We start from the raw sequence: 144,179 nt of genomic DNA, 5'->3' as shown, positions 1-144,179 counted from the left end.
TCGACAGGACCATTCCCGATTAAAGTTTATCAAAAGTCTGATCAAGATCCTGTGAATCGTGGATGGAAATTCAAACTTAAATCAAAATTTGTAAAAAAAAAATAATTTGATCACGACAACAATCAGATCTAGATAGTGTTCAGGAAGCGATGATATTCAACCGTTTCTAAGCGAATTAGTACCGATAATCCCGTTCTGAAGCCGCTTCAAACCCGATTAGTATTTTTCGCCAGGTAAAATTCGACCGAGTATGTCACGACTTCTTCCCGACTCTACCGAACGTAATCCGACAGAGATCAGACAATGACCAGACAGTGAACCGACGCTGACGGAAGATATCCGTTAGAAAACTGTCGGCATATTCGGGATGATCAGGTACTGTCGGAACGTAATCCTATCACGGTCCGCTCTATCGCATTGCAAACGTCTTTGTCTGGTCTCAGTCGTATTGTATTCTGTAATTATCGGGACTCTGACGTGGGTATCATTGATTAATTTCGTATTAATAATGGGACTGTTTCGGAACGGTTTCGGCAAAAACGGTTCGCAATCGACAAGATCTGGATGCAATCTGGACTCAATCGGCAGAAAAACAACTATGAAAAATTCCTCCAGATCATTCCCGTTCCACAAGACACCGTCCAGAATACACAAGACATTGTTCGGAATTCGATCCGATACAGCAGAATTTGTCACGACATAGCCACGATTGTAATCCGACTAGACAAAATCGGCTGAGTTGTCCCGAATGATACGGGACGCACCTAACTGTCGGGGTGCATTGCCGAACTATTAGGACCCTTCCCGACCCGTAAGAATCTGTTACGAACTAAAACGACTGTGTTCAGACAATGATAGGACATTCCAGATAATTGAGGATACTAATCCGACTTTTTCACTTTTCGTTTAACAGAACTATACCGGAAGATCTGGAAAGATAATTAGAAATATATATTTAAGTGTTTTGTTATAGTGTTTGCAGATGACACGGTGTTGTTGGCTGAAACAGCACAGGACCTGCAGACTAACCTCAATGCTTTCCATGATTATTGTAAGGCTTGGAACTTAAAAGGAAAGTTGGCAAAAGTGGGGTTTTTTTTGGACGGAAGCCAAAAAATCTCCGATTTTCTTACAATGATACTAACATTGAGATGATAAAACAATATAACTATTTGGGAATTGTTGTTACTAAAACGGGAAATTTTAATATGACAAAAAACATTTATCCGATAAGGCTTGAAGCCATGTACGAAAACTTGAAAACAGGAAGGATGTATAAGATTTTAGTAAAATGTCAACTTCAGCTTGTTCGTTTATAAAAAAAAATATAAACACATGCGTTTGTCCTCCATCTGGCTTAGCAATTTTAAAACCTCTCTCTCTTGCTTTGTATATACTGTAAATAGTTATTATTTTTATCTCTGTTTTACTGATGTCATACATTGACTTTGTGAGACTAAATATATAGATTTAGAGGCCAAAAGTATACCAGTATGGATGATTGATAGACTGTTAATTAGCGCCACTTTCAACACTTTCATGCTATTTCGTGGCAGTGAGTTTATTTTGGTGGAGAAAGCCGAAGTGCCCGGAGAGACCCCCTGACCTTCGTTTGGAAAACAGACAATTCTGGTCAATTAAGATTGGAATCGAGCTTACCTGCCAGGTGCGGGATTTGAAATCGCACACCTAGGTGTTGACATGCTAGTGATACAGCAGTTCGTCTATTCATAAAAAAGAAGATGTGGTATGACTACTTAAGAGACAACTCTCCACAAGAGGTAAAAATGACACAGAAATTAACAATTATAGGTCACCGTACGGCCTTCAACAATGATCAAAGCCCATACCGCATATTCAGCTATAAAAGACCCCGAAATGAAAATGTAACCACTCGACCACCGAGCGCCCATCACTTTCACCCGAAATGGATTAAAGGAGATATGGAATGAAACTGAACTCGGTGCATTACATTTACGTGCAGCTTTTTTTCATGATTTTGTGCATATATTTCACAGTTTCAACTATAGACGATTATGGGTGGATTCTTGAGGTCCAGCGGCAAATTGATATATGCATATTCGTACAAGAACATGTTAATGTGATATGAATACTAACACTGTTTTGTACTAGACCGACACCCTGAGCCGGATTTTTTAACATGCTAGTTCAAAAGGTAGCATTCCGAAGGAAGACATTTATATCACCTTACCCGGACACATTTTTCTGATTCCGAGCCGACCAGTTTTTGCTCTTAATCATTTTAAAGTCTTTGGTTTTGAACTGGCCGGGGTTCGAACCCACGACCTCTCTCACTCAAGACGAACATGTAACGACGAAAGTCCCACCACTAGACATGCAATTACCCGCAATATAAAAGGTTTCGTGGGAAGCCGCTCATATACTAGTATACACCTCTAGACTCGATTAAACAAGGCTAACGTACCGACCATTGATAGTTTAATGTGAGTAGGGGGGGGGGGATTTTGTTAATGTTTAATTATAAATTTCTTGAAAGAGATTTTATCTATTTCAGAAGGGAAGCGAAATAGTTTGTTTCCATTTAGAATGAGGAAAAAATAAAACAATGATGAAACTTAAAAAAATAAAAACATGTTTTTTTTTGTTTTTTTTTTATTAATTTCGAACAAGGAAATACGTGCTTCTTCCCTCAAACTAGAGTCAGTGTCTAACACATTTATTTATTGATATATAATATACAGATCACCTGTTTCAGCTTTGGATACAAGGATCTGACAACACGTCATTTTATTTTCTGTCCTTGTATAATTGAAATTTCAGCCTTTAAATTTTTGAATGTGTGAATCCATCAAACAAAACCAGAGAATTGAGCGTTTTCAATCTGGTGTCTGAATGAACTTAAAACACTGCATTTATTTATTTTTTACTGAGACCTGTTGTTCACTCACATATACAGAGTGTTGTTTTGAATTTTTCAAAGTGAAGATTTACGGCAGCGGCTTTTAATACTTTGCGTTAAAGGTTCTTTTTGGGCAATTTTGGCTTTTCAGAGTTTTGTTGTTTTATTGGCTATTATCTTGATAACTAATAATAGAGAAACCTTTTCTTGCAATGGATAGACAAGAGCATATATAATCAAAGTACTGAAGTATGAAAGTTGTTTGCGAGTTCAGGGAACTTAGTTTGGATTTGCCGTGTGTGGTTTCATTAATATTTACCACACACCTTCACGGCCGACACTCGGCTAACCGAGAGATTAGTCAGTTAATCTATATTGAGTATGCGGCTGTATCGGCGGTGGGTCTGTTAATCGGGTTGGTTATACGTCTGTTAAGAGTAAAACTCACAATTTAATGTTAAACTATGTTAAATATACAGATTTTTTGGCATATTACGAGAACCGCATAAAAAAAAGAAAAGTGTCTGACAAAATGATATCTATCATAGAACATTTTCCACCAATAAAAAAATGCATAGCCTGCGCAATTTTAAGTAAAACGGAAAGGCGTCGCGCAAGTATGTGGTTTTGCACGCATAGCAATATTTTAGATAAAAGGCCAAAAACCATGTTTTGATATGATTTAAAGGACACAAAGTAGTACTTTGGTTCTAAAAAATCAATTGTCGTTGATACATATTTATAATTGTTATATAAGTTGAGTTATACCACATTTTAATGAATATTAGGGGAATACAGTCTGTTAATGGGTTGGACAATTCAAATCATGTCAGTTGTTTAGCCACGACAATAGTCTTACTACCTTGAGTTTATATTTTCACATTGAAAAAAATGAAATGTACTTGTGACGAAAAAATTACAATACGGTGCAACAGTATCCTTATAGAAAGAGCACTTTTATTTTATTTATTTTTTCTCTGCATTTCATTAAAAGGGTGTGTCACTTCAAATTAGCGTTATATGGACTGATTGGCCGCTCGAATTCGCATGTATTTATTATTTACGCCAAGTTATCAATCAGCCTTATTTTTTTGTCTGTTTAAAATCTGTAACATCTATGAATCTGTCATGTGTTGCAATGCAGATGGTTAAATTCCATGAGTTTTCTTTAGAATACTAAGGTTTTTCTACCTCAGGAATATATTACCTTATGCCGGGGTCACACATTAGCGGATAGGCGACCGGCGTGCACCAAACGTACAGAGAAAACTGACAAAGTCGGTATCATTAGTTGCACGCCATAAGAACGCTTAGCAATCGTTCAAAGCGCGTTGCATAAGTTTGAAGTACGTCAAAATACAAAGGTAAAATTGAGAAAGTAAATGGGGAATGTGTCAAAGCGACAACAATAGAACAGGCAACAGACAAAGGCCACCAATGAGTCTTCAATGTTGAAAAAAACTCCCGCACCCGTAGGCGTCCTTCAGCTGGCCCCTTAAAAATATGTATACTAGTACAGTGATAAAAGACGTCATAATAAACTCCGAATTATACACACGAAAAAATAATTAAAAATCATATAAGACTAACAAAGGACAGACGCTCCCGACTTGAGACATGCGCAAAATTGCGGAGGGGATAAACATGTTTATGAGATATCAACCCTCCCCTATACCTCAAGCCACTAAAGGAAAGTAACAAAAATACGCTTGATGAACGCTACAACCCGAGGAAATTATATGCAGCATAAAAAGCATACAACATACGTTTCTTGAACGCCGGAAAAACGCTTAAGGCCTTAGGTATGCTTCTGGTACACCCAATACACGCTTAAAGCATATTGGCAGCGTGAATGATTTTTAACAAACCGGAGCTATACGCTGATGTGTGACGCCGGTATTAGTTGCATTTCCTCAATGCTTTTCAACTTTGTTTTTGGCCTTTTAAACATTTTTTTCGAGCGTCACCGATGAGTTTTTCGTAGACGAAACGCGTGTCTGGCATAAATATAAGACGAAAATGGTGTCTTCTCATTTATGCAACTTTTTAAAACAAGGCATTCTCATTTAGCCAACTTTTTATTGTTGTTAATTATTGGGTTGTTTGTTTAGTAATAATAAGGTCTTTCTGAAATTTGACAATAAATTTGTTCCTGTATGTTTTTATATTATCTAAAAAATATTATATAAAAAGAGGCGATAGTAAACTTATTACATTTTCCCAAAAAATCTATTTTTTTCTATTAATTGCAATAATGTAAGCGTTTATCTGTATATTGTGAACATTCATTACTAGAAATAAACTTATAATGTAGAGTCTTATAACAACAACACTTTAGGTACTGCTGCAGAAATTTTATTGACCTCTGGCCAAAGGAAGCTAGCGAAATGGTACGGAACTGTTTGTAATTCATTAATAAACTTGTCATTTTGTATCCGGACGCCTTTATTTTCGTTTTTTCTCAAAAAATAACACAAACGGAATAATCATAAGAGAGGATGTTAATGATGCGACTATATGTGGTACCTATAGAACGTTTAATAGTATAGATATATATTGTTTGAATTTTGTTCTGTTCAGTCTTTGTGAAGTATTCAAATTATATGTTGTCCCATTTGTATCATTTGGTCAGAATAACAGAAAAAAAATGAAACGAAGGATCTATTACACAGAAAAAGCTCCATCTAATTGACAAATCTCTTCATGAATAAAAACAATAAACTGATATTTTTCTATCCACTTCACATTTTAATTAACGGTTAAAAAACTTTAAAATGCATTCAAATGATTAAGATTGCATTAACTTAGTGTCAGTTGCACATTTTAACATGCTATGCTAAATAATACCACAGAAAATTTAATCCGGTATAATTTTCAGTCTTATTTTTCACCTGTCATTCAACCCAAACTCTAATTGAAAAACCCTTTGTTCTTGATTACCTGTGGTCTCATCTATTCAACTTTTTTTTTACCTTTACAACCTAAAATTTTAAAAAGTTGGATAAGTGAGAATGAACCGACGAAAATATCAAATTTCAATCCTGGTATCTATTAGGATTTTATTTCCGGTATGTATTTTCCTTTGTATCGAGTCATCATTCTCATTTTCTGCCTCCTAAGGAAATGTCTGTACCAATTTAAGTTCTAAACCGTGGTTCTAATCAAGAAATAGACATTAGTAAGGTTTTTTTTTATATTAGTGTTGGGTGCTGATGTCATGTGTTACAACAAGACAATTGTATATTCCTGTAAATCACAATAAATGTATAATATTATTTTTTTTTTCGAGTAATGATGTATTCTTATGATATCGTAAGTCTTTAAGCTGACTCGCAGTCCGCAAACGTGCTTGTTTTTCTATCGAGTGACCTTCAAGGTGGTGTAGAAAAAGGTTGATGTTGAAAGGTTTGTCTATATTTGTTTGTTTGTTATAAACATATTTCAGGTCATTTGGTAAAAAAAATCAAAACATTACGAAGTTTATCTCTGATTTATGTACTTGTTAAATATGTAAATGACAAATTGGTGCCATTCATATCAATGAAACAGAATTCACATGATATATGCGACCATTCTTTGGTGAAATTAATATTACTTCGATTTTACACTTTTTAAAATCATTTCTATCAATTTTCAGATTCATTGTCTAAACTTATGTTTCATTGTTCATGTGTTGTTTCCATTTATTCTAGCCACTAATCTTGAGCCTATCTCTTTATTCAAATCACACTCCATATAGCAATTGAATTATAATACTTGTAATGTCATTCATAACTCTTCACAGACCAATTCACAGACCGAGTTTCATACATCCGACCCATTAACAGACCATATGTTTATCAAAAATTGAATTATGTTACCAACATACAGTTTTTCGTATAGATTTTTCACATATTGATGTTAATATGGTAAACAAACATAATGCCAGTCTTTTTTCGATGTTCAAAAGATTGCATGCAAGTGAACTCAACCAACTTGTCTTTTTTGTGTACATTTTGTGTGTGTAAAATGTGTATAAATTTACTGATGATTATATACCTATTTGGAGTTATTTTCTTTCAGAACGTCAGGTCATTCTTTTTCAGAATCAACCCGGACGATACCATATTTCAATGGTATATGCTCCAAGGCATAAAATAATGACCTGTGTGTAAGGTCATTATTTTCCTTGATAAACATGCACTCTATGATTTACTTCAAAATTTTATTCGTCTAATATTTTTTTGTTGCCGATTTGGAAATTTATTTTCTAAAGTTCAACCGATGATAGATGTAAAGGAAACCGTCATTGTAGACCCGCAATTTAATTTTAGAAACAAATAACGTGAAGTTTTGTTGATTTATCGTTATAATAGAGAAACATTATCATATAGGTCAGATGAATTTTAATGTAGACTTTCATAAAATAAATCCAGATTTAACATATTCGTGTGTAAGATTTTGAAAATCTTATTTAGTCAAACTGAATAGGTTGATTGCTTAACGTCCAGTGGCAAATATTTCATGCATGTTCAGAACGATATACACTGAATAGGAAATCATACTGTGAGTTACATGTATTTATATTCGTCTTCGTGTCAGTTTGTAACTTTTTAAAATGTATGTATACCTTTTACTCTATCAAATGATCAACTAATAAAATAACTCACGAAAGGGTCGGGTACGGAGGGTATATAATTTTATCCTGATTATCTTTTAATAAAATGTATTGCTATTCGAAAGACAATCTTTCTGAATTTTTCATTCGATTCAAGTAAAATGGTTAAATAAATAACAACTTTTCCGCGATAGAAATAACATAACAAAACGAAAAAAAAAACAACATACACCTTCCCCCTTTTCCATAAGCTAAGTGATACAATAAATAACTTACACTGTGTCTTGTATTTGTCATACACCGTTATCGGATGGAAACAATACATTTGTGTTTTACTTCATGCAGTTACAGTAATATTTTTTATTGTGTGTGGATAACAATTTTTAAAAGGTTTATATCTAAATTATTTAGTGAGTTTTATTTCACATTTTAAATGAGCCGCAGGGCGTATTAAACCTGAACGCATTAGAAAGGAATATCCCACTTTAGTGTTGTCGGTAATAAAGGATACTAAATTTTACAAATCTTTATAAAATTAATATTTTTTGACGGTATATAAGTCATTTGTAAGTCAGATAATGCATATTTTACGTTTTTTCTTGTCGTAGAACACACCTCGGGGTGTCAGGATTGTTCAAAGAAAGACCTCCCTCCGGTCGGTCTTTCATTTGATCAATCCTGACACCCCTCGGTGTGTTCTACGACAAGAAAAACCTTAAAATATGCATTATCTATAATGTAACTCGCCTTTTCATTTTATAGATCGTTTATTGAAGCTAGAAAAAAAAAATTACACCACTCGATTCAGTACTCCAAATCATTTTGTCAGACATGAATAGCTTTTATGATATAAATATAATTAAAAAGATATACAATGAACCATAATGACCTTGCACTGATTTTCACGATTACACCTGATTAACAGACTTTAGCGAACCCGATTAACAGACCCACCGCCGATATAGCCGCATACTCAATATAGATTAACCGACCTATCTATCGGTTAGCCGAGTGACGGCCGTGACCTTCATTCAAATATACTTTAGCATCAGAAGAAAAAATCTCTGCTATAAGAAATCGTTGAAACTAAATTTTCAGGTTTTAACAATTCAGGTGAGCGAAACGAGGCGTAAAAATTGATGCCTACAGGTGACGAAGAATTCGCCATAACATTATACCGCGGCAAATTTATAATTATATAAAATTGAATGCCACTTTTCCGTTCCAAAAATGATAAAATGAAAGGCCCCCTTTATTTCTTCCTATCCCCTCTTTTTTTTTGGTTACAAATAACCAGTTCCTTATTTGAGCCGTTACTCTATCAGAGTCGGATTTTTTCCCAATTGTTTGTGTCTATCTTGAGAATATATAAAGAGAAACTCGAACAGCTAAAATGACCAGAAAGACAATATTTGCATAAATGACAATACTAAACTTCGTGTATTATCTTCTTATAGAAAAATGCTAACGTTAGGTATACCGAAACTGACAAATATAATGCGTTCCCTCGTTAAAACGATCATTATTTTTTTTAAATAACCTTAACCGTATTGTAGACTTCGTATGTTTATTAATAAAGACTCGTCGATTTAAACAAAACTTTGCAATTCATATATATTTTTACAATTTTCCAACAATATCAGATGTAATATTTTGCATTTCAAAACGAGGTACTAACATGCCAACGTGTATATCAAGCCTCAACCATTTTCTAAACGGTAGCTACAGATTTGATCCTAATTACTAAATTAGTAGTAACGGTTACTCCGCAGAAGCAGATCGGAATCAGTTATGACGTAGACAGTAATCATTCTAATCGTTATCATGTTCATTGACCATAACGACGATGAAAGCACATCATATAATGATGTTCCGACATCATATAATAATTAAGGTAAATAAAACCACATAATATAAGATTACAAGCACATAATATAATGACACAATCACATGATATAAAGATGTTTGCACATAATATAAGGGAAACTGCACATCATATAATGATATGTACACATCATATAAGTATATTTGCACAACATATAAGTGTATTTGCACATCATATAAGGATCTTTCAACATAGTATTAGTATATTTTTACATTATATAAGAATGTTTGCACATCATAGAAGTACATTTGCACATCATGTAAGTATATTTGCACATCATATAAGTATATATGCGCATCATATAAGTATGTTTGCACATCATAAATTATAATGATAAAATTGAGAATGGAAATGGGGAATGTGTCAAAGAGACAACAACCCGACCAAATAAAAAGACAACAGCAGAAGGTCACCAACAGGTCTTCAATGTAGCGAGAAATTCCCACACCCGGAAGCGTCCCTGAGCTGGCCCCTAAACAAATATATACTAGTTCAGTGATAATGAATCATATAATGACGTATGCACGTCATATAACGATGTTTGCACATCATATAAGGATATTTGCACATCATATAAAGGTGTTTGCACATCATATGATGACAAGTGCACATCATATAAAGGTAAATGCACATCATATAAAGGTAAATGCACAACATATTATGCAAAATGGGCATACTAAGACAGTGTTGGCGTTCCATAAAAACGCACTTATTGACGAATTTGTAAGGAAAAATCTGATGATTCCAAGCACAGGCACTAGCATATGTTTAGGTGTATTATGTTATCAATTTATGGCAAAATAAGAAAATATCAAAAATAATTATACAGATCTAATTGTCAACCTGACATCAAAAGTGTATGTTAACTCCGAGTGACTGGTTATCCCTAAACATATTTTAGCTTTGCAGGTAATAAAGTTGGCGTTTGCAAGTGTTCGTGTACATGTACAATTGTCAGGTCATTAAAGATTGATACTTTTGTTTTAATATTGATTAATTTATAGGGTCTTTACCTCGGAAATGAACACATTCATTTTAAAACCAGTTGTTAGCATGATACGGGTTATGTTCTTCGCATATATTGTATAATGACATGATAGTGAACCCCTAACTGGAGGGATAGTCATATGATAAAACATAGTCTTTCATCATTTAATTGAGGTTAAGAGTTGACATGTTAGTAACTGCTAGTAGTCCTAATTAATGTATCATTGTCATTTTGTTTATTTTCCTTTGTTACCTATTCGGATATCGGACATGGACTTCTTTTGAACTGAGTTTCACTGTGCGTATTGTTGTTGTGTGTTTTTTTCTACATTTGCTAGAGGTAGAGGGGAGGGTTGCGTTCTAATAAAATATGTTTAACCACGCCTCATTTTTGAGCCTATCCTAAGTCAGGAGACTCTGGTTATTTTTAGTCGTGTAGTATTTTTCATTAAGTTTCTTGTTTATATTTCGAAGTTCAATAAGACGTCAAATATTACTGAACTTTTATACATCTTTGTTACAGGGTCCAACTGAAGCACGCCCCCTAGTGCGGGAGTGTCTCGCTGCATTGAAGATCCACGTGAGGCTTTCGGCTGTTCTATGCTCATTGATGTATTCCCCATTTCAATTTCCAATTTTAAAGTAATAAAAGATATAAGAAAAATGTTGTTTGAGTGGCAATGCGAAAACCATAAAAAAATGCCACCTTATAAAATAATGTACACAGGTAAAATAAAAATCAGTTTTTTTTTGTTAAAAAGTATTGCATTGTTTTTTACATAATTTTGTATTATGTGATAGAGAATGGAAATAATAATTGGTTCATATTACGAGTGTTTATAAATAAGTGAAAATTGAATACCAAAAATAACAAAGTGTTTCAAACAGTCAAATAAACTAAAACTTTGTTTTCTGTTGGAACATATTCAATTAAGCTATAACGGAGGGATTATGAACTGGTTTGCAAGGTATTTATATCAACTCAAGTTTTAAACAGTTGATCTGTTGGGTCTTTTGTAGACGAAATGCGCGTCTGGTGCAAATACAATTTTTTAATCTATGATGAATTTATTTACATATTTTGCATAGCGATTATTTAAACCCGAAGTAAGTTAACAGATTTATTGTATTTATGTATTGCAAAAAGTCGGTTGCTATCCGATACAGCTCTATTTTATTTATCAATTGACAATAATCTGAAGTATTTTTTATACTAATGAATTAATATATTAATTACTCAGTTTTAATAAAAGTGACAACATCCTCTGCTGTATTATCAGTTCAAAATGTCAAGTATAATGTTTCCGATATATGTCGGTTTTAGTGTTTCCGATTCATCGTAAACTGTTACTATATATGTATGTGATTTACAAAAAATATTGAGTTATTCAAATTTCATAAATTCAGGTTGATTTCATATAGTTAAAGTGCTCTATCAATTTACGAATAATATTACCAGCTGATGAAATAAGGTAAGATACTTTTCTTCGTCTTCTTATAGATACATGTACATTTTAAAAAGTCTGAATGTCATATATGAAAATAAGAAAAATAAATCTCAGTTCTGTGGATTCATCATTATTCGTTGGATACCAATTTTCGTGAGTTTCGTGGGTACAGGTAAACCACGAATTCATATGTTAAACGAATAGCATATTTTAATAAGCTTTGTATACAGCGATAGGCAAAACCACGAAATCAAATATCCACGATTATGCAAGTTATCAGCAATCCACGAAAATTCATACCCACGAAAATAAATTAATTAACAGTATATGAACTGGTAGGAAATATGAATATGTGACAACTAATATCTTTGTATGTGATGAAAATAAGAATAAGAGGATTTTTTTTTATTAATATGAAACACCTATCAAAAAGAGACTAGATAGGCAGATATAACCTTATGGTCTTCAACAATAGGCAATACCAACATTAGATTGTAAGCTATATATTACTTTATTAAAATGAAGAAAAAAAAAACGTTCAACAGTCCAAACTAAAATTATTATGTATAAAATAATAAACGAAAATCAAATATGATTGACCATTAAGTAGCAGGCTGTTGACTTGAGACAAGCGCATACTGAAACCGTAAACGAGCGCTGAACCTCAATCCTCACCACTAATGATATATATTGCATACATGTTAATTGATATCATCACTTGACCGACCGAACAGTTTTATTTAATGTAAATAATCTTTCGTATCCTTTGAACAATTTTAACTATATGTTCATGATCATAAACTTTCATGTAGGTCTATATTTATTGAACATAATCATTTAAGAGTTGTTTCTTCTTCTTTTCTCATTTTGACACGTACAATGAACTGAAATCGACTTATGTTTTCTCTCTCATCAAAGGTAACGTGTCTCATGTCGGATGTAAGGCTGACAGCTTATAAACATGGATTTGGAAAACAAAATACGTTTTAACTTTGTTATTGCCAAAGAAGTGGTTTGCTTTTGTATCTTTTCAAAGGCGATTCCTTGGTTATTTATTGTCAGAAATGCAAGTAATATATTCTAATAATGAACTATACCCATCCCCAAATCTTAGTTCTAATTGAACGATTCCAGATAACAACAACATAAGACGTCCATCGTGTTTAAAATTCGTTTGTTTTTATATTCCTTGATCCATCAGTATACTTTACACATAAATGTAAAGTACTTCATTGGGTTATAGTATCTTACCGTAGGAACTGGCTGATCTCATCTAAATTAGTTATTAGTAGAACAAATCGTTCGCCATACCATTGACATATACTGGTGGACTTGTAAACAACATGGCATCATTAGTTAATATAAAAAAGAATGCAGTATAATTGCCAATGAGACAACTATCCACAATAGACCAAAATGACACAAACATTAACAATAATAGGTCACCGTACGACATTCAACAATGAGCAAAGCCCATACCGCATATAGTCAGCTATAAAAGGCCCCGATAAGACAATGTAAAACAATTCAAGCAAGAAAACTAACGGCCTAATTTATGTAAAAAAATGAACAAAAAACAAATATGTAACACATAAACAAACGACAACCACTAAATTACAGGCTCCTGACTTGGGACAGGCACATACATAAATAATGTGGCGGTGTTTAACATGTTAGCGGGATCCCAACCCTCCACCTAACCTGGGACAGCGGTATAACAGTTCAACATAAGAACGAACTATAAAAATCAGTTGAAAAAGGCTTAACTCATCAGATAGACAAAAAATAAAAGTGGACGTGGCCGGGTACTTATATATCCCAACAATGAACAGATCTGAGAGTACTCGCAGTTATCTGACAGCTAGTTCAAAGCCATTAACAACTGACCTCTAAGAAAAACAGTGTGTGTTTGGGATTACCTTCGTCAAAAACCGTAAAGAATAATACAAATCAGTACTATTTGTTTTACTTATAAATACTCATAATTGAAAGCATATAGAAAGCTTGTCGGTGAATTTTATATTTTTGTCCTGCTCTTTGTACCTCTATCATATAACACACAAATAGTCTGTCAAGTTCGACCTGTAATAGTAATATGACATGTTGTTATTGCAGTATGGATAGGGCAACTAATGAGACACCAAACCTTATAAAGTTAGCATATATTCTGCTCCGAATCGCTCCTGAATTAATCATTAAACACATTGATCGGACATATCCCGGAGGCCTAGAAAATGCAATTAAAGAAAACAAAAAAATACTGAAACAACGCCTATCAACAGATGAGTTTAGACGAGTGTGCCAAGTTGAAGGTAAAACATCTACTTATTTAATATGATCGACCTTAACTTTGTTTTATTGTAAAATTTATTGGTCAATTTGTTTTTATAAGATTCAAAATAACAGCTACGCAATCTAAAGACGAATATTAAAAACGGATTGAACAGAACACTGTTTTCGTAGTTAATGTGATATGCAATTAACATTTTATCTTTTAACGAATACAAGTCCTAAATCTATTTTGGTAATTTTTCACTACCGACTATGATGTCTTTCTAGTAAAACCTGTTTCATTTTGATATTCTTGTTCTGGTGGGGTTAGTGTTGCTCAGTCTTTATTTTTCTGTGTTGTTTTTCTTAATTTGTTTTCGCCTTGACGTGATAAGATTATTTTCATCAGGTTTATGTCCCTCTGGCATCCTACGGCTCTCCTTTGTAGCATTTTGATAGCTTCATCGTACGTAGAAACATATGTATATGAAAATATAAAATATTCAGAAATGTTACAATATTTGGCACAAAAATGATGTTTAGAATTTGATCAAACATAATTTACATGATTGTATATCCGTTATCATTTCCTATATAAAATACGTACACAATATTTTCACTATTTTACAAAAAGCAATCATTGAACTATTTGACCCGTCAATACTTTCCAATTATTATACATCAGGGATAATATGTGACAAATTGCGACACAACATTTCGCGGAATTTTAAATGCAGCTCTGGGTTAAGGTAATGTTGAGATTACCGCTTGGGTAACGACGTCGCGTATTACCAATTGTAACTTGGGTTGGCGTCAATGCGGGAAGAAGCCTCAGCCTTCAGAATATATGAAGTAAACGTGACACAGTATGACTGTGTTCTGGTTTTTATATTACGATAGTTGATCTTGCTCCGACATTTGTTGTATACTGTATGCTGTCTCCTTTTGTTCAAAAATACACTTACTGACCTGATATTTGAAGACAAGTAAGGTTAATGTCATGTAGGATACAACTGTTATTCTCCTAACCAGTCAATAAGTATAAATTTAAAATGTAGTTGTATTCCTACTATATATAGCAATGTTTTACTTCAACCATATGTAGATTGTACCAGCGATATCTCTAATCTAACCATCATCTGAACAAAACTTTGGCACGTTTGTCAGTTCCAATAATAGATACACTCATTAGACAACTAGTACTGTCCTTCAATTGTTTCGCATATGTGAACTTTGAGAACTTTTTTCATTGTGGAAATAAATGCTGTATCCAATTATCATTGGTTTCATGTTATTCCTGTCTGTCAAAAACTTCCGTACAATCCACTTGTGAATAAGTAGAACCCTTGATATGTATAGTCATGCCTGATTTAGTATATAACTGTGTGGGCGTTTTGTGTTGTACAGTTACCATATTTAAATATTGTACTTAATTGTCAGGGTATAATTATTAGACTTGTTGCATAGTATATATTGCTCATGTAGGTTCACCAATGACCTATCGTCCATAATATTCCAATGATGTAAATTTACTCAATATTCCTTCCGAAAAAAAAAGTTGGTATTTTCATTGTCTTATAAAATGATTCTCTCAGATGTCATAGGTTTACCTCATTTGTAAGCCTGTGCTGATAATCTCTTTGTTATCATTTTTTATAGAATACAGCAGCAAATTATAAAAACAATACTTTATAAGCTTCACGAATCCGGGAAAATGTCTTGATTTACCTTCGGAAGCTTCAAATATGAGAAGGTTAATGATGAGAATTCATTTATGTTTGATGCTCCCTATGTTTTGCAAACATATATTTGGTATAAAACCTGCATTTCTACGATTGCTCACACCTTTTTGATAAACTTAACCTGTTATGTCGCCACTTTACAAAATATTACTATTTATTTTAGATCAATTACAACATAATATACACTCTTACTACCATGAACTAGTTAATAACACAATACTTGACGGCGCAGTTCTGGATGATCTAATCTCCAAAGGAATTATATCAATAGATGAGCGAGAAAAGGTTAAAAGATGCCCAAATCAGTCTGCAAGAAACGAAATGATAATCGATCTTCTAAAGAGTCGACCTTGCAACGTAAGAGATACATTGATTGATGCGTTGCATAAATCTGGTCACGTGGACAACGATTTGTTAGATAGAATAATGGATACGAAAGTAGATACTAAAGTAGAAAAACTAAAACAATCAGGTTGGTTGAATTTGAGTTCGTAAATATAAAATGTTGATGCTGTTATCGATGATGAGTTTATTTGCATGCATATTAGAATACGGAATTTAGTATCGATGATTCATTATATGATAACTGTTTTTGATAGTACTGTAACCTATTCAAAATGACTTTATATATTGGGATGCTATGTGAACGTCTAACTTGACATAACCGACACCATCGATACAGTTTAGTATGTCTCATATCCGTTTTACCTATAAGAAATTACTACAATGGGTCAGTTAAAAGCAAACCTTTACGACAAAAGGATGATTACAGCTTTTCAGTTGCGAACTGTCCGTTTCAGAGATTCAAGCTGCGCAATAGAAGGAGTTTTTATCACCAATATGATACGATCATTCATTTCTTCTTGTGTCTATTTGTGGTGTTTTTGATCCAGGGTTTATTATTTTTTATTTTGATCAAAAGGTGTAAAAGTATATTACAACAGACGGAATTGGATTGCCTCGATTTGAATAAGAAAAGTTATCATATATAATACTGTCTGTCACATTATTACTATTTACGGCATCAATTCTGCAAACTTGGAACTATCGTGGTTATTTCCAGTGGAAAAAAAATGTGTTTTAGTACATAATAAACTTTTTACTGTCATCAACGTTCGGTTGGTCCCTACGGTCTCTTTTTATGTTATATATTGTGTATTGAATATAACCTAAACATGATTTAATAATTCAAGCTTTTTTAAATATTATTTTATTTCTTTCTGTTTTTTGTTTTTGTTTTGTTTTTTAGAAATTAATGAATGGTCGATAAGACTGGAAAAGAATTATTTCGTGTTAGTTCAACAAACGACTTCACTAGAAAGTGTGGTTGACAGCTTGATATCATCTGAAGTATTGTCCATAGATGATTCAAGTGACATTATGTCGATAGCCAATCGATCTGATCAAGTCCGAGAATTAATCGGGAAAATTAGAAATAAGACAGCATATGACAATTTTCTATGCGCCTTGCGACAAGATGAGGTCAACGATCAACTTGCTGAAATGTTGGAAACAACAGAGATTTCTGAAGAGGAGAAACGATCACGTATTGCAGGTTTTATATATTTTATTTATATTTTATTTTTTATGACTAGTGATTTTTTTCTGTCAAAAGGTCTAACGCAGGTGTAACGTTATTTACAATGTATGGAGCTAGATTTACTCCGTAACAGTTCATTACGTCTGTCTCAAATCATAAATCTTGCCAATAGGTGTAAAATGTCATATCTTCTAGATGTTTGTTGTTTGGAGAACAAGATTTAGATCTTCTGTTATACATACAGAATGATTTAAAGCTCTGCTTATTATGTCACGACCTGCTTATTGTTGGAGACTCTATGTTAACCTCTATATATTTTTGTGGTTTTATTTGTCGTTTCAGCCTTTATAGCGTTAATAATATATTTGTTATAGCAAATTAAACATATCTGTTATATTAAATACATCGAGGAGATCGTTAGAGTTGTTTGTTATAACATGAACGGTACCAATTTTCCTGCACCAGATGCGCATTTCGACAATACATGTCTCTTCAGTGATGCTCGTGGCCAAAATATTTGAAATCCAAAGCTTACATAAAACATAAGAGCTATAATCCAAAAAGTCCAAAAATTAAAGCCAAAACCGTGAAAGGAATCAGAGCTTTGCATGAGGGAGATACATGCCTTAATTTATAATAATTTCTAACATTTTGTAACAGCAAATTTAAACAAAAAATAACGACGTGAATGCTACATCATGCATATGCCTACCATTTCTGTACATACATGAAACAATGTTATTGCAAACTTTGTCACTAATGTAAAGCGTATTACCTTTTTTTTCTACCTCTTTGATTATATTCCTTTTAAAAATATTTTTTTTTAGCACACCACAGCGAAGTAATTATAAGGAAATGCCTGTAACATCAATTTGTTTGATGTGTTTAAGCTTTTGAATTTGCCATTTGCCAAGGGGAGTGTCGTTTTGGATTTTTCTTGGCGTGCAATTTGTTTTGTTATTTTTTTAATATATTGTTCTAAGTTATTTAGAAGTTCCCATGTTTTAATTTCAGCCAAACTGAATTGTCCTATATTTAAGGCAATTTCTATTGATATTGCAATAGTGATGTATACAGTGATTCTTGACACAAAACCACACAATATCCAACTAGATAAACCCAAAAGCAGCGACGACTGTGAACTGAAGACACTTCAAAATTACTATAATTCTATTATTGACGTTCAAGACATTGGTGATGAACAATATGATGAGATGTTAAATAAAGTTGCTGGTGTAAGTACATAAATTAACCTTTTCATGTCATGTATGAATGACAATGTAGTTCTTTTCATACAGATATGTATATTGAAACATTAGTGAAAGCTTTTTTTGCATACAGCTACAGTAAGACATTCTTAAAGATAATTCAGACAAAGATACATATATATGTACCGTGTTTTTAAATTACATCAATTGCATTACCCATATTAATAATATGTTTTGCGAATTAGTTGCTTTTAATGTGACATTGATGTATGTTTTCTTTTTTCTTTAGATAATGGAAAGAATATTTGGTTCATCCCAGGAACTGTATTTTAAAATTGAACTGTTGGAACATCTTGGTACTGAAGTAATACATGAAATGCATAAAATACTACGAAATATGAAAGGTAATAAAACTATGGAAAATCCAGGAAAGGCTTAAATTACGCGTCATTTCAAACTATATCAACATGGAAAACTTTGACCCATTCACAATATTCCATATATGAAATTTTGATCCTATCAGCTCTTACAAATGTAAAAGTCATCAAGTCCTGTTCAATCTTTCAGACAAATTGTTAGGCGTATGCCCCTCTTCAAAAACACAATTTGTTTACGGATTGTCACTATCTGTTCATAATTATATTGATATTTTTAACGGATTATTTGAATTCGGCAGAATTTGGAAATCATATCAATGGTTAATTAGATGATGTCTAGAAAAAATTCACATACAATATTAATATTTATGATCGAGTTTATGCATCGATAATCGTTAATTTGGATATACGTTTAGTATACTATAAATCAAATGACAGTATGAGTAATATCGTTAAACACTTAAAGGATAAATGAAAGAAGAGGAGTTGCCTAAATGCTCACGGATTTTTGTTGTTATAAATAATTGGTAATAATCATTTCTTATTATATTTATTTTGATGTCCCCGCAACAAAGTTGTCGGCGCTAATTTTTTTCTGAGTTACGGGCTTTGGACTTTGATAAATTGTTGACAATAACAATTATACAAACCTTTTTGTAAACGACTTGAGATATTAGGCTGATTTTTTGTTACAATTGGTATGTCAGTTAACCATGATAAATTGCAGATCAAGTTCAACTTTCATTCCGCTTCGCTAATTTGTGCCGAAATAACGGGCTTTGAGCTTTGGTAAATTGTTGAAAATCAAAGTGAAACGGACTTTTATAAACGCCTTTAAATATTGGGCTGATTTGTTTTATATGAGTTAACCATGGTGAGTTACAAATCCCCTCCGCTGATTTGTGCCTAAATTATCGATTAAAGACTTTAAAAATAGTTGAAAATCACAGTTATACGGACTTTTTTCTATACACCTTTAGATTTTGAGCTAAAACTTGATATATGAGATCACCATCATGTTTGTGTTCCCATGTGTTGTTGAAATTGCAGATTTTTCAATTTTTTAAGACGGGGCCATTCGTGTCGTTTCGACACGTTTAGTTTGATTTCGTTATCAGTATTGTTTATGTGTTATCCTGTATAAACCATTAAAATTATATCTTTACTATTAAACGAGAAGACATCATTCTGTGTGTCGCTTTTCTTCCTTCCCCAATAAATTAACCATCATGCCTCTGTGTCCTATAGGTACCATGCATAGTCGTATTTGGCATCCATTCTTATGATTATTCAGTTAGGGTTATTTTGGGAGAAAAACGAAGAAAACGTCATAAGACCGACTTTTTAGTTTAACTTTAAAAGAGGGGGTGAAGGGTTATTTTCGTGCAACGTGTTTTGCTACTTTTTATTTCACGTGATGCCTAGAGAATGGTTTGTTATTCAGCGTGTTTTGTGAAATCGATAAAAAGATAAACGTGAATTTGTTTTTTTGCTTGTTCATCGTTAAATGGCAATTCTATTTCGCGTTCTTCGATGCAAATACACCCCTTTACCTCCCCTCTTTAAACATAATTTTCATACTTACTTGGGGACAGGACAATTATTTTCGTGTTATTCTGCATGTATACTACAAATATAATCCTATTATATATAGAGACTCTTATATATTGCAGTGATCGTCGTGAAGAAGAAAATTGTAATTGATAGTTGATAACAAATACACTTTATTTATATTATATATATGTTCATAGAATACAGAAACGCGAAAATCATGGAATTGAACAGAGAGCACAAAAATAACGGACTTCTGAGAAAGGGAGAGGACTTAAAACAATTGTCCTGTATCTAGGTGCTTCAGTTTTATACCTTTTCTGAAATTCTCCAGACGTTAAATCTTTTACAAAAAAGCATCCTTCAACAGTTTACATACTTTCAACCAAGCTCTTAATACCCGCGATTGCGTGGATGTTTTCTAGTATATATTTATAATATAATGTTATAATGGCTACATAAGTTTTTGCTGAAGTTAAATGCTTTTTACTCTCGTCTTAACATAAATATCTGTTTTGTTTATTTTAATTTCTGGTAATGTTAGATAATGCAGTTATAAAAAGCCTTCAGATGAAAATTAAAGACATGGAAGAGGATAGTAAAGAAAGCATTCCAAAAAATGTGAGATGTAAGTATGAATAAATGTATAAAATTATTCCGTTGACTCGTAAAAACAAAGATTAAACAAATATAATCAATGTTGAACACAGTGTAGCACTGAAACTAATTATGTCGATTCTTATCAGTTAGTAGTCACTAATGATTTTAAATACACATCACACCTTTGTTCAATTTTACTTCTATAAGAAACACATAATATGGAGGTTGACCATTCGTCAAGACCACATGCTTTTTGTTCCAAACATTCATCTCATGAGACCCTGGTATTGCTTTAGGAATTAGTTGCATAGGAATATCTATGGTATTTTTTGGAATCATTCTATAGCTTGCTTTTCTGTGTGGGCCGAGGATCCATGTTGAAGGCCATATCTTGACCTATAATGGGTTACTTTTTATAAATTGTCACTTGGATGGCGAGTTGTCACATTGGTACACATACAACATCTTCCTATATTTATTGTTCTGAACTTGATATTTCTTCCAGTCGCTTACTATTTTGTCGTTTAAGACTGAAATAAACAATTAATTTCCCCATATGCGACAATGGTAGCCTTTTTCGTGATACAGACTTTAGAAAGTTGATGTTTTTAACGAAACCTTGCTAAAATCAAAGAAAAGTTGTTAGGACAGTATTTTTTGGTCCAAAAAATATAGGTTCGCGTTGCTTTTCTTAGCGTATTTTGTACTTATCTCCCATGCCTATCAATTTTGTTCTTAAAAATACGTGTCTTGTCCTGGCGTTGAAAAGTCATCTCAGTGCCTTTAGGGCTACGGATAATTTTTATTTTGCCTTTTGTATAAAGCAGAGTGCACGAAGTCTATAATAATAAAAAATAACGGGCGCACATATCGACCAATCAGGATTCGCCATACTCTTAATTCTGAATACCATGTTACGCTCATAAAATAGCGCCCATAAAATCTAATGGTTTATTGTAACCTATACGGTATTTAATACTTTCTTGTATCGTGCAATTCATAGTGCGTCAGATGCACAAATATATATGCCACAAATAAATCATCTTCAAACCGTTCTGGCTTTACTCTCTGAATTTTCACAATTTTTTATCGGAGGTGACCCCAGTCGAAGTGTGAAGAAAAAAAAAATCTGTTTTTTTTTAGTAAATGCAGTTCTGTTAAAAAGGGACTGAAGATAATGCTCACTTTCTCCAATGATTCTTTATACATCATCAAGTACTGATTATATTGATACCAAAACCAATCCAATATATAACTACTACGGTGAATTTTGAACAACAGTTTTAAATGAAACCATTTTCGTATAAAAGTACATTTTTGAAACAGACTATAGCATTTCAAAATATGGAATATGTGTAAATATTTGTGTTTTGACCTCGATTACTGTTTGTTAACTACAAAACGGCATGCTTATTTTATTCTTTTAGTTTGTTATTCGTGTGAACATTTCATTGTTCGAAGGAGATCATTTCCGTACATTTTCGCTGAATTTGGTAATTTCGATAACAGCACTTGGGTCAAGATTGTTATGTTTAAAAATCGATTTATATTCACAAACACTAGACATGTACTTGCTCTTTTCGAACAAATCAGCAGAACTTCAGAAAATGACATATTCGTTCCACATTAGGTCAAAAGTCGAGCCCACCCTTGTTTCTAAGGTATAACGCAATACCAATATGAAAAAGACTATAGCTTAAAAACTAGATAATCAATATTTCATTTGTCACCAAAAAATACGGTTTCACATCAAATGTCAAGTGAAATGACTGTTTTTGACACTTTTTGAGCACTATGATAAAGAAATGTCGACGCTGTATAGATTGAAATAAACAATTAATTTCCCCCAAAGGCGACAATGGTAGCCTTTTTCGAGATACAGACTTTAGAAAATTGATTTTTTTAACGAAACCTTGCTAGAATCAAAGAAAAGTTATTATGACAGTATTTTTGCTCCAAAAAATATAGGTTCGCGTTGCTTTTCTTAGCGTATTGTGTACTTATATAGATATAGGAAGATGTGGTGTGAGTGTCAATGAGACAACTCTCCATCCAAATAACAATTTAAAAAGTAAACCATTATAGGTTAAAGTACGGCCTTCAACACAGAGCCTTGGCTCACACCGAACAACAAGCTATAAAGGGCCCCAAAATTACTAGTGTAAAACCATTCAAACGGGAAAACCAACGGTCTTATCTATTATCTCCCATGCCTATCAATTTTACCCTTAAAAATACGTGTCTTGTCCTGGCGTTGAAAAGTCATCTCAAGTGCCTTTAGGGCTACGGAATAATTTTTATTTTGCCTTTTGTATAAAGCAGAGTGCACTAAGTCTCTAATAATAAAAAATAACGGGCGCACATATCGACCAATCAGGATTCGCCATACTCTTAATTCTGAATACCATGTTATGCTCATAAAATGGCAGCGCCCATAAAATCTAATGGTGTATTGTAACCTTAAGTGTAATGTCTTAATAGCGTAAGAATACAGCACCCATATTTTTATATATTAATATAAGCACATATCGGCTGGATAGGCAATGATGTTTAACGGAACAGAGAAATCATTCAACAAATAGTAGATACAATGCTATCATTTTTATATAGATTACTAGAGAATGGAAACTGGGGATGTGCCAATTCGAATGACTTTTGTTTAGTAAGTGTGGATTATATGTGTTTTCTTTTGTTTAAAATTATGCCTTGTGTTTAAGGTATTACTTTTGACCATGAAACGTCATAAATCAGTATAAATTTTCATATTACAGTAACCCAGCTCAATGCAATTGAACAGTGGATACACTATGATAAAACATTTGCAGAAACTAAAGCTTCTGAGGAAGTAGTTGCAGCCATTGAGAATCATAGTTGTGTAACGATAATAGGGAGTCCGGGATCAGGAAAAACGGCTACCTCTCAACATGTTGCATTGATTTATATGCAAAAAGGGTACCAGCTAGTTCCAATAGATTCTCCAGACGAAATTATTACATACGGAAATCCAAACAAACAGCAAATATTTGTATATGATGATATATTAGGCGTCTTTGGAGTTGATCATGACAAGCTGGATAGATTAGAACGAAAACGAGAGATGCTTATGTTAGTTTTAGAGAATGATTCGAAACTGATCATGACATGTCGTAAATCAGTATTTAAGGCAAGTGAAATGCTATGCACCTTCCAATCGACAAAGGTATTTTTCCTGAAAAATGTTGTTGACTTAGAGAATAAGCAGTTTTGTATAAGTGAAGATGAAAAACAATGCATCCTGAAAATGCACTGTTTTTCGGTAGGCATGAACCCCAATACTTATTCTTCCTGGTCCTTTGAATCAGCAAACATTATGTTTCCTCTTCTATGTCGGCTTTTTGCAAATGAGAAAAAGTACCAAGATATTGGATTGCGATTTTTCAATGAACCACATGAATGTTTATATGAAAAGTTAGATGAAATGAAGTGTAGGAACAAAATCTATTATGCAGCACTAGTCTTATGCATGATCAACAAAGGGAAATTATCAGAGGATGATTTTCCAGAAATAAAGGTAAAGCAATTGATATACAGGACATGTCGACTTAACGATGGGACGCCCAAGTTGGATTTGATAGATGCTTTAGATCATATGTTGGAGACGTATGTGACACAATGTGATGGAGTGTTTCGATTTATCCATGATTGCATATTCGAAGTTACTGCTTCCCATTTCGGAAATCAATATCCTAATTTGATAATAGAGTACCTAGACAGTAATTACATTGCTCATAAGGTGCGGTTTATATCCGAGGAATCAAATCAATGTATGCATGTTAAAGTACTAAAGCAACATTATTCGTCTTTAGGGAACAGAATTTACAGAGATATCACAAATATGGAACTTTTTGATGTTTTCATGAACAAATCATTGACTTATGAACCGTTTCTGAATTTTTTTTTGAAAATGTTAAGAAAAAAGCCATATGAAGAAATCAAAGATCTCTTTTTGTCCATTCAGACTGGTAGTATATCGACACATATCGTTAATCAAGGGGAGAACGTCATTGAAAAGGAAATGAATAAAGACAAGTTTAGAGATTCCTTTGTACTAAGAAGTCAAGATATACTACTGGACAAAATAGTCAAAACTGACAACTCAGTAATATACCAAATACGAGTTCTCAGTTGGATTGTATATTATAGGCATACTTTGCTTCTGGAGTTTATTATTGACTTGGTTATGTCCAATAATGAATCTATAGACATCATAGTTAAAACAAGCGAAACAGAACAAACTAGACTTTTAATACTCGCATGCTTTAGTGGAGATTTGGAAATGTTGAGATTGATACAAAACTATGTAAACCCTAAATGTATAAATAGAGCTTTGTTACCAATAGATGCTGGTTGGCCAGAAAAGAAAAAAAATCCACACAGGTGCAAAACTCCGTTATCTGCTGCCTGTTTACGTGGGGACTTAGCAAGTATTGAAGAATTGTTAAAGTTAGGTGCGGATGTTAATATGCCAGATAGTGCATATCTTCTTCCTATTCTAGCAGCTGCTTATTCGTGTCACTGGGATGCAATGGATCTTTTGATAAAACACAATGGAGACATCAATAAAGGAAATCACTCTGGCACACCGCCGTTAATACTTGCAGCAACAGTTGGACACACTGAGGCAATTTTACAATTGTTAAAACGTGGAGCTACAGTTAATTTGTGCAAAAATGATGGGACTTCTGCCGTACATCGCGCTTCAGATAGAGGTCATTTAGAAGTATTACGCGTTCTTGTACAAAAAGGAGGAGATATTAATTTATGCAACCATGATGGTGAATCGCCCTTGTTTATTGCGTCAGAGAATGGTCATTTAGAAATAGTTAAATACCTTCTTCAGACAGATGCAAATGTTAACTTCTCAAATAACACGTCAAGGTCTCCAATATTTGCAGCGTGTAATCAAAACCACCTTGATGTTGTAACCGTACTGCTTGAAAACAATGCCCATGTAGATTGCGTTGACAAAAACAACAGGACACCATTATACATTGCGTCAAGAAAAGGGCGTGTAAAATTAATTAGGACTCTATATAAATATGGAGCTAATCCAAATATCTGCGATAACCACGGAAGATCTCCATTATCAATTGCAACGACTAATGGGCATAAGGAAGCCTCAAAAGTACTATTAAAAAACGGTGCGCATGTAAATTTACCAGATGTAAACAACATTTCCCCGCTTTTCCTAGCTTCTGGAAATACCGATTTGCAGGGACTACTTTTGCACTATGGAGCCGACAAGACAATTAAGCCTTATTTAAGTTACATGATACAATCACATATCAATGGCTGCAAAAAGTATTATCTCGTCATTTTAGGATTAATATCAACTCTGCTTGCTTTTTTAATAATCTTTTATTGAAAACAAATAACAATTTTTCTCATGTAAAAGTACATTTTTTGGGAACCCATTTTCTCTTTTCTTTGTAAAGGTACAGTATAGAATGTGGGTTTTTTTCATAGCAGAGCAAGTAGCTTTTGCTCTGTTTTACCAAAAATAGTAACAATGAGCTATTTTTGTGCCATGTTGATTTCATTTATCATGTATTTTGCATCAAGAGATTTTATTGATGAAGCTGAAACTTTTTTCATAAACGAAACCATGATTTGGCTGACCTATCTTCGACAAGAGAGGTGAAAGACACGAAAGAGATGTTTAAACACACTAATCAAAGGGAAAACAGACAATTTCATGGTGAAGAACCTGTGGGACCCACTATCCATTTCTCTTTATAAGGAATATGACATCACATGACTGAATGAAATCAATCCTGGTATTCGCACTTACAATCAGTATACTTAACATGACAATTTTCAGCTGTATTGAGGTATTAAGAGATTAATTTTTGGAGCAGCTAAATTTGACCTCAGATTGTCATAGGTTTAGTATGGCTTATTGCTTTATTTCAGTTTGTATTTTGTATTTTGTATTTTTGTTTTGCAGATTGTTATTTACCTTTATTTGATTTTCTGGCAAAGGAGATATCTATTTGTATGTAATACAGTTTATATACAGTGCTTTTTACCAAGGAAATTTGCTGTTTAATTTTACCTCAGCTCAATTAAGATATTTGATTTTGTAAAATGTAACAGTTTTAAATCGCTGTACTTTGTAACCAATGCTACATTTGAGTTGTTGCTTTGATGTATTTTTGATTAAAAATTTGTTTTACATATTTGTATACAACTATATAACAATACCTGTAAATTATTGTAGAGGAAGTTTTAGTGTAAATGTATTTATATAATTGTCAGTGTGTGTAATGAAATAGTGTTGTATTTGCAATTTTTTATTACTCTTCAGCCTCAGAATTCGTTACATGTGTCGTTCAACTGAAATTGTATCTTAATCTCGAACTTTAGTGAATATTTCTTATTAAATATCATTACTTTCATATATTTTAAAGTTTGTCCACTTTGTGTAATGGTATGACAGACCTGACAAAGCACATTATGTCTTGTTTTAATTATTAATCAACATTTTCGGTAGAATTTGCTGTGTTGAAACACCGTAGTTTCATGTTTTGTGCAAGAATTATCGTTCTTATCACAACAAAAAAGTAATTTCTGAAATAGAGATTTTTTCCCGAGTGTACTTATTGAAATATTGTTATTATGGAATAAAAGTATTTATTGTATATAATTTATTGTCATGCATATTTGTCAGTGTAATGATTGCGATAATGACATCTTGGTTTCCAACCTTAAAAAACTTTGTAAGTTGAAATTTAACTGTCCTAACGAACGGCTGTTGTTCGTTCTCCTTATCTATTCATCTCACGTTTAGCTTTCAAATTGTTAATTTATGTAAGGAGTTAAGTTAAGCTACTACGCATTTATTTACACATCTTCACGTATTATTTGTGTAAAAAAGACAGTGAATATTAATTTTGTTACACAATGTACTTGACGGTGTTATTTTGCCGTAATACATTTTGGCCTAAATTTGGGATTGTTTGATTATTCTTTAAACATATACTTAAAATTGAGAATGGAAATGGGGAATGTGTCAAAGAGACAACAACCCGACCATAGAAAAAAAACAACAGCAGAATGTCACCAACAGGTCTTCAATGCAGCGTGAAATTCCCGCACCCGGAGGCGTCCTTCATATATATGGAAGTTTTTAACGATCTTGACTGGCTATACAGCCCTTGCAGAGGCGTCCTTCAGCTAGCCCCTAATCAATTATATACTAGTTCAGTGATAATGAATTTCGACCGCCATACTAACTTCCAAATTGTAGACTTCTTGATTTTCGTTATTTTTGTCTAGACACTGACATTATGCAGGTTCTTTGACTTGATTGACATTGTGTGAATTATAGATTGACTTTGTAATATTGAAATAAATATTCCTACATAATAAATTATCTTATTGAGAACTCTTTGTTATTTTAAAGTCTTGTCTACTATTCTGCTCGGTAGTTAAGTTTTACAACACATATACAAGGTTAAACCTCGTTGTTATCATTGATATCTATTATATAGTCATTTTTATAAATTTAATGTTTGCAAAAGTATGAACTATTTTAAATACTAAAGACGTACTAATCCCAGGGAGAAAACATTATTCGGATTAGGCATAACTTTTTGAACTTTTTGTCAATGGTCTTCAACTTTGTTCTTTTTACGTTTTGGCTTTCAAATTTGTTTGATCTGAACGTCAGTGATTACTCTTGTGTAAATGAAATGCGCGTTTGGCGTATTAAATTATAAACCTTGTACCTTTTGGTAGCTATAATGTGTGTTATTTATGTTTTCCCATTTATTTGTCTTGTATTCCTGTCTAGTAATGTTGTCATTTTGATGTAATATTCAACAAAGCCATAAAAGAGGAAGGTTTGACTAGCCACAACAACAGGTTCGACTCACCATAATTTGTCTTAAAATTTCCAATACAAAGTCAGGAGAAAAAACATTGCTATATTATAGTTCGTTTCTGTGTTTGCTACATTTAAGTGTTATGTTTCTGTTTTGTCGCAGTTTTCCTCTTATATTTAATGTTTTTCCCTCAATATAAGTTTGTAACCCGGATTTGTTTATTTCTAAATTGATTTATGAATTTCGAACAACGGTATACTACTGTTGCCTATATTCATACAAACATAGTTACTTTCTTTATTTAACAAGTTCATACTTCACATAATTTAATTCTTCACCATGAGTAATTCAATCTTATTCGATGGAATTTTAATATATTAAACATTCCGAGTTGAGGGAGACATTCTATAAATAGAAGAAATTAGAACACACAATTGACGGCCTTTGTATACGTTCTTTTGTATGTGTGTTGTCTTATTATATATACAATTACCTCACATGACCGTTTTTTTTTCCAGAAAGTTAATGATATAAAAGATAATGAAGAAAAATTTAAATAACATGGAGACAAACTACAACAAAGCTAGGTTAGCAAAATTGAAACGTGGAACAAGAACTTACAATGGCATGGCAAAATACGACCAAACGACAAACAAAATACAACCTCAAAACCTAATAACTGCAGAACACATGAGCCACATAAAAAGGCGTGTTGATAGTTGGTGCTACGGAGGGGTAAGCAGATTTGCTTCAGCCGTGGCATCCGTCGTGCTTCTCAAATAACCCGGTAAAAACAAAAAGTTGATTTACGAAATTAAGTTATCAGTGTTTTGCCATTTTTCACACAATTTACCACAATCACTCGAACCAATACTAAAACATCTGTCGATATTTTTCACAATGAATCATATCTTATAACAGTATAAATGACAGGCATATTGTCAGAAATACAATTCCAACGGTTCCAATCGCTCTACTTGAAGGTCGCGGGTCTGCTGCCGATGTTTTACTATTGATGTATGCAGTGGTACTTTTCCTATCTACTAAGAGCTCCTTTTTGATGTCTTCTTTTAATTTCGATATTGCATCAAGTGTCAATTCATCTAAATCATAATATTTTTAGGTCAGTTGTCATGGTTTAAAAAAAAGGATCAGAGGATTTTTTTTGTTTATTTAAACGTCTGTGTTATAAATATCTCTAATCTTATATTTAAAAAGTAAAATCACAAAAATACTGAACTAAGAGGAAAATCAATTCGGAAAGTCCATAATCACATGGCAAAGTCAAATAACAAAACGCATCAAAAACGAATCGACAAGAATTGTCATATTCCTGACTTGGTACAGGCATTTTCAAATGTAGAAAATGGTGGATTAAACCTGGTTCTATAGTGCTAACCCTCTCACTTTAATGACAATCTCATCAAATTCCGTTATATTTACATTGATGCGATAAATGTACAGACACAATAAATAAAATAAAATATGGGTACATCAGTGTTCATCGAATAACAATTTTAAAAGGAGCAATTTAACAGAACACATAAACATCTACTATCTACGAACACATTGACTGATTTTAGTGTCGGACGTCAGCAAATTTTTCATACGTCACATACATTTGTCGTTCAATATGCATACACACAATTTTTAAATTTACATAGGTAATGTTAGCATACAGGGTTAAAAAATCAAAAGTATGTAAGAATAAATTTCAGAATTTACCGACATTAAAATTAGTCCAAAAGTTATATATAGAATTTATAAGAATCCAAAAATAGTTAATTCCACTACGCGATTGAATGATTTTGACGTGTGTTGTTCAACGTATATAGTACTCCATAATAGAAATATATCATACTGACATATAATTGAACAATATCATACTGACGGGATCTTTTAACGTACAAAGTCACGTTATAAGAACAAAAGAAATACAAAAAGTCGCATATACAAAAGAAACCATCAAAAAATGAAAGCCAATACAAACACATTGGTGAAATGTAGATGTACTGAGCCACGTCAAACAGACATCACATAAAACTATTCAAAAGTAAAAGTAATATTAATAATAAAACAAAGACAAATGAAAGAACAATAAACAGTCAAATGAACGGATATCATACCATGATACCCTTTTTATACTTTTGGGCCATTAAATAGGAACCATGATTTTAGTATATCTGTTGTTGTTTCTGTTAAATGCACCCACTTCTTTATAATTTCGGGACGATTTAGAACTTGACACATTGCATACACACCATCGAGCTGCTGTAGTTTATCCTAAATTTCTATTTATCAATATAACCAAGGTCATATGATATTACAGGATTAGAGGTTTTAACTATAATCTTCCTAATAGAAAGTTGTATCACACAACTTAAATGACATATTCATGATACTTGGGATATATATGTAATGATTTATCAATAAGTCAATATCCTTTACTTATGTTTGACATAAAAAAATCCGACTTTAAAATTTCCATGATAATCATAACGGTTAGTTTTACTTGGACATAACTATTTACCCCAACGGACATATTCATTCTTGATTAGTTTGTGTTCACTTGTATTGCGGAATTTAAGTTTGTTTAGGTGTGTCACACAACAATCATTTCAATCAATACATAATCATACTCACTGCTGCACTCAAGAGGATTACCAGTCCACTCTGGTGGTTTACATTCAAGCAAAGTGTCCCCAGAATGGACGAAATAACCGCCTTTACATTTGTACACCACTATGCTTCCATTTACAGTGTCATCGTACGAAAATGTTGTATTGTCATAGGAAGACGGGATTCCGCAACTTTCTGTAAAGCAACATTTACCATATCGATACGATATCATACTATGTAAAGTGATGTGCAGAAAATATGCAAATATCTAAGTTTGTATTATTGATATGTATTGCAGTTAAATGCTTTTCTGCTTTCTTTATTTTAAAATTACTCGCAAATAACATTTCTTTCCTATTTGTCATACGCAACAGCTTCGGTTTCACGTGTACAGGTATAACTGTTTTGAACTACACGAAGGCTCGTTATGGCTCGTTAATTTTTTATTTGATACGTTTTGTTAATTTTAAACTTCTTCTCGTGTTTTATTGACCTTTGGATTCACTTAAATATAATGATCTTTTCTTCCCGACAATATAATGTTATCGGTCTATATTCCAGTTCTTTACTTCAATACTTTAGAGCATGTTAGTATTAGTTCATAGCCAAATGATAGTAAAGTCTATTATGTATTGACTAACTCACCTTTGCAATAAGGAGCAATTCCTATCCAACGAGTAGAATGTGTGAATGGGATCTCCAGACGTCATCACATAACCGTGTAAACATTTATATAATACAAAGCTGTTATTCGTCACATGGCCATATGACTTTGTAGAGAAAGGATACGAAGTTGGTATTCCACAATTTTCTATAGAAATAAAACATTAAACTAGTTATTTTATAATCCATAAGATGAATTTAAAATAACAATATATTTCATTTCATGAATACGATAATTGATGTCAAACCAATACTGTCCAAGTGCGTATCGCTCTTGTAACTGTCAAAATATGAGAAGACGTATCATTTAAGAATTGAATGCTTCTTCTTGTAAATTTATTGGGGTGTAAAAGCGTTGACCGAAGTACATTTTTGAATGAAGCACGGAAGCGCTTCATTCTAAAAATGTACGCACGGTCAACGCTTTTACAACCCTATAAAGTTACAAAAAGAAGCATTCAATACTTATAATTACATTTTTTAGATAGGATTATAAAAACACGATTTTCATGAAGTTAAATTAAATTTCACCTGTGCACTTTATTGTGGGACCTCGTGTCATCATGAATGAAATGCTATTGTCTCATGCAACTGCTTACGGAATAACATGTGATGTGCAATTAGCCAATCAGAATAACGTTTTATAATGAAACATACATCTAATGTAATTATTGATTGATAACTGGTAATCCCGATCCGTGTACTTTCAGTACACTGACGAATTAACTGAATTTACGTAACATTAATTGAACGCGTCCTTGTATTTTTAGGAACACAACCATAAGCTAACGATGCGATATCTACACGGTAGATAGCTATATAGACTAGGAACGGGTTATTGACGTGCAGTTAAAAAAATAGTTGAAAGATATCAAAATGATAATGAAACACAAAAGTAGAAAAGAATGCAAATGCGATGAAAAATAAGGACACAGCTATGTTGGAAATTTTAAAAGCTGTTAAAATATTGCCTTGTAGTGCTCCTTCTACAGATCCTCTTAGAGTTTTTGCAAGATTTGACATTCCCTGATATGATTCGGTACTTCCCACTTTACTTATAATCGAATTTAACATCATAATACTGCTTGAAAGTATATATGTATATGTGTGTCGCATAGACAAACTGATACTCAACTTCAACCAAAATGTACTGCCAGACAAAATATGTTTTATGGTCACAATATTTCTATTTTCTTAATACACAAACAACACAGTTGGAATTGCAGTTTGTTAATAGTTTCCCTAAATTTCAACCGGAAGTATGGCGCTGATGTTACACTTATTGACCAATGTTTAATTCATTTCTTACATTGGCTCAACTTGATTGTTTTTCTTTGTTTGTGCATCAGTCAAGTCTAACTTCATTTCAATCTCATCCGTATGTTGGGCGTTTAACCTGTGGATGCAACATTTTTTGCTGCATTTGCAGCTCATGCGAAAATCCCAGTTTCTCTTTGTTACCATGATATGTTTCTTCCTAATCAATTTTCGAGATTTGATCATTGGTAAACGACTATAATCTTAATTCAACTAACATTGATTGATTGCTAGCCTTTTGCTGTCTAATGCACAGTGGAAAGTGTTGCATGCATTTTCAATGTTAGAATGAAAACCCTTTAATGCTATAGTAACAATAGAGGATTAACCGCATTAACACAAAGAAAGAGTTCCCCTGTGAAATAAAAATAGATGTATGTCGAGTACATGTAGGTTCTGAAATATAGCATTCTAAAACAGACTATTGACCTATCCTTCAGAGAGCGACTCTAAGGATCTTGAACGTGGATCGGTCGTGATACTACCTCTATTTTAAACATCCAATGATTATGTATTTTCATTCCACACATTCAAACAGCAGCCTGTTGTAATTTGTTTTCCATTATATTTCCATACATAATTTATTCTCTGGGGTCATATCATATCTAATTAAACATCGAGTTGATCTCTAATGTCATCCGATGACCATACAAGTGATGTAAGCACAAATATAGATTTACACTTATTAAGCAAACTCGTGCTGTACGATTTTTCTAGATCAAGTTAATTTTAAATTAGAAATAAACAATACATGTTTATCATCAATAACCTTTAAGTTAGAAGAATGATTTTGTTTGCGAATCGAATCAGTCAATGAAATGATTTACCTTTGTTTCACCTTCAATGTTAACAATCGTTTTCTTTAAATAACTTTACACATACAATTCACGTGTTATCCATCTCAAGCTAAGTGGTTAAATTGAAGTTCACATGAATACGGATTTAATGCAGTCAAATTATTCACTTGCAAGCTAAAAGTTCATAATGAATGGGTTAGTTTTAGCTTATTTTGCCACAGTTGACAAAATTGAACCATACTGGCTGCTAAAATGTGAATTATTATTTCACTAAAATGTACTGTTATAATGATTAAAAAAAAAAATTCTAAGAATTTAAAAAGAAAAAATTATATGGGATTTTGATGATTCTGGTAAAACCATTTCATCAACATTTTAGCTAATCGAATGACTTGATTGGTTTAAATTGATTCCTAAAAAAGAACTAATTGTAAATACAAATTTTTTTCAGAATTTGATTTCTGAAATTCATTGATGGTTTTTACTTGTATAACATATTTTGTGAATAATTTCAGAACGAGATTTCAACGCGCCTGAAACGTCAGAATGCTTCTCGTGACACAATTTAAAACAGATAAGCAGTCATTTAATATACAAACGATTTCCTTGGGAATCTTTTGTCTTAATACATTTGATAGTTATTACTCACCCTTACAATCAGGGGGCGTTCCAACCCATTGGGGTAAAAGACATTGGTGTACCGGATCTCCAGATATCATTTCATATCCTTGTATACAGGAATATATTGCAAAACTATTATTCGTAGTGTGACTGTACATTTTTGTAGTGAATAGATATGATGATGGAATTCCACAGGTTTCTATAGGAAAACAATTATTAAAAACTAGTTTTATATAATGATGTTAGAATTCCACAGGTTTCTATAGAGAAACAATAGTTTACACTAGTTTTAAATAATAACCGATAACTATTATTCGTAATGTGACTGTACATTTTTGTAGAGAATAGATATGATGATGGAATTCCACAGGTTTCTATAGGAAAACAATAGTAAAAACTAGTTTTATTTAATGATAATGGAATTCCACAGGTTTCCATAGAAAAACAATAGTTTACACTGGTTTTAAATAATAACCGATAACTATTATTCGTAATGTGACTGTACATTTTTGTAGAGAATAGATATGATGATGGAATTCCACAGGTTTCTATAGGAAAACAATAGTAAAAACTAGTTTTATATAATGATGTTGAATTCCACAGGTTTCTATAGGAAAACAATAGTAAAAACTAGTTTTATATAATGATAATGGAATTCCACAGGTTTCCATAGAAAAACAATAGTTTACACTGGTTTTAAATAATAACCGATAACTATTATTCGTAATGTGACTGTGCATTTTTGTAGAGAATAGATATGATGATGGAATTCAACAGGTTTCTATAAGAAAACAATAGTAAAAACTAGTTTTATATAATGATGATGAAATTCCACAGGTTTCTTTAGAAATACAATAGTTAACACTAGTTTTAAATAATAACCGATAACCAAAATGCTTGTTTTGCAACTTTAAATTATTTAAATTTAAAGTTGGTTTTCGTGTCATATATAACATGTATAAATCAAGAAGAAAAGAAAAACAAGAGGATTATACACATGTTACATGTATATGATATCATTTGAATGCCCAGGTGACTTACCAAGACATCAATAGTTAGCATAAGGTTTTTGTAATGAATTATAAAATTCCTGTGATATTCAAGTTTCTGTCTAAATAGTGTTACAGCAGTCGAAACTTACGATGCAATATATTAAGCCATTCTTTTTATTTTGGATCGAAAACGAAGTAATTTATTAAATACTAGGACTTTTATCTTGATTGGAAATCAAATTCAGCGCATTATACAGGACCTAAAACGGTACAATAAAAATCTGCTACTATTGCTGGCTGTAATGTCAAAATTTGAATCACATTTGTTTTCACTAATAGTGTAAAAAAAACATCAGAAGAAGAAATGTATACTAACTCGTGTGAATGCTATTTTCATCGTGTCATTAAATTTATTCAAAAATTCACCCGCATCACCTGATTTAAATTAATTGGATATAACATGCAACATGACAAACAATGGGAGTTTAAAAAGAGTTCTTAATGTTGGCTGTGTTTATTTAACTTACGTTGACAAACGGGAGAGTATCCAATCCATTGTTGAGATACACATTGATGAACAAGATCTCCGGACGTCAGTGTGTATCCGTACATGCATGCATATCGTGCTATGCTTTTATGTGTTACGTCATCGTATGTAATTTTACTAAACGGGTACGATGCTGGTATTCCACATGTTTCTGAAATAAAATAATGAAATATATTTGTAGTATTTGCTGTAATTGTTATTTATCAAATACAAATGTTCTATTGGAATACACATATTTAAATTTATAATATAACGAACTTTAAGAACTGGTACATTGAGTTTTAACAGGAATTGAATTTAATTGCATTTTTTTTTCTATTTTCCCTGTACATTTTCTAGCATGGCAAATAAACGACTATTTTTTCTATGTATCATCACCTCCGAAGTCATTTCGTCGAAAATAATTATTTCATTAATTTTATAACTTTACTTTTACGAGATTTTGAAGAAACTTAGGATCAAACTTCCTCAGACAATGTTGAACTTAGGTAAATGTGACTGTACTATTGTATATAATCTAGTAATGTAGGTCCTTTTGTTTTGTACTTGTTATTAATCCTTTAGAACTGAGCTTTCCTTGTTAAAGTTTATTAAGAAGAGTGTTTCAGATAAACCAAATACAATGTTATTTTCGTTTCAAGTTGATAAGAGTTCGTCATACAAATTCGAGAGGGAAGATATTACGTATAACTGAAGAAGCGCATTTCAGTTTTCAATAAGATGATAAGTAAACTTGGGAATGAAGAACGTGTCCAAGAGACAGCAATCCGACCAAAGAGAAGAACACAGCCGGAAACCATGCACAGGTTGAGTATTTGCAATTTTACTATTGAGTACGGAGAAAAATCGTTACGCATGCAAGTCTGTGGTGATATTTGTTTCTTTATTACTATTAAAATACTCTATCATTGATTTAAAAGGACAATAGATGGACAATAGACATCTGCAGACAATAGGTGATTTAAACTACGGAACTGAGTGGGCCGTATCAAATGAAACTCGGGTGTTTATTTATTTTGCTATCTTCTGCAGACTGGAAAAAGCTGGATATCAAAATTCAGGGACGTTTTTAATTTTCTGAAACGTATACTACACGTAACTTTTATTTAGCAAGTTCCTGCCATGCCTTAAAACTTTCCTAGGTTCACCAGTTTGTCTGTAGATTTACTAATAGTACATTTTTAGGTGTAAACACTTCCATATTTTCATTTCACTAAGATGAATTTTAGCATTTGAATTAAATTCTGGTATATTTTGTAAGTTGAAGTTTATAACAGCATCTGTAGGTCTGTATATAACGGAATGATTACTGCAGGCAGTGATTTCGTTTCTACAACGCACATATTAGGGTGTATGCATCCGTTTTATTTCAACTTCAAAGATAGATTATTTTCCTAACAACAACTTTCCAAATGAAGATATTTGTTAAAACAATTAGTTATAAGAACTTATCTAAGCACACATTAAAAACCGTAAAAGAAACAAAAAACACCAAGAAAACTTTAAATCGAATAGCCAATAACCAAGGTTGTGGTCGACTTAACTGACGCAGTAAGAGTTTTCTGTCTATGATAAAGGTTATATAATTACGTGGGACTTTTTGTAAACAATAAACTCTAGCACAACGTGGACGGACAAGTGAGTAATATATGTCTCATTGATATGGAACATTCGACATGAATTGTTCAAAAACAATTGCAGTTCTTGTAGGCTACAATTTTAGCCTGTTACGATATACATACTTTAGAAAGTTGATTTTTTTTAAGGACGAAACATTGTTAGAATTAACAGTATGTTTAAGTCCCAAACATATAGGTTACCGTGGTTTGTTTACACAATTTTTGTGTATCACCATAACAAATTAATTCTGCAAAAACAAACAATGAAATACGATTTGTTTGTCAAAATTCAGAAAATACTGCTCAGCTCCTAACATTTTAAAACAATACCATTCTTACTTACTATTATCTCGGAAAGTAAAAATGTTAACTACTAAATGACCAGCATCCTCTCGACTAGAGCATACACCGCCTCCCCAGTCATTTCCTACAAATTGTACATGACCCTTTGAATTTGGCACCCATGTTTCTACACTGCTATTTGTATAAGCATATACAAGTCCACCAAAATCGCTTTTACTATTGGTCATCGCTGATCCTGCTGTTTGAAATCGATATCCGCTATTATCGCCGGACAACATTTCTACCTAAACAAATGAATAAAAGTACTTTGATAAACAAAACTGCTTGATTCCGTCGGTCTTTTGGTATCGAAATTTGTTTCGTCATCAGTTTGTAGCACACACTGTATTGTCGACATGTTATTTTACAATCGGCATTTGACATTTGCAAGACGTAGGCTAAAAGAAATAGAACACCAAAAGGTATCTTATGGAACCCGAGACTAGACAACAGAAGCGGATTTCAATTTAATTTATATCCATTAAATATGAAGACAATGCACATAAGCTAATAAAACATACAGAGTATAAATTAATTTTTGAAATTAAGAATAAATTTTAAAAACAATTTTTAAAACTAAATGAAGATAAAAGACTATCTGTTATTATTTTGTTGTATCTTAATGACTAATGGGACAACCAAAGATCAAAAGATTAAAATTTGAATTATTGTCTTTCCGGAATATATAATGTCTTTATCCTTACTTCAACGGTAACAAAAAAGTCGTCTATATTAAGTATTGTTGGTAACGGTACAGGGTTAGTTGCATAATGAATACTGATATTTTGATAATAGCTATCGAAGTCATCATTCTCTTCGTCGAGTATCCATGCCAATACATGTACTTTTCCACTATATTCAATCTTACTGGTCGACCAGCCATCATAAGCACAACACAATGTTCCTGAAGCAAAATTAAGTAATTGTTTTTCATATTAAATTGTAATACTTCTGCAGAATAAATGCACTGAAATGTTGCGTATTTAGCAACACTGTGCACTTAACTTGACAAATAACGTAATAGGCTAAAAGGAAAAGTTGAGCGAGTGCACATACTATATTAGTATATTGTCGTGTAATGTATGTTGTATATGCATAAACATAGTATAATTTATGATATATTAAACGAGTTAAGTTATATATTCCTCTCTATTAGTTGGCGTAATCTTTTTAACAATTGTTTTATATGTAGTTGAATACTCGCTCGTGTTTTTACAGTTATACTTTGAATATTAGTTATGGTTAATGAATATGGCGTCACGTAGGTGAAGCTTCTGTTTTAATAAGCAACAATGTAAGATACATGCTGTGACATTTAACATAATTCTAATCAATTTATAGATATCGTATATGAAGGCATAAATAAACCAATATTAACATTGTACCTTAAACAAGTTAGAGTACAATAAAGGTCCCAATTGCCTGCTAGATATAAAACCAGGTGTTTAATTTATGACAGAATAACGCATTTGCAACAATTAAAGTCTCACCAACACATGCGTTGTTTGTGGAAATATGATAAGGTACCCACAAACGAAACATGGTCTCGTTGTATCCATATAATAATCCAGAATAACAGCTGTTGTGGTCTGGTTTGCCAGTGAATGATGAACCTTCGATGAGAATGCAAATTTAATAGACACAATAAAAGTGAATCAAGTTTGGAAATTATTTTAAATTAAAGTCATATGAAGCCAGTGAGTGGTGAAAAAAAAATGTATATCCAATTCTGGAACCGATGAATGTATAAATCATAAACTTAGATCTCTAGCACGAATTTGTCATTTTTTTCGCAAATATATCATATAATCGTCAATTTTATTTTTCTCTGTCTGTTATGATTTAACAAATATGGCTGCTCATTAAATGACGTGTTTTAAAGCCGAAGTATACCAATTGTCACCTTATAGTAAATAAATTACAAAAATCATGGGTACAGAATTGAGCACGTGTTTAACATGTACAATCAGATAATTGTTTATTTCAATGACAGATTCATGCGTATTGCGATCGCCGGATTTTTACGAGGAGGGTTACGCTCATGTTACTATGCATACGGAAAATACATCGGCGAATTGCTTCCTGGAAGCGAGCAATCACAAATAAATAAACTTCTTCTAAATGTAGACAAATAAAAGAATTTTCCTCAGAAAAAAATATATGTACATAAGTTGTATATTGGAAACTATCCACTTAGCTTTAAAAGACATATGCATGATTTTTGTTAATTTGAGATTTCTTATGACTTAAACGAAAGTATCCCTTCCTGCAAAACTTTGATTCGGATTTGTTTATGGGATGACTCCTCCTGGTTTAAAAAACATTTCAGATTTTATTTAATTTTGTATTCTAGTTATTTTGGTTGCGTATTACTAAGGGAGCAATTTTTTGTCAAAATGCGCATCTGGTGGATGCAGTTATATTGGTACAATTTAATTTATGAAAAAAAAATTGAATTGTCTAATGTTTGTTTCTACCTTGCATCAAACAAAAGATACATCTACCGTAGCAAACAAACAAGTCAATTAAAATCAGTGGTAAATCAAAAACTTTAAAACATGTACTATTTTTTTTCAAAAATATTATAGAAAAAACAAGGCTCTATAAGAGTTTCAAACGGCACTTTTTAACCTAATTGTACTTAAATTTCAAAAAGGATTCCGAATACATTGAATCTGACATAAAGTCAAAAACAAGCAGAACAAACATAACTCAACTGATCTAAAATTATGAAATCAATAACACAAAATCGATAAATCACAAAACAATAGTACGCAAACAGAAGAAAACAAAACATCGTTCAGAAAATGAGTTTTACGAGACATTGATCAATAATGGATCCGGAGGAGGGGTGTGGATGGGATGATGGAACACAGATGATTTAGTTGGGAAACACCTACATATGTTAAAAACCCTACATGTGGTGCATTTTGAACGTACTATTTGTTTTGAAACACACCCAACAACTGATGTTGGAAGCTACAGTGACTGTAACATGTTTCAAGATCTTAAAATTCACCAACTCCAATTGCCCACTTTCGAGCTATGTCCTAAACCGGAAAAGATTGTCAATTTGTGCACCTTAATGGTAAAATTGAGAAAGAAAATGGGGAATGTGTCAAAGAGACAACAACCCGACCATAGAACAGATTAAAACAGAATGTCATCGACAGGTCTTCAATGCATTGAACAATTCCCTCATCAGGAGGAGTCCTTCAGCTGGCATCTAATCAAATACACATGTTTTTATACTATTTCAGTGATGATGAACGCCAAATTGTACATGTTGTATACAAGAAACTAAAATTAAAAGAATTATAGAAGACTTACAGTATGTTCAAAGGCCAGCGGCTCCTTACTTGGGAAAGGTGCAAACATAAATTCAGTTCAAGAAAAGTCAGAGTCTGATCTCAGAAGTTGTAACCAAAGACAATAAACAAAATGACAATAATATATAAATAACAACAGACTGCTTGCAGTTACCTGTCATGCTAGCTCTAGACTTCAATTACACTGATTGAAAGATTATGTCTTCATAATATGAATATCAGACACAATCCTTGTACCTTTGTGGTTTAAGATCATACCGGACGTCATTTGCCTGATAGAGAGGATTGCATGTATCCCTGAATTTCCACAGCAAGCGTCTTGTTAATCATCAGTACGCAGGATAAACTAGAAACTTTTTGTTGTTACGTAAGTATTCAACACAATTCTTTAATGACAACAGTGATGATTATCAATTATAAGAATTTGATTTGTCTAATTATTTAAAAAATATAAAATTATATTTTTTATAATCACTCGCTCAACATTTGAAGGAAGTGACGATGCCCCTAGTTGCACGAATTGTGTTCGCTTAGACAAAAGTGTCTGTCGACATTACAACGAACTAAAAAGTATTCTATTGGAGGTCACTTGGTAGCAATACGAGCGTCAAATCACTGAAAACAAGGTAGATTGTGTATATGGTACCTTAGTCATTTAATAATCGCATTGTAATGTTTTTGCACCACTAACGTTACTTCAAAATAATTACAAAATGTTTATGGTCTATCTTACCTTGACCATCAGAAATGAAACCATCATCAAGCTCTATGCGCACTGTGACCATATTTGGATATTGTCCTAAACCATGTATGAATTCCCGGAAAGTTGGTAATTGGTTTGCTACAATAAAAGGTGGCTCTCTTGATTAGAAATTAAACAACATAATAAAGATGACTACACAGAACAAGCTATTGACCAACGGAAGGATAAACCGTTTCTGCTCTTTAATTGTAGAGCTTTGTTCACTATTGAAATTAATATGAAGCTATAAACTTACGCGTGTGATTCGTGCTGACTGTTGGGCTATAATGTATTTTAAATATTTTTGTACCTGTAAAAACCGAATTGCAGACGGGATGTATCATTTTGTGACTGTTTACATTGATGTTAGTTAAAAGCCCCTCAATCTATCACAATACCATCCCTGAAGACTTTATAATTCTCATCTATGGCTAATTAGTCTAACCCTGAATATTAATTTGGTACAAACTTTTTTTTAATAATCTACAACCATCACAACCAAATATATTAAAAAAACAATGATTTCAGCAAACTAATTTATAATTGTATAATTGGTTCAGTACTTTAATTGGGTAATCTATTTTTAGACACACCAGAAGATGCAATCATATGCAGTTATCAACATTAGATTATAATTATAAAACAATATACCATACCATCCATTTTCGTCCGTGCTGAAAAGTCTGGTTGTGGTAAATCATTTGCTGTCCACAACCGAACTCGAACTTTCCCCGAAGTGAACCACATGTTGGTACCCCCGTTATAATATAAGGAAGAACCTAGAATAAATATGGCGATATTATATTATTCTAATTTTACACAGATACATACCTAAACCTGTGAAAATTCAAAGAAAGCATGAAAGGCAAATAATAAACGAAATCATCGATAACACATTCATTTTACCTCAACTTTCGATTCCTCTGACAAAACTAGTACGAAAATATTCAGAAGTCGATTTCACAAAAAAAAACGATTGATCGGAAGTATACTAAATTGTTAGTCTTAATGTTTTTAATACCGACTCCTGCGTCGAACAACATACGGTTCACGAAACCTCAGTACAAAGATATGTAAATGTGATGGTTTTTAAACTGCTTATGTTTACACAAACCTACTCCTTTGTCTCTATAGATCATGTTATAAATTAAAAAAAATCATCATAACATTCAGGTTACAGATAACAAAAGGATGATCATTTTGTTGAACAAGAGAATAACAAATTCATTTGTTCGCTATTGTACGAAACTTACCAAGGTTGTTTCGCGCCACACATGTTTGTTTGACTTTGCCGCAAAAACACATAGAACTCTTTACCTTGTCATCATGATAAACAATAAGGTCAAAATGTAAGAGAGACCAGAACATTAGAAGACAGGAAAATATAAACTGAACTAGTTTACCAGTAGTCAGTGTTTCGACTCAATACAATACAAGGTGATTTTAGAAATACTATATCATACTTACCTTTTACAGTGGACATATTCATGATATTAGCAATAGATTTGTTTTGAAGAGTATGACACCAATGTTTTGTCTTGAATATTAGCAAAATTATAAACTCTTAAGTACATGTACACCTCCTGCTTATAAAGGCATCAATATTTAAAGGAAAAAGAACGCCAGTGTGCTTTCAATCACCCAACTATGTTATGTATAGCAATGATGCTTGATGTGTTATTGTCTTATGTTCAAACAAAATAATGGCTCCATATTTGAATCAAAAGTGACTGATATTGAATTCAATTTGGAAGATAATAGGATTGAAACTGCCAGTTTAGAGGTTAAAATCCCATCTGCTTTGCATTACGCTACCAGCTATCATAACCGTGTGGGAAAACATTTTATGTTATTTTTATGTTGAGATTATCAAAGGTTTACATTCAATCACTCCATATTTTTTTTCAGGCAATGTATTCTTGATTTATTTCATAGTACTGTATACTGAAGTACATTACATGAGTTTTATTTTCCCATTTCTTAGAGCTCAAGTCTATACATGTATTAAAGGCAATCTTGGTAGCGTGATTTATTAAGACTTTGTATAGACTCTTTTATGTGCACCAGTTTTTTTGGTTAAAAACTGTATGTTGACGTCTAGTCTATCTTTTTATTACTTACAGGCTTACTTCATATATAGGTTCATCAGGGACATCAAGTACGTTTAGTGTTGGATAGTTCACACAAATTAAAAAAATCTACGCGAAAAGACCTACGCATTTAGACACATATAACGAACTTGTAATCTTTTTTTGTGAAACAACAGGTTTTGTGCTGTACTGCAGGGTTACGTTAAACTTAATATATGATTTCTAAATTGAAAAATACTTCACCTGTGTAAGCAATGCCTGCATATGTTGATGCTTTCGGTACTATTATTTTCACAATCTCTGTGTTATAGATATAAATGACTCCACCAAAATAGAAATCATTGTCATCGTCCCTCTGTGCTGCTCCAGAACCGGTGAAGATATAATCGACTCCTTCTTTAGTTACCAAAATCTGGACATCAACTTTCAATGGATACTGTCCAAGATTATGACGTATATCTGTAGTAGGATCGCCTGCTGATAAAGACTCCCAGTTACTCACAAAAGATGGACCCTTAAATGCTTCGCTTATATTGTCTGTGAAATAATGCAAAAGTTAGTTTTTAGTCACGTGTTAAAATATATTTTCTCGTTCGAGCTCAAAAGTAGCATGCATGTTCAACTATATTGCGTTATATTTAATACAGTTGTAATAATTGAATTATAACCGTGTACATGTAATATAGGCAGAGCTTTTATAGGCTGTGCCTGTTGCTCTATTCTTTTCATATCTTAATGAATAGAACATGTTTAAAGTGTAAACGTCCTTAATATAGAAGAAACCTTTATGATCTAAATATTATACCTTACTTGAAGGAAGGTACATCAAAACATATATAATTACGATAACTTTGTTTACAAAATCAGAGACACTGAGATTAAAACAAGAACAGTAAATTAGTTAATGCATAGGTGCTATTTAGCAAACAAAACAAAATAAATGAAAATAGACACAAATGATATGAGAAGAACATAGACTAAATGTCTTGCTGGATTTATATTACAAAAAGAATCAAGTACAGAAGTCACCAGGCTGTACAGAATGTTTCTTAATTGTACAGGTCATTAAAACAGTTATAGATACTATGGGAACTTAAGAACAACATCTTTAACATATATCTATAATAAATGTACATCTTCAACATATGAGCCATATTCCTGTGCATTTTTCTCTCTCAGTGGATTGAAAACTTTAAAGAAAGTTGATAACACAGTCGGTCTCTTTCATAAACGTTGAGAGAAAAAAACTAACCTCAAAAGCGTGTAGAACAAAAAGAATAGCATTTCCAAAAAAATCATAATAGCTTCAACTTCAACATAAATGCAATCTTCCGGTGAGGTTTCATGGATCTGGTTTTACACCTCCGATGAGCAACAGTCATCCGCTCAAACGTCAAATATATAAGTTTTTGTGCCATGAAATTGACTTTTAGAAAAGCAAAAGAATGAAATATTTTGAGATGAACATCAAGATTTAGTTTTCATGCATTAAGGGGCAATTGTCTAGTTGACAGCCTGGATTTTATCATCCTTACCGGCCATATGTCTTGAAATTCAAGTCAAGTACTGTTTTTCAACAAATATTATATTTTATGCTCGAACTTCACAATTCGATTTTACGGAAAATGATTTGTATTTTACATCATAATAAAAATGCCAATGGTTACGGGAAAAGTATCACTCATAAATATTGAAGTTATAATTGAAACCGGATTTGAGGACTTTTGTTATTCTATCGACCCACTTTTTTTAATATTTTGTCTCAAATGAATGCAGATTGTTACCATTGTGTCATCAATAAGAGAATATGTTTTTGGAAATCAAATATATATAGAAGCTGCTGTGTCAGTACATATGCACATACATGACACAATCACAAACACAATGCCTTATCATCTAGAAAGCAAAGAAACAAGGGTGGTCAAAAATTATGAGTGCCAATATTCTTTTTTTCCTAACTGTGAGCTGCTCTAATGGGCCAGTACTCAGAATTGGCTCAATCTGTCAAAATATGACGGATACGAATTACTTCATTTTTGTACTAGTTATCGAAAATCTGAAACAAGGTTATTTACTTATTTTTATAGTTCGTTCTTATGTTGTACTGTTATACCACTGTCCCAGGTTAGGGAGATGATTTGGATATACTTCACTCGACTACCATCATATTAAACGTACGTATTGGTATAATAGTCAATACTTTTTTTTATTTATTTATATTTCTTTATTTAGATGGAGATTTTACAATAGTTCTTATTAACTATCAATGGATTGCTTTTAAGGACATTAGTTCTGAAAATACAACCCCGCCACATGATTTATGTATGTGCCTGTCAAAATTCAGGAGCCTGTAATTCAGTGGTTGTCGTTTGTTTATGTGTTACATATTTTTTTTTCGTTATTTTTTTTATACAAACAAGGCCGTTAGTTTTCTTGTTTGAATTTTTTTACATTGTCATATCGGGCCTTTTATAGCTGACTATGTGGTATGGGCTTTGCTCATTGTTGAAGGCCGTACGGTGACCTATAGTTGTTAATGTCTGTGTCATTTTGGTCTCTTGTTGATAGTTGTCTCATTGGCAACATACCACATCTTCTTTTTTTATGATTATTCTAATATTATAATTGCTTTGTCTCATGTAATAAAAAGCGGTAAACTGTCATGATAACGATTAAACAACAAAGGTAGAGAGGAGCATTAAAAACTCAATGTGCTTTTTTGGGGGGTTCTTGTAGTGTTTTCCAATCAATCTATTTGCTATAATGTCGGCATCAAGTAATATCTGTTCAGCTACTTGCAATTGTTCAAGTTTATCAGCATATAACTGATCCACCATTTGTGAAGATGATCACTTATTACATAGCATTCCGTAAAACATATGTTTATCAAAACGTTTTGTATGTTTAACGTAATCAAGGCTGTAGAAAAAATTACAAAAGACTAAAGAAAAGATCCAAATTTCTACTAATGAGTTAAACCCATATCGCATACATGCTTGAATAAATATGTACCCATCCTAAATTGTTCAATAAGTTAAAGGATATTGCTACTTCTTCTGGACATTTTCAACATGTTATTAATTACAGAAAAAAATGTTAATACAAGTTTCAGTAACTTCTTTTTTTGAGTATAAACATTGAAATATGTTCGTATTTAGCGGAGGATTAAAACAGAAGATGAAATAATGTGATCCGTAAAATTTACAATAAATCTAGACAAACTATGGTAACATCTATAGAATCCCATTTATGAATTAGATTAGATTTGATAATTAATTTACAAAGCCTTTCTAAAACTCAGATTACAGAAATACTATTTCATGTTCTGGGGAGGGGCGAAGTCTTGGAAAGGAATTTGCTGGTCAGATCATAACTGAAAAACTACCTTGCTCAATACAGAATGAAAACGAATGTTTGCAAAACTATGCAATAATGATTACAAAAATGAAAAAAAGCAAAAAACAAGAATTGCTTAACATCGAAATTCGTTGTTTGTTAGAAAAAATAAAACTTTTTTTTCTTTTTAAAATTTCTCTATGTCCATCCATTGCTTGTTACATCGTCTTCAACAAGTCCAAGCTCCTTGTGACGAATAAATATAATTTTCAATTCTATTATAAAAATGAATAAAACATCAATCTAATAATTTTTTCTGAACGTTAACTAAGACATGAACTTTTTCTAACTTCTTTGAATAATACATTATTTTTGTAAATTCTCTAATGAACAGACAAAACAATTCTTTTCTTTTCTTTTTTTGTTCAGATACATAGTAGGATTTATAAATTGAGAACCCAATAATAGTAATACGATGGTTAAAGCCAAAGTAACTTTACTAGATATTTTATGGCTAAAAAACAAATATGTGATAGTTTTTTCTAAATTAACTTTTTGCAATGAATTACAAAAAAAAAACTTTCTTCATTTCTACTGCCAGATTTGATGACGATATATTATATGTATAATTAATAATTAGAATGATGTTGATATATCATTATTTCTTAATTTTCTGGTTTGTAGACTTATTCCTGCGTTTATTTTGAAGGCGTCAAAATCAAAGCCAGTCTGAACATGTAAATATAATATGCTCAAATGTTTACGACTTGTTGTCCCTTCATCGTAAGCATGGTAAGTGTGGTAGTCAAATTTGAAAGTTTACAAATGGCCATGGCGTTGTCAATTTATAATCAATCTATGAGTTTGACTGTCCCTCTGGTATATTTCGTCCCTCTTTATCCCCGTCCTCTTACTTTGTATAAATGTCCAATCATAACAACAAGTAATGTTTGTTTTCCTTGTTGAAGTAGGGTAAAGTAAGTACGTCACGCATTATAAGTTTGTACAAAAACTATAAAAATGTGCTCCGTCATTTTTGTTTCAAATTATAACCGAAAACTAGCAAAAGCAATGATATGATCACAAAATATACTAACATGCGTAAAAAAAAGAGTTTATTTGAAACTTAAATATTAAATGTATCTGAGAAGGGCCTAAATATAACTTAAAAATTGCAAAACCATCTATAACTTACTGTAAAGTAGAATGTATAAAGTAACCATCAGCAAACCGGCATTCATTTTAGTCTGATTTGATACATTGAATATACTTCACTCGACTACCATCATATTAAACGTACGTATTGATATAATAGTCAATACTTTTTTTTATTTATTTATATTTCTTTATTTATATGGAGATTTTACAATAGTTCTTATTAACTATCAATGGATTGCTTTTAAGTGACATTAGTTCTGAAAATACAAAGTGTAAACATCTATCTAGTTTCACTTTGATCTATGTTTGTAAACTGATGGGTTTAATTAAAGTTCCGTAATATGCCATTTACATGTAATTATATATAACAAGCAATGGATACTTGGAAACTGAAAAGCGATGTGGGGACTTTTGACATAATATATAGACCAATGATATATGTATGGGAGTTTTGTCAGATAGCTTGATAAAGGTTAGGTTATGATGCAAGTCCACTCACTTATTTAGCTGTTTTCTTAGTTATATTTGACTTCCCTGGGTTCTACTTCCTTTCGGTACAGATGTATTTGCAACTGCCTCAGATTCTTTGCTATCGTGATCATTGCGGACTTCAAGATGAAATTTGTCATCTAATTAACCGTTAAAATTATGTAAACAATTTTAAAATCGAGAGCTTTTAAAAATCTTTGAACACTGATTATACTGTTAGTTGATCTAAATCAACTCTAATTTGTAACAGTTTATTGTTAAACGAAATACCGGACATAATATATTTACAACCACAGTATTGTAAATAGTTACCAAAAGTAAATCATTTGTTTTCTAAATAATTGTGAAGCATCAATATAGGATCATTGTCAGACATTAGTGGTTTTGTTAATTATAGTATAATAGTAAAGTCGTAGAAACAGAAAGATAAAAGATACCAAGCTACCAAGGTACAATCAGAAACAAGAATTAAAAAATATGAAAAAAACATGTTCAGAAAGGACATATGTTGTCGAAAAATCATCAAGTCCACAAAACACTACATAAAAACAAACATTGAGATACACTAGACCAACTAAACAAATAGGATGAATGTGGGAGAAAATTATCTCCTTTTCATAAACCTAATTTAATGCCGTGAAAAATTGAAAAGAGCATTCTTTGTAATTCACTGACGTTGTATATAGTATCTAAAGCGTACGCTACTCTTTCTTATACAACCGAAATAATCACTTACAAATGTTTAATGTTTAACAACATTAAGTGGACATTATGACGAATATCCAGTTTCTTTTCGTTAAACGTGTGGTCTGACAATTAACCTTTTCCCCTTCTTAAAAATGTTCTATCTCGAACAAGGAGAATCTTTTATTTATCTAGGTTGCTTGTCATTGTTACTCCTCATGTATGTAAATTTGATTCTTATATACCTTTTATGTGTCAGTCATATATTTATGATATTGAGCTTTTAAACTTTAATCTTGTTACCACTATTACTTAATGGGGAACCCACTGTCATAAATTTCACGCGACGATGTATTCATTCTAATAGAAAAAATCCTTAGCTGATATTCAAAAGTTTCTTGTTCTAGATCTAACTATCTTTCCTTTTATGAATAAATATGTTATTTATCTGAACGAAACAATGGTTGGTTGAAAAACACCTAAAAGTTAAAATATTTTACCTCAACCGTAATTGACTCTAAAATGGGTAACGACTAGTTATTACTATCTATTATAGCGTACTATACCGTAGTCACGTCATCGGAAGGTACCAAGACCTTGTTGATAAATATTCCGCATTAACTTCACAAGTTATACACGATGATCTTGAATATAGATAATAGGTACTAAGTGACGTTGTTTATCATCTTATTAACGTGTTATTTTTTTTTTTTTATGAATATTAATTTTAGTGTTTAGTCTATTTTGGGTAATATTCATTTGACATGACTCTGTACTTAAACCCCCTGTCATTGTGTCACGATTGTGCAATGGTACATTCTTGTATTCTAGTCTTTAATTGTTTGCTAACGTGCTTTGTTTATATGTCTTCTTTGTGTTTCTTTGTTAAATATTGGATTGTTTTTATAGTAAATACGATTATAACACAATGCTGACTGCTGTATTCCTGTTTTTGACATTTTACCTGTAATGGGTGTCTGTTTTATTTTCATATCGTTGTCCATTTGAAGAAATTTCATGCGACTGTCATTAAATTGAGAAGTTAAGCTAGCTGTAACTCCAGGTTTAATTCGACATAAGAAAACGCCTATACCAAGTCATGAATATGGCAGTTGTTATCCATTCATTTGATGTGTTTGCGCTCTTGTCTGTAATTTGAGTTGTAACTTTCAATTTTTTAAATTTCCTCTGAGGTATTGTTGTTGTTTTATTTTTCTTTCTATTGCTCTTTCGTAAAGTCATAAGAAACCTCAAATAAAAAAAAATAATGCATATGTTTTTTATAACTCAATGGATAGTTTTCATTATAAAACTTATGTACATATACTTTTTTCTGAAGAATTTTTTTTAATTTATTCATATTTAGAAGAAGTTTACTTTATTTTAATTGCTTGCTTCCAGCAACCAATTCCCCCGACACATTTTCCGTATGCAAAGTGACCTCAGTGTAACCCATCTCGTAAAACTCCGGTGATCACAATACGCATGGATGTCCTTAAAATAAACTATTATCTGAATACACCTGTTAAACACGTGCTCTCTTTCCATGCTTTTTTGTTTATTTTTTGTCGATTGTTGACAAACAGGTGACCATCGTTAAACTTCGGCTTCAAAACACGAACTTTAATTACTTGCCATATTTTCACAACAACACTGACCGATTGAAAAAAAAATTGACGATTATACGAAATTTACACGAAAAAAATGATAAATTCGTGCACAGAAGACTAAGTTTATGATGTGTGTATGCATTGGTTCAAGAATTGGAAGAACATAATTTTTCACCGGTCACTCGTTTCTTATGACTTTAACAGAAAAAAAAGTTCCATAACTTCTTTTCCAAAAGTGAAGAAATACAAATAAGCAACTTATCTTGCTATTTCAATGTTTTTATCTTTCTTTTTATGAAATATGCACAATTTCACGAAAAAATAAACATGTTCACGGTCAAGTTCGCTCTAGTAGTCATATTCATGTATTTTTTTTTATCTAGTTATCTAGATCAACTGTAGAAATTATTACATTTCACAATTGCCAATAGTTGTATGCGTATTTATATTCTTCAATTAGTAAATTACACATAGATAAACAGAAATATTGCTTGTTTCTGTTTGTATGCGGTCCGTAACCGTATCAGATATACTGTGGATTCATGTTTTTTGTTGGATACAAATTGTCGTGGATTTCGTGGGTAGAGGTGAACCACGAATTTAAATGTTCAACTAATTACAAATTTTACATAGGCTTGTAGGAAGACTTTGGCAGAACCACGAAATCAAATATCCACGGAAGTGTAAGTTTTGTTCAATCCACGTAAGTTAGTACCCACGAAAATTAATGAATCCACAGTACTTTTGATTCCAAACATTTCTGCCGAGGTTCTTTATCACAGTGATAACAAGAACGTATATGCTAAAGCAAGACGAATTTACCACTCAAACAAGACTATAATAGGTAGAGTAAAACTTTAAAGACAAAACTGATGAGCAAGAAACAAGTAAGTTTAAGATTTTGAATTAAACACTGGTCTCTTCAAAGTCAAACTCGAATATAATCCAAATTTATTATACATTTTACAGTTTGCATTATACTTTTGATATTTCTCTCATCACTTTTCTAACATTATATACTCTTTTATTCGTCAAGTTCACATTGATTTGGTAAACAATCTAAGTTGATTAGATTTTTGCCAAAATTTGTAAACCTGTATATGACAGAAGTAAAGCGATCATGTATGTGGTAAGTTTAGAAATTCGTGTTTATCTGAGGTACTCCTCGACTTTGTAAAAGCCGGACAATCGCACTTCTGGCAGGTAAGAATTCAAAATTATATAGCGATATCCGGCAAAGGACGTTCCTTTATATTTGAAGATACTACTACTACGAGGGTGTTTTACGACATTGACTTTTCACGAGGAACTCGCACGTTCAATGGAGATGTATAGATTTTTCTGAATATTGATTCCATTTCACAAAATTTTGCTACACATTTTTGTTGAAAACATTCAAATTACATGTTATATTTGTAAACAAAAATATACCAGCAAAAAAATCAAACTGATATATCGAAAAATAAACTTACAACGCCATGGCTTAAAATGAAGAAAAAGACTAAAAGGCAAATAATAGTACACAAGAAACAACATAGAAAACCAAATACTGACAACACGAACCCCTCTAAAAACAAGGGTGATCTCACGTGCTCCGGAAGGGTAATCAAATCCTGCTCCACATGTGGCACCCGTCGTGTTGTTTATGTTATTATAAACCCGGTATAGTCGTTAATTGCCCCTGTACTGCAATACTAGAACATCCATATCTAAATATGAGAAAACACGAAATAATACAAATGATAAGGACAATAAAACATTGAAAATACAGGTATTTGTTTAAAAAAATGCCGGTTATTCTGATTATATTTCAATGACTTAACAAGCAGATGATATTGCATCAATGTACAATGATGTATATGAATGATTATTACAAGTGAGATCATTTGTTTTGTAAAATTAAATTACAATATACATGATATAACTGGTGCTAATGTAAAATCAATAATTGCATAGTACTCAATTGATCCTTGCAACTTTAACTTGTTGCAAGATATTTAAATTCTTACTGGGTTTTTTTTAAATTCATTTCACTATGAAGCTATAAACAACCCAAGATGTTTCGTCATTGTTCATTTTACCACTGATACGAACTTCACCAAAAGGAGGCGTTTTAATCGTTGTATCCCATGTATTCGAAGTCTTTCTTGCAATATGTTCCCTTGCTATAGCTGCTTCTGACATAACAGATGAACTAAAACGGAACCGCACTTCCTTGTTGGCGGGAAGATCACGCATAGTTGGTTCTACGAGACAACTCTTAAATTTTAATGTCTCTGGGTATGTTTGTGGGAAAGGACTCGTTATATCTGGTTCTCTTAAGTTTTGAATAAGGATATTCACGGCTGGTGTATAACTGCTTTCTGAATTAAACTGACTAAAAACAGTCAAACGATAATATCCTTTCTTGGGTAATCTAGCTCGCAGTTTCAAATGCTTGTCCATTTCTAAAAGCGTATACTGAACAAGTTTGACGTCATCACTGTTCTTTAATGTTGCCATGACCTTTGTGCCATCTTTGATTTTGATTGGTACACATACTTCTCCATTTTTGGAGGTTATCGATGTTGGTATTTTTCCGACATTTTTTAAACCCCTTTCCTTCCAGTTTTCGACGGGTCCGTAGAAACTATCAAATTTTGGAAAGGGACTGATGGCACTCTCTACAGTCTGACATTTTATCACATAAGTTATAAGACATTCTAAAGTGTTAGAATCAGCCCCGACTGTACCATATACTTCCAACGTATACTTCCCATTAGAAGGTGGTGTCACAGTTACAGAAAATGTTTTGTTTTGCTTTCTTATTCCGACATACTGTTCTCTGTTACATCCCTTCGAATCAAACAGCTTGACGTTAACGTCGTCCAAGTTCGTAGATTTTGTACGAAATTTTATATCAATAGTTTTGTTCATTTCTAACACATTCATTTTGTGAGACGTAAATCTTATGTCCCATTCTCGGGCGTGTCGGGAGGGTTTTATTCTCTTATTAAATGTTTCTAGCGTGAAAGGTTTCTTCAAAAGCTGCCATTTTGCGCTCTCTACATCGTCGTTATCAAAACATGGATAATGGTCAGCAATGAAGTGTTTGGGATCTGTGAGGAAGTAAAACTCTGTGAAATTCTTTTTGAAATGTTTGTTGTCCCCGACGGTTCCAGCTCCCCATGTTGTCTCGATAAAACGCCATTCTCCACAGACATAGACAGCATTCCAAGCATGGTTAGACGGGGTGTCTTTAGAAAAGTTAAAACCTGGTTTGTAGCTGTATCCTTTAGAATGACCACTGATTTTCATTACCGGTATTCCAGCATGACTTATAAATATAAATAAAGTAATCTTTCAATCATAAAAAGTTGCAGGTTTCAACGAAAATGCAATTCAGTATAATGGCACAAAATATCAATGACTGCGGTGAAAAATATAATCAATGAAATGAAAGCCTTATATTATTTCAATTGCGAGATGAAAAACATGACATTGTTCATTAAATTTCTGTAACAGTCCTTGTTAGATGAAAAATGAAACTTATCATTGCTGCTATCAAAAATGAATGTGTCAAACCTACAGACCTGTCTTTTCATTAGTTTCATGACATATAATTATTATTGACAAGATTATACAGATATTGATTGTAAGAAGACAAATATTAAATTCCTGTATATTACAAGGTGAATGATAAATACATGCTGTTACATAATGTTTGCTTTCATAGTAATTTGGATTATAACACAGTGTGGACTACTGTATCAATATTTTTGACATTTTTACTTATTATGTCAGTTTGTTTTGTTCACACATCGTTGTCAGTATAATGAAATTTTAAACGACCGTCATATAAATGAGAGGTTTAAGCTAGCTTTAGATTGAGGTTGAATCCACCATTTTTCACATACGAAAATGTCTGTACCAAGTCCGGAATATGATATGCCAGTGGGTATTCATTCGTGTGATTTGTTCGAGCTTTTGATTTTGCCATTTGATAAGGAACTTGCCTTTTTTGATTTTTTCTCAGAGTTCAGTATTTGTTTTTTCATTTTATTTTCATGTTAATGAATACATTACAGATCTATACTTACTCGCATAGTAACTGGAATATAGAAGCATAACCATCACACACACTACTTTTACAGGACAACAATGACGTAGGATCATTGGAGACATTTCGCTTCCTTCCAAAATAGGAGTCTGTATCATAACTGAAGAAAACTATATACATTTACTAGTTATTTAAATAAAATTTTGGCTGCTAATATTTTATATATCAATACAAAGTATGAATCAAAGTCGATCGTTTAATTTTGGCAGATTTTAAATAGACTATTTTCGTTAACATAGATTTTACTTCAATAGTTTAACATACTTTCTGACTTTTGTGTATGAAAAACTGTATACGTAAGAAATAAAAACGTCAATTAATTTACTTTGACATATTTTTTTCAATGATTAATATTTTTACCTGATATTTTCGGTAACCCATTTATAGAATGCTCTCACTTTTTCTATATCGTTTGTTGCTGGTTTAATTAAGTACTCTGTAAGTTTTTCAATGGATCGTTCTGCATATCTTGGAGTCTATCAATTAAATAAATGAATCGAAAGCATTATCACTGAAATAGTATATATGTGTTTAGGGGCCAGCTGCAGGACGCCTCTGGGTGCGGGATTTTTTCGCAACATTGAGGACCTGTTGGTGACCTTCTGTTATTGTTTTTCTATGGTCGGGTTGTTATCTCTTTGACACATTTCCCCATTTCCATTCTCAATTCTATTTGAATCAATTAATATAAGTTCCTTGACATTGACATTATCATTACTCGCTTGTTCTTCGTAGTGCACTGTAAAACTTTGCAAACTTATTAAGCAATGTAGATTAATATTGTTCAACATGTACAGATATAAGTTTGACACATACAAGTGTCAAACCCTCATGTGAACGACAATGAAAATCTTCTTAGAACAAAATCATCTAGCCGAAAGGATCCACGTAGGACATATAGTTTCAAAAATCTGCATAGGATATTTAGGCTTATGGATCTAGCCTTCATGATCCCCATAGGACATAAAGCATTATCGTTGGCACTCATACTACATCTTCTTTTTAATAAATAATATCCCCTAAATTACATTTAGTCTTAAAGACGATTAAACATGCAAGTCCAGTGATTATAAGCTACGCTTAACACAAACGTAACAGGAATACCTTCAGGACTTGTGTTTTCGACACTGGTAAAGCTATATCATAACTATTATTCAAATGTTGAGAGATTAATTGTTTTTTTTTTCAAAATGATCTTTTGACTGTCTTAGGACACAATATAGGTGTAAGTTGTATTTATGAGCGTGTCGGAAGTGCAGATATGTCCTGGTTTTTATCTTTATAGATCTGTAACTTAATTTTGGATCCTTTTTAATCCTTTTTTATTATTACATATTAATCATAATGAAAAACAAATATTCGTAAATGATTAGAATGGTGATAATGTTTAATATCTATAGTCATATCGATCATTTTATAATCATTAGCTTTGTTTTTGCTTTACATTACTAGTATCTATTAAATGCTAGTCATAAGTTGGTCTTATCATCCGATGTGTTTGAAAATCTGATAGACCGTAGACTTCAAGAGCAACGAACAAACAAATCGGTAGAAAATTCAAAGAAAACTAACTTCATGTAAGTTTGGCCTTTACTAGGATTGAATATTGTAGTTTTGAGGTTGATCAATAAAGGTCATTGGTAACTTTTGAAAATTACGAATATCTATTATGTTGAGTCAAACTTGTTTGAAATTCCAAGTTTAAAAAGAAATAGGAGCAAAAATACACCAGAAAATACCTTGGGAATTTTCGTCGTCGTTCTCAGTTAAGAATGTTTTCAATTACTTACAGGGAATATATATTACGTATAAAACGTACGCATAATGTCATGTATTGTAAGTATTTAATTTTAAATTTATGATTCATGATTTATAATGTGTGTGTATTGATTAATTTTTATACTAGTATATCACATTTCAATGAACATTATGAATACGATTATTTAAAGTTGTGTATTGTAGCATATATTATTGTAGTAAATTCTCTCTAGTATTAAAGCTTTTCATTTTCCCATGAAATATGTATCACATTCAAGTCTGTCCGAATTAATTTTCAAATTGAAAAAGTTAAAATCTATAATCACTTAAAATTGCGATGACTTCATTTATATATAATAAAGATTATTCGTATTTGCAATACATATACGTGTTCATGTTTAAGTAATTGATCAAATACACATGTTATGTATGTACTTTTTTTTTATATAAAAACCTCCTCGTCATTGATCAAGAGATAATGAACGAAACTTAATGTTTTCAATTAAATTACTCGTCATTAATCTTTTTCCCTCTGTTATTACCAGTGTGTAACATACAAAATTATCAAGTTTAGTTTGATGTCCAAAGAAAATTGACTGGTTTCCTTAGAAGAAAAATGTGATATGCCAGCTTGTATCAAGTCATTGATAATGGTGTTGAAGAACCCATCAAATCTGCAACTTTAGATGACAAAATAAAAACGTTTCGATGTGAAAATTGATAATGATCACATATTAATTTTGATAACTAAAGAAAGTCATACCTTCATCACATGATCGTCAATATGCTTCAGTTTTGACACATCAGGTAGAATATCTTTCTTACATCGTTTTGGTGGTTTGGGATCAGGAAATTTCTTTCTATTGTTGTTGTCTTTTACTTTGTTCAAATCGTCTAATGTTTTGACTTTTGGTTGTGTTTCGGTGTCTACGTTTTCATTTCTCGATGCAACACCACCCATTTTGTCCTCAAATCAAATTTCTGGTACAATATTTTATCTATAGAGAATTTAAATATGTATGGTCAAGTCCTGCATGCTGTAATTAGTTTATATTGAAGAGAGCACGTAGATGGACAATGTTATTCAAATATACGATCTAATCAGTACACATTTGATATTTGAACTGTATTTTAAAGAAAATTTTGAAAGGTATTACCCATTATGTTGATCTCTTTGTCAAACTGAAATTCGGATTAAAAAAGACTTTTACTATCAATTTGATTAGAATGCTTATTTAAAGAATGATAATGTATATATACCGTGTATAAAAATATAAATAGTATGAAATAGTTTTGAACATATACAACTAATTTTACCTTTAAATACATACTGGTAGTCTAGTTAAACGACATGTTTGATTTTTTTTATTTTTAACCAGGTGTTATCTTGTTCTATGTGTACTAGATTACGTAACTACTTTTTGTGATCACATGCTTTACTGTACTTGATTTATAATCTTTGATATAAATTTGCACGGATGTTTATGTTTTGAACTTGACAATGCAGGCTCGAAGATATTTGTAATACCAACTATCCTGATATCTGACGTCTTCTTAAATTATCATATCATAAAAGAAGCGTAGTAAATTCAAGTATCTTTCACAACTCAAATATCGGAGAATAGTTATCAAAGTACCATGATTGTAATTTAGTACGGCAGACGCGTGTTTCGTCTCCATAAGACTTGTCAGTTACGCTCATATCTTAATATTTATAAAGCAAAACAAGCACAAAGTTGAAGAGCATCGATGATCCAAATATCCAAAAAGTATTGCAAAAACGTGCTAAGGTAATCTATGCCTGGGATAAGAAAAGTTTTGTAAACAGGATATTTTTTTAAATGAACACATTCGTGATCTTCATGTCTACAGAAAAATGTTGACTACAGGGCTGGTGATCAAATATCGAAGAAACACTAACAACCCTGTGACAAAGCAAAGACAAATAGTAAACAAGTCCACAAAATACTACATAAAACTCCGAGAGACTAAGCAACACAAACCCTACCAAAAACAGTTGAAGATATTGGGTTTGTCGGAGGGGTAAGCGTAGTATGTTCCTTTGAACTTTATATTTCAATTTCAAATAATGTTTATACATGTCTTTATGTGCAGTTTCTTAATCAAAACAAAACTAAATTAATTGTGCGTATACCTTACAAATTTTACGGACGCCATCACGAGTTGGTTGACCGTTATGGAATAGCCGTTTCACAAATGATATCGGATATGTTCCTTACGTCGTAACTACAATCCCCTTCCCTTTCATGAATTTGACCTACCGAATTAGACTATTTACCGGATTTGTAATCACATTAGCAACACGACGGGTGCAGCATGTGGAGCAGGATCTGTTTACCCTTCCGGAGCACCTGAGATCACCCCTAGGTTTTGGTGAGGTTCGTGTTGTTTATTCTTTAGTTACTATGTTGTGTCATGTGTACTATAATTGTTTTTCTGTTTGTCTTTTTCATTTTTAGCCATGGCGTTGTCAGTTTGTTTTAGATTTACGAGTTTGACTGTCCCTTTGGTATCTTTCGTCCCTCTTTTACAACAGTAATATAACAAATGCTATTAGTTATCAATGAAATTAAAGATTCGAAATACCTTGTTTAGTGATGAATGTTCCTTCCGAAATAAGTTAAATATTACAATATCCAGAAACGAAAGTTACCGTTTATTTATCAGTTTGAATAACAGGTAAGTGGGAAATACATAATCTTTAAATAGTAAATATGTGGTAAGATATGTATTTAAATATTGTATATATATACATATAGATATAGATATAAAGCATGTCAAATTTTCTAATTATAAAGTTAACCGCTTATATCTGGGACATTTTTGTTAACATTGTTATAAAGACTAAACGACATGGCAGTTTGTGTTTAAGATAAATAATTTTAATCCTTTCGCGCACACACAATATTACAAGTAACTATTAATGACGATAATAAATCATGTTAGCCTTGATAAATTTATTATTTTTATATGTAATGCTTAACTGTTTAATAATAATGCTTACCAAATTACTCGACAAAACCAACATTTGTTTCAATGTGATCTCATGTTATGATCTTTGATATATATATATAAATATGTATATGAAATTGGTATATGAAAACAAGCCAAATAAAGCCAGGATATCATTGAACGAGATGTTTAATGTTACATGTATTTATCAAGAGGATAAACTGACTACGGAAACATATCAATCCTTATCTAACGACTTATTTCTCACGTCTGTTCATTTTTTCCGTCGTAGTTTTTTCCACAACAGTTAATGATAACGGGTTTATTAAAGTTATCAAATGTACCAGGCTTATGATTCAATACGCCCGACGCGCGTTTCGTCTAGATCAGTGACGCGCATATCAAAACAGTTAAAACTCCAAACAAGTACAAAGTTGGAGAGCACTGAGGACCCAAAATTCCAAAGAGGTGTGCCAAATACGGCAAAGGTATTCTACTCCTGGGATAAGAAAATATTTAGTTTTTCGAACTTTTGTAGACAGAAAATTTCCATACATGTATAATTGATATTTATGTCAACACCGTAGTGCTGAATACTGGGCTGGTGATATCCTCGGGGACGAAACGCCCACCAGCAGTGGCATCGACCCAGTGGTGTAAAAATTATCAAATGCACCAGGTTTATAATTTTATACACCAGACGCGCGTCTCGTCCAGTGTATATTAAATGGAATGCTACAAGTTGTAACTTTGAAATATACTTAGCTTTACTATTCAAGGCGTTTCATTTTTATAAATTGTACATGTGCAGTCTGTTATAGAGAACCATCTGATACTCTTTTTGCCTTTAAATGTACAGAAAAGATAGAAAAAACTTTGTTGCATTTTCCTTCACGATTTCAATCTAAAATGTGATGTTTTTTTGGTTCTGTAACAAAGGTATGGAACTCTATAATACACTTTGATTATATCTTCCTGAATACTGGCACCAATATTTGTCATAAAAGTTATGCCATGTAATGCAAGAACATCTTGTATATGTTCCGGACCATATGAGTATTGCACCATACGCGTATGGTCATGACCATATTGGTTTATACTCATATGGGCGGGGAAATTAGCAGGTTTATTTTTAAAACTTAACTCTTCATATCACCTCCTAGTTATCACGTCATTTAAAAACAAGACAATACCAAAGGTCTTTTTAGTATAGATCTATTAAAAATAAATAGAACATGATTAACTGAATAAAATAAGCAATTTCACACAATAAAGTTCATCACTAGTAAAAACGATAGGTTACAAATGTTATTCATATAGTCATTACCGAATCAGATATGTTATTACCAATGGATGGTAAAATGTCGAATTGGATAGATAACCAAAAATATCTGTTACAATATATTACTGTTTTTTAAAAAATGAATGACGTCACCGGCAAGTTTATTTAAGTTATCTGTTGATATGATGTACTTAAGTCATGTTACGGTATTGGATATCTAGAGCTTCTTAGACACTTCGGAACGACCCAGGACCAAAGAAAAGCTATGGTACCGTGTGGAAGTAAATGGTAACCTGCGCATACATGCAAGAATACAATAAGCTATGAAAACTAATTTGGCATTTATATTTTTAAATGTTTATGTAGCCTTGAATTGTAAATAATACATTTTCATGTAGCCATTATTGTTTTAACAACGATTTTGAAAGCATATAATTGTAATAATACCTATATGGTCCATATATGAGTATACTCATATGTTCATGGCCATACGCGTATTGTGCAAGTATTCATAATTATAATTCTTAACTTATACACAATTCATTATCTTTTATGTGATGTTTTATGTATATCTTTATTTGCACTTTGCAGTGCTTACTTTGAGTCAATAATTTTTTACTACTCTCTTTTGATGATATAAGTGTTCTGATCCTTACAAAATTTTGCTGATAGTATTTATTTTTAAAAAAAACGGATAATACGAGGACTTTCATAAATCTACTAAAAACTGACGACGTCACATGCCAATCATAAATAGTCAAACAGACAAGCACGTCCATAGAACAACTAAAAACAATCTACAGACCGAACAACACGTACCCCACTAATTACAGAGGATGATCGCAGGCACCTCATACATAATCGTAGGATCCTTTTTTTAGATACTCACGATTTGCTTATATTTGCAGTTTTTAGAATGCATATCAGATATTAATCAATATTCATGAGTTTTCTGTGAGAATAAACACAACATGTACTTTTTTTAAACTTTCAACTGTATTTTAACATGCGCATTTAGTTATCAATGAAACTAATGGTTCGAAATACCTTGTTTGTTGGTCATATGTTGAATTGTTCATCCAAAAGATGATAACTTATTGTTTCCATAAAGCGAAAGTATTTAAAATCCTAGATTTTTTATGGGCAGGTAAGTTGGGAATACATAATCTATAAATAGTAAATATGCGATAAGATGTCTATTCAAATATAACGTATAAATATAAATGATGTAAAATATGCTTATTTTTACATTTAAACCTCTTAAAACTTTTTTGTTGACATTTTCAAGTTGAACGACATGTCCGCGTATGTAAACTTAGAAGATGCACGACCTCTAAGCAAATAATGCGAACTTGATAATTTTTAGCATACATACAGTATTTTTAGAAACTTGTTATGTTCATCTCGATATATTCATAGATTTATTGTTTTATAATCATGCTTACCAAATTTACTCGACCAAATCACCGATTAGAAAATGTTTCAATGTGTTATCTTTTCACGATCTTTGATATAAGAAAGGTAATAGTAGTATACCGATGTTCAAATGTCATCCATCGATCGAAGAAAAACCAATCTGGGTGACAAAATAACATCACGGAAAACACATCAACTACAAAAAGGAACAACAGGAACACTGACGTGCAACACAAACAAACGCCAATATACACAGAAACAAACTATTTTATAACAGCTGCAATTTTTCAGACTTGGTACAAAACATTCACAGAAAAAATAGTTGGTTGAACTTGGTGTAATTAATAGTCAAACCTAAACAGCTAAACAAAAGGACAAACCAATGGGAAAGGACTTGACTTATTAAATCAATACCAATCTAGAGGCTCTAAAGAGCCTGTGTCGCTCACCTGTGCATATCATAAACGAAGGACACAGATGGATTCATGATAATATTGTGTTTTGGTAAAAGTGATGTGTTTGTAGATCTTCTTTACTGAACATTCTTGCTGCTTGCAATTACCTCAATCTATTATAATGAATTTGGCCCAGTAGTTAAATAATTTTGTAATAATTTACAAATAATACAAAATTTATGAAAATTGTTAAAAATTGACTATAAAGGGCAATAACTCCTTTAGGGGGCAATTGACCATTTTGATCATGCTAACTTATTTGTAGGTCTTACTTTGCTGTACATTATTGCTGTTTACAGTTTATCTTTATCTATAATAATATTCCAGATATTAACCAGATCCTGCAAAATTTTCTTTAAATTACCAAGTCAGGGGCAGCAACCCAACAAGTGATTGCCTGATTAGTCAAGGGCTGATATACCTTGACCAATCAAACAAATATATCCATTTCAGATTTGCTCTAAATGCTTTCGTTTCTGAGATATGAGCCAAAAAGGTCATTTTACCTTATGTACTATTTTTAGCCATGTCGACCACCTTGGTTCGCACGCGGGGTCATCGGACTCATTTTGGTGACTAGATACCCTGATGATGATTGTAGATAAAAAAAAAAATTTTTGTTATTTCAGAGAAGATTTTTGATTACAAAAATTTACGAAAAATTATTTTTAAACATTTACTATAATAGGCAAAAAACCCTGAAGGGTCAAACTTTTACTAGTAAATCTATTTCACTCCTTTTTAATCTGTGCGTTTTAAGATAATTTGATTAACATTATTATATGCTTAATGTACATAAAATAGCAGGTGTAAATATGTTTATGATAGATTTTACATTAATACATGGTTTTAGGACAACAATATTATTTCAAGGATTGTATATATTCCGGACCATATGAGTATGTGGACCATACGCGTATGGTCTTGACCATATGCGTATACTCATATGGTCCGACCATACGCGTATGGTCGGACCATATGAGTATAATACTCGTTTGGTTATTAACGGGCCGGACCATATGAGTATTGGGACCATATAGGTATTTTTTTTTAAATTACATTATTAAAGTTTCAATAAAACAAAAACTTTATCTTAAATAAACAATGATGTTTAGATGACAATGTATTATTTTTTATAATTTAAATACTACTTCAAAATTAAATATTGATACCATAGTTAGTTTCCATCGCTAATTACATTCTTGCATATAGTCTTGGGTGACATTTACTTCCACACGGTATCATATCTTTTTTTGCATTTGCAAGTCTTGGTTGTGCACGATCCTTTTCATTTCAACTTTTGTTTGCGAGTGAAAAGCTAACCTTTTTGAATCTGCGTACATTGATACCGAGGTCTTGGACCATTCCGATATGTCTACGGTGGTTTTTTTTAAGGCTCTAGAACTGCAATATCGCAGCATGACTGCAATACAATATACTCACAAGATAAATTAAATAAACTATCATACTTTCCAGTGACTTCTTGTGAAACAGTTCATTACAAATTTTTAGAATTTATTTTTTTAGTCGACATATTGCCATTCACTCGTAATAACAAATCGGTAATGACCATCGGCATAAAATGTGTTTATTATAGTTTTGACAAGTAAGAAATATTAACTGTGTGAAACTTCTAATTTTTATTTAGCTGATAGTTTTCTTATAATATTATAATAAAATTACCTAATGAATATATGATAGCGTCTTTTAATGATGGAGTTTAGAAGTATTAAAAGTAAATTGTAACAGAGTGTTAATAACCCCGACCATATGAGTATATACCCATATGGTCATGACCATACCTGTATGGTCTAAATACTCATATGGTCCGGAACACATATATTCCAATCTAGTCTGCTCCATGTTTTTATACAGTATTAGATAAAAATAAGATGCGGAGGAATTTACTTAGAGAAGAAGAAGAACAACAATATTTACTTTATCAGAACCTTTTATATTAAAAATGTAAAACACATCTTCCATAGTATATATATTTCTCAACAATCCCTATCAATTAGCTCAATAAAACTATATTTCAAGTTCAAATGTTTAAACAAAATTTCGAATCATATTTGCATTTGCAAACTTCAGATAAAAATATAGAATGTTATTTACATTTACAAATCATATTTTTGTTTTTTTTGTATTTCATAAAACTCTTTTATATCAAACAGTCATATTCACAATAAAAATAAGTATCTAAAATACACCAACCTTAAATCTTCAAATATTCTTGTTCACAAAACTGAGACACCTGTCGATCAGTTATTTATCAATAGTAAAAATATACAATGTAGTGAACAGTTTTTACCTGTACACTAATTACTAGAATGAAGTAAATAATATTTTGAAATACCTTTAAATAAGATTTGGACAAATAATCAAACTGTATCATAAATATGATTTCATAAAATATATAAATGCTCTTTTTTCCAATTTTATTTAATTTCCAAATTTCACTTCGTTTGCTTAACTCTATACAAAGAGAGATAACTCAAGAATTTCTTATGTAAAATTTGACATGTTACAAAATTTCAAATGCTGAACTTTATACAATGAGAGATAACTCAAAAATATCTAATATAATTTTTGACATGTTACATAACATATGATTTTTACTGTCTGATATAAGAATTAAATTAACGTGAATTCCATATTTTATCGAATTGGTGCTTAGCGGGCTGATATGAAAAGTTTATCATATGCTTCAATTGTTATCACATACCATTCCGTAACGTTATCGCATGGCATTCCGGTGATACTCGGAAAATACACCTCAATGCTATATTTTCTATTAAAAAAAAACATAACAAAGTAGTGTGCAAAACAATTATTCGGATACTGGAAAGTGTATTGTGTAAACTAATTTAAAAAAAATTAAAAAAATAACAAAGAAGTTATTTTTATAAATGCATTTTTAAAAGTTTCAAACAAAATTTAGAAAGTCACTTTACAAAAGTTGACTTTTCCAAACAGTTTTCAGTATGTATATTTTTGTCGATTCGTCCGTATTTTATGTAAAATGCGTTTCCTCTCTGTTGAGGCATATGCTATAAAGATTTCATATCAAATGTACTAAATGGAGTCCGACGTCCGTGAATTTTTCACTCTTTGAACTTCTAGTTGGGAGCAACGTAAAAGGATCAATATATGACTCTGTTCTTTTTCTCCATTTTTGAAGCATAAAGGATCATAACATGTCATTTTTCATATCGCATGTACTATCAACCTTCGGTCAATATCAGCCCTCAAGCCATGCGGCTCTTGGGTTGATATTGAACCTAGGGCTGATAATACACGCGATATGAAAAATGCCATGTAATAATCTGACATTATTCCAGGACATACCTAATGTATTTATTTTAAATTTAGTATCTCTCGAACATACATGAAATATTTGTCATTGGCAAACGACAATGAATCAATTATCATAGGCCATATATATATATATATAAATTATAAAGAAACTCGGATTTCAACTCCTTCGGGCAAAATTCCCCTTAAACGGATTTTTCTATTTGGATATTCCTTTAGGTCATTCACCTCTTAAATACCCCGTAAAATATTGCGGAATGATAATTACATTGACTTGTTTCATGTTAAATTCTCTTTTACCGAAGGACAAGTGCCGGAAAAATGGCTCACAAGCATAATTACTCCGATTCCGAAACCCAAAATGGATCCGTTGAACCCGTTAGAATACCGTCCTATTTCAATTATATCCCTACCATGCAACAAATATGCAGATATATCAAATAACAGACTTAATTTTTGGATCTAACAAAATTACATTTTAGTGAAAGAACAATACGGTTTCCGAAAAAAAAACTAGAAGTTGCTTAGATCATCTCTATGTGTAACAATCTATTATAAAGAACAGAAAACTTTAAAAGAAAGACACATTTGTTTGTTTTTAGCTGCAAAAGGCCTTTGGCAATGTGAACCGTGATATGTTGTGGCATAAATTAATGAGTATAGGCATACATGGGTTATTTCTAAAGGTTATACAATCTTTATATAATGCTACTAAAAGCGCAGTGAAGCTATGATGTTATTTGACTGATATTTGTCCTGTTAATTTTGGTTTGAAAAAAAAGTAAAATCACAAAAATACTGAACTTAGAGGAAAATCAATTCAGAAAGTCCATTATAAAATAACAAAACGCATCAAAAATGAATGGGCAATAACTGTCATATTCCTGACTTGGTACAGGCATTTTCAAATGTAGAAAATGGGGGATTAAACTTGGTTCTATAGCGCTAACCTTCTCACATTAATAACAGTCTCATCAAATTCCGTTATATTTACATCGATGTGTTAATTAAACAGACACAATAAATAAAATAGTCTAAATATGGGTACATCAGTCATCATTGTATAACATTTTTTATAGGAATAATTCAACAGAACACAAACACATCTACTATCTACGAATACATTGATTGATTTGAGTGTCTGACGTCAGAACTTTTTATACGTCACATAAACTTGTCGTTCAATGTGCATACAAACAATTTTAAAATTTACATAGGCAATGTTAGCATACAGGGTTAAAAAAATCATAAGTATGTAAGAATAAATTTCAGAAATAGACCGAGATTTTAACTAGTCCAAAAGTTATATATAGAATTTATACGAATCCAAATACAGTTGATACCACTACGCTATTGAAAGATTTTGACGTTTGTGGTTCAACGTATATAGTACTTCATAATAGAAATATATCATAATGACATATAATAGAACAATATCATACTGACGGGGTCTTTTAAAGTACAGAGTCACGTTATTAAAACAAAAGAAATACAAAAAGTCGCATATACAAAACAAACCACAAAAAAATGAAAGCCCATACAAACACGTTGACGAGATGTATAAGTACCGAGCCACGTCAAACGGATATCACATAAAACCGTTCAACAGTAAAAGTAATATTAATAATAGAGCAAAGACAAATGAAAGAACACCAAAACACGTTGTTAAGATGATAAGCAACATCAGTACGCAGAACCTATACATCAAGACCATCGTGTATTATTTGAGAGTTGATACGGAATATTTATTAACTAGGTATTGGTACCTTCCGATGAACTTTTTTAGAAAAAGGACGAGACGATCTTTGACATACCCCTGGTTCATCAACTTTCTACTCAGACACTGATGACGTTTTACAAAGTCTGAGTAGGAGCTGCAAGCTCTTGAATATCGAAGAAGTTGGGAAATATATATCCCATATGCAGGTGAAGTTGGTATATTGCTACTAAGATGGGTGAAATTTATAATTTCAAAATTAAAATCGTCTCGTTTGTCATAAATTCTGGTACTGAGATGACTGTGTAAGTCAAATTCGAGATATAAGTCTAAAAATGAGGCGGAGGAAGCCGTGTCTGTTGTTTCTTTAATCTCTAGTTCTGGGGGATATATTAATGGAACCCAATCAGAAAAGTTCGGATGGTTTATGGAAAGAACATCATCAATATATTTGAAAGTTAAATTAAATAATTTGGCTTCTTTGAACCTCTTGTTTTTGGCAAGTGTCTGGAGGAACTCCGATTCATATGAAAATAAGAAGAGGTCGACAAGAAGAGGCACACAGCTTGTTCCCATAGGAATGCAGACAATTTGTTGGAAAAGTCTACTTCCAAACTCAACAAATATGTTGTCGATGAGAAACTCCAGCATACTGACCACTTGTTCTTCTGTGTAGTATGTTTTACCTTTTTGTTTGTCACTATTAACGAAATATGCTTTATGAAATTCCAAAGTAATAAATCTATAGCGTATGCTGCCATTTTTATGTTGAAAGGCATTGTGGATTATTTCTTTTGGGCGATTTTTCAATTTCACATGGGGAATGGTGGTATACAGGGTTGAAAAATCAAAAGTTTTGATGGAACTAATTTCCGAAAAAGACCGAGATTTAAAATTGTCTAGAAGTTCTTAAGAATTTTTTAGAATCCACATATGATTAATACCAGTACGCGAGTAAACAGTTTCACAGTATTTCTTTAGCCCCTCTTTCACTGCGGACAGAATTTTAGTCAATCTAATGGACAATTCTTTAGTGGAACATGAAGATGAGCCAGCAATATTCCGTGGTTTGTACGGAATTTTATGAAGCTTTGGTATCCAATCAAACAAGGTAAGTCCTCCGATTTGGTGTATACACTATTTTTTTATCATGTGGAGGGATGTCATTTGATGTTTATACAAAACTTTATAAAACTCTTATTGATCCCGTGCCATTTCATTGAGTCCGATTATGGGGACACCACAACTGGAGGGAAGTTCAAACAATTCAGAACAAGGCATGAAGACTTTTTATGGGAAGTTCATCAAATGCGTCAAATATAGCGGCTTTAGGTGATATGGGTTTTAAATCAACAAAATTAGCCGTCTATTTTTTAGAGTGCGATATACGTATGACTATAGAATTGCACACAAGGTCGATATGCAGGGTATGAATATCTCTCGATCGTGGGACAAGAAATGTTTTGAAATAGCTCATAAACTTTGTTTATATGATATCATTAATAGCCAATATTCCAACAGACATAAAGTGTATGATATTAAAACAAAATTTTATGAAATTGAAAAGAAGAATGGGTTGGAAAATTGTATCAAGATAGAAATGAACCAAATGGTAACGAATTACGTACTTATAGACTTTATAAAAATGTATTAGAAACAATTTCATATCTCAGAAATGTAAATGATAGACAACATAGACGTATTTTATCTAATTTTAGAAGTGGGTCTCTACCTTTAGCTATAGAGACAGGTCGTTACAAAAAGCCAAAATATCTCCATTTTTGCGCCTGTCCCAAGTGAGGGGCCTCTGGCCAGATCACCCCAGTTTGAGTTTCTTGTTTTTGCATGCTTTCCATTGTTCTGTAACATTCTGGCGAGAATGTCAAATCCACTATAGAACTTATAACTAATCATACGGAAAGACTATCTAACAAAATTCACGTAGAAAAATTCCAGTGTATATGCTGGGATTCGAACTCAAGACCTTTAGCATATGTAGCCACGACACATACCACTACACCAGGACAACTGGATACAAAATAATAGTAATTTGACATACTTAAAGGAAGCAAGATCTTTTTATAAGTGGGGCGAGTTGTCAGACCTTTATTCAGTGGGGTTTTTACCCTTTTCGTTAATTATTGAGTTTTCAGACTGATTGTTTATTTCGATTTTACACTTTTTCAAAGTGGGGCAAGTCGATAAACAAGAGTGGGACGATATGTTTATAAGTGGCGATATAGTGTGGGACGAGCTGACATTGTTTGATATCTACTCATCGTGTTTGGGGGTCAAAAAGGGTATACACCATATAGTAATTTATAAAGTATATTGTTATGATTGTGTGGCATTCTAAACTAGATTTTAGGAATTGTAAATGGGTTTTCGTCTAATCTAAAACAGCTTTGATGTAAAATAGGTATCCCAGTCGGACTTGTCATGTCAGTGTTACGGATCACCCTCTGGCCTCCGGCCAATGGGTGCACTACGTTTGCGCGCATTTGGGGATTAAAATGTTTTACGTTTGCGCGCAGCTTTTGATAACATTAATTTTGCGCGCATTCATTTTACAGGTAAACTCAGGTAAAAATATAAATAAAAATTAAACTAAATTATAATTCACTATATATTTTTTTTTATTTTCATAATAAATATGACTATAAAATATGAATTTTGAAAATATTTCTTAATTCAAATTATATACTTTTCATATTGAATTCTAACAAATTATACTGAAAGTGATCATTATAAACTCCGTAGTATAGCTTAAAGCATACATGTAAGTTCATTGCGAATGTTTAAAGTGAAAAGTGTTTCAACGAATAGTGATCTTTTTTTTTTAAATAAGTGAATAATTTAAGTTAGTTTGTAAAGTTACACGAAGGCATAGACATGGAGTTTCGGCACGTACAGACATGTACTTATGAATTTATACATACTTTTACCTTTAAGATAAGCTATGTTTTAGTATTTTAAACTATTTTATCTGTACATATTTCTAGGATTTAGCGCTTGTGCATAATAAAACGGACTTGCTCGAAATCCCACTTCCATCTCATCGTTGGTGAGCAGAGGACTAAGACTAACGGAATGAGTACTTATTCTTGTAAAAAATTCAAAAAAATATAAATAAAAAAGTATTATTACCTGTATTTTACCTGTCAAAAAATGCGCGCAATTGTAATCAAAAGCTGCGCGCAAACGAAATGATTTTTGCGCGCAAATGTAATGGTTATGCGCGCAAACGTAATGCACCGCGGCCATCGGGGTGATCTTACACTGACACACCGCGTCCTTGTGGGATAACTATTAAGTATACAACCCTTTAAGCAAAATCTTTATATTCTATGCTTAATCGCAGAAAATGTTGTGTATAACTGAGTTTGCTTTTTTTTTGTTTTTTTTAATGTATTGTAAAAGTTTTATTCATTCATTTGTAATGAATGTTCGAATTAGTTTTAAAGCAATAGTAAGTCATGGCTGAATATCGATATTTTAACTTAGATTTACATTTTATTTGTATTGCCATACTAATATTATGATGTATGATATTGTTCTGTATTGGTATGTGAAACTATAATAAAATATTCTGTCTGTCTGCTTGTCTTAAATTATTTCGGTTATTATATTTACTTAGCTTCCAAACATCCATGCTCAATAATATTGTAATAGAGTCCGTTCAAGATGAAAGTCAGCAAAAGATCGCCACTCGTAAAAAGGGTATATTGGATCGAGAATGAAATTATGCAATCGACGAACCACTTGAGAAAAGATGTTGTAACCGTTCGTAACGTGCAGAGAGTACGAATCTCTCTAGACGCACCCCATTTTGATTGGAAATGACTGAATACTTGTATTTTGCTCAAACTTAAATGTCGCACGATAACTTACAACTGTTCAAATAACAAATAACTGTTACTTATTTAAAAAATCGAATGAAAATACTACATTGTACAAAGAATATTATGGTTTTATTACAAATGTATAAATTGTCTTGTATGAGTTGTCATCTGTATCCGCAGGTTTTCCTGACAATCGTAATTCTCCAGATTCGCCTGTGTGAACTGTAACTTTCCATTTCTCTTTGCTATCTTGGAGGATTTTTTTCTTATTTACTAGAATGCTTTCAAAAGCTGGAGAGGTAAACTCAAAGCAAATTTCAGAATTTGCCGGCAGTTCTCTAACTAATGGTTGAATTAGCTGACACTTATAATTTATAGTACTTAAGTAGGTAATTGGAAACTTTGATTTCACGTTCGATTCTGCAATGTTTAGTATGAGTACTGTATATGCCAAAGTGTAGGACTGGTCGACTTTGCTAAACAGTTGAAGTTTATAATACCCCGTATTTAATAACCGTAACTTTATATTGATGGAGGAGTCATTTTTCTCTACAATCAGGTAATCCTTTTGGTCGACATTTTCGGCATCGTGTAATTGAACTAGTACATCAGGTGTTGATATTGTCTTCAATAAGAGATCCAATTTTCCATTTTTACATTCATAGAACGGGTTGATACAGGACCTTTCAAATGCTCTATCAATGAAATCAGGCTTCGGGCCATAGTAACCAGTGTTGTTTGGAAAAGGTTTCCAGTTTGGTTCAACAGCAAAACAATCAATTATATACTTGGCTATTGAAATATTTGTATCGTTTATTGCTGCATGTAATGCGAGCGTATACTTTCCTTTTTGCGGAGGGCGTAAAGTGGTCTTACATGATTTGTTATTTTCACACACCATAATAGCCCCGGCATTGATCGCTGTACCTTTATCATCATTTAAATTATACCAGCAATTCTGGAATGGATAACCTGTTGTCTCAACTATTATTGTACATGGTGAATTGTTGACGATGATTGTTTCGTATGGATGAGATGTAAATTTGACGCCATATTCTCTGGCTTTTTTAAACGGTTTAAGTCTCCTTGAATATTCCTCTATTGAGATTGGAGTTTCAAGAAGCTGCCACTTCTTACTATCTTCAATATTGTTGTTCAAGTACGGAAAATGATCGTAAATAAAACTTTCAGGTGGAGTGAGAAAGAAAAAGTTACTGAAATTCTTTACAAATTTCTTTTCTTTAGTTACGTGACCTGCACCCCATGTAGTTTCTATGAATCGCCACACTCCATTCAGCTGAACAACGTTCCATGCATGATTGGTTTTCTGGTTATATGTTATAGTGTCGCCAGGTTTATGACTATATCCTTTTGAGTACCCGCTGATATTTTTACAAGTTATGCCTAGTGCTCTGAAATCCAAAGAACATAAAATGATAATATTTTTTGTACTGTTTATTTTTTTCTCTACTAGACTTGTGTTCATCATGTTTATATAGTTAGTGTTATGTTGAACACTTCCTTCGAAGATATCAAACAAAAATGTGTGTCCATAAGACACCATGCCTGCTTGCATTATCCCGTTAGATATATAATCATAAAGTGCAATTTATAATTAACAAGTGTGGTAAGTTACAAAGTAAAGTGACGGCAAATCCCGATAAATGACCTAAACGTTTACCTGATTAGAACTTCGAAGTATATGTTAACAGCCTAATTTACCCTATGATAAAAAGAGTTTTTTCATGATAGATATAGGTGTTACGCTTCAGCATAAAAATCTACATGAACTCAAAACTTTAACTTACACGAGACGGGTTGTTGGACGGAATTAAGAACGCACGCAACGCTGACTGTCCCATACGTTCGTACAGGTGGGTATACTAAAAGAGGTCAGTCTATTAACACGTATCAAATTTTTCAAATACGTTGACGCATACATATAACAAAGAAGACGTGGTATGATTGCCAATGAGACAACTCTTCAAAAGAAACCACGTTGACACGTATATACAAATTTATTAATCAACAAAATGTGTCCAAAAGATAGACACATAAGGAGATTTGTACTCACGACTTACTGGTTAAGCATTTTTATTATGTGCCTATAACAAATAAGAGGGAGGGAAAAAGAGGTGGGGTTAGAAGGTTCCTGATGCCGAAATCCCGAGGACCCAAAATTCGAAAAAAAAATATTCCATAATCCCGAAAGGATCAATCCCGCGATACCGACGTCCCGAAAAAGTTTCTGCAGTCTCAAATAAGACATTGTGGATTATGTTTTCGTTGTTGTTTGTTTTTGTTGGTTGTATGTTTTTTCAGCGGGATCGGGTCGATTTTGGTTATGGATGAGGTTTGCATCTCTTTACGGTATTAACTAGACTAGGTGATTTTGGTTTACTACCGTTGGTAAGTTTATGATATAGTAATCTCAGAAATAACTGCCGCTTAGTAAATTAAAATTATCCGGAACATAATGTGTTTATTTTCATATGCATGGATTGTCTAAAAGAGGAAAAGTTGTTTGGTATTGTTTTGTCGGTTATTCATATTAGGAGAAAATAATTGTTTACTATATCTGTTGAAAGAAGTTTCATGTTTTGATTTATGTTTGCAATGAAAAATGAACAGTAGGTCTCAACAACCTGCAAATTCTCGTAAGTCATTAACATTTTAGTACAATTTATTATCAATTTCAGTCGTTGTGGTATGTAGTTTCCTATGCAATGCAATACATTCTAGAAAATTAATACAAATGTTTATGTTCAATTGGTATATACAACCTCTCTAACTAAAGCTACTTACTGGCACAATGATTCAAACACGTTTGCATATCCTGAACAAACGCTGGTTTTACTCTTTAAAACATCACCACCCTTAGTGGCTAGAGATGACAAGGTCCCTCCGAAGTAGGCATCGGTGTCATACCTGGTAAATAGAAATATAAAGAAGTAACATGTTTACTCTTTAAAACATCAACACCCTTAGTGGCTACAGATGACAAGGTCCTTCCAAAGTAGGCATCAGTGTCATACCTGGTAAATAGAAATATAAAGAAGTAACATGTTTACTCTTTAAAACATCAGCACCCTTAGTGGCTAGAGATGACAGGGTCCCTCCGAAGTAGGCATCAGTGTCATACCTGGTAAATAGAAATATAAAGAAATAACATGTTTACTCTTTAAAACATCACCACCCTTAGTGGCTAGAGATGACAAGGTCCCTCCGAAGTAGGCATCGGTGTCATACCTGGTAAATAGAAATATAAAGAAGTAACATGTTTACTCTTTAAAACATCACCACCCTTAGTGGCTAGAGATGACAAGGTCCCTCCGAAGTAGGCATCGGTGTCATACCTGGTAAATAGAAATATAAAGAAGAAACATGTTTACTCTTTAAAACATCACCACCCTTAGTGGCTAGAGATGACAAGGTCCCTCCGAAGTAGGCATCAATGTCATACCTGGTAAATATAAATATAAAGAAGTAACATGGTTACTCTTTAAAACATCACCACCCTTAGTGGCTAGAGATGACAAGGTCCCTCCGAAGTAGGCATCAGTGGCATACCTAGTAAATAGAAATATAAAGTAATAACATGTTTACTCTTTAAAACATCACCACCCTTAGTGGCTAGAGATGACAAGGTCCCCCCAAAGAAGGCATCAGTGTCATACCTGGTAAATAGAAATATAAAGAAGTAACATGTTTACTCTTTAAAACATCACCACCCTTAGTGGCTAGAGATAACAAGGTCCCTCCGAAGTAGGCATCAGTGTCATACCTGGTAAATAGAAATATAAAGAAATAACATGTTTACTCTTTAAAACATCACCACCCTTAGTGGCTAGAGATGACAGGGTCCCTCCGAAGTAGGCATCAGTGTCATACCTGGTAAATAGAAATATAAAGAAGTAACATGGTTACTCTTTAAAACATCACCACCCTTAGTGGCTAGAGATGACAGGGTCCCTCCGAAGTAGGCATCAGTGTCATACCTGGTAAATAGAAATATAAAGAAATAACATGTTTACTCTTTAAAACATCACCACCCTTAGTGGCTAGAGATGACAAGGTCCCTCCGAAGTAGGCATCGGTGTCATACCTGGTAAATATAAATATAAAGAAGTAACATGGTTACTCTTTAAAACATCACCACCCTTAGTGGCTAGAGATGACAAGGTCCCTCCGAAGTAGGCATCAATGTCATACCTGGTAAATAGAAATATAAAGAAATAACATGGTTACTCTTTAAAACATCACCACCCTTAGTGGCTAGAGATGACAAGGTCCTTCCAAAGTAGGCATCAGTGTCATACCTGGTAAATAGAAATATAAAGAAGTAACATGTTTACTCTTTAAAACATCACCACCCTTAGTGGCTAGAGATGACAAGGTCCCCCAAAGTAGGCATCAGTGTCATACCTGGTAAATAGAAATATAAAGAAGTAACATGTTTACTCTTTAAAACATCACCCCCCTTAGTGGCTAGAGATGACAAGGTCCCCCAAAAGTAGGCATCGGTGTCATACCTGGTAAATAGAAATATAAAGAAGTAACATATTTACTCTTTAAAACATCAACACCCTTAGTGGCTAGAGATGACAAGGTCCCTCCGAAGTAGGCATCAGTGTCATACCTGGTAAATAGAAATATAAAGAAGTAACATGGTTACTCTTTAAAACATCACCACCCTTAGTGGCTAGAGATGACAGGGTCCCTCCGAAGTAGGCATCAGTGTCATACCTGGTAAATAGAAATATAAAGAAGTAACATGTTTACTCTTTAAAACATCACCACCCTTAGTGGCTAGAGATGACAAGGTCCCTCCGAAGTAGGCATCAATGTCATACCTGGTAAATATAAATATAAAGAAGTAACATGGTTACTCTTTAAAACATCACCACCCTTAGTGGCTAGAGATGACAAGGTCCCCCAAAGTAGGCATCAGTGTCATACCTGGTAAATAGAAATATAAAGAAGTAACATGTTTACTCTTTAAAACATCACCACCCTTAGTGGCTAGAGATGACAAGGTCCCTCCAAAGTAGGCATCGGTGTCATACCTGGTAAATATAAATATAAAGAAGTAACATGGTTACTCTTTAAAACATCACCACCCTTAGTGGCTAGAGATGACAAGGTCCCTCCGAAGTAGGCATCAGTGTCATACCTGGTAAATAGAAATATAAAGAAATAACATGTTTACTCTTTAAAACATCACCACCCTTAGTGGCTAGAGATGACAAGGTCCCCCAAAGTAGGCATCAGTGTCATACCTGGTAAATATAAATATAAAGAAGTAACATGGTTACTCTTTAAAACATCACCACCCTTAGTGGCTAGAGATGACAAGGTCCCTCCGAAGTAGGCATCAATGTCATACCTGGTAAATATAAATATAAAGAAGTAACATGGTTACTCTTTAAAACATCACCACCCCTTAGTGGCTAGAGATGACAAGGTCCCTCCGAAGTAGGCATCAGTGTCATACCTGGTAAATAGAAATATAAAGAAATAACATGTTTACTCTTTAAAACATCACCACCCTTAGTGGCTAGAGATGACAAGGTCCCTCCAAAGTAGGCATCGGTGTCATACCTGGTAAATATAAATATAAAGAAGTAACATGTTTACTCTTTAAAACATCACCACCCTTAGTGGCTAGAGATGACAAGGTCCCTCCGAAGTAGGCATCAATGTCATACCTGGTAAATATAAATATAAAGAAGTAACATGGTTACTCTTTAAAACATCACCACCCTTAGTGGCTAGAGATGACAAGGTCCCTCCGAAGTAGGCATCAGTGTCATACCTGGTAAATAGAAATATAAAGAAGTAACATGGTTACTCTTTAAAACATCACCACCCTTAGTGGCTAGAGATGACAAGGTCCCTCCGAAGTAGGCATCAGTGTCATACCTGGTAAATAGAAATATAAAGAAGTAACATGTTTACTCTTTAAAACATCACCACCCTTAGTGGCTAGAGATGACAAGGTCCCTCCGAAGTAGGCATCAATGTCATACCTGGTAAATATAAATATAAAGAAGTAACATGGTTACTCTTTAAAACATCACCACCCTTAGTGGCTAGAGATGACAAGGTCCCCCAAAGTAGGCATCAGTGTCATACCTGGTAAATAGAAATATAAAGAAGTAACATGTTTACTCTTTAAAACATCACCACCCTTAGTGGCTAGAGATGACAAGGTCCCTCCAAAGTAGGCATCGGTGTCATACCTGGTAAATATAAATATAAAGAAGTAACATGGTTACTCTTTAAAACATCACCACCCTTAGTGGCTAGAGATGACAAGGTCCCTCCGAAGTAGGCATCAGTGTCATACCTGGTAAATAGAAATATAAAGAAGTAACATGTTTACTCTTTAAAACATCACCACCCTTAGTGGCTAGAGATGACAAGGTCCTTCCAAAGTAGGCATCGGTGTCGTACCTGGTAAATAGAAATATAAAGAAGTAACATGTTTACTCTTTAAAACATCACAACCCTTAGTGGCTAGAGATGACAAGGTCCCTCCAAAGTAGGCATCGGTGTCGTACCTGGTAAATAGAAATATAAAGAAGTAACATGTTTACTCTTTAAAACATCACCACCCTTAGTGGCTAGAGATGACAAGGTCCCTCCGAAGTAGGCATCAGTGTCATACCTGGTAAATAGAAATATAAAGAAATTACGTATTTACTTTTTCATACCAAAAAAAAAACATTATAATCAAGTTTTTTTCATGAAACATATCAGTGTTATTTTTAGATATCTCAGTGGCTTTTGCACAACATTTTGCAATCTATGAACACCTCATATCAAAATAATAGGTTACTTTGCACTTTCGTCACCAGGGGTTAAATTCATAAAACTTTTCTCAGTGCTCGATTGGTTGATTTTGGAGTATGAGTACAAAAAACTGACTCCAAAGTTATATGACTTCAAGGCTGAAGCGATCCCTGTCGTTACATTTGGTCAAGCTTACTCCGAAACAGTGATGACGTCATGCTTCGCTTCTTTGTGTAGAGCAGAGAAAGGTTATATTATATATACCAAACGATAACGCTGTATGGAATTAGATGGTCTCTTTCTGTTTGGCGTATGTGATTCGATAATTTGTTGGTTTTTTTTTCTCTCTCTTGGTTTGCGTACTGTGTATTCATTTATTTTCGTGCTACCGGTTTTCTTGATATATTGATATGAAACATATATTTTTTTCCGAGGGTTTATAGACACTGTTAGCTGACAATAAAGGATAGGCAGACATAATTAATTTTGATTACAAATTATTGAAATAGTAGAACATCTGCGGCTCTTTCAAAAAGAATACGTTAAAATGTGGAATATAATTGATAGTCTATGTTATGGGTTTTGAAAGTAACATTTATGTTTCTAATAAGTTTGTCACCCGTTTAATTTGCTTGATTCTTTTCATAGCTACAAATATATTATTACAAAGCCGAAAATTGGAATTTCATTTTACCAGAATAAATCTTGACTGAAAAAAAATGTAATGCAAAAAAGTAATGACGTATCGACCATAACAAATCCATTGTTTACTCTTTAAAACATCACCACCCTTAGTGGCTAGAGATGACAAGGTCCCTCCAAAGTAGGCATCGGTGTCATACCTGGTAAATATAAATATAAAGAAGTAACATGGTTACTCTTTAAAACATCACCACCCTTAGTGGCTAGAGATGACAAGGTCCCTCCGAAGTAGGCATCAGTGTCATACCTGGTAAATAGAAATATAAAGAAATAACATGTTTACTCTTTAAAACATCACCACCCTTAGTGGCTAGAGATGACAAGGTCCCCCAAAGTAGGCATCAGTGTCATACCTGGTAAATATAAATATAAAGAAGTTACATGGTTACTCTTTAAAACATCACCACCCTTAGTGGCTAGAGATGACAAGGTCCCTCCGAAGTAGGCATCAATGTCATACCTGGTAAATATAAATATAAAGAAGTAACATGGTTACTCTTTAAAACATCACCACCCCTTAGTGGCTAGAGATGACAAGGTCCCTCCGAAGTAGGCATCAGTGTCATACCTGGTAAATAGAAATATAAAGAAATAACATGTTTACTCTTTAAAACATCACCACCCTTAGTGGCTAGAGATGACAAGGTCCCTCCAAAGTAGGCATCGGTGTCATACCTGGTAAATATAAATATAAAGAAGTAACATGTTTACTCTTTAAAACATCACCCCCCTTAGTGGCTAGAGATGACAAGGTCCCCCAAAAGTAGGCATCGGTGTCATACCTGGTAAATAGAAATATAAAGAAGTAACATATTTACTCTTTAAAACATCAACACCCTTAGTGGCTAGAGATGACAAGGTCCCTCCGAAGTAGGCATCAGTGTCATACCTGGTAAATAGAAATATAAAGAAGTAACATGGTTACTCTTTAAAACATCACCACCCTTAGTGGCTAGAGATGACAAGGTCCCTCCGAAGTAGGCATCAGTGTCATACCTGGTAAATAGAAATATAAAGAAGTAACATGTTTACTCTTTAAAACATCACCACCCTTAGTGGCTAGAGATGACAAGGTCCCTCCGAAGTAGGCATCGGTGTCGTACCTGGTAAATAGAAATATAAAGAAATAACATGGTTACTCTTTAAAACATCACCACCCTTAGTGGCTAGAGATGACAAGGTCCTTCCAAAGTAGGCATCAGTGTCATACCTGGTAAATAGAAATATAAAGAAATAACATGGTTACTCTTTAAAACATCACCACCCTTAGTGGCTAGAGATGACAAGGTCCCGCCAAAGTAGGCATCGGTGTCGTACCTGGTAAATAGAAATATAAAGAAGTAACATGTTTACTCTTTAAAACATCACCACCCTTAGTGGCTAGAGATGACAAGGTCCCGCCAAAGTAGGCATCAGTGTCATACCTGGTAAATAGAAATATAAAGAAGTAACATGTTTACTCTTTAAAACATCACCACCCTTAGTGGCTAGAGATGACAAGGTCCTTCCAAAGTAGGCATCGGTGTCGTACCTGGTAAATAGAAATATAAAGAAGTAACATGTTTACTCTTTAAAACATCACAACCCTTAGTGGCTAGAGATGACAAGGTCCCTCCAAAGTAGGCATCGGTGTCGTACCTGGTAAATAGAAATATAAAGAAGTAACATGTTTACTCTTTAAAACATCACCACCCTTAGTGGCTAGAGATGACAAGGTCCCTCCGAAGTAGGCATCAGTGTCATACCTGGTAAATAGAAATATAAAGAAATTACGTATTTACTTTTTCATACCAAAAAAAAATCATTATAATCAAGTTTTTTTCATGAAACATATCAGTGTTATTTTTAGATATCTCAGTGGCTTTTGCACAACATTTTGCAATCTATGAACACCTCATATCAAAATAATAGGTTACTTTGCACTTTCGTCACCAGGGGTTAAATTCATAAAACTTTTCTCAGTGCTCGATTGGTTGATTTTGGAGTATGAGTACAAAAAACTGACTCCAAAGTTATATGACTTCAAGGCTGAAGCGATCCCTGTCGTTACATTTGGTCAAGCTTACTCCGAAACAGTGATGACGTCATGCTTCGCTTCTTTGTGTAGAGCAGAGAAAGGTTATATTATATATACCAAACGATAACGCTGTATGGAATTAGATGGTCTCTTTCTGTTTGGCGTATGTGATTCGATAATTTGTTGGGTTTTTTTTCTCTCTCTTGGTTTGCGTACTGTGTATTCATTTATTTTCGTGCTACCGGTTTTCTTGATATATTGATATGAAACATATATTTTTTTCCGAGGGTTTATAGACACTGTTAGCTGACAATAAAGGATAGGCAGACATAATTAATTTTGATTACAAATTATTGAAATAGTAGAACATCTGCGGCTCTTTCAAAAAGAATACGTTAAAATGTGGAATATAATTGATAGTCTATGTTATGGGTTTTGAAAGTAACATTTATGTTTCTAATAAGTTTGTCACCCGTTTAATTTGCTTGATTCTTTTCATAGCTACAAATATATTATTACAAAGCCGAAAATTGGAATTTCATTTTACCAGAATAAATCTTGACTGAAAAAAAATGTAATGCAAAAAAGTAATGACGTATCGACCATAACAAATCCATTGTTTTAAAAGCACCAAAGTTGAAGATAATGTCGTCTTTCCTGGTGCCTTTCTAGAAAAGAATTATGAAAAACTATATGTACCTTATGTTTTCACAAACCCACACATAAAGCGCTCGTACAACTTCTGTATCATCCTTTGCTGGTTTGGCAAGATATTTGGCTAATGTTTCTATCGACTCTTCGGCAGATCTTGGTGCCTGTAAGCAAAGTAATTAACAAACGCTCAAATGAAGTATTTCAAATGTTTTATCATAACTGAATACCATATGCCAAGATCTAAATACTGAGTGTGGATATAGATTGATTTTAGGAACAAATAAACACTACGTGTGGTGTTCAAGTCTCAATACGTGCGGAGTTTTGGCATAACCTCTACGGCTTTTTACCATGTGATCTGGTACTTTTGCATGAAAATGTCTTGTACAAAATTAATAATAAACTTGGTTCTTAATCCATCCGTACATTCCGAGTTACTTAGTATATAAATAATCAAGTCCACTTTCATTCAAAATCGACTGCACTGTTGTAGCATGGTTTCGTATGATCTCGTGAAAAACGACAGTCCCATGCATATATCTGTGATGGTATTATTTCCGAGTGCATATTTACAATACGGTACCAACGCTTAATCATCTTACAATGATTTTCGATAGAGACTGGAATCTATGCCATTTCACCTGTCATTCCCGGTATCGGTGTAAACTTTCCGACTCGTATATAGCCCTATTTTGTAGTTTTTATAGTCCGTCATACAAGTACGTTTTAAACCGATTCAATTATACATCAAACAACGTTTTGAGAGGGTATGATCTTCATCGGAACTCCAGGATCGGGTGTATTTTAAGGCTCGGGATTTCGGGATTGATCATTTTGGGATCCGGGAATTCTTTTTTCGAATTTCGGGATATCGGAATTTAAATTTCTTTTAATTCTGGACAACGGGATTTCGTGTTTTTAAATCCGGGATTTCGGGATCAGGACCCCTCCGACCCCCTTCTTTTGATAAAAGTAAAAAAAAAAAAAAAAAAAAGAAATCACAAAATTATCATAAAAAATGTATTTCATCTTACTGATTTCAAATATGTATTTTCTATTACCCCTTAGCTATGCTAAATTACAAGGAAAGGGTAAATGATATACATACAGTGTAGATATAGGAAGATGTGGTATGAGTGCCAATGAGACAAACCTCCATCCAAATAACAATTTATAAAAATGACCATTATAGGTCAAGGTATTGCCTTCAATACGGAGCCTTGGTTCACACCTAACAGCAAGCTATAAATGGCCTCAAAAATTAGTAATGTAAAACCATTCAAACGGGAAAACCAACGGTCTAATCTATATATATAAAACCGAGTACATATGGGGTAATTGGATGCAGTGTTCTGGCTCACTTCAAGTACTGTACTACTTCATATTATTATTAAGAAAAAAGGAAATTTGCTTTATATACGTGAATGGCTACGATTTACCATAAAACACATGTAAATGGACTTCCTTTAAACTGAAATTATTTATCTTATCAAAATCTTCACAAATACTGCTATTGAAATATTTTCTTCTCTTACTCTTCTCATAAGATATGTTTTTTTCTGCATGTCGTGACCTTATCACGATACCTCTTGCTAGTACTTCAAACACAGCATACCACAAGTGCAAGGGGAAAACCTCGATGGAAGACAGGACAAACAAACGAAAACGATACATATAATATAAACTGATTCTGAAAGTAAATATTAAGACGCCAAATAATTTAACAACTGTTAAGACAAAGTCTACTGTGGAAATGAGAATGTCAGTGTCATTTGTTTCCATCGAAAAAGTTAGTTCTTGGAGCTGCTAAAGGAGTATGGCCACGAAGTGCCAATATTGGCCCTGTGAAATTACCAAAAAATAAATATAAACAAGATGGATATATTGTAGTTAAAACATATTTACCGTTGTTTGTTATTTTGTAAAAAAAAAATATTTTCATGACGTCACTAATGTGACGTAACACCGGAACGCTCAAAACATCGAAATTTTCGAAGAATTTCACACTTCTTGGTTCAATTCCGCATTGGCCACAGGCCTCGACCAAAGTAATTCTAATCTCATTTTAATTGTTTGACACTTTGAAATCGTTTGCAAAAATTTTTAGCGTGGTCGAGGCCTGTGGCCAAGTCGAAAAATAAACTTTTGCAAACAAGCAAATCCGGATTCGACACTGTTATTTCCGAGGTACGGTAGATTTTTTGGCGAACTAACTAATGAATGTACCACGAACTTATATTAAAATAGAAACAATTTATATAGTCCATCTTCTTTTTATATTATTTTTAATAAATTCTATCATTTTTCTGGGGTTTTTGTGTGTGTGTGTTTTGGAATTACATTGCGCATGTTTGTTGCACTTACCTAAAGAAATATGGATAACGCAGTTTTGCCGGACGGTGACATGATCGGCATTTTTGCTTTCTCTGACATATACTGCAGACTATTATGTGAATCTTTTCTTGCAACTGAAGTATGGAGATTACGTATTGAGGTAAGTTAAAATTAATTTACAGATTTAAATAACAAATAAAAATTGGAATAAAAAGTTCCGTAGTCTAGCTTCGTCAACTGCCAACGGAGATTTTTTTCCCGCAGTTACATTTTTTTCTATTGAAACACAGGACAAAGTTGAGGAAAATAAAATGACAAGTAGATGAAAAATTGATTAAGAGTTCACTTTCAACGTTATTTTAACACTTAAAAAAGATTTTGAAATGTTATGTCAAGTTAAGATTGGTCTGCTTTGTTATAAAAAAAAATGGGGCAGCTTTTAATTAAGGCCGAATTAATTCTACGAAAACCGTCTTAAAAATAACTTTTTAACTAGGCTAGAGCAGTAATATTATTATCTTTACTCATTACTGATGTTAAAAACAAAATAAACAAAAGCAGACGACTAGCTTCAGTACAGACTTAAATTTATGTACCACTTGTTTTCATCCATTGGCATGGACGACGACGTGGTGTAATGGTTAGAGTGTTACGCTTTAGACTAGCATGATATTCTTAGCAGGGGTTCGCGGCCCTCTGGTGCATAAAGTTTTTTTTCTTCTTTTTTTCCCTTTTTTTTTTATATAATATCATTAAACCTAATGCATTACTTTCATTCCTGTGATTGTTTGAATGATTCCACTGATATTTTTTTTTTAATTATTTTCTAGTCTTACTGATTGATTGATAACATTTTTTTGAAACGTTTCTATTTGTCATTTGATTTTATTTAAAGAAGAAATTGTTATCCAACAAATTATTCTTATATAGAACTTGCCTTTCTGATGTGTAATAAAAATTAAGCAAGTTAAGATACCTGCATATTCAGTCCAACATAAATGATTAAATATGATGATCTATAAATACTGTTTGTAGTCTGACTACTAGATAAGATAAGATAAGATAAGATATTTTATTTTCCAATTATGGGCCCCAAAGGGCATAAACATTACAACATCAATAATTTTTTTTTCATAATACAATACAAACAATGAGAAAAAAAAAAAAAAGTTAAACGAGAACTATTTAAGTTCTTAAAAAATACGTAGATAAAGAATCTATAGTATGTTTTTTTTTAATACTAATGCATTTTATTGCAAGTGTGGTTGATATAGATAACAAACAAGTAGCCCAAAAAGAAAAAAAGAAAAATAGATATCCACATATGTATAGTACACAAAAAGTTGGATCAATTAAATATATAATAATTAGCCAAAAAGAAAGTAGAAATTAAACATGTCCATGACTCATCCTGTGTCAGCAGCAAATAGGAAAGCATTATGGTTTCCTAAAGGCAGCTGACACCAGGGGGCGATACCTTATGGGCCATAGGCATGTAAAATGTGTGTAAATGTCTCTTTCCTACCTGTATCAAAAGCAAACAAGGAAGCATCATAGGTAACTTGAATGCTGTTGATACCAGGGGACGATGCCTCAAGGATATAAGAGAACATTTGAATAAATAATATATCTTAACAATTTTTTTAATTTTTTTAATCGGCTAGTATGTTTGTGATATTCAGATGAATATAATTTTCTATGTCCAATCAAATGTATATACACACATAGATCTCCTTTAACTAATCTTCACTAAGGAAGATGTTTGTATATAAAATTACATATTGTTTTAAGTAACTCAACATTTTCTACACTAAATAACCAGATAATTTTGCTTTGACTGTTCATATGATTAAAATAAGAATTATATTGTGCAATACTAGCTAACATACAATTTCTATCATCCTCAAATTTGTTACAATCAAATAGAAAATGAGCCTCATCTTCGACAGTATTGGAAGAACATTTATTACATATTCTGTTAATTCGGGGAATACCCTGATATCTACCTAATTCTATTTGTAATCTATGAGAAGATACACGTAATTTAGTAAAACTTCTTCTAAGTTCAAAATTCTTGATCAATGTTAGATATTTTTCAAAACCAAAATTTGTTTTATATAAAAGGTAGGTTTTCAGTTTACTGTCTGAAAATTTATCTATTTGTTTTTTCCAACAGCTAATAAACAATATTGATAGCTTGGTTTGTATATATTTCTTAAATTTGTATAAGGATTCACAAAATGGAGCATTTATGGCATTTGTATAGTCAATACCAAGTATTTTAAAAACAACATTTATTGAACCATACCATGATGTTATATTCATGTGATGTAGTGTCTTTGATTGTGTATATGCCTCTTTTAATAGAGGAAAATTATCACCTAAATTCTCTAATCTATACCAGTACAATAACATTCCTTTTATAATATTAAAATATATTGGAAATCTTCCAAGTTCAGATAACACTGCAGCATTTGTTGTTTTCTTGTGTACCCCAAGTATAAATTTACAAAATTTTATATGAAGTTTCTCACAGGGTAAACCTGAATATAATTTTTCAAAAGATATATCTTCCTTCTTACATTTAGAGGAAAGAGAATTAAACATCCCCCATATTTCGCTACCATATAATAAAATAGGTTTTACAGTGTGGTCAAAAACATGAATACTTGTTTTTACATCAGGATTAAGTGATAAAAGATCTTTCCTTAATTTGAAATGAGCTTTCAGGGATTTTTTGTATAGTTCATTTTGAGCATAACTGAATGAACCAGATGAGCTAGTGTTGGTGACTTAGGATTCGGAACTGAATTATTTTATTACACATTGTATGTTCAAGCTTCATTCCTGAATACATATGTTTATACACAATAATAAAAATTAGATAAATTATACAATTGTTGCTCTGTTTTATATTGTTGGGTTGCTGTTCATTATCACATGTATCAAATCTTCTGTTCTAAACTGCAATCGTGGTTCGCGTACTAAGATTCATTTCTGTATTTCACTTCAGAATGCCTGGAAGCGGTCCAAAGAATTACCCGTGCGTTCTATGCAATAAAAGGACTAAACCACACGAAAGAAGAGCAATCAATAAATCCGTAGCAAAGTATTTGAAGAAGAATTTTTTGATAACACATAAGCAGGAAGACAAAATATGCAATACGTGTAGGCACACATACTATGTTAAGGAAACCAGACAATCCTCTGTTGAACAGCATATATTATCTGACGATGAAGATTATGTTCCACCAGCAAAACGTAGATCTACTGTTTTATCCAGTCCACCATCAGTATCTCTTTCAATACCTTCTACATCAAAAAGCCAGTCATACTGTTTCATATGCAAAAAGCCTGGACCAAAGCTAATTGTTGTTCCATCACAAGCAAGATTTTCTGCATTTCTTAAAAAAGAGGTTATAATTCCTGCAGGATGTCGCTGTTGTCCGGGACATTTGACGGAATACAATTTTACAGAAGATGCAATAAGTAAAATAAACTGTACAAATGATAATGTCATCCTTAACAGATCTACAATTATGGATCTTTTGAAGAAGTTACGATATACAGCCTTACAAAATGAACAATCAAGAATTGACTTTGACACAGATAAAGTGTTATCTGACTCTGACTTTATCAATTTAACCGGCATAAATAAGGACAACTTTAATGATCTTTATTCCTACATCAAAAATATAGTAAGAAATACACCTACACGAAGCACAAGAACTTCTCTTGGAATTTTCCTTTTTAAATTAAAATCTGGAATTTCAAATAAAGTACTATCTACCATTTTCAACATATCAAGATCAAGTTTACGCCGAGCCATTTCATGTGTCAGACAAGCTTTAGTTCTGAAAATTTGGGTTTTAAACACGTCAGCCATGATGATGTTGTTTATCTGCACACACGACCACTAGCTCAGACTTTATTTGGGGATGGAACAAACACACAGGCTATCTTAGTGCTTGATGGAACCTATATGTATTTTCAGAAGAGCGGAAATTTTCATTTTCAAAGACGGTCATATAGTTTACACAAGGGACGACCTCTTGTTAAACCAATGGTAGTTGTTACTACTACAGGATACTTCGTGACTGTTCTTGGACCATACATGGCCGACTGCAAAAATAATGATGCGGCAATCCTCAAACATATGTTTAACACAAATGTAGAAGATATCAAAGAATGGGTACAAGAAAATTATATATTTGTAGTTGATAGAGGGTTCAGGGACTCATTGGAGCTGCTTGATGATTTAGGGATAAAGGCACAGATGCCAAGCTTTTTAACGAAAGGCCAAAAACAGATGACAACAGATGAAGCCAATGCAAGCAGATTAGTTACTAAGGTTTGTACACCTACAGCAAACATACTGTATTATCACTCTCAAAACAAATTTTGAAACTGTGTCACTTTATATAGTATCATGTTAAAATATTTTCATCGCTACACAGAAAATGCTCTTATTCAAACCAATCACACCCAACTCACATATGCACATAGTTACTGCTAAGACTATTACTATTGTGCCACTAATAAAAAAAATGAATTATAGGACTGCGAATTCCCCCCTATGACTAGTTTGTTTGCACATAAATATCAATTAAACAAACCAATAACGAAAAAACTTGAGGTAGCACACCTTCCATAAACGTTTTATATTCTGCATACGTGACGGTATTGCTGTTACTGTTTGCAAAAATGACAATATATATAACATAATTGACATTGACAAACATAGTTTTAATTGCAAACAATTATAAATTGCAGACTTGATGTTTAGAGCTATTTTTCTAATGCGTGTAGTTCAGAGGTTTGGTTAGATTGCTTGCTTTTATCGTATAAATGTTTAGTCAAGCAACCATTAACAATAAATAAACTAAAGCCCTACCTATGTATTTATTAAATTGTAAAACTTTATTACAATGTTTGGGCAAACAGTTATACAAAGCAAGCCAACCAAACCTTTGATCTACATGCTTTAGGAAAATAGCCCTAAATTACTATCTCATTTTAGGTCCGTTGGGTAGTAGAATCTTCTAATGCAAGAATCAAGAGATGGAAGTATCTGAGCCATGTTTTACCAAATAAACAAGTTCCATATATCGGAGATTATGTTTGCATTGTATGTGGAATATCAAATAAATATTTACCGCCGTTGTCTCCAGGTAAACATTCTCACTAAGATAGCTCGTATTGGTAACTGTGATAAGTATATGTATATCATCAAATCATAAAAAGTGATCGACCCGAATTTGTGATATTTTAAAGACACATTTTTGTCACTAGAAATTTGCACTGTGAGAGCTGTCATTTTCCACTCAGTTAAAAAAATGTATTTGTAAGAAAACGTAAGGAGAAAACAAACTTTCTCTGAAAAGTATTATTCACCCTTCCCTTACTATTCATTAGAAAGCAAATAAACCAAACAAGCAATCTAAACAAAATTTATAAGACAAATGATAAATAATACCACATGATAATGCATGTATAAAGCAACAATTTTTATTGTTCTTTTACATATAGACATAGGAAGATGTGGCATGAGTGCCAATGAGACAACTCTCCATATTGCGACTAAGAGTTGGTAATTTTTGTGTCATTTGGTTAAATTAAAAATAGTTGTATTGGAAATCACAACACACTTTTTTTTATATTTGATTAAAAAATTGTGAAACTATTAACTTGTATTGTAATTGATATTTTCTTGTTTAAAAAGGATGTGACAATGAAGATGCATTGGCTGCAAAAATGTTGTATCTGTCGAAAAGAGTAAATATACTGAAACAGAGGGTAGAAGACGAAAATTTGGAGAGACGTAAGACAATTTGGAAAGAGCCAGATAATCATACTTTAGACGATTTTCCACTTCTTGATGAAGAAGATCTGAGAAACATAACGTGCGGTGTATATCAACTAAAACTTAGCACTAGCTACATTCAGGAACACTTGGAGGGCAATTGTCAAATTCTTATACATAAAGAGGATGAACATTTGATACGTGTGAAACTTCAGAGCCGTCATGTTTCTTCTAAAACCTACATTTTGTGGATAGAATACACATCTGCTGAAATTACCGCATGGTACTGTAAATGCAGAGCAGGAGCACGTGTTGTGGGAGTGTGTGCGCATATTGCATCAATACTCTGGTATCTTGGTTATGCAAGGCACAATCAGGATATATCTTATGGAGTCCAGAATTGGGGAGCATATTTAGAAGATGCAGCATCTATTCCACAAGCTGTAGACGAAAGTGATAGTGAGGAGAGTGTCGTTGAAGAATAGAATACTGTATCAATCCTTGTTAGGTCTCTGTCTCCTTGACTTTATCTTAGTATTCCACTTGCTAATGTATTTGAACATGGTGAACTCTATTTAAATATATTGTAATGTTGTTGTTTTTTTCAATTAAGCAAACTTTTAAAAAAGTTATGAAGTATTTCATTGATGAATATAACCTATTCATCAGACATTTCATACAACATTAAAGAAAACAAAATATAGACACAATAATAGATTTTATCTACCGATAGTAGTAATTTACAGTTTTTAATAATAAATAACTTTAATTGACACCGCTTACATTTATACTTTAATATCATTTATTTCATTTCATTCAACTCTATAGTTAACAAGTATATCCGTAAATGAACTTATCCGCTTTTGACAACTAAGATGGAGCATTTCGTCAATTCTTTTTGTATAGCCTTTTTTAAAAACATTTACTAGATAAAAAAAAAAACATTTGGGAAAATATGAAACGTATCCACTGAACAATTGAAATATATTCTTATTAATTTTAGAGTTGTACATTGTACATATATTCACGCGCTTAAGGTACAATTAGAGACAGTAAAACTATAAATTATAAATATTGTGTGTGTCAGTGGCCGTTGGTGTATACAGAGCAGTGTTGAATGAAATTGCCGTTCATACGTATTTTTATTCTAAAAGCTGAATTGAGAGTAGGCATGTAAATCCTTCAGAACGAGCGTGGTGCTTATGCGTGCACGTGTGGTACATTTGTATAGTATGTGCTATATGATTATATCATATGGAATTATATGTATTGTCTATATGAATTGTTTTCATTCTTAATTTTTTTCCAGGAAATAAAATGTTTTGAGTTTCATCGAAATCACGGGTTTTATATTCATATTAATGTAAAAGATGACATGGCATGATTTCCAATGAGACAACAATCGTTAAACATTTTTAAAGATGTTTAATCGGCTGTACTCCACTCGCCAAGATAGTTTACAGTTTTCAATGAATGTGCCTTCTGCCAAATATAAGACTAATATGCTATAATGTGTTTGGAAACTATATATAACTTTGAATTTAATCTATGCTATAGAATTTTGATAGTCTGCAATTTCTTTTTCGTGAATATCAAAGACGAAAACGAGTTTTCGGTGCAATTGTACTTAATGTAACTGGAGCATTGTTTGCCACTTTAATCTCCGGCTTTTAGTAAGTTTCTGTTTATATATATAAAGAACGAACTATGTGTATGAGATTCAAGAAATACTTTGCAAAATAATACATGTGGTAAAATGATTATTAGTATAAGAACGTCAAGAAAAACAATTTTGACGTTACGCACAAATTATTAAAATTGGATTTCACCGTGGTCTTTTCTGACGCTCAGGAAAATTATACAGACAGAGTTACAAGTCTGGTGGTTATCAATTTATAAACTACCCTAGTAAGGGATCATTCTGCCTTAATTTCGTGAATTTCTAAGACAGGGCCATTTTTGACCCTTCTTGGCCCTACTCCTTTTCTGTCAGAAAGCAAGCATATCAAAATGCAATCTAAAGATTTGCTTTAAAGTTTAAAGAGCTATAGAGATTTAAATGTAAAGCACAGGAGAAAGCATCCGTCTAAAACGAATGCATTTTCAAAACCCGTGTTTGTTACATTTAGCAAGACCGCTAATATCTTACAAAACTGTTGTATTTTTCTGAGTATCAATAATTGGTCATCCTACAGATTGTTTAAGACGATACCAAGATTTGTCATTACCATTACACTCTTTTTTTAGATTTTACAAATAATATGGTTGCCAAAACCTGCTTAGATATTTTAAGTAGAAGACATACCTTTTTATATTCTTAATAAAATCTTGAAATCTTAAATGAAATTATTTTAATACTCACATTTAACTAGTTTTTTTATAGAAATTGTTTTACAGTCGTAATAATTATGCTTTATAGAATGGTACTTGTATTTTATATTTGTGTATGTATTTTCTGATTTATATTGTGTAAATACTAGATGTATATACTGTAAATGTATTACAAGTAGTGAGACTTTAATAAAAATATTGAATCTGGATCTTTAATACACAATGTTCGGGTCACGACACCAATCAGTAGATCGCCGCTAGCTAATTAACATGTTTTAACATGACTGTCACTAATTGCTTTGTTCAATTTGTTAAAAGGCGTGACATGTTAACTTAAGATTGGACAATTCAAATCAATTATTGAAAAAAAAGATTTTCATTGATTTTATCCCTTGTGTGTGATCTGTCGAAAAAACACAAGAATCTGTATCATGTACGAAACAACCAAATACCAATAAATATTCGAGCATGCAGAACAATGTTCGTGGGGTTAAATTTTCGAATTTCTATAAATATGCAGCAACCGTGTTCAAAAGCGGCAATAACTGAAAACGCGCGAACATACCGATATACGCTATATAACTTTTTCACAATAAAATAAGCTTTTCTTTTTTTAATCTAGTAAGCATTTGAATAATCGATCGTGTCACGCTAAATGTGCAAAGCAACCCAACAACAACCCTGTTCCAACTCCAAAACGGGTCGAAAAGGACTAATTATTTATAAACACGTTTAAATAAACACAATTCTAGGAGATATTTCTACAACAGATAGAAACATTTCTGTATGTTGATCAATTATAAATTAACTTAAAGTATAATTTCTTGCTCTGTTACGTCTAATGCACATATTTTGATTGGTCCGTATATCAAATGCTGGTAAAACAAAACAAAGAACCCCAATGAAAACGTCTAGATAGAATGGAGTTACTTTGATGAATGGGATTAACTATCGATGGCCAACTTGTTCTTTCTTCTCTTTTTAAAAGGGGATGGGGGCAAAATTAATTTCCACCCGCTGGTACAATGTATTATATAATGGTTATAAATACCTGTCTGGCATGTTCATCTATATCTTTGAATTCGTCAAAGTCAAGTTTGAAATTATCAGATTTTGCTGAGGGTTTTTCTTTATCATTGCACGTGGTTTGTTTGTGTGGTATTGTTTGGTAATTGTTTGTCGTCTTCAGTGGTGATGCCTGTACACTCTGAGATCTGTCGACAGCTTCTGTGGGATTGTTATCTACTCCATTTTTCTGGTGTGAAACCTGCTCTTGGGTTTTAACTTCTTCGATCGAGTTTCCCGTACCAGATGACGATGATGAACTACAACCCATGGCTTCAGCTTAAATCTCCAGAACCTGTGAAACATTTATGGCACGCAAGTCATAAGAAGAACACTATATGATTGAACCGGACCCAATAGTTGAGAATAAAACACTTCTATTTGCACTTTTTATAAACCCCAATAGTAAAATAATATTTTGTGAATATTTTAATGCGTCAATTTTAAGTCATGTGTTTTGTTTTTTTTAGACTTAGCTGAGACTAGTACTATAACACATGTGTTATAGTATGTGTTATAGTAGTCTCAGGTCTTAGCTAGAATATTGGCATGACCTAATACGCGAATAAATGTGAAATAAAGTCGACATACCTGAGTTACATGTATAAAAAAAGAGACTCAATCACTGGTAATTACAACAAAGTCCACTAAGTTCAAATGAAAATTCGCTCTATCTAAAATTGACCTTTCAATATTGTGTTATATTTTTTTTAGTGCAAATCCTTATCAATTAATTGAAATTAGACAACAAACTACTTATTTTAATGTTTGTATGTTCAATAATTGATTATAGTACAGGTGTGTTCACGTTTCTACAGCATTTAATAGTTTTGTATACAGGTAAATAATTCACAATAACAATACAATAATAATTTATTAACGTCTCATCATCAATAATTATAGATTATCGTTGATTATCTCAACGAGATTGATTTTCTCGCTTGAGCTGGAACAGCGAAAGTGAGAAATGCAATCGAGTTGAGATGACCAATGATAATCTTTTTATCGCTATTTTACCCATGACGACGTTGTTAATTTCAATGTCAATTTGAATTTCAATGTCAATTTCGTTAGAAACGCCACGTGGCTTCCTTAGTTTCTAGCGATAATTTGTCCATCTCAAGCGAGAAGCATGATATGAAAATTATCACAAAAAAAGATCAAAGGAAAAATGCACAAAATAGCGATAATACAATATACATTCCACATTGTAAAAGTAAACCTAATTTTTTTTATGTTGATGCCATTCTAAAAAGAATTATCAAAGTACATTGTAACTAGTATTTATACATTTTCAAAATGTTAATTTAAAGCTTTTAAAACCGACAGAACAACAGTAAAACAAAACATACACATAAATCAAATATGTAAAACAATAGTTTATACCAGTATATATAAACATGCAACACAACAGTTCCATAAGCATCTTACAAGTTAAACACACGCTGATAGTGTACAGGCATTGCAACTAAAATAGAGAGGTTTACTCTGTACATGTAGCTTAGAGTTTGAGGGACAAACTCAACAACAGATCATATTACTGCTATAAATACAATATAACAAACTGAGTTGTTTATCTATTTATTACAATACTTATTTATTCTATTAAAACGTTTCCGTCGTACTAGTTTAAAAGTCGATAGTCAACTGACCTACCAACTTAACATATAGCTATATGTTTCATTTAGAATATAAAGATTTAATCAAACACAATACAGTCTATGTAAAGAGCGCAAATCGATCGATGGATCGAGAGAGAGAGAGAGAGAGAGAGAGAGAGAGAGAGAGAGAGAGAGAGAGAGAGAGAGAGAGAGAGAGAGAGAGAGAGAGAGAGAGAGAGAGAGAGAGAGAGAGAGAGAGAAGTTTCTTATGTGGAGTAGCGATATTTTTTGTCGTTAACGAGATGCATTATGGAAAAATATCAGATGAATCTTGACATTTATAGGAATAAAATAAAGTTCAACTGAAAATACTCGTTTATTCTGTTTAAAACATAGAAGCATTCGACATGACAAACGTATATACATCATGGTAGGTATTTGAACATATGTTGTCTTAGATTTATACAGTCAAGTAAATATGCATTTGCAATAAAGGCTATTTATTTGTAATCTTGTCGTGTACAAAATGCAAATGGTTAGGCCATTTTACTTAATTAATCGCATTCTACTTCATAATCACACTTAATATGGTGCTATATTTTCTCTTTAAAGTGAGACATTTTTTCCTGATAGAATAGCGATATGCTTTTATTATGAAAACACTTTTCTTATGCGATATTTTCCTTAAAAAAACGCGATTCTTTTTTCATATGAAACAACATATGATAGTATGACGCAATTCATTTTAAAAAGATAGAACCACAAGTTAATCCTGATCAGTTCGATGGTACAATATGCTAATTTCATTTGTTTGTAAAGATGAGATATATGTTTATAATAAACCAAGTATACGCTTATAAAGAAGTTGACACGATGTTCCATATTCCCTAGGTGTCGATCAATTTTGGGATATTCATTAATAATACCATCCTTCGCTGAAAAAAATATATGCCTATCTTTCATGTTTATATGCATTTTTTATAGTTAAAATGTTAAAATTAAAATGAAAAAACTTTATCCAGAAGTCTCTGCAACATAGTCAAAGTAAATGAAACATGGCTGAAGTTGCCAAATAATCTTCTGCAATAGTGCTGAAGTCAAATTGATGTAAAATTCATTTTTTTTTTGGTTAGATTTTCAATGACTTATTTTCACGATTTATTTGTTGAGACCATGCGTAAACATCCTAATATGCATTTTGCTGCAAAGATAGAAGTAAGATGTTCAACATAAGTTGCCTTTCAAACAGCATACACTTTAAGGAGCATGTAATTCCGCAGTTGCGGTTTGTGGCTAGGAATCGTATTTGTTTTCCGTTTAATATTTTGTACATACATCAGATTGATTGTGTGATTATTGCATGCTTTAACGTAGATTGATGGTATACCGCCATCTTGGACTGTACAATCACAGTACAAAATCGGTCTAGTTATTTGACCAAATCAACAAATTTGGAATCAGATTTGCAATTTTATGGTTAGACTGTTTATTTATATAAAGAAAACTTGTTAATTTATTGTATTATCCAAAATATTTTAACAAATATCAACCTTTTTGGTTTTTAAAATCATTTTTTGCAAAGGTGCCATTTAAGGAGAGATAACTCTTTTAGTACAAAATTTATACTAGGCTAATAGGGACCAAGCCATGATGTTGTTATTGAGAGAGCGAAGAAGAAGGATTCGAAAAACATTTAGACGGCGTAGGTCCTTTTGGCTTCGTTCTTGGTAAGCAACGGAGAGGAGACACCAGTTTGGTCATTATGATCAGTAGATGAACGAGTTAAGAATTAAGAATGAACCTTCCTTCTTCAATTTTTTAAGAATGCCCCCAGTGATGTTCGATGAACTTCTTTTTGGTTTTTAAAATCATTTTTTGCAAAGGTGCCATTTAAGGAGAGATAACTCTTTTAGTACAAAATTTATACTAGGCTAATAGGGATTTTTTTTATTTTTACTTGTGGCAAGAAAACAAGTTCGATGACACCATGTTTTCTTTTTATTTTCTTAAAGCATATTACGAAAACTATCTTCTCCCAATTTATTTCAAAATTCTATCTCACAGAACTTTTGTTATGCACACTTATGTGTTTTTCCATGAACTAACCAAATTAAGGCAATTTTCAACGACTCATAGATTGAAAAATAGCACGGTGACCCATTATACTTTTTATTATATTTTTGAAAAAAACATAGAAAAATCTTCATTTTAGCAAATTATAAGAAAATTCTGTCTCAAAAAACATTTACTTATGATCTACCTTAAGTGAATTTGCAAACATTCAGGACTGGTACACATGTACATACATCCTGTCGTTCATTTCTGGTTTTAATTGCTCAATTTAATTGTTACATCGGGATGTTTTCTAACTTGCTATACGATAGAGGATATCGGTATGTGTTTTTCTCATTGTCAAAGGCCTGAAAATGGCATATATTGCTAACTGATAATGTCTTGGAGGCACTCATATCACATCTCATTTTTTTTTTATTAATGATATTAAGAATGTGAGAAAAGGGTGATATAGGATTAAAGATACCAAGGACGCATATTCTATTATGATTCAGGATTATCATACATGTATTGATAATTGCCGTGTTCAGCAATGGGAGAGATATCGATTCCACCACTGCAACAAGTGTGATAAGATATTTCTCCACTCGAGACAGTTAATTTTAAATATTTAAAACGCAAGACTTATACCCCAGTCCCACTAGGCAACAATTGCATTACGATCTGTGTAAAAAATGCAAATTTTGACGAGCGTAGTGCGATCGTGTAGATCGCAGTGAGGTCGTAATACGGTCGTGGTAAGGTCTTGGAGATTATGATGAGCGTAGCTAACTTTGAACATGTTCAAAACAAGCGTGGTGCGGTCGTGGCGAAATAATGTCGTAGCAGAAGCGTAGTGAGAGCGCAGTAAGGTTGTGATAAGATCGCAAAGGTCACTGTACCATCGTAGCGAGAGCGTGATTATATTCGAGGAGACTACGCTACGATCCCACAGCGACGTTAAATTACGACCTCTCTACGATCATCACATACTTACCGAGACCCAACTACGCTCCCACTACGACCATACCACGTTTACACCACGCTGTTCAAGACAATAGTCCGATTCAAGCACGCTCATGCCGTCCTCATCACCCTCTTCTTACGACCTGCCTACGTTCGTACTACGACTATTTCGAGTTCTTTTCATGTTCATTGTCATTGTCACATAAATATATGAATTAAAGCTCTCCAATTTTTGTTTGAAACATTTTCAATTGAACTATGGAAACGCAAGACCATGTACATGTAGTAATGCTTCTTCAATCAATAACTCAGATACAAAATCCTAACGACCAAGCCATGATGTTGTTATTGAGAGAGCGAAGAAGAAGGATTCGAAAAACATTTAGACGGCGTAGGTCCTTTTGGCTTCGTTCTTGGTAAGCAACGGAGAGGAGACACCAGTTTGGTCATTATGATCAGTAGATGAACGAGTTAAGAATTAAGAATGAACCTTCCTTCTTCAATTTTTTAAGAATGCCCCCAGTGATGTTCGATGAACTTCTTAACCGAGTTGGTCCAAAAGTTAAGAAGACGGATGGGCTATTTAGAAGAGCCCTATCATCTCACTCTGTATATTCTTTGTCACTATCGCCGGATTTTGTTTTTTTCAACGTCCGTATCTAGTTCTCATACTGGAATACCAAGTTTTCAGCACCAAGACGGACTTGCCTAGTTCTTCTGCTTTTTCTAGCCATATCTTTTCTTTCTTGCCAATATCCTTATACGTTGTCATCTTCTTATTGTATAAAATTGAACGCGCCTCAATCATCCAATCTACCGTGTTTTGTTCATCCTCTAAGGTCAGATATGTGTGCAATTTGTCCCTTTTCTCCAACTGATCGGCCATGCCTGACACATCTGCGTCATTCCCACTTTCGTCCATTGAAACATCTTCATTTGTTTTTGATGGACCAGCAACAGCACTAGGTTGTAATGTAGTTTTGTTTGGGTGGTTCGACACCTCTACGGGATCAGGGTTAGTATCAGAGGCCCCTCTGTCTCTACCTCTACCTTTACCTTTTCCGCCACTCCTACGAGTTCTGGTGGATCTTGGTGGCTTGTCTGTGCTGTTTCCGTAAAATATTCTTATAAATGAGAAAAATAAGGAATGAAACAGTATTCATATGGAGTTTGGTGCTGACATTATTGTTGAGAGCGTAGTAAGATCGCGGTATGAGCGTAGTATGGTCGTAGTAAGGTCGTGGGACGAGCGTGCTATAATCGCAGTAGAAGCGTGGTAGGGTCGTGTTGCGATCGCATTAATTATGGTATGGTCGTAGTGAGAACGTGAAGAGCGTAGAAAGGTCTTGATGAGCGTAGCGAGGTCGCAGAATAAGTGTGGTGAGAACGAGGTATAATCGTAGCGGGATCGTTGTAGAAGCGTAATAAGGACGTACATGTAGTAACATCGTGAAAGCAACGAAAATGTACATTTTCATGCAGCTCATACCGCGACCTCACCACGATCTGATTTTATTTTAGATCGTGGTTAGCGTAGTGCGATCGTGGTCTAGTGTGATTGGGGCTTTACCGGGCTTTTTAAATAATTCAAATTAAACTGTTGAGAATGGGGAAATATCGTAATACACGAGTTATAGTGGTGAAATCTGTTTCTCTAATGATTTTAGCCTTGAAGTTCCTTCACAAAGATTTGTGTGACGTCATTAAGCATAGTCGCCTTTTTATAATACGTCATAATAGGAAATTTCAGCAATAAACCAAAAACACTTGACGTCACAATCAAATCTCTACCAATAATTTGCCGAGAACAAATTTTTCACTTGTGAAAACAACTATTTTTCTCACACCGATCAAGGAATGTGAAAATAGCACAAACGTTAGACAGTTAGAGAAATAAGTGTTCGGGACATAGAACTCTGTACACAGTGAAGGGTGGGTTGATGAGTTATGAAATAAGTAAAGAAATTAATGATAAAAAAATGTTGTCATCAAGTTTTTATTCTTGGATGTTCTTTTTCTTGAATGATATAATTTAATCATTTTAATATGTAACATGCTATAGCTCCCGTATATGTTATGACTTTGGGAACACACGAAAGAACTAAATAAAATACATAGTAATCATATATCTTTCATCACTGATTTTTAATAAATATATGAATAAAATTTCAATTTCGTTGTTGTCTTCATAACTATAAGATAGTGGGATATAAACTTCGAAATTGGATAGCATCGACATATATAGATTCCACAACTACAACAAGTGTGTTATGATATTTCTCAACTCGGGACAATAAAATTTTAATATTTAAAGCTCGAGGCTTTGCCGAGCTTTTTACATAGTTTAAATTTAACTGTCGAGAGTGAAGAAATATCATAATAAACGAATTATAGTGGTGGAATCTGTTTCTCTAATGATTTTTATCCTTCTTTTTCAAAGAGTAGAAGAAAGTTGTGTACTTTTTATGTGACGTCATCAGGCATGGTCGCCTTTTTTCATGATGTCACAATAGAAAAATTCAGAAGAAACAAAGTAAATTTAACGTTGCAATAACATTTCGACCAATCATTTGCCTAGATTTTTCACTAGAGATTAGAAATATTTTTCTCACACCGGTCAGGAAATGTGAAAATAGAATGAAAATTAGAGAAATATAGATTCTTACACTGCAACAAGTGTATTACGATATTTCTCCACTCGAGACAGTTAAATTTTATTATTACATTGGTTTCAATGAATTACATTGATTTCCCAGTTAGATAAAAACCGATAATTTCACATGTGAAATAAACGTGGTTATTTCACTCTATGACGTCAAACAACAATAGGCGTTGTCAAGACGTCAATAACGTCGAAACGAAACATGCGTAGGAAAACATATAGTTCCTTAATTACATTTTTCTACATTAATTTTATAAAAAAAAGCAATTTGACAATGTAATAAAAAGTATAACTAATCGTTGTATTTGAATATCAAAAATAAGACAACTTGTGACCGAACGCCGCTATGGATTAAACTCGTGCTGCGCACTCGTTTAATCCATGCGTCGTTCGGTCACGCGTTGTCTTATTTTGTGATATTCAAATACGGCGATTAGTTATATTATAATTATTTAAAGCGCGAGGCTTGCCGAGCCCTTTAAATAATAAAATTTAATTGTCGAGAGTGGAGAAATATCGTAATACACGAGTTATAGTGTCGGAATCTGTTTCTCTAAAGCTTTTTATCGTTCTTTTTCAAAGATTTTCAGAAAATTGTGCTCTTTCTATGCGACGTCAGGAGACAAGATCGCCTTTTTTTCATGACGTCACAATAGGAAAATTGAGAAGAAAACATAACATTTTGACGTCATAATCAATTTCGACTAATCATTTGCCGAGAACAGATTGTTCACTAGTGAGGAGAAATATTTTATCGCACCGGTCAGGAAATGTGAAAATAGCACAACAAATAGAGAAAGTATATAATAAAATATTCACTAATTCAAATCTCCTAAGCATGGCCAGTTCCATTGTGAACTTCTATCTTTATATACAAGTTATGTACTGACAGAACGAAATCTAGATAATTGTATTTAGATGTATGTTAAAGATTTGCAAAATTTACAAAATCAGTGAGGAAATAATAAAAGCGTCGTCCTTTAAAGTATGGGTATTTATGTTTTGTTTATAACTTATATTTCCGTGTCATTGTTATTTATACTCAAGTTCTATACTTTCTAAAAGCGTTAAAATGAATTGTGATGAATTTTAAAAAATGTATTAAAAGAACTGTAACAAGGAAGCACTCCAATATAATATGCGCATCATTTGTAATTACATGAATGAAATACTTTAATAGAAACAAGAGAAACACACGAAAATGAAACTGATTTATATATTTTGCGCTGTATTTTTATTATTCGTTAAAGTGTTAGCCAAGCCATGTAAAATAGTTTATAGTGAAGGATATAAGAGAGCTGACTGTCGTTATCTGCAACTAATGACAATACCAACAAATATACCGGAAGACATTGATGTATTGGATTTGAGTGAAAATTTACTAACCGTCTTGGAAAACAATTCATTTGTACAATTTTCGAATCTGAAAGAATTGCTTGTTAGTAAGAACAATATAAATCGTATTGAAAAGGAAGTCTTTTATCCATTAACTAAGCTAACAGTATTGGATATTTCGGGAAATGTTATAAGAAACATATCAAACCAAGTACATCCAGAAATGTTTATGTTTTCAAGTAACCTCTACAAGCTGGACATTCGTCGGAATATGAAAGACGCAAAACTAATTCGGACTAATTATACATACCCAGGAGCTGCGTTTTCTTTACTATCCAATTTAACAATTCTATATATGGACCTTGTTCCGTACCCCGTTTTTGGACCAGAATTTGAAAGTCTAGTAAAGTTAGAAGTGTTGGGATTTGATTATTGTTTGTTAGCTGCAATGCCAAAGGACTTGTTCAAACATTTCACTATGAAGGTACGAGAACTACACTTAATGAGATGCCATTTTATACTTAGACAGGAGGTACATTATGGTTCTCTTCAATATTTTAAACATTTAAAGGTTCTTAATTTAGCGGATACACATATTCATTTAATACGAGCATTAGATTTATTGCACTCTTTTCAAAATACCAACATGGATGTCATAAACTTTCAACGAGTAAGCTATGAACTTCTAGATAATGACATATATCCTTACACACTTGTTATTACAAGTGAAATGATGAAATATCTGAGGACTATTTGTGTTAAGACATTGAATCTAGCTGATAATGGCATTGTTGATTTTCGTGAGAATTCATTACTTTCGTATGACCACCCAGCATGTTTTGAAAATATAGTACTATCCGCGAACAGGTTCACATTTCATATTGGGCGAAAAATGAAAGAAATTCTTACTCTTATTCATAATTTAAAAAATATAGTTCTGTTTGATTTTTCGTATAACCCAATAAGATTTAGCAATGAGACGTACTTGCGCATACCTAATGGTAACACATCATTCGATTACGAGGCCACTGGTTGTTTCAGTGAAGGATTTATCAATGGACCTGGTAGAACAATTATCTCCCTTCCTCCGAAATTAAAAATATTGAGATTTTCACATTTCGTTAGACAAAGCTGTGGCGATGGTTTTACGGTGAGAAATGCGTCGTCATTAGAAAAACTTGACATGTCATATTATCAGTTTCAGAAATTCCCAGATCTAAAAATAGAAGGAGAGAATAATTTGAAATCGCTTAATATGTCTGGAATAGATGCATCTTTGTATTTAAATAAGAAGTATGTACCACCATTTAACAATGTTGAGGAGGCATTTTTCAGACATGTGGAACTTGGAAAAAGTCAGGCAATCAGTAAATATCTTTTTACACTGATACCATCAGTACAAATTCTCGATATATCTTATAATAGTTTGTGGACATTACCTCAGGATGCTTTTGTCGAAAATACAAAATTATCGGAACTAGACTTATCAAATAACGTATTGCACGAAGTTCCAGTCGCCATATTGGAAATAAAACAGTTGAGAAAATTAAACTTGCAGAATAATAATCTTGTGAGTATTAGTAAAACCATCTCTGATTGGTTAGATTCTTTATCTGAAAAACAAGACATTATTCTTTTGTTAGCTGGAAACGTGTTTTCATGTACGTGTGAAAATAGACAGTTTATCAGTTGGTTATTTAACACTAAGGTACACTTAGACCCTGATGATCAGAATATCTCAAACAAAAACTATTCATGCAGATTATCAAATGGCGAAGTAAAAGGCACTTCTGAGGTATACGACCAGTACCACGATTTATATTCTGACTGTAATGCGGGAATATGGTTACGTTTTGGTATATCTTTACTCGTAACATTTACTGTAATTGCTTTTATATTCGCTGTAATCTTCAACTTCCGGTGGCGCATAGCATACTACATCTATCGTACATTTAAAACTGTCATCGAATCAAAAATGAATTTAAAATTTACTTATGATGCATACGTTGCTTATTCTGAGGATGCCAAAGACTGGGTTAAGTATGATTTGGTGCATAAAATAGAAAGACGATGGGGACTTAAATTGTGCATCGAAGATCGTGATCTGCTTGCTGGAAAATCTTATATAGAATCCATCGCTGAAGCAATTGGGTCATGTCGACAAGTAATATTCGTGTTGACTCCAGGGTTACTCGACAGAGAATGGACTCAATACGAAATAGAGAGAGCAAAGTATGAAATGGCATGCAAACATGTTCAAATAACAGTGTTAAATCTTGGAACTGCTGTACAAGAGGTACCTGCGGAGTTTTCATCAATCTGGCATAGAGTTTGTCTGATAGAATGGTCAGATGACCCACAGTCTTCAGATAACCCATGGCATAAATTAAAATTACGATTGGTCTTAAATAGATAATTCATTCCACATTTGTTTTATCTTTAAATGATGTGATCAATGAAAATTATATAACAATCAACCATTCAACCAACCAACGCTGTGATCCAATGACGAGATAATCACAATAACCAGAATTGAATCGTTATTTTGAAAACAGAATTTATTAAAATACTTTCATTTTACTGAATTTGTATACCTATTCTTCCGAAAGCTTTTGTTTTGGGAAATGTTTTTACCATTCAAATCTGAACATATTGCATTTGTATTTTAGAAGACAGACAGAGAGTCTGAAGTGACAACTATGACGAATTATTTAATTTTCATTGGAAATCATTTGAAATAAAATGGTTTTACTCGATTGATTTTTAACTTTATATATTCTTTTTATTCCAAAAGCAATACAGCTTCTAGGTATCAAGTACAATAAATATTACATTAAATATAGGGCCAAAAATATTACAATCAGGTAATTCATTTATATGCAATTAATACAATAAAAAACAAAATTAGGAGCATGATATTAATTAGCACTATTTAACAATCTTCAAGTTAATCAAAGTATGATATACACATTCAACGATTACGATTTTTTCGGCAATACATAAATACTTCCCAAAATTAGTAAGTTCTTTTATATTTCGAACAGATAACAATTGTTTAAATACTGATGGATTTCTCCAATAATAAGGTTTGATATACTTCATACGAATGTCTTCGTATCCAATACATTCCAAAATAAAATGATATTCATCTTCAACAGAATCACAGTTGCAAACATTACATATTCTATCGTTTCTGTTTATATTAAAAAACCTTCCAGTTTCAATGTTCAAATTATGTGCATGTATACGATACTTGCTTATTAATGGTTTATATCTAAAATTAACAGGTCTACTAAGACAAAACTGCAAACCATGACTGTCATATATGTATTTGTAAAACTGACATTTAGAAGACTCGTCAAAAAATGACATTGCTTCAGATATAAACCTATCAGTAACACGCTGTTTGAAATCAGCTATAAAAAGATCTACATTCAAAACATTTAGTGCCAACCAGACATGATTTAAGCCATAATTACATAATAAATCTCTTATTTTACATGACCAGTTCAATTTATTTTTACTTTTTACATTGCTAGCCTCTAGCATTTCTGCATAACAATTTTTCAGAATGCAATTGTCAACGAACTTAATTTACTATGCATTTCATATCAACGTTTAAAAATATTAAAACAAACATTATTAACATACATAAAAATAAAAATGTGGTTTGATTGCCAATAAGACAACGTTCCACCAATAACCAATAAAATCAACGGTACCAATTTTGTTGCACCAGATGCGCATTTCGACAAAACATGTCTCTTCAGTGATGCTCGTGGCCAAAATATTTGAAATCCAAAGCCTATCTAAAAGATGAAGAGCTAGAATCCAAAAGGTCCAAAAAGTATAGTCAAATTCGTGAAGGAATCAGAGCTTTGCATTAGGGAGATACATTCCTTATCACGAAATGACACGACCTTGATAAAGAGGAAAAACCCATACCGAGAAGTCAGCTATGAAAGGCTCCAAAACGACTAATAAGAAACAAATCAGAGGAGAAAACTGACAGCATGATTTATGTACAAAACTATGAACAAAAAACAAAAATGACACACAACATACACAACAACAAACGATAAACCCTGAATTACAGGCTACCTACTTTGGACAGGAATATACAGAATGTCACATTGTGGTGGGATCAAACATGTGTACGGGCGCCTTAATTTGGATATTTTACCTATTGAATCAATTGTTATTTGTTTGTTTTTTTCCCTGAATATGCATGTTATTTTTGACAATTACAGTTAAGCAAGCAACACGCAATCATGTTATGGGTAATTGATATGCACATATTTGGCCTCGTTTATCCTCGAAGTGACATATATTTTCTACTTGTGAATTTATAACTGTAAATTTTGTTTAATAGAGCCAAGCATCGAGATTGAAAACGGGGATTTTGTCAATGAGACATCATGTTCTGCATTTTTTTACATACATAAACGTATATACGATTGAGATGTGTTAATTAGATAAACATGTTTAGATAAAAACAAATAAAACGAAAATCAGATGGTTTGTTATAATATTTTGCATTTACACGTTTCCTTTAACAAATAACATTGAAATGGTGTCGCGTCTATATAACTTATTTAATTTCGATGGTATAATTAAAACAAATTACTAGTACTGCAAATGGTTTCATATAGCATAGCGAAAAATTATTAAGCAGACACGACCCTAACAGAAAAGAACGCAAAAAGTATTTAAATTTCATATTGAGTGCATTGACCTTCTGTATGTAGATAGGTAAAAAGTCATTCAATGGGAAAAAAAGTGTAAAGAATCTTTTACAATAGTTTGTAAGATTTTTGTGTCCACATTTATTTAGAAAAAATCCTGATTGCCACACAATATTTCCACACAAGGAAGCATATTTAGGAAACTTACTGTGAAGAAGGAATACGTCTATGCGCTTGACTGCCCGTATAGTAACTGTAAAGAGGATCACTTATATTTAATAAAATTCTTCCTGTTAGATTCAGAAATAAACACGAACGCTTCTTAATTTCTTTATATATCTAAACAAGAATTATTTTGTAAGTAAACACAATAGTCCAATTAAGAATATTTGTCGTCTTCTTGTTGAAAAAAATTGCAATGTTCAAAATATCATCATTTTTATATACGTTCCATTCCATTATAATGATTCAGCCAATGAGTACTCATAGTTTAATTATTTTCATATATCCTATATATTCTACTTTTACTAAACTTTTTGACACTCTTGTTATATCTGTAATTGAATATGGTGCTGCGATAACGGGAAGTAAAGAATACTCTTGTATAAATGTTGTAAAAAATAGGGCAATGCGTTTTTTCATGGGTGTTGGAAAGTACACACCTAATTTAACCCTATATGGTGATATGGGCTGGATGCCATGTACAAAATGTATTGTAAAACAATGGACATGTATTTTTAGAACTTATAGTAGATTTACGAAAATGTGTGATAATAGAATAAACAAAAAAGTTTTTATGTTGGCAAATAATATATGCAATAATAGACTGAAAAATTGGAATTTCGGAGTACACACAAAGTTTAAAGAACTTGTTATGGAACATTTTCGTAATACTAATTTGATTATTGATAAACATGTTATAAAAAAATATTGAGATTTTTGTTTCAATAGATTTAAAGAGCAATGATATATTGATTAAATGTCAAACGAGCGTAGTAAACTACGTACTTACAGACTGTATTGGAACACATACACACGAAACAAACAACAAGTAATCGTCACAATATCTACGTTGCAATTCATGAGTACGAAAATCGAACTTCATCGTCAATCAAGCGTGACCATTGCAATTGCGAATACCAACGCGGTTCAGTGTTCTACACAGATAATAATAACAGATAATATAAGTTGAGTGTTGGCTTTGCTCATTGTTGAAGGCCGTACGGTGACCTATAGTTGTTAATGTCTGTGTTATTTTGGTCTTTTGTGGATAGTTGTCTTATTGGCAATTATACCAAATCTTCTTTTTTATATGTGAAACATTTTGTTATACAGTTACTGTTCCTGTATGCAAATAGTAAGGACAATCCTGTCAATTTTTTTTTATTCGGAAGAGAATTGCAAGGCTTGAGAAAGATCTCAATAAAATTCACTAAAAAGTCTCATAAAGGTAGTATATTTTCTTTACGGTGTATAGAGCTGGAGGCAGACTGAGATACAGATAACATTTATTTTATCCAACACGAACACATACACACGAAACACACAACAAGTAATCGTCACAATACCTATGTTGCAATTCATTAGTACGAAAATCCAACTTCATCGCCAATCAAGCGTGACCAATGCAATTGCGAGTACCAACGCGGTTCAGTGTTCTACACAGATAATAATAACAGATAATATAAGTTGAGTGTTGGATCTTGCATATATAAGATGGATAACATTATAGATACAGAAACAACATATTGATATTTCTTTATATGCGGCTATGCTATGGGAAAAAAACAAAAACAGACAGTGACCCTACATGTGTTTTGTCTTTTACCTTTCTAAAAACATATGTGAAATGGTTATATTTTCTAAGATTAAAATTCATAATTCATGAGTATTGCAAAATAAATTGTACTTCTATAATTACAAATCATACTCCAATAATACTTATATGATTTATTATCCGAGTAATATTGATTTTGAAGTTGTGCAATAGAAATAAAATAAAAAGTAAAATATATATATGATCATAAGATAAAGGAATCTATTAGTTTATCTTATTCCGAATCTACCACAAATAGGTATATGGAGGTAGAGGTTTTTGAGTTTATGTCCGTTTTTGCGGATACCTTTACTTCACCGGAGTCCCCTGTTTTAACAGTAACGTCCCATGTTTCATTGTTTTCTTTTCTATAAACCTTGCCATCGATTAGGATTTGTTCAATCATAGGAGAAGACATAACAAAACGAACATTCGAATTGGACGGGATATTACGTACAAGCGGCTCGATAAGATGGCACTTGTATTCCTTTGTAGAAGAATATGTTTTAGGGAATGGAGTTGAGAATTTTGAGCCTACTTTGTTCAGAACTAAAATATTCATTGCCTCACTATATTTGTCGTTGCCTTCCAACTCGCTGAAAATGGTTAGTTTATAGTATCCCTTGTTTATAAAACGTGCTTTGACACAAACCGAATCGTCCAATTGTTCAATCATAATAAAATCTGAACTTCTGCTTCCATCTGTTTCGTATATTTGTGCAGAAACTTTGACAGTCCTATTTGTTTTTATTTTCATTTCAAATTCACCGTTTTTGCAGATTTGAAAAGCAGGTATTGAGTCATAATTTGCAAAGCCTCGAATATTGCAATCATTAGACGGACCATAGAATCTATTATGTTCTGGATAAGGCATGAATTCGTCTTCTGTAGACGTGCAATCTATCATATACTCTGTCAGTTTCGGCATACCAGTTTGTGATTGGTCAATTGTACCGTAAACCTTGAGTGTATACTTTCCAATTTCTTTTGGCATGATAGTTATTGTGCATTTTGAACCGTTATCCTTCACTAATACCACAGAATTGTTGCAGAGTTCGGTGTTGCTATTATAAAGGTTTACTTTGACGCTAACCAGAGTGTTTTGCTTCGATTCGATTGGTATTGAAGCCTTTCTGTCAACTTTGACAACTTCATGTTTATGAGAAGGAAAAATAACACCCCATTCCCTTGCAAATTTTGTTGTTTTTAAAGTTTTTGAAAATTCTTCAAGAGACACCGGTCTTTTTAAAAGTTGCCATTCCTTGCTCCCCTCTGCATCATTATTGATGTAAGGAAAATGATCTTCTATGAAGTGTTCTGGTTTTGTTAAAAAGTAGAAATTTGAAAATTTCTTTACGAATGTTTTTTGATCATCAAGAGAACCAGCTCCCCATGTTGTCTCTATAAATCTCCATTTCCCGAGAACAAAAACAACATTCCAAGCATGATCTGTCTTGGTTTGATAAGATAAGATAGTCCCAAGCTGATGACCATACCCTTTCGAGAAACCACTGATCTTTTGACATTTGATGTCCTTTGCTCTGAAACAAAATATGTTATACATACAATTGACTATTTATTTGATACATTTTCGTATAAGAAAGAGATTGGGATTGACTGCATGATTAATTGATTGATGTATTAATTAATTGATTGTCAGTTTTAACGCCACTTGTGTCTATATCAGGATGGCCAGTTTGTTTTTAATAAAGGAAGTCTAAATACTCCGAGAAAAACCACGGAACAACGTGTAAAAATATACAAATAAATTCAAATTTGTTTGAAATATTCAAGCAATTTTTTAATAAATTTTCTTCTACTGATTCGAAATTAAAAACCTTTCACACCTGACAACTTAATTTATATTTTTTATTTTTCTACGTTTAACAATATTTTCATTTGTTTGTGGTAAAATTCAGAAAATATACTTAGTGATTTAAGAAAAAATGAAACAATTATAAAACTTTTTCCAGTAGTATATATTTAGGTAAGGAGACGAAAGAAGGACAATTGAAATAAAAAGATAGTTTGTTTATTGGTCGTTCCTGTTAGTAGAATACATAATTGGAAGAGCCTATCATGTCCTTCACACACACACTACTTTAAGATTTTAAAGCATCAACAAGCTCTCTAGCACATGATTAATAAAAGTATATTTAAATTTTTACTGTACTCACAAACAGAGTGCTTCGAAGAGCCTAGCGTATCCTTCACACACACTGCTTTTTGATTTCAAAACATCAATAGGCTCTCTAGCTGCCGATTCACCACCAAAGTAAGCTGTGGCATTGTAACTGAAAGACCATGTAGCATATACAAATAACTATTATATACTTTATTGATTCATTTTAACATTTTACCCAACAGCAGACTGATAAAGGTTATTTATCTGGAAGGATTTTGCGCGTAGAAGTACCGATGTTTTTCTAAAATGATTTCATAAAGTCATTCGCGTTTGGACAATATGCATATGGTTACAAATTTCAAATCTTATCGGAAATTTATCGACACCAGGCTTGCGCTCAGCTACATAGGGATACGTAGATTGTTGACTACTGAACGTGTAACTAGCGTATCTGCTTTCTAGATCTATTTAGCAGTTAGAGTAGCTACACGTTCAGTAGTCAAACATCAACGTAGCCCTATGTAACTGCTACGATATTGAAAGCAACCCTTCATGAATAATTTAACCTGTGGAAATATTTATCGCGGATGACCATATACATAAATATCACAGCTGTCATAACTGCAGTCTCTTTTTTCTCGCTTATGGCATTTCCACACAAAATATTTCACTTTTAATTGGTACCACAACAAGCGCCATTAGTCGGATTTAAAGCTGCTACCCCCCTTATTGTAAGTGAGTTTTGTATTTCGTTTACTTTACTTTTTACTACACTCGACAAACGCATCATATTCGTTACCGTTCTCGATTGTGTGTATTCAATATTTGTGATTTTTATTTTCTTATCACTGTCACTTTCTTCCCTTTATTAAACAGAAGAACTCACCTAGGCTCAACTATCGGGCGTTTGATTGTTATTAACAATTGGAAATTTTACCATAGTATGTCCATGGGTAAATTGTATTCTATAATCGTAAACATTCCTGGACCAAGTCTTATCTTACCTTATATTATTGCAGATCCACACATAAAAAGCTCGAATGGTCTCTAGTTCACTTTTGGCAGGTTTGGCCAGGTAATTAGCAAGTTCGTTGATGGAGTTTTCAACAGACTTTGGCGTCTAAAGATACATTTTAAAGTAAATGAGTTGGTGTTAACTATAATACAATCGGCATATTTTATGATATATAAAAAGTTGTGTATTAAAGTATATTGGAAACGGTTTTGTATTTAGGTGAGTGCTTCATATGAATTTTACAATTATAACATGTCCTAATCCATCTTAAATACAATCTCACGTATATATTATATTTTTTTTATCACTAAGTAAATCTTAATTTACGACGTCATCGTCATCATATAATATAGTATATTATACGAACATGTACATGTATATTTGTGAATTTGTTTGCGTCATTTGATCTTGTTCTTACACAGTGTATGAGAACACCTCAACCATGATTTAGTGTCCTAAAAACATTCGACTGGTTTTGATATTAAGTTATGTGATAACATTCAAGGTTTACCGAATATACAACAACTTAATGAGATTTACAGAAACTAAAAAGGACACAATAAAAAAATTGAGTCGTTCTGGCATATAGATTATCAACAATTCGTGACTATTGAGAGACTTGATATCTGGGGTCATTTTAACCGCGCTGAAGTACGTCCATTATTCATTTTTCATTATTCAAAATTCAATAATGAATAATGAACTAGTTCACCATTCACCATACAATATAAACTTATTAAGTGATTAATAATGAATGATGAAATAGTTTATAACTCATTATTCAAGTAGAAGCGGTGAAAAGTGAAATAAAAATTGAATAATTGACTGACTTTATTCCTATATTTGTCCTTTTTGGTGTTATCTAAAATATATTAAAATTGATATCAGAAAAAAAAACCACCTTAAATCTTTAATTTTATTCACATATTTAGTTTCAGAGGATAAACTAGTGGGTTTTCCTAACTATATTTAACAGAAATTCCCTGGTTAAATGTATGGACGACCTGAATACCAAAACATATATCCTATATATATCAAAATTAAAATACTAGATACGCTGTCCTCTGATTATAGATATAACAAGTCAATTGTGCAGCAACGACCATTAGAGGGGAGACGGAGGACCTAAATGCCAAAATACGCGTGAAAATTAAGAAATAGCCAATTTTGAATATTATGATGAAATAGATATTTTAAATAATGGAATGGACTGTTGTAATCCTTCAGCCCCTAATTATAGATATACCTTATACATCATTTGAAAGCTTTTTATGAGAGAAACATAAAGGTATATAGTCAATATGTTCCGCAACGCGTATTAGAAGAGAAGCAAAAGACTTCAATGTCGAAATACGCGTCACATTAAGAAATAGGTTATTTCGATATTTAGGTCCTTCGTAACGCCTCTAATATGCGTTGCCGAACCTATTGACTATATACCTTTTATTCCTCTCTTAATAAACTTTTGAATGAGGTATAAGGTATGGAAAATGAATAATGGACGCACTTTATTCATTTTAAAATACTTCAGCGTGGTGTCATTTTAATAAGAAGATATGTATTTATGTCTTTTATTTCTGTTGTAAGTAAACTCGGTAGTTGTCTGACATTTTAAAAAGAGTTAATAGGAATATAGTGTGTAAATCAGATAGGATTTAAGCAATCCGATGATTCGTGGTGAAATATGTGTGTGCATATGTATTTGCACTGATGTGGACTTGATATAGAAGATTATATATATATATGCAATGTATGATACACCACAATAACGAAAATTAATACGAACGGTTTAAAGAAAACATATTTTGTTTAAAAGATGACTATTGATGATAAAAACTTAAATTAAATGTTTATGAAAAGAAAGAAACTGTTGTTACAATATGTCAAAAGATATAACATTTAAAAAACTATTTATAGAGGTGTTTAGCGAATGAATTTGTTTTTAATAATTGACAAAATATAGGGTCGTTGAACAACATCCTGTAATGTAGTGTATATGTTAGCGGCAATAAGTGAAATTAGGCATTAAGCTTAAATCCTAGGCAATAAGCTAACGCCTAGGCATTAAGTTATTGCCTGAAATTTTCAGGCATTTAGCTTATTTCCTGAAATCTGATGATGATTATTCAACCTATTGCCGAACATAGTTTTAGGCAATAAGGTAACTCTGGAATTTATGTATATTCTGTGATTTATTCTTTATATAAATAGTTTCTTCATTATATTCCTAATAGTACATGTATTACATTCATTAGACAGATCTTCAAATTCTATTAAGTAATTTAAATAGTTTAAAAAAAACAAAATTAAGAATGTATTCTTCTGACGTTTTTGTCTTGTTGAAACCTCGTTATGGAATTATTTCTAAAACATGTGATACTAGAGGAAAATATCAATTAATTTAAAAAAAAAATGTAATAATCAAACTAAATTGTGTGAAAAATTTTGTATCTATAATAAAAAGTTTTTGAGTAATACATTTTCAAATTTCATTATCAAATCAAGTCAGTATGTTTAGCCTAAATTTTGAGAAAACGGGTAAGGGGTACAAACAATGATTCTACCAGAAACATGAACAAAAGTACATCCCATATCACTTTTTTCTTTTCAAACTTCTTAGATATGTTTTTTTTTCAATCATTTATAACAAAGAAGCTGAAACTAAATGCATTTAGTACTAAAAAAATCTCTAATTTACAAAAGGTATTGACAGCATGGGAAATTTGACACGAAAAGCCTCAAAATACGATAAAACTTTCTTATATTAACACCTATAGTTTTCTTAAATGTATTCAGATTGGTCCACTTCATCTTTATTGAAAAAATGAAGAAAAAAATGTTGGACTGTGAATTTTTGACAATATAAGACCAAAAATAGGTATAAATTGATGAAAAATGGGGAAATCATCCAAATCGGATACTTTCAAAGGGCCGTAGCAAAAAAAGGAGTGCACCACCATAAGATTTTTTCTTCACCAATTATTGTTTACAGTCATATAAATCCCCAAATCAGGTTAAGAAAAAAGTTTAATTCTAAAAGTGTTTGGCTAAAATAAAAAAGTTTAAAAAAAAAATGTGATTGTATCAAAAAAGGGGGCGGGGTGGGGGAAATTCTGTAAAATAGCTAATATATTTTTTGGAAATTTCCTTCCCTTCACTAGTAGAGCTGCTTTGAACTGATAAAAAGTAAATATTATTAAGATATATTTTTGGCTCACACCATTTTCCAGTTTTTTTAATTGGATAAGTAAATTTTCTTTGTTAACAGTTCCACAACTTTATTTATTCGCATTTATATTTTAGGCACATAATTTTCAGGATTTAAGCTTAAATCCTAGGATTTAAGACTAATGTCTAACATTATTTAGGCAATACACTTACTGCCTCGGCGTTAGCTTATTGCCTAGGATTTAAGCTTAATGCCTAATTTCACTTATTGCCGCTAACATATACACATAGAAAAGATAAATGATTAGCAAGTAACTATTATTATCATTAACGTTATACAAGGAAACTAAAAACTTGGATGAAACTAAGATTTTTTTTCATGTTCCTTGATCTGTACAAATTCTGGAATCTTCAATCTCAACAACATTTTATTAATGTGAAACACATTTTAATATATTCTCTGTGTTTACTGTAAGTCTTTGTGGTTTTTTTTTTCTTTACAAATGGAAATGAAATAAAAGTGAAATAAAATTTGGAAAATAAAAGACACCAACATGACTTAACCATCGAAAGTCAAGATTTTTTTTAATAAAAGTAAATACCACAAGGTGTCAGTAACGTTGATAAATGGTATAAGTACCTGTCTGGCATGTTCATCTATATCTTTGAATTCGTCCAAGTCAAGTTTGAAATCATTAGATTTTGCTGACGGTTTTACTTTATCACTGCTCGTTGTTCTGGTTTTGTCGTTGTTCGATGTCTTTACTTTTGTTGACTTTACAGTTTGTGATCTATTGACAGCTGTTATAGAATTGTGATTTCCTAAAACCTCCTTAGTTTTAACTTTGTTGATTGACTGATCTGTACCAGATGACGAAGATGAACCACATCCCATGGCTACAGCTTAAATATGTAGTACCTCTGAAACAGTGATGGTACCTTATAGGATTTAACTGAACCAAATAGTTGAGAATAATCACATTATTTAAAATCAATTGCAAAATATTTAAAGTTTACATTCATATATTTTGTTTCATTATAATTCTGCATTATCATGTATTTAGCCTTTTAACAAATATTATTGTCATCATGCATATTTAGGGACGACATAAAAAAATCAATGAAGGATTAAAAACCCAAATTCAAATAGTTTGGGTGTTGGGGGTCAAAATTGCTGCAAGTTTTGTTTAATAGACATCGATTTTATATATATCCTTATTGATCAATCAATTTTTTCCTAAATTAAGTTAAGAGGAGTAGGGTGGTCAGTGAAAACAACTATATGAATTAAGTTGTTTTTATCCTACATTGAACATTTGATGTAGTCCCTTATATAGACAAATAAATGTGAAATAACTATGACTTACCTAAGTTAGAAAAGGTCGTCTACATTACTTGGCAGTTTTCTATATTGAAGTAAACGATCAAATTAAAAGCTGCTATATCTTTTGAAATCTCGATGTATATAATTATATTTATATATGTTTTAAATCCTTAACAACTACATGTGTACAAAACACTCGCATTTTACTTCTGTAAATATTTGTTGATATAAAAACATTTTTTGAGATCAATTTAAAGATTTAAAAACAAAAACGTACCAATTTAGATTTCGACTTTGTTTTTTGTTTGTTCAGTGATAAATAGTACGGTGTCAAGTGGGTTATATATCTATGTAAACAGAAGAATAGATCGAGCAGTCACCTATATTGTGCATCACGAAAAACTTTAGTCTTGTATTGAAGATAGATATCATGCTATTCGATTAAAGCCTTGGATGAAGTGGTGTTCACTAACATTACCAATTACAATTATAGTTTTAAGATCAATAGGGGTCTTGCAAAATAACACTTATTAACATTGAGATGAGTAATGCATACAACTTTTAATGGAATCCAGGTCCGGAAATGTTGTTTAAATCTGGTGTGTTACGTTTTTTTGTCTGATTACCAGATCACGGTGTACCATTGCTATAAACAGGTGGAAAATGACAAAATCTACAACAAATAGTATTAAATTTTATTCAAATCTTAGATTGAGAAATGCAATGATATTTTACAACATGCATGGACATTTTTGCAAAAATATGATCAACATCAAATGAAAAAAACCCAACACAAGACAATAATAATAAAAAAAAAAATTAAGTTTGATCGAAAAGATAACTATTGTTTGGAGGCGTAAAAGGCAACAGAATACGTATAAATGTACATGTATGAAGATTTCATTTAAACAAATCACTTAAATCAATGAAAATGCACATTTAATACTTGTGTCCACTGTTTTGCAACGTTGAATACAAGGATTGAATATATATAGCGAATAATGCAGCTATTGGAAATCTCTAAACTATGTTAACTCTACTTATAAACATCTGACATTGCAAATAGCAATTGAAACACATAATGATCTTCTACAACCCGTTTCCCCTTAAAGTTGAGCCTTAACCAAAATAGAATCACAATAATGATTCTTATTTTGTACTTGCAGCTAGTAATTTATTACTTTTTTTAAATTCAGTTTGAATGAAAAGAAAACTGCATAGGTGTCATGGACAGCATGATAAATTCCCTTTTGTTCGCCAACAGATCATCATATTATGGACTATTTGTTAGCAATTATTAGTTAGGCATCATGCATGTACTCCAAATTGCCTGCACGTTGATATTTTTGAACCATTCAATAAGTTAAAGGGATGTTAATTCTAAAGTAGAAAGTGAAACATCATAATCCGGATTACAATAAAATAAAGTATTGTCATCTGCATGATTATACAGAATTCCCTTATTCGTAAATTAAAATATATTACAAACGTATCGATAAAAACATTGAACAGGACGGAGCCCAGGATAGACCCATAGGGAACTAATCCCCTTATGAATGTCAGCGTAACTGCTTACAAAACTATTTATCGTATATTGGTGGTATAAATAAGTGTAAAGAAATGAAATCGAATGAGAAGAGACATCACATGCTGATAATTTATAAAGCAGAATTTACAAACGGTAAGGAATCAAATGTCTTTGAAAGGTCCATTAGAACCGCAGCAATAAACTGATTTTTTATCTAATAGTGTACGCCAATCTTCTTCTCGTCTTAAAAATGTGGTCTGACACTCATGGCCACGTTTAAATGCATATAAATAAGGATATATTTTAAAAGATAGAAACACTTTTTAATAAATGTCATTGTCAAGTTATTTTTTTTTTGTTCACCGGTGTTTCTAGCATAGTAAGCCAGCTTTTTGAACCAGCTTTAGTCTATCAGGAAATACAACTGTTTCTACAGACAAATAATTTATCATTGTTGTTAACTGTGGCACGATTATAGGTTTACAATATTCCACTACCTTTGCTGGTACGTGTACCTTTTTAATGTTTTTTTTTAATAAGTGCTAATATTTCTGTTGTTGTGTTTTTGCTATTCCAATTTTTGTTTGTGCAATTATGAGTTTTACTTGATTAATTGACAAAATAGCTGACCCGTTGTATATCACATCATTACCAATTCTATGGGGGGATGTATTAAAGTGTTCTAAAACTTCTTTGGTGTTGTTTATGATCTTTTTAGTTTAACATTAAAAAAAATTGTTCTAAAGAGAGACTTTTTTTTAGAAAAAAACTTTTAGTATATTTATATTGTCCAAAAGGTAATGGTTTGGTTCAACCTCACAATATTTGACATTTTATAACAAGGTTGTTTTCTTTTTTTTTCTTCCTGTTTTAATCCATTCACTTTGTAAATTGTGTATACACCATGTGTTTGCGATATACGACTCATCATAGTTCACTATTCATGAATGATAATGGTTGTTCCATGGTTGTCTTGTTTTAATCGGTGCATGTTTGTTCAGGATAGTTGTGAACGTATCTTAAAACTCATTGTATGCATTGCTCAATTGTTCTGAAGAAGTGACATTTTCTATGAGTGGCATTTTAATTATTGTTATGATCTGTGTAAAATGAATTTACATACAAATTTCTATAACTTCTAAACTGTACTTTTTGTTGTTTTAGGGCAGGAACGGCTAAACTTTAATTCTCTAAATTACAAGATTTGTTCTCAGCTCTAAGATGAGATGGAAAATGAGAATTGATAAATAACATGTACTACATCCTTGTTTGTTTTTATCTCGACGATCACGTACGTAGCCATCCACTTTGAACAAGTTGTCATTACATGATTCATTTACTAGAAGTAATTCTCCATTCTCATCGAACATGTATCTTATGTATTCAATTAGACTCTGAAATGAGAATGGAAATGGAGAATGTGTCAAAGAGACAACAACCCGACCATAGAACAGACAAAAGGCAGAAGGTCACCAACAGGTCTTTAATGCAGCGGGAAATTCCTGCACCAGGATCAGCTGGCCCCTAGACAAATAGATCAGAGGATCCTGACTTGGGACAGGCGCAAAAAAAGCGAGGTTTAACATGTTTATGAGAATTAAATTCCCCCTATTCATGTACATATAGCCAATGTAGTAAAAGTAAAGGAATAACAATACGCACATTAAAATTCAGATCAAGAGAAGTCCGAGTCTGATGTCTAGAGATGTCAACAAAGGAAATAAACAAAATGACAATAATACAAAAATAACAACAGACTAGAAGCAGTTGCTGCCATTCCAGCTCCAGACTTCAATTTAACTGATTGAAAGATTATGTCTTCATCATATGAATATCAGGCACAATCCTTCTCGTGCATGTATACTAAATTATGATATTACAGAAATCACATTGTTCACCCAAAATGTAAATAAGAAATAATTCTGTTACATTTTTAGTCACAAATACATCATGACAAAACTCATGTTCAATCAAACATATATATACGGATGACGTCGATGTAGTTTTTCAAAGAAATAATTGTGAAAAAGAATTGTTTACATGGAGAAGCCACATCATTAAACGATTTTCGAGATGCCCTTATTTAGTGAGAAATATACCTCAATTCGTACCCAGAAAGTTTAACCCCATATGTCAACATGTCTTATCTTTGAAACGAGCCATCATACACATCCAATTACAAGTTAAAGATATGGACAGAGGGATTTCGGAAAAGGCTACCAATACCGACTACCTGAAATGAATTGCGTATCTGTACCGAAATATTGGTGATATTATATGATACAACAATTTTGATGAATCTTTCATTTATAATTAGCTAAATACAAATGGAGCGAAGAATTCTTGTGATGTGTTATGCAACAGGGAACAAAGGGATAGTTGTTTCAATGTTTGTTTTCGATCGCCAGTCGAATTTTAGATTGGATGATTTATGTTTGATGTTTCGCAGTCAAAACACCTTCGTTTGCATTAATGCGTATAATTTTAAAAAGAAAAAATACATGTTGTCTTGATAATTAGATTAACATGTGCCCTGCATGACACTTATTGTCTTATTACAAAAGAAATCACCGTTTGAGATTTATTTACGAAATAATTTCTTCATGTCATGATCTATGCTCATTTTAGCATGGGAAGGCATTGTATTTGACTATATTTTATAATTGGCGTAGGAGAGTACATAAACTTATATTTAAGACACAAGAATATATTTATATATTATATCAATATAAAAATGAAAAAAACAGGAATGTAAATAGTAAGTTTTTGCGCATGTGTCAAATATATTTTGTGCTAAATAAAACACGGCTTTGTTTAAAAACGATATATGGACGTCACATTAGATATTGAAAAAGTACATATTAAGCAGTAACAACGATCCTTTAAAAAATAATTTTACTCTAGTATTTAGATGTAATTCAAATAAATGAATATTTGAGTACTTCAATCTACCACATATTGGTATATGTAGGAATAACTGTTTACATTGTTGTCTGTTTTTGCAGATACAGTAACGACACCTGAGCCACCCGTTTTTAAAGTAATGTTCCATAATTGATCGTTTTCTTTTTTATACACCTTGCCATCAATTAAGAGTTCTTGAATCACAGGAGAAGACATTACAAAAAGAACATTTGAGTTGGAAGGGATATTACGTGCAATAGGCTCAATAAGATGGCAATTGTATTCAGCTGTAGTAGAGTATGTGTGAGGAAATGGAGTTGGAATTTTTGCTGCTTTTTTGTTCAGAACCAGAATATTCATCGCTACACTATATGTGTCGCTGCCTTCAAACTCACTAAAGAGTGTAATTTTGTAGTATCCCTTACTTACAAAACGTGCTTTTACACAAACTGAACTATTCGATTGTTCAACCATGACAAAATCTGAGCTTCTGCTTCCGTCTGTTTCAAATATATCTGCGGAACACTTGAATGTCTTATTCGTCTTCATTGTTAATTCAAATTCGCCATTTTGACATATTTGAAATGCTGAAATCGACTCGGAACTAGCAAAGCCTCGCAGTTTAAAATCAGTAGATGGTCCATAGAATCCATTATGTTCTGGATAAGGCACGAATTCGTCTTCTGTAGACGTGCATTCTATCATATACTCTGTCAGTTGCGGCATGACATTTTGTGATTGATCAATCGTACCGAATACTTTAAGTGTATACTTTCCAATTTCCTTTGGCCTCACGATGACTGTGTATTTTGAAAAGTTATCCTTTATCATTACTACAGATTCGTTGCAAAGTTTTCTACTACTACTGTAGAGATTTACACTCACTTTTGACAAAGTGTTTTGCTTCGATTCCATTGATATTGAAGCCTTCTTGTCAACTTTGACAACTTCATATCTATGAGAAGAAAATATAACACCCCAATCTCTTGCATATTTCGTTGTTTTCAAAGATTTTGAAAAATCTTCAAGTGAAAATATTTGTTTTAGAAGTTGCCATTCTTTGCTTCCCTCAATATCATTATTGATGTAAGGATAATGATCTTCTATGAAATGTTCTGGCTTTGTTAGAAAGAAGAAATTTGAAAAATTCTTTACAAAAGCTCCATTTTCATCAATATGACCAGATCCCCATGTTGTCTCTATAAATCTCCATTTTCCGGAAACAAAAACAACATTCCAAGCATGATCTGTGTTGGTTTGATAAGATAAGATGGTTCCAAGTTGATGACCATACCCCTTTGCGAAGCCACTGATCTTTTTGCACTTTATGTTTTTAGCTCTGAAAGCAAAACTGCTATATGTAAAATGATTATCTAAAGGGTTACTAGCTGTCAAATTCATTTTCACTGATTTGATTCAAATGCTCTTATGTGGTTTATAAAGATTCGATAATATGTATCAACATTTCATGTATATTTTAGGCTAAACACCATTTAATTGTCCGTCTTTGTGACCATCGAAGACCAATATCAACATAAATATTATTATGAAAGGTAGCTAACTCGTATAATTGGATTTTTCTAGATCAGTTTCATTTCATATTATAAGTTGAATTATGTGTTAATCATCGTTTTTACATGCATAAAAGAGGGACGAAAGATACCAAAGGGACAGTCAAACTCATAAATCTAAAACAAACTGACAACGCCATGGCTAAAAATGAAAAAGACAAACAGAAAAACAATAGTACACATGACACAACATAGAAAACTTAAGAAAAAACAACACGAACCCCACCAAACACTAGGGGTGATCTCAGGTGCTCCGGAAGGGTAAGCAGATCCTGCTTCACATGCGGCACCAGTCGTGTTGCTTATATGATTACAAATCCGGTAAATCCAATAAATAGTCTAATTCATAAGAATTGAGTTGTTGTAGATTGGATCAATAAATCAATCTATTGTTTCTTTCCCTTCTGATAACCGAACACGTCGAATTCATGCGTGAACAATTTCTAGCTAAGGGGTTAAATTAAAGTTAACATGAATACTGATTCAATGAGGTCGAATTATTTACTTGCAAGTGAATATTTCATCGGCGATATTGTTTAGATATATGGTATCAAATGAGACCCGTCAATGTGTAAGTTAAAAACGGTCAAATGTACCTTCGGATAGCACGTGTGTTACTGTTCTTTATATTTATCGTATTATCCGTATATATATCTTATTTTCAAAAATGATAGAGGTAACAGACGATGTAAATGATAATTTAGTGATTGGTTTACACCCCTGTTATTTTTTTTTTAAATAAAGTTAACATTATCATATTTGGATATCGTGTTACGGCTGATATCTTGTCTATACCGTGACTACGTAAGCGTAGTTATGCTGTACTCACACACAGAGGGCTTGGAAGAGATTGGCATATCCTTCACATACACTACTTTTCGATTTTAAAACACCACTAGCTTCGGTGACTGCAGATGTCCCACTAAAGTAAGCTGTTGTGTTGTAGCTAGAAGTACATGTATATGTATTACACAATTATATATTTAAAAATTCAATTGTTTTTATGAATTTTACAATGTTATAGAATGATGAACGGTACGGAACACTAAGGAATTTGTTCATACTTAAAGTATATACTTGTGGAGTTTAGTGTGACGTTCATTTTTGCTGCACTAGTATATATTTTAGTTTAGGAGCCAGTTGAAGTCCACCTGCGGTATTTCCGCGCTGTTTGAAAGACCAATATATGGCCTTGGGTTTCTGTTATTTCTCCCGGTTGTTGTCTCTTTTACACATTCCCCTTTTTTATTCTAAATTTTATTTGTCGTATTTGGCACACCATTTCGGAATTTTGGGTTTTCGATTCTCTTTAAATAAGTTCTTGAATAAGCCTTCTCGTGTGCCTCTTTTGAGTTTCATATAATACTGCAGTCCCAGTAGGCCACGATCGCACTACGATCTGTGAAAAAAAATCAAAATTTGATGATCGTAGTACGATCGTGAAAATCGCAGTTATGTCACATTACGGTCGTTGTGAAGTCTTCAATATCGTCATGAACGTGGCCAACTGTGAACATGTTCAAAACAATCGTGGTGCGGTCGTGGCGAAGTCAGATCGTAGTAGAACCGCAGTGAGAGCGCACTAAGATCGCAAAGATTGTTGTACTATCGTAGCGAGAGCGTAGCGAAAGCGTAGCGAAAACGTAGCGAAAGCGTAGCGAAAGCGTGATTCTATTCGGAGAGACTGCGCAACGATCTCAGAGAGACGTTATTATGACCTCACTACGACCATCAAGTTTTCACCGGGACCAAACTTCGCTTCCACTACGTCTATACCACGCTGATCACGACCATTGTACGATTCTAGCACGTCCCTGTCGTACTCATCACGCTCTTCCTGACTACGTTCATACTATGACCACCATTCTTATTGTCATTTTCACATTGAATATACTAAATCTCTCCAGGTTTTGTTTGTCTATATGTAATTAGGACTTGTTATTTATCTAAAGGCTCAACCATGCTTCTCGTTTTTATATAGATAAGATTGCAGGTTTTCTCGTTTGAATGGTTTAACACTAGTAGTTTTGGGCCCTTTATAGCTTGCTGTTCGGTGTGAGACAAGGCTCCGTACTGAAGGCCGTACCTTGGCCTACAATGGTTTACTTTTATACATTTTTTGATTATTTATTATATCAGACATTACCAGTACACATGACTTAGGTCTAAATAAAGGAACTCGAATTATTTTCACAAATAGGAAATTCTATTATAATTTTTCAATGGATATATTATTATACATATTGCGCTTTTTTCTCGCAAAACTTAAACTATATCTACCGTTTATCTTTTATATAGTCATATACTACATGTTATGCCTACCTGATATTATTACAGATCCAAACATAAAAAGATCGAATGGTCTCTAGTTCACTTTTAGCTGGTTTTGCCAGGTAGTCAGCAAGTTCGTTGATGGAGTTTTCAACTGACTTTGGCGTCTAAAGATAAAATTTGTTCGATTGAATCATCGTTAATGCAATGTAAAAAATATAAAAATTCAAACATGTACATTTCCAAAATCTAGGACATTTTTCTTTTTCCGAGGATTCAAAGGTTGTGATACGGTTTCTGCTTTTGTTGATTAAAGATGAAAATAAAAACAAATCAATGAGTCAAAAAGTCTTGAGGTCAATGATTTATTAACATAATGTAGACGGTAAGGAAGCTACTGACCAAATTTGGTATCAGCGAATGATTGGCCAGCTTCCCGCTCCACTTATAATATATGTACTGCCTCCATGATTACAGAATACCTTTTAATCAGTAGTGAAAATGTAGGCAGAGGTCGAAGCACACATACATGGGATATAAAAGTTGACATTATATCGAAATGATAACCATTTGTGTTATTCACGCCACGTCCGTAATTGTTATTCCGTAAATAACACTATGTTTTACTGTTGAAGATATAGAGGTAATGTTTACAAGTGGAACATATTTTTGTAATATTATGTGTTATTCACGCCACGTCCGTAATTGTTATTCCGTAAATAACACTATGTTTTACTGTTGAAGATATAGAGGTAATGTTTAAAAGTGGAACATATTTTTGTAATATTTCACTAGCATTATATCAAAATAGGCATGCCCTACACATGTAATATTAATTATATTCCACCTCTTCTTCACAATCCATAACCAACAGCCCAAATACTTTTATAACTTCAGTTAAGATAAATATGTAACATAAAATATTGTCCTCCATGAAATATTGTCTGTTGGACAAAATTTCATATGAAATATTGTCTTTTGACACCATTTTATAATGAAATATTGTCTTTTGACACCATTTTATAATGAAATATTGTCAAGGACAATATTTAATTATGAAATATTGTGCTTGTCCATGAAATTTTCTCACCGCCTTAAGACAATATTTCACTTTTAAATTTTGTCAATGACAATATATAATAATGAAAACGTGTCTGCTAACAATATCTTATATTAAATTTTGTCAACAGCATAATGTTAATTTTCCCTATAGAATACTGTCATAATAAAAAATTCTTGTTCAAATTAATAAGGTTATATTACACAAACATGCAGCATGCAGATTTTTGAATAATAATAAAAAAAAAAATTGTAATTTGGTTATTAATATATATATTTATATATATACATCACTCTTTAAAATTTGTCTTTAGGAATCACAAGTCTTTTCATAACTTCATTTGATTTCTTATCGACACTTTTGAAATAAATTTCATTGTTCTGTATACAAAAGGAACGAGACTTTCTTCTAATTACTATCTTCTGATTTTCTGAAATTCCTTCCAGTAAAACTTTTAGACTGAGAAACTCAAAAAGTATTTTATACTCCTTGCCATCCATGATGACAAAACTATTTTTCTATTTATACCTGTATCTATTTATTATTATTTTCTTTTTATTTATTGTCAATTGATATATAATCATGATATATGATGATAACCTCCCCTTCATAACACAAAATTTCATAATAATCAGTCTATGAAATATTGTCTTAATATAAACAAATGATTACTTCCCTTAAGCAGGGCAAAATTTCATACTATTCATCTGGGAATTATTTTAATCAAACAGACCAAATTCCACTATGAAAATTTGTCTATCTCAAGACGTAATTGTATAGATGAGGACAGAATTTCATAGTACATAGTCATGAAATATTATCTTGACAATATTTCATAGGACATTATTTTGCTTTACAAATACCTGCAATGCATGGTCGTCTATTGGTTTCAGGTCATTATATGTGATTTTCAGATCATAAGTCACATTTTTATATCTGAAACTAAAATGAAAGTGTTCTTTAATGTTTGTTTAATCTTCTGTAATATTATGCGATGATTTGCAATTTTTATTTCAAATATTTGCTTTGTTTTATTTATGTAATGTTAGTTTCATGTGTGTTAATTGATTGTTTTTCTCTGAACTTCTACTACTTCTTTGTTGATATACTTTCACAATAATACACATTCCTGTAACATTAACAGGTATTATATTTTTGAGTTTTCTTTTCTGCTATTTCCGGTAAATTGGTGTATGTATAGCGGCTTGTTCCTGTAACATCACCTAGTATTATTCTTTGCCGTGTTTCCATCCAGTTCGTAGTAAATAGGTGTGTAAAAAACACTTTTGAGTGTCTTTTTGATAAATTGTTAATAAAATTAACTGTCCGTGTATACAGTCTTAAAATAACGATACACCATGATATAAATTACGCTGATACAGAAAAATGTCATCTGACTTGCATATTAAGGTATCTAGATATATATAGCATAACAGACTGGCTAGTTTATGTAGTAACAACGACACATTGCAGGTAACTTGCAGTTGATGTCTCAACAGATTGTATTCGCACTAAACAGAAAACAATATGCATTTTAACGAGCGAAAATGCTTTTCCAACCTTGTTTAACTTAATTTTAGACGTGTAACATAAATATAAAGTGTGAGTATCATATATCTTTGCATCTGTCATCTAAATAAAGCGGGGAATGTATAGTAGAAGGGGATGTATACATGTGTAAGCACTAAAAATGTGTTGAGTCATTGATTATACAAAAAGTAGTTCATGTCAGCTTTGTTTTATTGTTTTGTAAATGCATTAATGCAACACTTCATTAATTTTGTTATTGAACGTATTTAAGTTCGATTAACTGTTTGTATTGATCATAGAGTATCCGTCTTGTATACTTTAACCTTTGATTTAGTGTTTCAGTGATCAAAGCTTAACCGTCTTGTATACCTTTACCTTTAAATTATTGTTTTAAGTGATCAAAGCTTGACCGTCTTGTATACCTTAACCTTAAATTTATTGTTTTAGTGGTCATCATTTGACCGTCTTGTATACCTGTACATTTGCATTATTGTTTTAGTGATCAGAGCTTGACCGTTTCGCATACCTTTACCTATGATTTATTGTTTCAGTGATCATAGCTTTACCGTATTGTACATGTATACTTTTACCTTTGATTTATTGTTTTAGTGATCAAAGCTTGACCCTCGCGTATACCTGTATACATTTACCTTTATTGTAATGTTAAGTGATCATAGCTTGACCGTCTTGTATACTTTTATCTTTTGTGTTTTGTTGTTATTGATCAAAGCTTGACCGTATTGTATACATTAACCTTCGATTTATTTTTGTTAGTGGTCATAGCTTGACCGTCTTGTATACTTTCACCTTTGATTTATTGTCTTTTAGGTTATCACAGTTTGACCATCTTGTGTACCTTTGCCTTTGATAAACTGTTGTTAGTGGTAGGAGCTTGACCGTCCTGTATACTTTTACCGTTGATTTATTGTTGTTAGTAACCATAGCTTGACCGTCTTGTGTACCTTTGCCTTTGATTAACTGTTGTTAGTGGTAGGAGCTTGACCTTCCTGGATACTTTTACCGTTGATTTATTGTTGTTAGTAATCATAACTTGACCCTCTTGTGTACCTTTGTCTTTGATTTATTGGTTAAGTGGTTATAGCTTGACCGTCTTGTAAACGTTTACATTTGATTTATTGTTGTTAGTGGTTATAGCTTGACCGTCTTGTAAACGTTTACATTTGCTTTATTGTTTTTCTTTAAGTGATCAAAGCTTAACCGTTTTGTATACCTTTAACTTTGATTGATTATTTCAAATTATCAAAGCTAGACCGTTCTGTATACCTTGATCTTTGAATAAGTGTTTTAAGTGATGTTAGCTTGACCGTCTTGTATACCTTTACCTTTGATTTATTGATTTAGTGATCATAGCTTGACCGTCTTGTATACCTTTACCTTTGATTTATTGATTTAGTGATCATAGCTTGACCGTCTTGTATACCTTTAACTTTGAATTATTATTTTAAAAGATCATAGTTTGACCGTCTTGTATACCTTAACTTACTTTTGACTTTTATCTACAGTAACTGGTTGTACAGTTGATTTTGAGATACAGCATCCCATTTTTACGATTGCATGCAAATGAAACTGTTTACCGCTTCAGCTAGTGTAACAATCTGTCGCATCTGATTCACTGTGTAAGATATACAATTAAGTGGTAATGCTTATTGAAATATTGATAATCAATTGTATTTTAAGTTGTCTAATTTAAATTGGAATTTGTTTACAACAAACAACATTCAACAAAATAATTTAAAACAATGCAATACCTATCCAACAAAAAATTAATATTTTAAAAATTTGAACATAGTGTACAACATTCAATTATAACAATACACTTGATTGATTTAAAATGCATTAACTGCTGACTTATAATCTTCTCACTGGATTTTTTCTTCTGTAGCAGTTTCCCTCTTTAAAGGGTCTTTTGTATATTTTTTTTTTCAAGTATTAGTTCATTTAACATTTAGGTTTTTTGTGTTGCCTTGTTGCGTACGTACACACCGATCTTATCTTTTATCTGTTTCATAGTGTATCTAATTATGCTTGTTATACGACGGACATAAAACCGATTTCAAATTCAATTTCAGTCATTTTAAACCAACTAATCATTATTTAGAAAAAAATATTAAAAATTGCTCCGTTCCATAGTTTATGTTATTTTGATGACATGTGTTTCTGATATAACTGGCTCGGTGGTCTCGTGATTGTATAGTTCAAAGCAGAGTATATGTACCACATAATCATGTTCCTTTCTTAAATAGCATTTAATTTGCCACTGTACGTTAAACCGTCACCAATCCGTTAATTGATTGTCTTATGATTTATTGTATTATTTAAGGAAGTAGGTACATATATACTTGCAAGTGTGTCTTCTTATAAATAAGATAGTTTGACTCATTTGTGGATATTACTATTGAAATGAAAAATATGAGACCAACTTCCCCCAGGAAACTACCTTCACATTAGGCCAATTTTTCAACAAAATCCTTTTAATTTTATCAAAACGTACAATTAATAACTAAAATACTGACCTCTGAGGAAAATACAAACGGAAAGTCCCTAATCAGACTACAAAATCAAATGATAAGTATGGATATATACTAAACAATAATCTATTTACCTTAATAAAGATTGGAATTACCACTCTATGTCACAAAAACAAGTACTAATTTATTAAGTAAAATATATAGCGTTATAACTAAATGCATTTGCATATTTTACAATGTAAATATATATAAGATACGGATATACTACAGATAATTTATTTACCTTTATAAAGATTGGAAGCACCACTCCATTTAACACAAATACATGTAAGTACTAATATAAGTACATGATTTTAAATGACAACGTTTGGCATTTAAACTTATTTTGTTACAAATATACAGTCACATGAAATTAGTAACACAAAACAAATGAAAAATAAAATATTTATTGGTTGTAATCATACCTGCACAAGTTTAGTCGACAAATCGTGACATATAATTTGACAGATAACGTTGCGAAATATACAATTTGTGTTGATAGTTTGACTTCCTTAGCAACCATGTATTTGTAATCAGCCATGATATCTTGTTCCCAGTAAAATAATAAATTGTGTAGGAAAAAAATTGAGGAAGTTTTTGTAAAACCGATAAATGTAGATTTCAAATAGTTAAATAAAAAGGTTCCTTAATGAATTTTGAATAGAGGTGTCAACATAAGAACAAATTTAATTTGTTTCAATTCATATGAATGGTTCAAAATTAAGCTATTTTCTATTCGATTTATTGTACAAAAGAAGGACGAAAAATACCAAGGGGACAGTCAAACTCATAAATCCAAAATAAACTGACAACGCCTGGCTAAAAATGAAAGAAGACAAACAGATTAACAATAGAACACATGACACATCAGAGAAAACTAAAAAATAAGCAATACGAACCCCATTAATAACTAGGGGTGTTCTCAGGCAAGCAGATCCTGCACCACATGTGGCACCCGTCGTGTTGCTTATGTTATAACAAATCCATAATCTAATTCGGTAGGTCGCATTCATGAAAGGGAGGGAAATTGTAGTTACGACGTGAGGAACATAATCGATATCATTCGTGAAACGATTATTTCATAACGGTCAACCAACTCGTGATGGCGTCTGTAAACTTTACGGGAATATCGTATCAATTTGGAGATGTATACACCGTATGCAGGTGCTGCAGGAATGTTGCTACTTAAAAATAGAAAGTTCACAATTTGAAAGCTGAAATCATCTTTTTTGTCGTAAAGATTTGTTTTCAACTGACCCTCGAGCTTATTGTCAAATCCTTCTTCTCTAGTTGGATGGGATAGACCCGTTCAACATATTCACCGAATTTTGAATTATTTAGTGAAAGAACGTCATCTTTATAGCGGAAAGTAGAGTTAAAGGATAATGCTAACTCCTTATCTTTCTTCCTACGAAGTTCCTGTATGAAGCCAGTTTATTTTTCAATCTATATAAGTTTTGCTTTTTATCTGTTATACATGACTAGTGACATTTACCGAATTCACAACGCATTATCCAATTTTAGCCTTCTATATGCAATTGTAAATTGATTTGAGTCTTTCAAAATAAGTGAATACCTCATTCCTTTCACGATTGTTTACCTTGCCTTTGGACGAGATTTCCCCTTTCACGCTTACCCTGTCCCATTGCTTGATTCCTATTGAAAGGTATCATAGTTAACTTTAGGTCACTCGCTGCTAAAGAAAATTTGTCAGCAAATTAGAGTAAGGGGAGACAATTAATTCAATGAGTGTCCTATTCAAATGATTTTTATAGGAAAAAGAATTGATTAAAGATGGCCTTTGCTCAAGCGTTATATGCAATAAATTTATAAAAATCTAAATGAGGGTAAATGGCGCGTAAACTTATTGGCTATTTTCATGATGCTGTCTTTTGAATTACAAAAAAAAAGAAATGTCAATGTCACAATCCCATTTGTTTTATGCGTTGGTTAACAATCGAGTATGAAGGTCACAGTGTAAAAATCATAAATTTGGTATCTTTTACTAACTTTCCAATTATTGATCAAATGACGTTTATGATAAATAATAAAATTTACAATTCAACAATATTTGTCTTATGTCTTATGTCTTTAAATGGTATTTATTTTAGCAATAAAACAAGACAGGTATATATTTGATCTTGCATTAATAGAAAATGACAAAATTAAGTTGTATACAGTGTATGTAGCTATTCAATAAAATGTTGTAAAAAGGGTATAACTTGAATTTAAAAGACAAGTCAAGATGTTTAGATTTTCAAGTGTTATTACAATTTGAATCACATTTTCGTTCCTTGGTCGTATAAAATTTACCATGACTTTCTTATTAAAATTCACAAATTAACATGTTAATGACGAAATAAACACACTTCAATAATGACAGGTAAAACAACTCAGTAATAAACTCATTTGAGGTATAGTTAGATATTCTCAATTTATTAGCACATGCCTACAACTTTTCGTTCAATCAAATTGCTTGAATTTGTCTTCTAACTTTCATAGTACTAGTAGTTACATAGTGTGTTAGTGACCTAACATAAGAGCGAAGCTCGAACTCCATATGGAATTTACTTACCCTGTATATATCATATTAGGTCACTAGTACGGGGCGCCGAATGGGACTCTTGTGATTTTTTACAAAATTCAATTATGTCATAACAAAATCATTTTTGTCTTACAAAACTATGTGATACAGACTTGTTTTATGAAAACTTCAATTTTGTGATGACAAAATTCATTTTTGTAGACAAAATTCGATTTTGTCATTACAAAATTCATTTTTGTAGACAAATTTATTTTTGTCATGACAAAAGTCAATTTTGTCAAAAAGGTATGCAAATATAAACTTATTTGCATACAAAATTGAGTTTTGTTACCTCATAAGGAAATAAAAACTCAAAAGTCAATTGTTAGAGACAAAATTGAGTTTTTTTAAGACAAAATTGACTTTTGTGAGACAAAATTAAATTTTGTCTCACAAAAGTCAATTTTGTGAAGACAAAATTCATTTTTGTGACATCAAAATTCACTTTTCAATTTTGTGTAACAAAAGTCAATTTTTTGTGCAAATTAGTTCACAGAATCCAAACGAAACTAATTTGCATTCAAAATTGACTTTTGTCCCCTAATTTTCAAATTAGGTGACAAAAGTCAAGTCTGTGTAACAAAAATGAATTTTCTCATGACAAAAGTCACTTTTGTCCACTGGAAGATAATTTTGTATGACAAAATTTCAAATTTGTAGTATGTTACAAATTTTGTCAAACTGAACTCATTTTTGTTGAACAAAAGTCGCTTTTGTCTGTACAAAATTGAATTTTGGGAACAAAACCACAAGAGTCCAATTCGGCGCCCCGTAACTAGCACACTATGTAACGAATTTATCTTACCGACTATCTTTGAATCTGTTGAATTTAGACTAAAATTGTCTTATTTGCTATCATAACACATCTCCTTATTTCTGTATTAAAGTGTTCAGGTGTTCAATTTTAAGAACCTTCTTCAATTGATATGCACTAAATACTAATGTAAACGATAAATATTTATAATAAACAACCTTGATATAACAATATTAAACAGAATTTAAATAATCAAACAGTGCCTAAGTCGCAAATTCACTACTAACCTAATATTGAAATAAGCCCCGCCTCCCTACTAACCTAACATTGAATATACACGGTCTCCACGAGGTCGCTTTTAACCAATCATATTCCTAGAAATGTATAGGAGGTAAGATAAATGCTTTTCCTTGTACCGAGTAACTACGCATGAATAACCACAAGGGTCAAGATATTGAAATACAAATTGCTACTGGTTATTTTGAAAAAAAATTGTGCTCCAAATTAAACTAAATAGTTTGGAATTAGTTTTCAAATTGATTTTTAAACATCCCACTATTTAATCTTTGGATCAAAATATGTTTTTGACAATTTAAAGTTTCTTTAAATTAAAGTCATTAGAAACGAGTGACCGGTGAAAAATAATGTTCTTCTAATTCTTGAACCAATGCATACAAACATCATAAACTTAGTCTTCTGTGCACGAATTTATCATTTTTTTCGTGTACATTTCGTATAATCGTCCTTTTTTTTCAATCGGTCAGTGTTGTTGTAAAATTATGGCAGGTAATCAAAGTTCGTGTTTTGAAGCCGAAGTTTAACGAGCGTCACCTGTTTGTCAACAATCGACAAAAAATTCAAAAAAACCCATGGAAATTAAGCACGTGTTCACATGTAAATTCAGATAAAAGTTTATTTTAAGAACATCCATGCGTATTGTGATCACAGGATATTTACGAGATGGGTCACACTGAGGTTACTTTGCATACGGAAAAAATGTCAGGGAATTGCTTCCTGCAAGGAAGCAATGAAAATAAAGTAAACTTCTTCTAAATATGAATAAATTAAAGAATTTTCTTCAGAAAAAAGTATATATACATAAGTTTATAATGAAAACTATGTATTGAGTTATAAAAAAATCATATGCATTATTATTTTTTTATTTGAGGTTTCTTATGACTTTAATTAAAGAGTAACAAATTTACATTGTAGTTCATTATAACTTGATTAGAGTACAATGCCATCTAAAATTGTAATCATTTATATTATCTTCCATGTAATTACTTTGTACACAAAAATAGAGTTAACCATGAAACCTTGTATAGGGAAATAAAAGCAATTTGATATATATCGTCATGACTGGATTGATTATTGGTTGCTTAATGTCCAGTGACAGATATTTCATGCATGTAAACTATTCACTAAACTACCTTTGGGTACATACCAGGGGCAGATCCATCCATTTTTAAAGGTGTTCCAACCCAAAATCAAGGGGGAGGGATTCAATTGTATGTTCTTGTATTGTATTGATTTGTATTGATCATCCCCAAAATAAGCGTTTTTCCCCACCCTCTTTTGGGATCTGCCACTGCAAACTATCTATATGTTTAGAAATTTATCATGTATAGTAAAACACAGCTTTATACAAGTATACCAATAAACATACTTGCACTAGCAACTACAATCTTTTTATTCTGAAGTCAATATCTTACAATGATAATAGTGAGTAGATTTACAAAACGATGTAAATGAGCTACAGCTAGTCAGCCAAAACATATCAATAGACAAATACAGGCTTACTCAAGTTGAAAATATGTGCTAAATTGGATGGTGTATAGAAAGGTACATACTATGAAAATATTTTCATAGTATATACCTTTCTATACACTAACCGACACATCATTTGTTAATTATTCTCATATCTTTAAATACAAGCACCTTATATAATTATATTACTCTCTATTCTGTCAATTTTTTGTCCATCATTCTTTATTCTGTAAAACCCAATCGAACATCTCCGTTATCCGATGATATGTTATCAAAACACATAGTCCCGTCACGGTCTGAGTGCAGTTTCAGAAGATAAGGGCACTCAGAGACATGTCTCTAGTGCCGTGATGCGGCCTATTGGACGCACCACTTGAAGAAGTTAAAGCCTTAAAAATAGACGCTTGTACAATTCGAAAATAAATAACTCGCACGACATATTATTAAGTTTAAAGTTTGAAAGATATTGCTTGTTATTTTAGTCAATGAAGAAGAACCGAAAACCGATAAATATCATTAGAAAAAATACGAAATTGACTTTTGTTGTCACAAACAATACTAAGCTACAGTGTCGGCAGTATAGATTCAATCATGGAATCTTAGCCAAAAACAAATGTCGTCATAAAATTGAGATTGATGATAATCCAAAAGTACACTTTAATACAGGGAATTCGAAGTTCATCAATTTTTAAAAATTTGATTTTGGAATTGTGAACATTAACAGATATTATTAGAACAGATTAAAAATGGGTTACTGAGAAACGGAATTAGTGTACTTTTTTGCAATAAGTATATGTTTCATTTGGTTTTGTAACGATGCAAAAAACTACTAAAAGACAATAACAGTGTATAATATACTCTTCTTCTTATTATAAAGCAGTATAATTATAGATTCAGATGTTTGAAAAAAACTGTCAATCAGAGGCGGATTTAGCGGGGGGGGGGGACAGGGTGCCGGGGCCCCCTTTTTTTTGCTTATAAAGTGAATCACTGAAGTGTGACTAGAGCGGGGCCCCTCATATGCCAGGCAGTGGTCCCCACTTATGCAAATTTCTAGATCCGCCACTGCCAATAAGCTCCGAGATCGCAATAAATCAAATTTAAAAACCTATCTTCAACATATTTTGGTCTGAGTATTTGAAAGTCAATGTTCTTGTTTAACTTTATTTGGGTAATTGTTTCCTTCCCTATTCTTTTGTATCTAATTTGTCTTGTTTTTTCACATTTAAGATTTTTAATTAGTTTGAAATGAGTTGAGAGTCTTTTTCAGATGTGTTTATTTATTTCTTGTATGGTTTATTTAATCCATGAGGCAGGCAGGTTATTCCTTTAGTTAATTATTTGTTAGGAGCAACTTATTCGAAACGATTATGATGTTCTTACCCCAAGCAGATGACTGTAGCCGTATTTAGCACAATTATGGGGAATTTTGGATCATCGATGATCTTCAACATTACAATTGTTTTGCTTTCTAACTATTTTGATCAGAGCGTCACTGATGAGTCGTACTTTGTACTTTTTTCACTTTCGATCTTTTATATCTGGACGTCACTGGTTAGTCTTGTGTGGACGAGGCGCGTTTTTGGCGTATTGAATTTTAAACCTGATGCTTTTTGTAATCTATTAATCATGTGTTTCTTTGTCTAATATGTTCTCCTATTTATTTGTATTGTAGTCCTGTAATATTATCTTGTCATTTCAGTGTTATAGTTCACATGGCCATTAAAGTGCGAGGTTTGGCATGACCAAAACCAGGTTCAACCCACAATATTTAACCCCTTTTAAAAATGTCCTGTACCAAGTCAGGAAGATGGCTGTTGTTATATTATTGTCCGTTTCTGTATGTGTTACATTTTGACGTTGCGTCGTTTGCTTTCTCTCATTTTTGAGTGTAAATTTACATTGTGATAAGACGTGTCACGGTAATTGACTATCCCAAATTCATGTATTAGTTTGGATGTGATATTTGTTATTCTCGTGGGATTTTATCTGATGCTTGGTCCGTTTCTGTGTGTGTTACATTTCAGTGTTGTGTCGTTGTTCTCCTCTTATATTTAATGCGTTTTCCTCGGTTTTAGTTTGTTACACCGAATTTGTTTTTTTGTCCATGGATTTATGAGTTTTGAACAGCGGTATACTACTGATGCCTTTATTTGATACCTGTAAACTTTCAAAATCTAATTTGGACAAATATGGCACTTTTCAAACATTTTAAAGAAGAAAGACAAAGAACGGTGAAAATAAATTGGCTGAATATAAAAACAAATAGTCGCCCAAATCTAGATCTTCCTGTCGAGATTTGGTGGCATTCTTTTTACGTTTTCGTCATCCACTATTACTTACCAACTATTGTTTTTTCTTAGCTTATTTACACTCGACAAGGAATGCATAAATAAATTGCTTTTAATATACAGAATGATCAGTATAATTTGTGAAGTACATGTAGCTCTTTTCCGTCTAAAAAACAATTCTGTCCAGTTCAGCTTTCTTATAAAAGGGATTGATGCCATTTACAGCAGTAAGGCTCTTCATCACAAAGAGGTAGTTTCTAAATGTTCACGCTATCTGTAAAACCAGTCTGATCCTATTTTTCCTAAAGTTACATCAAAACCATTGCAAAAACAAAAAGTTAACTACAAGCAAGCATTGCAGGATCTTGATTTAGAAAATAATATTAAAACCCTTTGACTTGTGACTTTCCTACGCGCCACTGGCCATGTTAATACTAAAGATCTGAACATATAGAATACTAAATAAATCATCATGAACATCTCTGAGAGGTGATATATCATGGGCATAAGCTCAAGAAACCCCAATACATCAATAGAAATAATCAGGTTAATGTACTATAGAAAATTAGCGGGGTTACAAACTAAAACCGAGGGAAACGCATTAAATATAAGCGGAGAACAACGACACAACACTAAAATGTAACACACACAGAAACGGACCAAGCATCAGACAAAATCCCACTAGAATAACAAATATAACATCAAAACCAAATACATGAATTTGGGATAGACAAGTACCGTGACACGTCTTTTTGCAATGTGAATTTACACTTAAAAATAAGAGAAAACAATCGACGTAACGTTAAAATGTAACACACACAGAAACGAACAATTATAATATAATAACAATAGCTGTATTCCTGAATTGGTACAGGACATTTTTAAAGGAAAATATGGTGGGTTGAACCTGGTTATGTGGCATGCCAAACCTCGCACTTTAATGGCAATGTTAACTATAACATTGAAATGACAACATAATATTACAGGACTACAATACAAATAAAAAGGAGAACGTATTAGACAAAGAAACACATGATTAATAGATAACAAAAAGCATCAGGTTTAAAATTCAATACGCCAAAAAACGCGCCTTGTCCACACAAGACTCACCAGTAACGCCCAAATATAAAAGATCGAAAGTGAAAATAAGTACAAAGTTGTACAGCACTAAAGATCAAAAGTTGAAAAAGGTTGTGTCAAATACGGGTATGTTTTAATGGGATAAGAACATCCTTATTATTTAGGACACTAAATGCTATTGCAAACAGTAAATTTTATCAAACGAATATAAAAGATATACATAATGAAACTAAAGTATTAACTTATTACAGAAAACAAAACCCGAATACATAATGCAAAGACCAACACAAAATTGACACACCCGACTCATTCTAGGCCTCAACGCAATAAATACAAAAATGACGTCACATACGAAGTTGCAAAAAGGCACATAAAATACGTCACATTTGAATTTTTGAAATTTCTGAAACAGCTAAAAAATGACGTCACATATGAAAAACTATATCTCAAAAGTAAGATAGAATTAGGATTGATTTAATATTATTATAGAACTAAATACTAATATTACATTGAAACACAATGCATATTGCGATACTTATAAATAATAGCAATTAACAATTAAACAGTTATCATGCACAGATTACAAAACGGTTATTTTCACGGGGCACATTATTTCACAAATGTTTATAGACAAACCCTAGTTCTCGTTTATTTCCCCTTGTTTAAGACAAGTCATTGATCGCATAAGTACTGCATTGTTTTACATTTGCACTAAATCTGCCATAGATTCGAAAAAAAAAAAAATGAAAAAAAATCCGCAAAAAATTAGAAAATTACGAAACTTGCCATAGATAAGAATTGTAAAAAAACTCCCATAGATTTGGGATGATCAACGTTATATTTGTCCCATAGATTAGGAATCTGCCATAGATTTAGAACCCACTATAGATTTGAGTCCTACATATATGCCAAATACTTATCGACAAATGATCTTGGCCGAGTTCAAATTTAAAATCCTGTAAGACAAATTAAAAGAAAAGCAAGATCAGATATACAAAATTAATATAAAGGCAGACATTATAACATAAAAACATAAAAATCATAAACACTTATGTTTTAAAAAATTGTGAAAGGAAATGGGGAAAGTGTCAAAGTGAAAACAACCCGAACAAAGATTAAAAACCGCACAAGGCATTCAATTGGTGTCCAACACATCAAACACCCAATGGCATGCTTCACCTGTACCCCTAACAAAAACGTGCACTAGTTCAGTCAAATTAAAAGTTATATGAACTCAAAAATATATAAAGAACCTAAATTCAAAACATCATACAAGACTCACAACGGCCAGAAGCTCCTGGCTTTAGACAGGACCACAAAAGCAGTAGGGTCAAACATATGCTATGAGATATCAACTCCCCTATAACTAAAGCTAATGCAGAAAAAAACCCTCACAGCAATAAGCACAATAAACCTGAGTGAAACATATGTTCGAGTTCGATGATAGAGTAGGTAGCACAGAAAATTAGACAAAATGACAATGACACATAAATTAACAAAGAACAGCAGTTACTGAGATGCTATGAACAGTTTCGTATATACAAAAACCTAAGGGTTATTTCCGACTAAAAATAGACATGGAGGGACGTCCCTTTTCATCAACATAATTGGTGAAAAGGGATCATGTTTTTATGTATTTGAGTGCAAAAATAACTTATTAAGCTTCAATTAAAACAGGTTCGATGATTAAAATAATTTACACAATAGATTTGATATACATGTTTTGAGGGGAGACAACACTGTAAACATCCTGTTTTGGTTTTTTTTGGCAGTGAAAATTGAAAACTTATTTGCAGCCACTGTAGCTTTTTTCGGAGCAGGCGAACGTACCCTGAAGCATGATTGTTTTGGGGAGCGGGATCTGCTTACCCTTCCGGAGCACCCGAGATCACTCCTAGTTTTTGGTGGGGTTCGTGTTGTTTTTTCTTTAGTTTTCTATGTTGTGGCATGTTTACTATTGTGTTTCTGTTTGTCTTTTTCATTGTTAGCCATGGCGTTGTCAGCTTGTTTTAGATTTATGAGTTTGACTGTCCGCTTGGTATCTGTCGTCCCTCTCTGCTCTTCTTTTGATAGAGCTGGTACAAATCTATAACATTCACACAGTATTGATAATCAAAAATGTGCCTGTTTTATGTCTTTTTGGGTGTGCACATGATCTGATTTCAGTTTTGTATGCCTAAATTAGTTAATGTTTTCCAATTTTCTCTCGATAAAACTTTTTTCAACTATCAAAAGTACAATTTATTTTTATTTCATCATACTCTAGAGAAGATTCTGATATTAGTGATATCTAGCTTTATGCCAGTATCGGATAATTATAATAATAATAATAATAATAAAAAAATAATACCACCACTAAGGGTCAATTATACATGGTCCCTAAAAATATGACGTCATAATAAACAACAAGAATGTGTCCAAAGTACACGATTGTCCCACTTGCACTTGCACTATCCTCTTGCATGTTCCATGGACCGTGAAATTGGGTAATAATCTAATTTGGCATTAAAATTAGAAAGATTATACTACATGTATAGGGAACATACAGTATGAAGTAAGTTTCAAGTTGATTGGACTTCAATTTCATCAAAAACTACCTTGACCAAAAACTTTAACCTGAAACTCCAACTTTGATTTTCTATGTTCAGTGGACCGTGAAATAGAAGTAAAAAGTCTAATTTGGCTTTAAAATTAGAAGGATCATATCATAAGCAACAAGTGTACTAAGTTTAAAGTTGATTGGACTTCAGCTTCATCAAAATATACCTTGACCCAAAACTTTAACCTGAACGAACGGACGCACAGACGAACGAACGGAGCCACAGACCAGAAAACATAATGCCCCTCTACTATCGTAGGTGGGGCATAAAAACTGTTGATGACATGCATGCTTCATACCTCAATTAAACTGATTGAAAGATAATGACTTCCTCATATGAAAATCAAGCACAATCCCTACCGTATGGTAAAATACAATCATACTTTATATAGAAATACATAACCCGTATCATGCCATCAACGGGTTTTATATGGTTAAGGCTGTATATATACTACTGTTGCTTTTATTTAGAATACTTTGGTAAAATGTTCTTATTTACAAACGAAAAGACTCTATGATTGAATCATTATTAATACCAAAATATGTCAACATTTATTTTGCTTGGTAAAGAATATTCCCATAAAATATAAGATGTGAACAACTTGAAAGTATAAGATACATCTTGATTTATATTTACAAATGATGTCCTTGTATCCATGATAATATTTAGTAAATTTGCGATATTGAAAACCCTGGAGTGGAGTAATAATTTTTCAGTAATACAGAGATTTCTTTCGATAAAATCGAATACGTTGTTATTTACACGAGCAAATCGAACAAGTTAATATATATAAACTTACAATGGATAATGAACAACAGAAAATGAAAGATTATCTCTTGTATCTTAAATTTTTGGTATTGCGCTTCCTTTTAAAGATATAGATATCCTAAATCCAGAAAAGGGTCGTGTTTTAAGCCTAACTGTTCATTTTTTCCCTGTTTTTGTTTCACTAAATGACGCAGACGCTATGTTACAAACTTGTATCCGATTATGTGTACAAATCGGTGTCGAGGTGGGTCATGGAAGTTATATAATTGTAAAGCGCAAAAAGAATGCCGTAACACTCCTGTGAACGAATCGTTTATTTTAGAAACGAACAAGTCTACATTATATTATTTCAGAATACTTGAAAGTCTTCGTCAACCAAAAATATTATATATAAGAATTAGTGACAGAAACTGGAAACTACAAATTGACCCTTTTTCATGATTTATCATTTTGAAAACACAACAATAGTAAGAATAACACATTATTTCGAGCATTAAAGAAAACATGCAGTTTTACGTGAGGAGATCACTTTGATTCAAATGTGTCCAAATAATTCAGACATTTAACTAAAACTTCTGCAAATCGGTCCTTTAACTCCATATACTCGACAAACAATCAAGAACAATTTCCCCATCTTTTATAGGCTTACAAAAGTGGAGATAAAAACCAAATCTTCACTCTTGAATATCAATATCGACCTACTTTTTTCACATTAAGTGTGACATTTTAAAACAAAATGAGTCAAAATTAGAAATAAAAACAGTAGCTAACATTTTTTAGTTTAAATTTAGAATGGTTAATGGTATAAGGAATGTTAAATATGTTGTAGTCTTCACGTTTACCTTTTTGTGTCTGTCATTCATTTGTTCTGTACAAGACCTAAGTTTCTAAGCCCTCTAGAGGAACACATAAAAATGAAATTGTAAAAACCTTGCATACTTCGTGCTACGTGTCGAATCACACGAAAGTAGTAAGACTACAGTTGAGTTTGGGAATAAATCAAACAACGAAAACATTGAACCGATCATATATTGCTCATCTTGCAATTAACGTAGATTATTAATACGTCTATCTGAAGACTACTGTCTAAAAAAAAATTATATATATCTGTATGAGTAATATAGTCAAAATATTTCATATCGATGTTTTCTTATTTCTTATTGTTACTCTTCCACATAACACAATTTAATTTCTAATTGAAGCTTAATACATTTAACATAAAAGTTCGTATGTTTACGTGTTCTATTTGTGTGTCAGACAAAGTCATTTTATCATTCGATCGATTTTTGATTGTCCAATACTTTCCTCTGTGCAAGCATTTGCTTTAAAGTGTGCATCATGCTTTTCTGTGGAACGGAAACAGGCGGAAGAAATGGTAAACGTATTTTCTCCGCATCTTCTGCCAAAGAACAGTACCGAAATCCTTCTTCTAAATTGCCTTGCATGCAATATGCAGACACAATCATATAATGAGCATTAGGATACTGCTTATCACACTTCGGTGCCATACTTATATATTTCAAAAACAACTCAATAGCCTTCCCTAGATCACTTATCATATAATGGTATGCGATTCCATAGAGAGAACCAAAGTGTGAATTGTCTAAGTCGTAACATTTCTTGAAGGAATCAAGCGCTCGCTCAGGCTGGTTTGTAGAAACGTAGATTGCACCAAGAAAATAATATACGTTGGTTTGAACTTGGCGTTGTAATGGATGAGCATCTAGAT

General features: G+C 32.4%; 7 protein-coding genes across 9 annotated transcripts; 2 read left to right on the top strand and 5 right to left on the bottom strand.

The window, feature by feature from the left end:
* Positions 1–11,686: 11,686 nt before the first annotated feature.
* LOC134688397 (uncharacterized) lies at positions 11,687–28,507 on the top strand. The gene is made up of 8 exons (XM_063549095.1): positions 11,687–11,822; positions 13,914–14,110; positions 15,975–16,283; positions 17,061–17,366; positions 18,366–18,586; positions 18,849–18,963; positions 21,032–21,115; positions 23,859–28,507. Exons 2-8 carry the CDS (start codon positions 13,915–13,917, stop codon positions 26,489–26,491), a joined length of 3,864 nt encoding a protein of 1,287 aa, XP_063405165.1. The 5' UTR covers positions 11,687–11,822; position 13,914; the 3' UTR covers positions 26,492–28,507.
* Positions 28,508–38,462: 9,955 nt separating this feature from the next.
* LOC134688082 (uncharacterized) lies at positions 38,463–46,172 on the bottom strand. Its single transcript, XM_063548550.1, has 6 exons — positions 46,166–46,172; positions 44,874–45,167; positions 43,197–43,319; positions 42,532–42,639; positions 39,174–39,373; positions 38,463–38,714 (listed from the first exon to the last, which is right to left on the bottom strand). The coding sequence occupies exons 1-6, from the start codon at positions 46,170–46,172 to the stop codon at positions 38,463–38,465; spliced, it is 984 nt and encodes a 327-aa protein (XP_063404620.1).
* A 7,665-nt stretch (positions 46,173–53,837) lies between these two features.
* LOC134688396 (kyphoscoliosis peptidase-like) lies at positions 53,838–60,816 on the bottom strand. Of its 3 annotated transcripts, none has more exons than XM_063549094.1 (5): positions 60,790–60,816; positions 58,528–58,762; positions 56,367–56,482; positions 55,987–56,106; positions 53,838–55,223 (listed from the first exon to the last, which is right to left on the bottom strand). In XM_063549094.1, the coding sequence occupies exons 2-5, from the start codon at positions 58,723–58,725 to the stop codon at positions 53,933–53,935; spliced, it is 1,725 nt and encodes a 574-aa protein (XP_063405164.1). In that variant the 5' UTR covers positions 58,726–58,762; positions 60,790–60,816; the 3' UTR covers positions 53,838–53,932. The 3 variants fall into 3 exon arrangements, with proteins under 3 accessions (XP_063405164.1, XP_063405163.1, XP_063405162.1); XM_063549093.1 differs by lacking the exon at positions 60,790–60,816 and adding an exon at positions 60,372–60,463; XM_063549092.1 differs by lacking the exon at positions 60,790–60,816 and adding an exon at positions 59,082–59,925.
* Positions 60,817–72,871: 12,055 nt separating this feature from the next.
* On the bottom strand, positions 72,872–94,833 carry LOC134688081 (kyphoscoliosis peptidase-like). Its single transcript, XM_063548549.1, has 4 exons — positions 94,452–94,833; positions 82,978–83,093; positions 75,570–75,692; positions 72,872–74,176 (listed from the first exon to the last, which is right to left on the bottom strand). Exons 1-4 carry the CDS (start codon positions 94,734–94,736, stop codon positions 72,886–72,888), a joined length of 1,815 nt encoding a protein of 604 aa, XP_063404619.1. The 5' UTR covers positions 94,737–94,833; the 3' UTR covers positions 72,872–72,885.
* Positions 94,834–103,067: 8,234 nt separating this feature from the next.
* On the top strand, positions 103,068–105,497 carry LOC134688080 (toll-like receptor 4). The gene has a single exon (XM_063548548.1). The coding sequence runs from the start codon at positions 103,068–103,070 to the stop codon at positions 105,495–105,497; it is 2,430 nt and encodes an 809-aa protein (XP_063404618.1).
* Positions 105,498–109,817: 4,320 nt separating this feature from the next.
* On the bottom strand, positions 109,818–117,330 carry LOC134688079 (kyphoscoliosis peptidase-like). Its single transcript, XM_063548547.1, has 5 exons — positions 117,258–117,330; positions 116,531–116,811; positions 112,712–112,827; positions 111,760–111,876; positions 109,818–111,123 (listed from the first exon to the last, which is right to left on the bottom strand). Exons 2-5 carry the CDS (start codon positions 116,783–116,785, stop codon positions 109,818–109,820), a joined length of 1,794 nt encoding a protein of 597 aa, XP_063404617.1. The 5' UTR covers positions 116,786–116,811; positions 117,258–117,330.
* Positions 117,331–120,511: 3,181 nt separating this feature from the next.
* LOC134688395 (kyphoscoliosis peptidase-like) lies at positions 120,512–130,957 on the bottom strand. The gene is made up of 6 exons (XM_063549091.1): positions 130,851–130,957; positions 129,583–129,711; positions 127,412–127,490; positions 125,540–125,655; positions 124,047–124,163; positions 120,512–122,985 (listed from the first exon to the last, which is right to left on the bottom strand). Exons 2-6 carry the CDS (start codon positions 129,639–129,641, stop codon positions 121,686–121,688), a joined length of 1,671 nt encoding a protein of 556 aa, XP_063405161.1. The 5' UTR covers positions 129,642–129,711; positions 130,851–130,957; the 3' UTR covers positions 120,512–121,685.
* Between the last annotated feature and the right edge of the window lie 13,222 nt (positions 130,958–144,179).

This window comes from Mytilus trossulus, chromosome 10 (genome assembly GCF_036588685.1).
Source record: "Mytilus trossulus isolate FHL-02 chromosome 10, PNRI_Mtr1.1.1.hap1, whole genome shotgun sequence".
In the NCBI taxonomy this organism is placed as follows: domain Eukaryota; kingdom Metazoa; phylum Mollusca; class Bivalvia; order Mytilida; family Mytilidae; genus Mytilus; species Mytilus trossulus.
This window is presented reverse-complemented; position numbering and strand designations above follow the sequence as displayed.

Bases quoted from the DNA above. Each gene is read 5' to 3' on its own strand.
- LOC134688080 (XM_063548548.1), top strand. From the start codon at position 103,068: ATGACAATACCAACAAATATACCGGAAGACATTGATGTATTGGATTTG.
- LOC134688396 (XM_063549094.1), bottom strand. From the start codon at position 58,725: ATGGGTGGTGTTGCATCGAGAAATGAAAACGTAGACACCGAAACACAA. The intron at 56,483-58,527 runs GTATGACTTTCT...TTTAATTGATAG, and splicing joins TTGACGATCATGTGATGAAG to ACTCCAAGATATGCAGAACG. The intron at 55,224-55,986 runs GTAAGTATAGAT...TATATTTATAAG, and splicing joins ATATTCCAGTTACTATGCGA to TCATGCTGGAATACCGGTAA.
- LOC134688397 (XM_063549095.1), top strand. From the start codon at position 13,915: ATGGATAGGGCAACTAATGAGACACCAAACCTTATAAAGTTAGCATAT. The intron at 14,111-15,974 runs GTAAAACATCTA...TATTTATTTTAG, and splicing joins ACGAGTGTGCCAAGTTGAAG to ATCAATTACAACATAATATA. The intron at 16,284-17,060 runs GTTGGTTGAATT...TTTGTTTTTTAG, and splicing joins AGAAAAACTAAAACAATCAG to AAATTAATGAATGGTCGATA.
- LOC134688081 (XM_063548549.1), bottom strand. From the start codon at position 94,736: ATGGGTTGTAGTTCATCATCGTCATCTGGTACGGGAAACTCGATCGAA. The intron at 83,094-94,451 runs GTATTTATAACC...CTTTGCTTACAG, and splicing joins TAGATGAACATGCCAGACAG to GCACCAAGATCTGCCGAAGA. The intron at 74,177-75,569 runs GTAAGTAGCTTT...TTTGGATTTCAG, and splicing joins GTGTTTGAATCATTGTGCCA to AGCACTAGGCATAACTTGTA.
- LOC134688395 (XM_063549091.1), bottom strand. From the start codon at position 129,641: ATGGGATGCTGTATCTCAAAATCAACTGTACAACCAGTTACTGTAGAT. The intron at 124,164-125,539 runs GTAGGCATAACA...ATGTACTTCTAG, and splicing joins TGGATCTGTAATAATATCAG to CTACAACACAACAGCTTACT. The intron at 122,986-124,046 runs GTGAGTACAGCA...TTTTGCTTTCAG, and splicing joins CTCTTCCAAGCCCTCTGTGT to AGCTAAAAACATAAAGTGCA.
- LOC134688082 (XM_063548550.1), bottom strand. The intron at 42,640-43,196 runs GTATGGTATATT...CTTTTATTGTAG, and splicing joins AGCACGGACGAAAATGGATG to CAAACCAATTACCAACTTTC. The intron at 38,715-39,173 runs GTAAGGATAAAG...TCATTTGTTTAG, and splicing joins ACTTTTTTGTTACCGTTGAA to GTAGAAATGTTGTCCGGCGA.
- LOC134688079 (XM_063548547.1), bottom strand. From the start codon at position 116,785: ATGGGATGTGGTTCATCTTCGTCATCTGGTACAGATCAGTCAATCAAC. The intron at 111,877-112,711 runs GTAAGATAAGAC...ATGGTCTTTCAG, and splicing joins TGGATCTGCAATAATATAAG to TTACAATGCCACAGCTTACT. The intron at 111,124-111,759 runs GTGAGTACAGTA...ATTTTGTTTCAG, and splicing joins CTCTTCGAAGCACTCTGTTT to AGCAAAGGACATCAAATGTC.